At 39.3% G+C, this 144179-nt stretch overlaps 7 protein-coding genes across 13 annotated transcripts; all 7 read left to right on the top strand.

Annotated features, from left to right (window-relative positions):
• Positions 1-10392: 10392 nt before the first annotated feature.
• On the top strand, positions 10393-30881 carry Mgat1 (alpha-1,3-mannosyl-glycoprotein 2-beta-N-acetylglucosaminyltransferase). 6 transcript variants are annotated; one of them, XM_026381623.2, is made up of 3 exons: positions 10393-10614; positions 11867-12291; positions 28331-30881. In XM_026381623.2, exon 3 carries the CDS (start codon positions 28454-28456, stop codon positions 29795-29797), a length of 1344 nt encoding a protein of 447 aa, XP_026237408.1. In that variant the 5' UTR covers positions 10393-10614; positions 11867-12291; positions 28331-28453; the 3' UTR covers positions 29798-30881. The 6 variants fall into 6 exon arrangements, with proteins under 6 accessions (XP_026237408.1, XP_026237410.1, XP_026237406.1 ...); XM_026381625.2 differs by having other exon boundaries at positions 10412-10475; XM_026381621.2 differs by lacking the exon at positions 10393-10614 and adding an exon at positions 10732-10873.
• A 9546-nt stretch (positions 30882-40427) lies between these two features.
• LOC113177099 (olfactory receptor 2Y1-like) lies at positions 40428-78834 on the top strand. 2 transcript variants are annotated; one of them, XM_077797253.1, is made up of 2 exons: positions 40428-40505; positions 77886-78834. In XM_077797253.1, the coding sequence occupies exon 2, from the start codon at positions 77896-77898 to the stop codon at positions 78832-78834; it is 939 nt and encodes a 312-aa protein (XP_077653379.1). In that variant the 5' UTR covers positions 40428-40505; positions 77886-77895. The 2 variants fall into 2 exon arrangements, with proteins under 2 accessions (XP_077653379.1, XP_026237419.1); XM_026381634.2 differs by lacking the exon at positions 40428-40505 and adding an exon at positions 77186-77247.
• An 11289-nt stretch (positions 78835-90123) lies between these two features.
• Positions 90124-93630, top strand: LOC113178542 (olfactory receptor 2Y1B-like). Its single transcript, XM_026382811.2, has 2 exons — positions 90124-90149; positions 92682-93630. The coding sequence occupies exon 2, from the start codon at positions 92692-92694 to the stop codon at positions 93628-93630; it is 939 nt and encodes a 312-aa protein (XP_026238596.2). The 5' UTR covers positions 90124-90149; positions 92682-92691.
• A 9119-nt stretch (positions 93631-102749) lies between these two features.
• Positions 102750-106254, top strand: LOC144254229 (olfactory receptor 2Y1B-like). Its single transcript, XM_077797243.1, has 2 exons — positions 102750-102775; positions 105306-106254. Exon 2 carries the CDS (start codon positions 105316-105318, stop codon positions 106252-106254), a length of 939 nt encoding a protein of 312 aa, XP_077653369.1. The 5' UTR covers positions 102750-102775; positions 105306-105315.
• A 9125-nt stretch (positions 106255-115379) lies between these two features.
• LOC144254227 (olfactory receptor 2Y1B-like) lies at positions 115380-118886 on the top strand. Its single transcript, XM_077797239.1, has 2 exons — positions 115380-115405; positions 117938-118886. Exon 2 carries the CDS (start codon positions 117948-117950, stop codon positions 118884-118886), a length of 939 nt encoding a protein of 312 aa, XP_077653365.1. The 5' UTR covers positions 115380-115405; positions 117938-117947.
• Positions 118887-128008: 9122 nt separating this feature from the next.
• On the top strand, positions 128009-131509 carry LOC144254223 (olfactory receptor 2Y1B-like). Its single transcript, XM_077797235.1, has 2 exons — positions 128009-128034; positions 130561-131509. Exon 2 carries the CDS (start codon positions 130571-130573, stop codon positions 131507-131509), a length of 939 nt encoding a protein of 312 aa, XP_077653361.1. The 5' UTR covers positions 128009-128034; positions 130561-130570.
• A 9116-nt stretch (positions 131510-140625) lies between these two features.
• LOC144254219 (olfactory receptor 2Y1B-like) lies at positions 140626-144126 on the top strand. Its single transcript, XM_077797232.1, has 2 exons — positions 140626-140651; positions 143178-144126. Exon 2 carries the CDS (start codon positions 143188-143190, stop codon positions 144124-144126), a length of 939 nt encoding a protein of 312 aa, XP_077653358.1. The 5' UTR covers positions 140626-140651; positions 143178-143187.
• The last annotated feature ends 53 nt before the right edge of the window (positions 144127-144179 follow it).

Genomic DNA, 144179 nt, shown 5'->3' with positions numbered 1-144179 from the left:
TAGATATATGAGTATTTTAAGGTAAACAGAATGTCAGCCCTTAAAAACTCATAATATAGTTGGGAAGAAATGTCCAAATTAAAAATAACAGTATGAGGATTAAATAAGGCAAGACCAAACACAAAACATTAAATGCATCCTTTATTGTGAAATAAACTAAGAAAGTGTTTTGATATTTCAGTGTACTTATATAACTTTCAGTTATATAAGCCACTGAGCCACAACTCCAGCCTGCATTATCTCATTTAAGGTTCACAATAATTGAATTAGTTTAAGGATTATCATGATCCTTACTGCACTCACAACAAAACTGAGTAATTAGCCAAAGAAAATACTTCAGTGAGTGGCAGAACTGGAGTGAAAGAATCTTCAGATTTAAAGGGAAATGCATCCAAGAAAAATCAAATAATTAAGTCATTCTGGTACAGTTTACCGAAAATCAAAGATAGAGGGAGGAAGAGATCCAAGAGAACTATTGGAAGGCTGTATTCCTTGTTGCTCTGTGACTTGGGATACAAGCAGATGAAATACTGTTTCCCTAAGAGACAGCCGTTGCTGCCCACTGATCCCCTGCTGTTTGCCTCTACTTTGTCCGTCAGCCCCTTTTCCAGTATATTGCATGCCTTTTGGGTGCTGATCAGTGGCTACTTCCACTGACTGCCCGCTGGCTGCCCGTTTGCCTGCCTTTTACCTGCTCATCTATGCCTTTAGCCAGCCAAATGCCCACCCTTTGCTGGCAGACTGCAGGGCCCATTGCTGCCCAGAAGTCCACTGTGAGGGTACCTGCAGGTTCGGTTAGACGTGATTGGAGCCATCTTGGGAAACTGGCCAGGGCCTGGGAGTCTAAGGCCAAGGGGCCTGCAGGTTTGCTACTGCCACCACTGCATCTCAGGGTTGGCTGCCTCAGTCTGGGGACACTAGTCAGGTCCTAGAGATATATCATCAGGATACCTGTAGGTCTGGATGCACTTGCTGGGTGTGCTAGTAGCCGTGATCTGGCTGCCTCTTTGCAGGGTGGCTCCTTTGTGTGAGCACATCCCTGGTAGTCTTTCTGATAGTTGGAATAGCATTGAGATCTTGGGACTGCAGCAAGGCAGAGCCTGGGGAATCTGAAGCCCAGGTCCATCAGATTGCAGATGGATCTGTGTGGGCCAGTCTGGGCCTGGCAAGCCTGTGGAAAGCCAGAGTCTTGGGGAAGTTCCCTGGGGTGGGGAGCACACAGGTTGAAGAAACTGGAAAGAACCAGGAATCCTGAAGTGCCCTGGGACAGAAGGGCCTAGCTACAAGTGCAAAGGCTAGAAGAGGGTATGAGGGCATCCTGCTATCAGACTGGGGAGCTACCATCAAACTTTAGAAAATCCCACCTATTGGCAGAAAAGAAAAGCTGAGAAAATTTTTGAAAGCCAATGGAAGCAACTGTTCAACTTTCCATAGAGACTTTCCTTTTTTTTTTCCTTTCTTTTTCCCCCTTTTTCTCACATCTCTACTATGTATGAATTCAAATATTTTTCATGCATCAGTTTATTGAGGAATGGGATGTCTGACTAGTATATCAAAGTTTGGTTTTGTATTCTTAAATTTTTACGTTTTAAAAAAAAACTATATTTTTTTCTTTCATTTCTCTGTCTCCCTGGATTCTCTTTCTCACTTCTCTCATGCTAAACAGCCAACCTCTACCAATTCCTTCTTTGCTCTTACTATAAATTTTTACTTCTATCTTCTCTCCTCCCTCATAAACATCATATCCTCCACTACTTCTGTTCCCTCTTTGTCCAGCATTTGAAATAGTAAACCCTTTTAGCAAACTTATTGTTTATATTGTAGACAATAATTGAACAGATCATTTCTGTTTATTGAGACAAAACTGTAGCTCCTTAATAGGAGCTATTTGGTTTAAGGTTGTATATTGCTTGCATTGGGAGCTGTTAATATTGGTCTCCCCCTCAAAGGTGAGGTACTAGAAGCCTGCAGGGACACTATAAGACTACTATTAGAAACTGTACTGCCTCAGATCCATACCGCTAGATGGACACAAAAACAACTTGAAAAAACAAGAGAACAAAGCACCTCAATCAAACCAAGATGTTCCAGCAACAGAATCCATAGACAACACAGTAGAAGAAATGCCAGAGAAGAAGTTTAGAAAGTACATAGTTAGACTGATCTTTGAAATAAAGGATGGTATCAGAGAGAAAACACAGGAAGTAAAAGATCACTTCAATAAACGGGTAGATATATTATAAAAAGGAACCAAGCAGAAATCCTCAAAATGAAGAAAACAATAAATCAAATTAAAAATTCAATGAAAAGCATCACCAAGAGACTAGGTGGTCCACTGAAAAAGTAAATAAAATTGATAAACCTGTAGCCACGCTAACAAAGAGAACAATGCCAGCGTGGCTATGAGTTTAATTCAAATTACTAAAATTCATGATAGAAATATCAGGACAGACACTACTGAAAAACAAAGGATAATTAAAAACTATTTTGAAAATCTATACTCCAATAAAATAGAAAATCTTGAAGACATTGACAAATTTCTAGAGATATATGATCTACCCTAACTGAATCAGGAGGACATACACAATTTAAACAGATTAATTTCAAGCAATGATTTAGAAGATATCTTCAATAGCCTGCCTACTAAGAAAAGCCTAGGACCAGAAGGATTCTCAGCTGAGTTCTACAAGACTTTCAAAGAAGAATTAACACCAGTACTCTTCAAATTATTCCATGAAACAGAATAGGAGGGAACCCTTTCAAACTCATTCTATAAAGCTAGTATCACCCTGATATCAAAACCAGACAAAGACACATCAAGGAAAGAAAAACTTCAGACAAATATCCCTAATGAGCATAGATGCAAAAATTCTCAATAAAATTCTGGAAAATTGCATACAAAAACATCTTTAAAAGACAGTGAAACATGATCAAGTGGGGTTTACCCCAAGGATGCAAGGTTGGTTCAATATATGGAAATCAATAAATGTAATTCATCACACCAACAGACTTAAAGATAAGAATCATATGATCATCTTAATAGATGCACAAAAAGCATTAGACAAAACACAGCACCTCTTCATGTTCAAAACACTAGAAAAACTAGGGATAGCAGGAACATACCTTAACATCGTAAAAGCTATCTATGTAAGCATGAGGCAAACATCATTCTAAACAGAGAGAAACCAAAAGCATTCCCCATAAAAACTGTAACAAGACAGGGATGCCTGCTCTCACTACTTCTATTCAACATAGTCCTTTTTTTTTTTTAAGTTTTTTTTTTTTATTGTTGGTCATTCAAAACATTACATAGTTCTTAATACATCATATTTCACAGTTTGATTCAAGTGGGTTATGAACTCCCAATTTTACCCCGTATACAGATTGCTGTATCACATCAGTTACCCTTCCATTGATTGACATATTGCCTTTCTAGTGTCTGATGTATTCTGTTGTCTGTCCTATTCTCTACTATCCCCCCTCCCCTCCCCTCCCCTTTTCTCTCTCTACCCCTTCTACTGTAAATCATTTCTTCGATTTGTATTATCTTGTCTTACCCCTCCTTTCCTCTTATATGTCATTTTGTATAACCCTGAGGATCGCCTTCCATTAGCATGCGATTTCCCTTCTCACTTCCTTTCCCTCCCACCTCTCAACCCTGTTAATGTAAATCTTCGTCTCAAGCTCTTCGTCCCTACCCTGTCCTTATTTCCTCCCCTTATATCAAAGGAGTCATTTGGTATTTGTTTTTTAAAGATTGACTAGCTTCACTTAGCATAATCTGCTCTAATGCCATCCATTTCCCTCCAAATTCTATGATTTTGTCATTTTTTAATGCAGAGTAATACTCCATTGTGTATAAATGCCACATTTTTTTTATCCTTTCATCTATTGAAGGGCATCTAGGCTGATTCCACAATCTTGCTATCGTGAATTGTGCTGCTATGAACATCGATGTAGCAGTGTCCCTGTAGCATGCTCTTATTAGGTCTTTGGGGAATAGACCGAGAAGGGGAATAGCTGGGTCAAATGGTGGTTCCATTCCCAGCTTTCCAAGAAATCTCCATACTGCTTTCCAAATTGGCTGCACCAATTTGCAGTCCCACCAGCAATGAACAAGAGTGCCCTTTTCCCCGCATCCTCTCCAGCACTTATTGTTGTTTGACTTCCTAATGGCTGCCAATCAACATAGTCCTTGAAACTCTTGCTTTCACAAAAGAAATTAAAGGGATACGAACAGGAAAAGAAGAACTCAAACCATCACTATTTGCTGGTGACATGATTCTATACTTGGAGGATCCGAAAAATTCTACCAGAAAATTTCTAGAACTAATAAATGAATTCAGCGAAGTAGCAGGTTATAAAATCAATACTCATAAATCAAATGCATTCTTATACATCAGTGAGGAATCCACTGAAAGAGAAATTAGGAAAACTACCCCATTCACAATATCCTCAAAAAAAAAAAATCTGGGAATCAATCTAACAAAAGAAATGAAAGACCTCTACAATGAAAACTACAGAACACTAAAGAAAGAAATTGAAGAAGACCTTATAAGATGGAAAGATCTCCCATGCTCTTGGGTAGGCGGAATTAATATTGTCAAAAAAGGCCATACTACCACAAGTGTTACATTTAATGCAATTCTTATTAAAATCTCAATGTCATTCTTCACAGAAATAGAAAAAGCAATCATGAAATTCATTTGGAAAAATTAGAGACCCAGAATAGCCAAAGCAAACCTTAGCAAAAAGAGTGAAGAAGGAGACATGATCATAATGCCAAACCTAAAATGACACTACAGAGCTATACAAACAAAAACAGCAAGGTATTGGCACCAAAACAGACATGTAAACCAATGTTACAAAAAGAAGACACAGAGATAAACCCACCTATGAGTTATCTCATATTAGACAAAGGCATCAAAAACATACATTGGGGGGAAAGATAGCCCATTCAACAAATGATTCTAGGACTGGAAATCCATTTGGAAAATGAAATTAAACCTCTCTTACCCTACACAAAAATCAACTCAAAGTTGATCAAAGACTTAGGCACTTGAACACAGACCCTGCGCCTAATAGAAGAATCTCCACCATGTCGGCCTAGGAACTGATTTTCTTAACAAGACTCCTAAAGTGCAAGAAGTAGAATCAAGAATCAATAAATGGATTCAAACTAAAAAGTTGCTTCTCAGCAAAAGAAACAATTAATAACACAAAGAAAAGGCCTACAGAATGGGAGAAAATCTTTAGCACATGCACCTCAGAGCATTAATCTCCAGGATATATAAAGAATTCAAAAACTTAACACCCCAAACCAACCAAACTAACAACAAAAAAACCCCTCAAATAACCCAATCAATAAATGAGCTAAAGAACTGAACAGACACTCTCAGAAGAAGATATACTCTCAAATCAACAAACATGAAAAAAAAAATGTTTATCATCTCTGCTAATTAGAGAAATCCAAGTCAAAACTACTTTAAGATTCCTTCTCCCATCAGAATGGCAATTATCAAGAATACAAACAACAATAAATGTTAATGAGGATGTAGGGAAAAAGGTATACTTATACATTGATAGTAGGACTCCAAATTGGTGCAACTCACTCTGGAAAGCAGTGTGGATATTCCTCAGAAAACTTGAAATGGAACCACAATTTGACACAGTTATCCCACTTCTTGTTTTATAACCAAATAATAAGCAGCATACTACAGTGACACAGCCTTATCGATGTTTATAGCAGCTCAACTCACTACAGCTAGCAACTTTGGAATCAACCTAGATGCCCTACAACAGATAAATGTGGTACATATTCACATTCTTAAAGAGGGAGCTGGAGAATATCATGCTAAGTGAAATAAGCCAAACCCCAAAACCAAAGGCTGAATGTTTTCTCTGATAAGCAGATGTTAATCCATAATGGGGGGGGGGTAGGGAAGAATGAAGGAACTTTGGATTATGCAGAGGGGAGTGTTGGGAGGGGAGGGAGTGTGGGGATGGAAGAATGGTGGAATGAGATCGATATTATTACCCTATATACATGTATGATTACACTATTGGTGTGACTCTGCACCATGTTCAGTCAGAGGAAGATAAGTTGTGCTCCATTTGTGTACAGTGTGTCAAATACATTCTACTGTAATGTATAATTAATTAAAAAATTAAATAAAAGATAAAGGGAAACTTACATGATCATTCTAACTGGAAAATTCAAATTTCTCCCAACTGAAGAAAAACAAAAGATCAACTTGACTTCAGATTTCTCCTCGGTATCAACTGGTGTTAAAGATCAGAAGGGCAACAAATCCTAAGGAAGAGAGGGCCCAAGACTTTCATGGTTGGCCTGTTGTCCTTCAAGAAGAAAGGTTGATACTGCTTTCACTTGTGCTTCAGGTTTGTCACCTAAGAAGCTTTCCATTGGTTCAGCAAATCGCAGGAAGGTCCAGGTCAGCAAGGCTTGGGTCTTGTGACACTCAATTTCCAGGATCTGGGCATGAGATGCCCAAACATCCCAGCTTGAGAAGAGACAGAGAGGCTTATCACAATCATGGAATAATTGGAAGGAACTTCATGGAAGTTTTTGTGATTGATTGAATATGGGAAGTTTATGGAAAACAGCTGGGTTTCTGCCACAGAACTGGCTGTATAACTAAGCCACTTCCTGGGAGAGGTCATGGATGGAACAGTCATAAGTTTAGCTTTGGGCACTTGAATTAGAGGTTTAAGGGGATCAGTGAGGAAACTAAGCTGAGATGTCCAGCAGGCAGGTGGATCAATGGGCCTGGAGGACACAGGAAAAGGGTCTGGGAATGTGTATCTGGGTTTATTGGACACAAAGTTGACAATGGAAGCCAGATGACTTCTGTGGGATCACCTGAAAATAAAAGTATAAAATGAGAACTGAGTGACCAGAGAGAGCACAGGAAATCTCAGCATTTAAATGTCAGGCATAGGAAAAGAGGGAGAAGCTAGTTAGGAAGCAAGAAAGGAGTAGCCAGAGAGTAAGAAGGAAACTGAGGAGAAGTGTGATGGTATGCAAGTCAGGGGAGAAGAGAATAGCTGAGTATGCTGAAGTTGCAAAGAGGCACAATAGGATGAAGGGATGAAATGAGTGTGGGTGTTTCCTTATGGGTCCAAATTTTAAAGATATTCCAGAATAAAAGAACAAATAGCAAATGTACATGCTGACTTCTGTACTTACAGAGTTCAGGCTTAAACCTGTACAAGGAATACTACCCAGGTTAAGGAGAAGCCCAGGAAACTATAAGAGTACCTAGTTTCTAAACCAATACTATCTGAAAATCACATGTCTTAAAAAAATATGTGTGTGAAAATATTCAAGAAAATATTTAAAAATGAAAAGGTCAATGAAGAAAGACTCTTAGTGCTTACTATTAGCTACACAGACAGAAATAGGTATCAGAACAGATAACAAACTGAAATGGAAAGTCCCCAATACATTAAATTGGTGGGCCATTTGGATGAGCCTCTTAGTCTCTGATTAACTTCTTTCCAGTTGGAGAGGTAGGAAATCTGGTTCCTTTGCAATCAGATGCAGCTTATTAGGTGTCCTTGAGTTAAATTTTGGAAGGCAGAAGAAAGGTGGGAGCCATTTTCCTGCTGCTTCTGACAGAAACATGAAGCATCCACAGGAAGGAGGAACCTACTTTCTATAAACAGTCCTTTAGCCATGTTCTACAGATGTTCAATCCCTTTTGGCCACCCCAATCTAAATGACAACCTAGGAGATCCTGCCTTTTGAGACTTTGCCAACTGGTCCTTCAGGTGAAATAACTAATACACAAATCTCTAGCTTACTCTTAGGAGTTTATCCTAAAGGCACAGCATAGTCAGACTTCTGCCCCAGCTGACTTTTTTTTAATCTTCCCTAAAGCAAAGGGGGATAGTAAAACACCATGTCCCTGAAAGCTCCTTTTCTGTTCCCCAAAACCTCAGCAAATTAAGGGAACTGTCCTTTGTCCTTTAATATAATATGTATCTATACTTTCCATCCCATTTCTATTTCTGGGATGGAAAGTCTAGATACATATTATCTTAAAGGACAAAGGCTTTCTCTTAGGCACACTGGAAACAAGATAAGTTAATGTTATCTGTAGAAAGCTACTTTATTGCAAGTACCTTAGGACAGATGCTCCTGCAATGCTGGTCAGACAAGCAAACTAAGCAAGCCAATACTTATGATATTACTGCTTGTGCAGCCTAATATATAAAACTGCTCTCTGGGTGAGTGCTGAATTGAGGGCACCGTGGAAAGGATACACTAGAGTACTACAAGCAAAAGCTTGCAGAAAAACTTCAGGCTTAGTGTTATCTGGTAATATCCAGAGCACATAAACAAAAGGCAAATGACAAACTGGGAAAATAGCTGCAACACAGGTAATAAAAGGTTGATATTCTAGAAAGAGTTCTTGCAAATGAACAACAACAACAAAAAGATAAGCCCAAGTGGGTAAAAGATGAGTAAGCAACTTTCAAATGCTTCAAAAATAAAAAAAGTTGCACTTTACTAGTAATTAATAAAATAAATTTAAAACTACACTGCAAAATCATTTTTCTATCAGATTAGAAAAGACAAAAAAGAAAAAAAAAACAGTGCTGGCAGGATGTGGAAAGAAGCTGGTGTCAAAGCAGTGCCACCTCTCTGTAGATCTTTTGATAACATGCATCAAGAGCTTTCAACAATAATCACACCTTTTGACACCAGTTCCAGAACTTTATCTTGAAGATGTAATTAAGGATGTGTACAGAGACTTAGCTACAATTAATTTTATAAATGTGAAAAGCTGGAAATAACCCCAATGTCTAAAAAGAAGGGAAATAATTATGCTACATCTGTATAATGAGAAACCAGAGTCATTAAATGACATGCAAAATGGAAAAATGTTCACCACATATATTAAGCTATACAAGCCAGTTGCAGTATAATTCCAAAAATGCATAAATATAAACAGAATAAATGGGAAGGCTTGTTTATTTCTGGTTGCTGTGTTTACTATTTTTTTCCATTTTGTTTATGGTTCACTAATTTTCCTCAATGAATGTACATTTCATTTATTATAATTAAAAAAAACCCTAGCAATTATATGAAGGTAAAAAGGAAAGAAAGGGCATTAGTAAAATTTGAATTGACTGAAGTAAAACTGTAACAGATCACTAATCAGTAAATAAACAAATCATTAAGTATTAACATTTCTTTTGAATTAACTAGATTTAATTTTCCTAGCATCAAAGGGAATGAGACCTAAAATATAAATTGACCTGAGGGACAGAAAATAAAGTCACAATACAGGTATACCTATCTTTGAACTGTAAAACTGCTACCAGTTATGTATGTATGTGTGAATGTCTAAATATTTTAAAAGGACATCCAATAAGTTGAAAACTGTGATTCCCTTTAGTAAGGTGGAATTAGAAGAGAAGAGATAAGTTTTCTTCACACAACTCCATGTATTTTGACTTGTTATAACAGGTATGCAAAAATCTAAGTAAAAAGTGCAATTAAGATAAAAATGATGTTTACATACTTATAAAAATACTTAGAAACATGAAGTATGGTATGATTAAAATCATTAGCAATATACAGCAGGGAATCAAATATGCTTCCCCTCATGGAATTTAAATTCCAGTAGGGTGAGACAAACAATAAATAGTTAAGTATGTTAGGAGGCCAAAGTGCTAAAAAAAAAAAAAAAAAAAAAAGGAACTGCATAAGGGAAACTGTCAGTGTTGTGGGAAAGGAGCAAATTGCAAATTTATATAAGTTGGTTAGGGAAGGACTCACTGAGATAATGTTTGAAAAAAAATCGAGGGTTGAAGTTGTGAGTGATGATGAATATCTAGAAGAGCTTCACAGAGAGGATAGAAAAAACAAAGGCCTTTAGGTAGGCTCAAAGAACTGTAATGAGAAGAGTGTGGTTGAGACAAGAGTAATTCAGAAGAGAGCAAGCCTGTCAGAAAGGTAAGAAAATCATTGAAAATGAGCTCTATAAGACATTGTAAGAACTTTGGCCTTACATATCAAGCGAAATAGGGATCTCCTATTGTGATTTTAAGCAGAGATATAACAGGATACCACTGGCTGCTGTGGAGATATAACTTTCCTCTGGTATTGCTACAGAGTTCTCAGCACAGGAATAGGTAAATACAAAACTCGCCAAGAGAGACTACATTCAGAAAGCCGAGCTGCACAAGGGGTTAGAAGCCAGGTCAGGCGAGCCGTCGCCAGGCAAAGTTAGGCCGGAAGACTAGCGACAGGGTTACACAGCAGAAGCTCCGCCCCCACTTCCGTGCACTTCGCCGCAACCCTTTCCCGCCCAAGTCCCGCCCACCAGGCAGTCAGAGCGTCAACGCTCGCGACAGGGTCCGCGACGCATGCGTTTTTGGTCTCGATCGGCTTGGCGTGACGCTCGCTCCTACTCTCGGCCAAAGTCTCTGCCCTGCCCCCTCTTGTACGACCGCTACCCTGAGCCCCAGCTTCGTTCTCACCCAGATCTGGCTCTGCCCAAACCTCGACTTCAATCCTGTGAACAGTGACAGTAGAACAACCTCCAGCACTGCAGACCCACGTCCCGCGCTCCCGTAGTGGCGGTGGTGATGGGCGGGGGTGGGGTGGGATAGAATAGGCGGGACGTGGGAAGGCAGCGGTTGCCTTGGGCCCACTTCCGGAGGACGGGCGGAAGTGGCTGTGGTGAATGGTGGGAGGGGGAAAGGAGCGCAAGGGGAGGGCCGGGCCGCCGGGGGTCGAGGGGGTGGGGCCTGGGCCCGCGGTGGGGACCAGGCCCAGGGCCCGGACTTCGACCCCGGGCGGGCCGTGGTTTCCGGCCGACACAGGGTGGGCGGGATCCAGGTAACGACTCTACGCGCTAGGGAGAGGGTCGTCCTTGCGGCGGATCAATAGGGTTCGGACTATAGAGAGGGTTGCAGTGTCACCCCCTTGCCCCGTGAACACTGAACACGGGATTCTGAAGAGAAGGGTGGGAGGAGTTAAATTCCTGGTGGGGGAGGGGAGGTTATGTGGATGCCACGCCCCTACAGGAAGGAAGGAAGTGTGTGTGTGTGTGTGTGTTTAGGAGTAAACTTAAGAAGGGGCAAAAAGGATGGGCTCTTGGAAGGTTTGGGCTATTACAAGAATAGAATCAGGCCTAAAACATTCCAGGAGAGTGCTTTCGGGAGTGGCCCTGTGAAAGAGTTTGATGGAGATTGGGAATTACATCTCTGACACAATTTTGGAAGGAGAGGGGGAGGTGAGGGTTGAAGAAAAGAGAGCATGGAGTGCATGTAGAAGGTACCTACATCTCGGAATGGAAAGGCTTTAGTTCAGTTGCAGAGAGCTGGCAGATTAAAACACTGAACACCCTAAGAAGCTTGAGAGATCCGATTAATATGTGGTGCCTTAAATGAGTGGAGGACGTTCTTTTCTGTATTCCTTAGAAGACAGTTTCCCCCATTCAGTACTTTTGCTTACTTTTTTTGTACTGAGAATAGGTATGACTCTTATTCTGAGCCACATCTATGTGCCCATATTGATTAGGTGACTGTTTTGGGGTACAGTATGTGAATGAAGTAGATACTAACGTACTTCTTAGGGCTGGGGATCTGACTCAGTGGTGGAGCACTGAATGCACAAAGGCCTTGGTTCAATCCCTAGCACCACAAAAAACAACAAAACAAAACAAAAATAAAAGCTTTCTATAATCTTGCGTGGAATATTTAAGGAAGGGTTTTTAATGATATAGTAATGGAATATAATTCAGAAATGGAGGGGGAACTAGAAAGTCTTAGGAATCTATTCCGGTATGGACTAGATTAGAGAGCATCTTAATGTTTAAATGTTCTGCAGGTTAATACAGATATCAACGGCCTGGGCCATGCGGGTTTTAAGGCCTGTTTCTTCTTATGAGTTCCAGCAGAAGACAGACGGAGGAGACCTCAGGGTGGATGACTTTCCTTTCCTGAGCAAGAGATGCAATAATACTTGGAGTCTGTCCATCACTAGGCTCTGAGCTTAGTAAACCAGCTGAATGAAGGCATGTAACAGACCCCTGGGAGGGACATTGAAATCTGCAGTGGGGGGGGAGGGGCTTGGACACACCCCTTCCCCCCAGACTCCTCCTCCTCAGAGTCCATTCAGCCATGGACTTTGGACCTGGATAAGAGGAAAAAGCTGCACTTTGTTTGGTGGATCTGATTTGGATTCTCGGTTTTGAAAATGGAGTGTTGGATGGGCATTTCATGATCTCCAGGGGAGCAACTGAGAAAAGAAAGGTAAGGTTCCTGTCTCATATCCCACTTAGTGCTTTGGTGCTCCTGTGCAGAAATGTTTGAATGGAAAACACTGGGGATTGGAGTCATTCAGAAAGTCAGGGCACCACCTGTGCCCTGGTGAGAATCCTTATCCTAATGAACTTCACCTCTCCTTTACTTTTCCTATTTGCAAACTTGTAGCCATCCTTTCCTTTCTGAGACTAGAGGGATACCTGGTAAAGAAAGTATTGTGAATAATTAGGATTGTGAGGTTAGGTCCAATGCGGTTAGGCCAAGAAGAACATGAAAAGAGTCAGGCTTCTGAAGGGATATTGGATTAAATTACTTTAAAGGTCTTTCCACCAGTGAGATAATAAATAGGATTTCAAGTCCATTTGGGGTAAGACTCTGAAATGTGTTGCCTAGACAGAGGCAGGCTGCTCTTTTTGGGGAGCTAACTAAATAAGGCAACTAAGTGCAGTGGTGTATGCCTGAAATCCCAGCCAATTGGGAGGTTGGTAGGAGGATCTCAAGTTCAAGGCCAGCCTCAGCAATTAATCGGCCCTAAGCAATTTAGTGAGACCCTGTCTCAAAACAAATAAAAAAGGCTGGGGATTTAAGTGGTAAATTTCCACAGGGTTAAATCTGCAGTTACCTCTTCCCCCCAAATAGGACAGTGAGGAGGGGCTAGAGGTAGGAAAGATAAATTGTTTCTTCCTCCTTCCCCTGTTAAGGAATTTGGGACATGAAACCTCATAGAAAAAATAGAAAACCACCCATCTAAATTTGGGAATCAGTAGGTTTTGTGTTCTAGCTCTGACTTTCTGAGTCAATGTTCAACCCTACATATATTGATCAACTTCTGTTGTTTTCTTCACTTGAAAAATGTTGATAACTATCATGATAGGTCCCTCACAAGATTTACTAGAAGGAAATGAAATAATGATACATTTTGACAAGTACCAAGGCCATGACATATAAAACAATAACATTGGCATTCCTTGACATACCTGTTCGTTACAGTGAGAAAATCTCTAATTAGGTGTTCTTTCTTATATTAAATTACCTTACTGGCAAAAGCCTTAGAAGACATCCTTAATTAAAAGCCTGCCCTGAATTTGTCTCATCTTACTGCTGTTAATACCTGGTATCGTCATATTGTAGAAAAGGTGAATGGATTAAGGACTTAAATTTGAGCGATTATGTCAGCTACTGCATTGGCCATAATGGTTCTCCATTTATTTCTACCAAGTACCTCTTTTTGGGGTAGAAAATTAAAGAGGGGTAGAGGGAAGTTTGCTGGGTTTCTGTTCGTGGCTAAAAGGCTCAGGGGTCACTCCAGGAAAACTGGGCTGACTGGGCTACGCAAAATAACCACACAAGAGACACAAATACCTTTTCCTTTGAGGTCCCTGTGATGGCTCCTCTGACCTTAAGGGCCCACGGGAAGAGAGAGAGAGAGAAGACACACACACACACACACACACACACACACACACACACACACAAGCTGACCCTTTTTATTGAGGAGAATCTATTCAAATGAGGCAAGGGGTCAGGTTTCAGGGGGCTGAGTTCAGCTTCATGATGTCTGCTGTTAGCAGGTTGACTGACATCTAGGTAGGCCACACCCAAGGGCACAGTAAGAGAAGGGGACACACACAAGGCACTTCCATGGAACATTCTATCCTAAACAGGGCAAGGGGTAATATTACAAAGGAATAGGAGATCATAGCTCCACCCATGGGGCTGTAGGAAGACATGCTCAGGCACAAAGACAAAGTCACTTGGAAGAGCAAAGAAGAGCTGGGCAGTCTAGCAGCATGGGTGCCTGACTGCCACATCACCCAGCAGGGGAGTTAACTCAGTCAAGGTTGGTCTCCCACAGAAATTTAAATCTCAAGGGCCAAGTGTCTGTTTGGGAGATAGAGCTCTATTTCTTGGGGTGAATGCTGGTTCTTTCCTTCTTATGCCATATCCCTAGTCTTCTACTCTTTACAATGATAGGTTTTTTCAGACTGAATCTCTTAGCCATGTGTATTTCTGCAGACTGTCTCACTTAAAGCAAACCTGTTCATAGTAATCTAATCACTTCTTGCCCACACCTTCCTTGAACTCTGTTTATTTATGCCAAGTCTGCTAAGAAACAGTGACAACAAATAGTGGAAAGGAGAGGTGGCACATAGTGCTGGGGATTTTGAGATGGTAGAGAGAATGGTGGTCTGGGTCAGTATGGTGATGTGGGCCAGGAAGTTTGTCTTCTGGAATTTCTTTGCTTCTTACTTACTGAGTAACAGCTGGGACTCACATTCAGTGGTGACTGGTAATAATAACTGAAAATCCAGTATTTATGCCTTACTTTCTTTGTTAGATTTCTTTCTTTTTGCCCACTTTCGCATTCTTCCTTGCCATAGGAATCCCTGCCTCCTCCCAGTGGCCTGAGGGCTGGGCAGGCCTGAGTGCCCAGATCACTGACCCTGAGGTGTTCTTCCTTTTCTGGATGTCTGGAGCATAGCCCCTTTGACACCAGCCTGCTATGGGAGGATATGTCACCTTTCACCAGCTTCACACAGCAAATTCCTGGTGCCAGTCTTTGCTTAGGCAGAGGGGATCACAGTGATCCTTTGGTGAGCCCCGGATGCTTTCTCAACTGTCTCTGGTGTTCATGCTGTGTAAGAAGGGTCCTCATTTTCCTACCTTAGAGTCTCTACTATCCTGTGAGTGCTTGTGAGCACCTACAACCACTTGAAGTAACAAGAAGTATTGTATTTGTATAGTGTTGATGTCATGTGAAGAGTCCAAGCTGTTGTGTCAGTATTCCCTCACTGCTTTGTTGTGATGAAGACAGAGTGGCGATTATTTCTGAGTTTGAGGGGAAGCTACAGAAGCCCTTAAGCTGGAAGGGCTTGCCTGAGGGTGGAGTGGCAGACATTGAAATTGCCTGTGCAGTGCAGAGCTGCTTTTACAACATCTGATCTGACAAGGGTGGTTTGGTCTTGCTGCAAACTTCCAGGGAGAGAAACTCTGTGCCCTGTCTGACAGCCTTCCTGGTAAGACATTTCCTCCTTAGGGTAAACCAGAATTCCTCTCTTTTGTCAGAGCAATAGCTCTGCCCTCTACCCAACTCCTGCACAAGATGTTTCTCTCAAGACAACCATCCACCTTATTGCAGGGCCATCAGGATGCCAGGGCCTGGCACTCATGGGGACCAGTGATAGATGGTGTGTTTTTATGTATACCCTTCTTTATTTGCAAAGGAATTGTAGATGGCTAACTAAAAGTTAGATTTCACAGGCATTGCTCATTGATTATTGTGTTAATCTCTTCTCCTTTCTTTGACTTTGTAAGCTGGGTTTCTGTGTCTCTCTGGGGAGACATTTGCACATAATCCAATCCCAGGCATATCTGCAGAATCTAGATACCTGGTCCCTTGTTTCTGCCCTTCTTTTCATGATAGCTTCTTCCCATGCAACCTTTATCAAAAGCCCAAGGTGTGTGTGTGTGTGTGTGTATGTATGTATGTGTGGAGGATACTAGGTATTTTTAAAAAATTATTTATTTTTTAGTTGTAGTTGGACACAATACCTTTATTTTATTCATTTATTTTTATGTGGTGCTGAGGATCGAACCCAGGGTCTCGAACGTGAGAGCTGAGCACTCTACCGTTGAGCCCCAGTCCCAGCCTGCCCTTTTTATTTTCTATTTTTAAGGAGCATGGGATTGGATTATGTGCAAATGGAATAGGAGGATCTGGTTATAGAATAAGATAGAATGAATAGGGACAATATATTCTCTTGCCCACCCCACCCTACTACCACCAAAAGAGAGCTAGACAAACAGAGAAAGAATAAAAAGAAAATTGTTCTAAGTTGCTAAGGCTGGCAACTTGTGATCTTCCAGCCTCAGCTTCCTCAGGCCTGTGCCATTACTTCTGGCCCAAGGCCTCCTTTCCCAGGTCATTTTGGCACTCATTTTCCTGGCTTCTTACCTCTCGGACCAAATGTTTCCCTTTTCTTTTTTTTTTTTTTCATTCAAGAATTTATTTCATTCTCAAATGAAGGACTGCAGAGAGTGGGGAGTTATGCAAATATAGCACAGCCCTCCTTTATCCCTAGCCATCTTGTTTCCCATCTACCTGCCTTACATGGAGGAGTATTATGGTTAGAGGTGGGAATGACAAGACATGGGCTATTCAGTCTTCCCCAACCTTTCAGCACCTGATTATGTCTGTCCATTCTCTTGGAACGTGGTTTTAGTTTCTTAATCTACGGATCAGTTTACCAACCTTTAACACGTTTAGGAACTTCATTGTTTTCCTTCATACTTTTGACACTGAGTGTGATGTGTAGGGCTCCTGTGTCCTTTAATTCCCTTCATAAGGAAAGTGTAGAGAGGGCAGAGGTACAGAGATGCTGGCCTCTGCCTGGCACATGAGCCTGGTTTTGAGTTTCCTGTCACAATCCAGACTGTCAGCTAAACCAGAAATCATAGATACACACATATCCACACATAGTCAAGCCTCATTGATGTGTCAGCTCTTCTCTTATTGTACTTCTTCAGGGCAGGACTCCAGCTGCTATAATCGAGATTTCTCTGGCACACCATTGTGTTCCTGTCATGCTGGGCACACAGCCATCTCAGAGAACAGTAGCACTAAGCATGCATGAGGGGAGAGAATGAGTGCTAGGTTTAGAGGCAGGAATGCCTGGGTCTAAAATCTGGCCATGGTGCTCACTAAGGGTTGTGACCTCCAGCAAGTTAGTGCTTACCCTAAGCCTCAATCTCTTATCTGTAGATTAGAGTTTATGTTGTATACTCTGAAGAGCTGCTAGAAGAGTTAGGAGAGGCCGAGGGAGAGGTCTTGTCTGTGGAGGCCTTTATGCCTGGTGATTCCTTATAGTTTTGTTTTAGCTCTTCACTTACATGCAGGGGCCATTAAGATAAGTCCATCTTTTGGTTCTTCAGAACTCTGCACTATTCTTGGCTTCATATAGAAACAACTTAGCGAGCACACACTGGAGTTCTAGGCTGCCTTGTGCTCTAGATCACCTTGGAGAAACACGTAGGCAGGGGAGGGTCTGATGTCATTGGAGTGTGTCCTGGTGATATAGTGGTGGTCCTTCTCTGGAAAGTTACCCACAGAGCAGCTAGTAGTTATCAGCTCCCCACTCTCACTTCTTAGGGTGAAGGGTGGGTGGTGGTGAACTGAGGCCTCTGCAAAGGGTCACCCAGGGAAGGTTGTTGGTGGAAGGGAGTCAGGCTTATATTGTGGACAGAGCAGGGACTCCCATACACCTCTAAATTACAGAATGGCTCATTGTGATGCCTGGCTTTTACTGGAGTGGCCTGTCATGGAATCCAGTGCTCAGGCTTTAGAGAAATTCTATCTCTGCTCTGGATCCACTGCTGACTCCTCAGCAAACTCTGGTCTTCATCTTTTCTCCACCCTTGTGACTCATTGTCACAGTTATTTGTTACTGAATTTCCTTCCTTTGATTGGCCTGAGTCCTGAAACCCTCCTTCACCTTCCCTTTAGGTTTCTTCTAAAATATCAAAGGGACACTGACTTTTAGGCTTTTCTGGGGGCACTTTCCATATCTCTTTTACATGGCAACCACAAAAGCCTGTGCCTGTGATTTATTCCTTCTCTTCTTAGTTAGGTCTGATGGTCCCAGCAGGCAAGCCTGTGTCTCTGCTTTTTCACTCAGAACTAACCACTTTCATTCTCCACCCCCCAAAGGAAAAAACAAGAAAGAAACAACAACTGGTTCTCACAGTGCCTTTGGCAGCAGGTGTTTCCTCCCTGACTTCCTTTTGACACGGGGTTCCTGTATCACCAGCCCCTCTTGTTTTTCCAATCTAGACTCTGAAGCCTCTCTGGAGTTGTGGGAAGGAGATGGCTTCCAAATCCTTGGGCTTTGTTTGGCAACGCCCTGTTTGGGATGCTCTGCTTACCTGGGGCACACCCTTTGAAACCTTATAACACCAGTTTTGCTGTTTCTCCAAACTCCACAAAGCTCTGGACACTAGAGCAGTTGAGGAAGAGACACCAGAGGAAGTCTAGAGTACAGGGATCTTTTAAGTGTGGGTGAGGTCGGGTATCAGCTCTTGAGGAGTTGCGACTGCAAGTAGGGAAAGGCTTAAAAGTAAGTTATTTTTATGTCCACCCCTGAAATTGGGGACCTAGGAAAAGGTGATGTGCAGATCTTGCGGGTGATTGGAAATTCTGAGAGAGGAGGAGGGCCCAGGAAGGCAGGGTCAGGGCGGGCCCGAGGCGGGGCCGAGAGCTGTGGCTGGCCCCGCCCTCCCCAGGGAAGGGCCACGTTGCCCGCCCGGGAGTCCGGCCCCGGCGCGCAGCAGGAAGGGCTGGTGAGGCGAAAGGGGACGTCAGCTGCGCGAGCGCCTGGGACGCGCAGGGGCACCGGGCTCGCTCCCCGCGTCCCGGGCGGGCCAAGTTTAAGGCTAGGAAGTTGGTAAGTAAGAGTGTGGTAACGCCGGAGTCCTTCAGTTCTAAGGCTTATCCTAGGGAGGGAACTGAGGAAGGCCTTGCGGGCGTGGAGGGACTCTCCAAGGGAGCGAACTCGGGGTATTGCCAAAAGTCCGGATAGTGCTGAGACCCCTGCGAGAGGGGCTTGCCTCGGGACCTGTCTGGGCCGACTTAAGTGCTGGCTGTGCTTCAGTTTCCCCTGAGCCGGGAAGTCGAACTCTGTTCAGCTTTTGGAATCCCGGGGCCTCCAGCTGTTGGAGGGAGGGCAGAGTGGGGAGTCTGTTGTGAAACTCCGCCGCTGGGCGACCGTGGGTGCGGGGCTGGGCGGAGGTGGGATCGCTGCTGTGGGTTTGGGGAACAGGAAGTGACCTTCTCCCACTCCCCCCCAAAACACCCCAGCGTCCTTTCCACAAGTTTCTACTGGTGGTTTTTGCTCAGCCAGAAGGAAAAATTGAACCAATGTTGAAATAAGTTAGAAAACTTTTTTCTACTTGCTTGCTAATGTGTGTGAATTAGGGACCTCCTGCCTTACAAAGCTTGGAGCAGAGGGATTGTAGCTGGCCGGATCAGTGTCCCCTTAGAAGCATGAGCCCAAGGGTGAAGCTTTGCTTGGATTAACCTTTGCTTCTGTAATGTGTTTAGTCTTTACTTTGAATATCACTGGCAGATAATGTTCAGCTTTATTTTCTGTCATTTAAAATGCTTCTCAGATGCTGGCATCCTCCAGGGTCTTCCTTCAGTCTCAAATCACTGCTGCCTCATTTCTTCACATTAAGGAAAACCTGATTCGGTGTCCTGTTCTCACAGAAAGTGAGAGTACTGTAGTATGCCCAGCCTTGGTGGAATGCAAAGGTTAAACTTATTTCCTGTTTGAGGGATTGGGGAAATTGTCACTCATCGTCTTCTAGTCAGTCATGAAGGACCTTGGAGATGACCAGCTCGACCCTGAACTTTACAGATGAGGTACAAGTAACTTGCCCAAGAGGCAACTTACCTGGCCTGTTGGTGCTTGATTGCCTGAGTCCCAGACCTTCGTGCCTTTTGCCATACTAGCATTGTATTTCCTCTACCCCTTTTTTCCTAAGATGAATAACCTGTATCCCATCCCTCCTAGGTCTTCTTTTCTAAACCCTTGAATTATTTAGTGTATCTTCTGACTCCCTTTCACTTTTTCCATCCTTCTGAAATTATGGAGCCTAGTACATGATACAAGAATAAAATAATGAACAAGAAAAATAGTGATTCACATTGATCTTCATTATCTGTGATGTGTCCTATGTGTTCTAAACTTTTTAAGCAGTGCTTTTAACACAGCAAGCAAGGCAAATGGAAGGGATAGTCTGTAGACATTCCTTCTACTCTCTGTTTAATTTTAAAGCTAGACAGTAATTTTTCCCCAATTGCTTATAATTAGAAGTTGACTTATTTGGTGTTTACTTGTTGTTTGAGAAACATTTTTTCCAGAGAGAGGGGACAAGCATGGAATCAAGAGTGTTAGAATGGAATCTGCTTTTAGGCAGTCCTTCAGAGGAAAAAAACCTAAGTCCTGTAGGGATTGGTAGGTCCTGCCCACAGTCACCTGGGTTTTGGTTGAAGGTTTTACATACTAAAAAAACCTCAATTTTCTCCTGCCATTATGCTGATTATGTCTTTAAACTTAGTGGTATAGATTGGCTGTTTCATTTCCCTAAAGGAGTTATTAAAAAACTCAAGAAAGTTAAAATCAACCTTGAGTTGGGCCTTGCTGGCAAATCTTATGAATAATATTAGGAACTCAGGTCAGGATGACATATAGTTACTTTTGTTGTTGTTGTTGTTTGTTTTGTTTAGTTGTTGTTGTTTTGTTCTGGGGATTGAACCCAGGGGCATTTTACCACTGAGCTGCATCCCCAGACCTTTTTAACTTTTTATTTTATTTTGAGAGAGTCTCACTGAGTTGTATAGAGCCTTGCTAAGTTGCTGAGGCTGGCCTTGAACTTGAGATCCTCTTGCCTCAACTTCAGGAGGTTTGGGATTACAGGTGTGTACCACTTTGCTGGGCAGTTGTTCTATTTTTAAAAAAGATTGTTTTTTTTTTTTTTCCCAAAATGACTTTACCCATAAATATTCCATTTCATTCTGTACCATATGTTACAATATGACATTGTCCTTTTCCCTCCCAAAGGTGGAATTTGTGGTTTTCTTCCCTTGAATGTGGGAAGGGACCAGTGATTCCCTTGACCAGTGAGTAAGGCAGAAGTGAACCAAGGTTGGATCAGGAAAAGAATACAGCTTCAACTAGCTTTTACTTTTTCTTGGGACATTTACCTTTGGAACTTAGCCATCATCTTCATAGGAAGCCCAGACCATGTGGAGAGACCACTTGGAGGTGTTCCAGCACTCCAGTTAATGTCTCATCCAATGCCAACCTTAGCTTACAGATGTGAGAGAATGAGTGAGTCTAGCCTTCAGCTTTTGAGTCATTCAGCCTGGGTTCCAGACATAGTAGAACAGAGACAGGTCATCCCCTCTGTGCCCCACTTTCCAAGTTCTTGAGCTATAGAAATTGTGAGAGGAAATAAATGATTGCTATAGTTTTAAGTGACCAAATTTTGAAGTAATTTGTCATTTAGCAATAGGATACTTAATAAGGAAGGGGATGTGAGTAGAAACAAGGCCTCTAAATTTGGACTTGGGGCCAGACTACAAAGGGCAGGGAGAAAAGCATTTGCTCTGCTTGGCAAAGTTACTTAGATTCTATTTTACTCACTATTGCAAGTGCTTCTTTCTCCTTAAGGAGTCACCACAATACTTAGTGGCTTGAAAAAATGGTTTCAGCTATTTCATTCTTGTGGTCTTTCATGCAGTTGCAGTCAGAAGTGGCTGAGGCTGGGATCATCTGGAAGGCTTCCTACCATGTTTAGTGATTGATACTGGCTGTCAGCTGGGACTGAAGTTGAGGTTGTCAGCTGGAATACCTTTCAGTGTCCTGCCCATGTGGTAGGGTTCTAAAAGCAAGTATCTTTAGTGCACCAGATAGAATCTGTTTTGCCTTTGTGAACTTGCAGGTCACATAACCTTACTTCTTCCAGAGTCAAAGGGAGGAAATGTGAACCCTCATCTGTGGAGGGAAGAGTGTCACTGTCATTTTATAAGAAGAGCATGTCGGATAGGATATGTAGTGGTCATCTTTGGGAAATGTAATCCTTCACTTTGTTGCTGCTGTTTTGGTCTTTTTTTTCCCCTCCCCAATATAGTTAATAATGCAAGCATTATGTAGCCACTTGAACTTTACACTTGTGCCAAGCACTTTGGTAGATGCAGAGATCATAGAGCTTTTTTCCCCAAGGAGTAAGGTGAGAGCCAGGTAAGGCCACAGATTCTGTTACCGTGTGAGAGAGTGCTTTGCAAGTATAGTCATGGTAGGCCGGGCTCTGGGATATTATGGAAGAAGTCACCTGAATTGGATCTTAAGGAATATGTGGGTGGCTTGCAGGTGAACTGTGGGTAACATTTCAGGATGAAGGAGCAGCTGGAGCAAAGATGTAGCAGTGTACAGCAGTGTGAAAGTATATTTATTGGAGAAATAGTAGCCTTTTGAGGCCAAAGTATGGAGCTTCTGGGGTTTATGGTTAGAGATAAAGTTGTAAAAGGATGTGAATCCCTTTGTTGTGAAGATCCAAGTGTGTCATATTTTAAAATTTAGAATTTTGTCTTTACAGAAATGATCGGGTGTAAACAGTATATCACAGTTCACCATGTTTATTTCTGTAACAAAATATATAAGTGGGATAAATAAAGACTATACATAACCTCACCAGATCAGATCAGATTTCACCAGATGAGGTTGGGTGAGATTTTACTGCCAAATGAATTTAGAAAACTAGTTTTTCAGTGTTTTTTTTTTTTTTTTTTTGTTTTGTTTTTTTGTGAATTGCAGTTGAGGGATTGTGGATGTGTGTGACATCCACATTGAAGCCAGTTTTTAGATCATGGGCACATTGGCAAATACCAAGGGTTCTACCTAGCACAGCATTGTGGAGAATCCCTGTTCTTATGCAATCTTCAGCTGAAAGGGTTGAAATATGAGCAAGTGGTCATTCTAGTGCTCATTGTCATGCAGGGGATATGGACTTGCATGATCTGAAGACACCAAGGAATATGTTCCGGCAGATGTGAATTGGGGTTATCAAGATAGGGGTGAGCAGATTAGGCATCCACAAGCTTGCAAAGACCCTGAGGGTAGGGTTGAATGTTAGGGGACCTGTAGTGAATCTAGTAAAGTGTGGAAGAAAGAAAACGAGTGACTGGCAAGAATTTATGTTGTTACGCATCTGGCACTGTTCTGAATATCGGACATGGGTTATCTCATCGAATTCTCACAGAACCCAGTGAGGTCTTCTATTATGATTTCCATCTTAAAGGTGAGAAAATTAAGTCTCGGTGGGAAAACAGAGGGTGACCACTAGGCATTGTCTCTGGGCTTTCAGGCTTGCCTTTGTTAAGGCCCTGCCCTCCCAATGGTGGCCTGAGCAGCACTCAGAGGAGTGGTTCAGCTCTTCTGGCCAGGGTCTCAATTTAGGCATCACTCTGCACACAATCAGCTAGCTGCTGGAGAGTGCAATGCACTCATGGTCTGTGTATTTTTACATACTGTTAACTTCCAGATAGAAGTGAGCTTCCTGTCTTAGAGAATATGTGGATAAGCAAGGACCATGGGGTGGAGAAAAAAAACATTGGGGGCAGAGGCAGGACTGGGCTGGGGTAGATTTTCCTGTGGGCTCTTCATTTACTCTAGATGCTTGTGGACTTGCTAAGATCAATCCACCGAGGAGGTGGTTGAAGATTACATTGATCTGCATGGCTTAGAAGTGTGGGGAAGGAGGTTGTAGTCCACCTAATTCCATTGCTTAGAGAATAATGAAAAGTAATCCAAAGGGTACTGAATTCATCTGAAGGATTGAGACCCCAAGGATATAGTCTCTTGGGGTTTTGTCATCAGTCTGAGAACTTGCACGTCTGAGGAGGCTCATTGATAAATCAGGGACAATCTGTTCTCTGAGCCCCAAGGAAGCACATCAGTTAATGGAGTTCAGCCTCTTTTATTTTCCCCCCATCCTTTATTTAAAGACTTTCTTGCTTAGTCACTTAGGACACAGGAAGTTAAGGATAGGGAATTCTGGCTAGTAGTTCCAACATTGACCACATCCTGAAAGGGAGTGAAGAAACTGGAAATCTGTGCATTTTTCTATTCTTTATACTATAGTAGGTGAGCCTTAATAAATAGGTATGTAATTACACAGTTAAATGGAAAAAGACTTAAGGTTTCTTAGAAGACTAGTGTTCTAGAATTGTAGGGGTAGCTGGTTTCTGGGAGGGATACCAAGTGGTGGTGGTAGATGGAAGCAGGGACTGGGAGAGTTTCTCCACAAGGGAGACAGACTCCAAGTCTCTTTAGAGATCTTTCAGGATCAGTTCTTTGATACCAGATCTGTTGAGACCCCATAGCTGTAGAGATGAGGTATAGGACCCAGGCTTTTGGCTAGGATAGAGTACTGGGTTGTGAGGCACAGAGTTACTGGCAAAGCAGTTGGCACAAGAACATACATGCTTGAAGCCTTGGGGTATGAAGGGTTGAGACCAGAAGCAGGAATGCCATTGAGTTAATTGGTTTGGAATGGCAGCTATTTGAGAATTAGAGTGTTTCAGATCTTTTAAGAAATGGGGTCTGATAGAGTATAGAGGGTTGGTTGGGGCCATGTCTTTTTCTTCTTGGCTGTATGTTTTTCCAAGAGCCTGGCAGAGAGCAGATATGTGATACATGTTGTGAGGTGATTGAGCCATTCTGGGCAAGCATATTGTCTCAGTTTGCCTTGTTGAATGTGCCCAGCTGTGGACATGCTAGTGGATGAAGCTATTCAGATTTGTAGCCATGTTCCCATATCTTATTTAAAAAAAACTATTTGTAAATAGTTTAAATCAAAAATATTGCAAGAATAAAAATGGTATGAGGACATCATAGTCAGGGCCCTCTACCTCTAAATACTTGGGGTATATTCCCTAGGAGTTGTGATATCCTCTTGCTTAACTCAGTAGTTAGCAGTCATTTAATATGAATACTCTCCGGTTTGTATTCAGTTTTGTCATTTTAGTCAATTTTTTTTAATAAAACATTTTTGAGGTATAATGGACATACAGTGAACTGCATGTTTTGAGGTACAGTTTAAGTTTTAACCTGTATATACTTATGCAATTATTGCCACAATCAAGATAATAAATTTATCTGTGCTTCCAAATGTTTTCTAATATCCTTTTGAAATACCCCCAAACACTGCCCCTGTCCCCAGGCAACCAATGATCTGTTTAGTTATATTTTCTTGAGTTATGTAAATAAAATTTAGTGTATTGTACTTTTGCATCTTGCAAAATTATTTTGAGATTCAGCCATATGTTGTATGTATCAGTAGCTTATTCCTTATTGTTTAATATTACTCCATTGTTTTGGTAAGTCACATTTGTTTTTACATATTCCCCTGTTTATGGACCTTTGGGTTATTTCCAATCTTGAGTGGTTTATGAATAAAGCTGCTTTAAACTTTCTCATAGTTTTTGTGTGGATATCTGTTTTATTATTCTGGGTAAACCATGTATACCTAGGAGTGGTCTTGCTGGGTCATATGGTAACTGTTTTTATCATTTTGACAAATAGCCAAACTGCTATAAAATGACTTTGGATTTATATCTCATGGCATATAAAAAAATAACTCAAAATTAATCATAAGCCAAATGTAAAACCTAAAACCTGTAAAATTTACAGAAGAAAACATAGGGAAAAATCTTCATGACCTGGGATTAGGTCTCTTAGTTATGATGCCAAAAGTGTAATACATATTAAAAGAAACCCTGGCTAATTGGACACTACCAATTTTTTTTTTTTTTTTTTGGTGGTGGTACTGGGGATTGAACCTGGAAAATCCTTACACATGCTAGGCAAGTGCTCTACCAATGAGTTTGTCCCCCTGGCCCAAAATTAAGAACGTCTGTTCTTCAGTTACATTAAAAGGATAATAATTTTGTCAGTCTGATGGGTGGGAAATGTTAGGATAGTTTTGTTATGAGTGTAGTTGAATATATTTTTGGTACGTCTAAGGACCATTTTTGTATATTTTCTTTTGAGTTACCCATTTTGAAGTGGTCCACTTTCTATGGAATTTTTGGCCTTTTCTTTCCCTCAAAAATATTTTTTTTTTTTTTTTGTACTGGGAATTGAATCCATTTGAACCCAGGGGTCCTCTTGTACGTCTGTAGACCTTTTTATTTTGAGACAAGGTCCTGTGAAGAAGCTGCTTATTATGGCCTTTTATATATAAAATATATAAATCTTTTACTGCTCAGGCTACCTTCAAACTTGAGATTCTCCTGCCTTAGCCTCCCCAGTTGCTGGAATTATAGGCATGAGCTACCATGTCTTTCCATCAGTTAGTTTGTTGTTGTTGTTGTTGTTATTGGGGATTAAACCCGGGGTGCTTAACCACTAGACCACATCCCCAACCCTTTTTTACTTTAGAGACAGGGTCTCACTGAGTTGCTAAGTGTCTTGCTAAGTTTGCTGAGGCTGGCTTTGAACTAGTGATCCTCCTTGTCTTTGCCTCCTGAGTCACTGGAATTACAAGCATGAGCCATCACTCCCAGCTTCCCCTCAGTTTTTAAAAGGCCTTGTCCCCAACCTTTTTAATTTTTTATTTATTTTTATTTTTTATTTACATAGGGTTACATTAAGTTGCTTAAGGCCTTGCTAAGTTGCTGAGACTCATTTTGAATTTAGGATCCTCCTGTTTCAGCACTCCTTTTCTCCCAGCTGCTGGGAGTACAGGTGTGTGCCAACATGCCCAAGAAAAGTTCCTTCTTTATTTAAAGTATTACACTGATTTGTCCTTTACGTTGCCAAAATTCTCTCCCACTTTTTCATTTGTCTTTTGACTTTCTCATGATGTTTTTATCCACACAAATGTGTTCCAATTAATAAAATATATAAATCTTTTACTGCATCAGGATTTTGAGTAATACTTAGAAAACCTTCCACTGCACTCAGATTCTAAATCTTTTACTGCATCAGGATTTTGAGTAATACTTAGAAAACCTTCCACTGCACTCAGATTCTAGAGGAATTTATTCAGGTTTCTTCTAGCGCATTTATAATTTTATTTTTTATATTTAGATTTCTGATTCACTTGTAAGTTATCCTTATATTCAGGTCAAGTTTTACATTTTTTGAATTGATTATAATTATTATAACCCTGTTAACAATACTGTTATTTCTCTAGTAGTTGAAAATATCACCTTTTTCATATACATAGCTTTCTTTGTGTCTAATTCTGCTTCACTGCATGGTCTGTTATTTGTACCTGTAGCACAGTTTTAATTATAGAGGCTTTATAGTATGTAGTATTTTAATATCCGGTAGGGGCAAGTCCTTCACAACTCATTTTTATTATTTGCCTTGATATTCTTGTGTGTTTAGTTTTTCATGTTGGATTTATGTCAGTTGATCTATCTCCATAAAATTATTTTTATTGGGATTTCTTTAAGTATTTTTTAAGATATATTTTTAGTTGGTGATAGACCTTTATTTTATTTATTTATATGCAGTACTGAGAATTGAACCCAGTACCTCACACATGCTGTACCACTGAGCCCTCTTATTGGAATTTCTGATGGTGCTGAAATGTCTTAACTGAGGAAAAGGGAGATTCAAGTCTTCTTTTGTGTTTTTCAGGAGGTTTCTTGTTAAAATTATTTCTCAGTATTTTATAATTTTCTTGGTTTTTCTAAATAGGATTTTCTCATCCACTTTTTCTTCTAATGAATTAATATGTATAGATATGACAGCTATTGTTTTTTTTGTGTTTTTATGTCTGCTCTCTTGCTTTGTTCTTTATTTGGTTTTATTTTATCATCTAGTGTCTTAGGGTTTTCTAGGCACATTCTTGCAGCATCAACAAATAGAGATAATTTTACTTTCCCATTTCTGCCTGTTTTCTGTAGTACAGTTGTATTGGCCAGTACTTCCTAGAATGTTAATAGCCGTGGAGATTATGGGCAATGTGGCTTTACTCCTGAATTTATGGGAATGCCTCTTGTGTTTCCTTATTAGGTTATCATGTGATACATGATTTTTTAAATCAATAATCTTAGGACAGTTTGATTTGAGGAATGGGAAGAAGAAGATCTCACCTTTTACTTCTTCCTCCTTTAATCTCCGCGTGGAAGATGGGAAATGAAATTTGTCAGATAAAGAAGGGGGAGTTGGTGTTCTTTTGTACTCTCTCTTCCACCTGTGTCATTTACTACCTCCCCTGAAAGCATGTATTGCTTTTCTGAGGACTCATTAGCTCAATTTGGAGGTTGGAGCATGGTACCCTAATCCTAGTTTAGGCAAAGGGCAACTCTTTTCTAAGAGAATCTGGAGTGAGCCTGCTAGCTTCCCTTCTTCACATTTTCACCTGTTCTGCACCTCACATTCTTTCACCCCATAGGGTTGTGGGGCTATGTGTCTTTATGGTGATGGTTGGTTTTTCTCTCTCCTCTCTTTAGGTTCATGGCTGCTTCCTAGTCCCATATTCTGGAGGAAACAATCCTAGAACCGTGGGCCAGTGAGCCAGGCAACCAGGCAGCCTTAAGCCCTCTCTTTGCCCGCCCTCCCCTGTGGGGGCCAGGATGCTGAAGAAGCAGTCTGCAGGGCTTGTGCTGTGGGGCGCTATCCTCTTTGTAGCCTGGAACGCCCTGCTGCTCCTCTTCTTCTGGACACGCCCAGCGCCTGGCAGGCCACCCTCAGACAGTGCTTTTGATGATGACCCTGCCAGCCTTACCCGGGAGGTGACCCGCCTGGCCCAGGATGCTGAGGTGGAGTTGGAGCGTCAGCGGTGGCTATTGCAGCAAATCAGAGAGCATCATGCTCTATGGAGCCAGCGGTGGAGGGTGCTTACTGTGGCACCTCCTGCCCGGCCTCGTGTGCCTGTGACCTCACCGCCAGATGTGATCCCCATCCTGGTCATTGCCTGTGACCGCAGCACTGTTCGGCGCTGTTTGGACAAGTTGCTGCATTATCGGCCCTCAGCTGAGCACTTCCCCATCATTGTCAGCCAGGACTGTGGGCATGAGGAGACAGCCCAGGTCATTGCTTCTTATGGCAATGCAGTCACACACATCCAACAGCCTGACCTAAGCAACATTGCTGTGCAACCAGACCATCGCAAGTTCCAGGGCTACTATAAGATTGCCAGGCACTACCGCTGGGCATTGGGACAGATTTTCCATGAGTTCAAGTTCCCAGCAGCTGTGGTGGTGGAGGATGATCTAGAGGTGGCACCAGACTTCTTTGAGTACTTCCAAGCCACTTATCCACTGCTGAGGGATGACCCCTCCCTCTGGTGTGTATCTGCTTGGAATGACAATGGTAAGGAACAGATGGTGGACTCAAGCAAGCCTGAGCTGCTGTATCGCACAGACTTTTTCCCTGGCCTGGGCTGGCTACTGTTGGCTGAGCTGTGGGATGAGTTAGAGCCCAAGTGGCCTAAGGCCTTCTGGGATGACTGGATGCGTCGGCCTGAGCAGCGGAAGGGCCGAGCCTGTGTGCGCCCTGAAATCTCAAGAACGATGACCTTTGGCCGAAAGGGTGTAAGCCACGGGCAGTTTTTTGACCAGCATCTTAAGTTTATCAAGTTGAACCAGCAGTTTGTGCCCTTTACACAGCTGGACCTGTCATACCTGCAGCAGGAGGCCTATGACCGGGATTTCCTTGCTCGTGTCTACAGTGCTCCTCAGCTACAGGTGGAGAAAGTGAGGACCAATGATCGGAAGGAGCTGGGGGAGGTGCGAGTACAGTACACAAGCAGGGACAGCTTCAAGGCCTTTGCCAAGGCCCTGGGTGTCATGGATGATCTCAAGTCAGGTGTTCCCAGGGCTGGCTACAGGGGTATTGTCACCTTCCAGTTTCGGGGCCGCCGTGTCCACCTGGCACCCCCACAGACCTGGGATGGCTATGATCCTAGCTGGAATTAGCAGTACCTGCCTGTCCCTTTTGGGTCCCTTTCTTGCCATACCATGAGCTGAGATAGGATAGCAGTCCTTGGGCTGCATCATCCTGTCTGTTTTCCTTTTGGGTCCATTTTATCATCATCTTTTTGTTTGTTTGTTTTGAGTGGCATTCGAGTGCACAAATGATAAGGTGAGGGTTTATTCTCCCGTTTTCAAGGGAGTCAGAAGGGGAACCATTCTGGGGTATGTTGGGGTGGAGTATTAAGCAAGAAACCACTGTGTGGTAGTGGGAGACTTGGGCTTGTTGGGACTGGGATTGTCTATGTCCTGAGTTTTCTCCAAGTCATCTGTAGAGAGGTTGGCAACTAACTCTTGACCAAGCCTCCTCTTTCAGCCAGGGCATGAGCCCTGTACTACTCTTCTTCTTCACCTACTATGTGGGGCTGGATTATGTGAGAAGGGAACATTTGGGGCCAAAAGGAGACTAACCAAAAGGGTTTCACCATGAGGGGTGGGGTAGAGTTGTTCCCCAGGCTTTACTGCCTCCAGCTCTTCCTTCTTACCCTGACTTCCTCTCAGGTCTTCATTCTCTGCAGCCTAGCAGTGTGTGGTTTCTAAGATGAAAAGTGGAAGAGGGAAAAGCAAAACCCCTTCTCAGCTCATGTCAGGGCAAAGATAGTAGGGGGAAAGCCTGTGTGGGACTACCTTCCCTCTTTTTGCCTCAAAGAGACCTTGTTCTTCTCCCCCTCCTTTCTAAAAATAAGTCCCTTCCCTGTTGCTTTAGGAAGGTTCCACACTGGCTTTGGTGGGAAATAAATGAGCTCTTTGTGTCCTTTTGCCCCTGGGGTTTGGTCACCTCCCCAGGAGGCTTTGGCTTCTGGTGGCTTTCCGCATATGAGTTAATGTAACTGAAACTAGGACAGCCCTGTCCATGCATCAGGTCCTGCCCAGCCTCCCCCCAAACGTTGCCATGTCCTTACAGACCAGGATGCAGATGGCAGGTTGGAGAGGAATTTGTATGTTTTTGTTTCTTGCTTGATCTCGGTTTCATGGAAGAAAGTGGAATCTACAGAATTATTTTCAAAAATAAAGTAAAGGCTGAACTGTCTGCAAAATGTGTGTGTGTGTATATATCTTTGGAGAGGAGGTGAAGGGTAGGGGAGCAAAAGTAAAAAAAGGGAAGAATGAGCAGCAAGGGAAGGCGGGAGGGTAGGGGGTAGATAAGTTGAAGGAAGGAAAGTAGATGATTATAATTGGAAAAACAGGAAGGAGAAAGTCATCCAACAGCTGAGGAAGGACCAGCTGAGAAAGAAAGGCCAAGCTTGAGGGTGTAGAGAGCCCCCAGGCTCTACTCCTACTGTTAATCTCTATATGTGGGCTATGTTACCCTCAGCAGGAGGTTTGCAAGCTAGTTTCTCAGCCTTGGTCTGAGAGAGAACCAGGGCATCTAAACCCTTTAAGTAACTGTTTTGGGTTGTGTGCTTTCTGCTGACTTGGGTAGCTCCCTCTCCCCATAGGGCAGTGAGCTCCAGGATACATAGTGGATACCAGGGTCGGCTGTGCAGGGACACTTTAGTGACCCTAGTGAAAATGTTTTTTTATACTAGCACCCAGAACACGCACACATACACATACCAGATGGTTCCTAAAATTATCCATGTCATATGTAATGCATTCTGAGAATTTCTATTTTCTGCTAATTTTTTTCTTTTTCTTTTTCTTTTTTTTAAATGCTGCTTGTGACCCCATTAACTTGATTTCATTAGTGGGTTTGAAAAATCCTGGGGCTAACTGACTTCATTGACAGAAACCACTTTTGAGCTTTATACCAGATGTGTATGGCAGAGGTGTCTGGATGGGTTCTGCATAGAAGGGATGGGCACTGGGGAAACAGCTTCAGGACAGCTATTTTTACCTTTCATATGGCCTTCCCTCCATAAGTCTTGGCTTTTGCCCTTCTCTTATCTTGGTCACTCTGGTAGGATTGCATTCATTGAGTTGAGTGAGTCATCCCCAAATGTGTTGTGTGAAGTCTCTGGCCAGGCCTTCCTGAGTCTTTAGTGGATTTTGTAGTAGAACCCTATCAGGGTTGGGTTGCCAGAGGACAGGCCAGGAGGGTGGGAGGTGGAGGACAGTTAATGTTAGATAAAACCACCACTTTTAAATTCACTTTTTTTTCTTAATACATGTTTCTATACTCTTCCACATCTTTCTTTATACCTTGGTTATATACATACCAGATTTCTTACATATATAAACAGATAAAATGTTTATAGTTGTGATTTAGATATGAGGTCTCCCTCAAAAAGCTCATGTGAAACAATGCATGAATTTTCAAAATTGAAATATTTAGGTTATGAGAGTTGTAACCCTAGTAAGTGTATTAATCTTCCGGTATGGATTAACTGGACAGTAACTGTAGGCAAGTAGGGTGGGGCTGGAGGAGGTAAGTCACTAGGGGTGTGCCTTTGGTGTTTTGGGTTTTTTTTTTTTTTTTTTTTTTTTTTGTCTCTGGTGAGGCTCTTTCTGCATCCTTATTGCCATGGCCTGGGCTGCTTTCCTCTTCATGTATTTCCACCATCATGTTCTGCATTACCTTGGGCCCAGAGCTGTGGAGTCAGCTGACCATAAACAGAGCCTCTGAAATTGTGAGCCAAGATAAACTCTCCATTGTTCTTGTCAGGTCTTTTGTTCACAAAAAGACTAAAAGCTGACTAAAACATTTATCAATAAACCCACATAGTAATGTAAATATTTAACGTATATAGCTTTCTATAACATACAAATTTATAGTACAAGTTTACTGTATTTATTAAATATCTTTAACAAATGGGATTTCAAACTTCCTGACAGGACCTATGTAGAGGTAAGTGGTTTGCCACTGGAGGGGCCCTTGAATCTCCATCTTTTCTCCCACTCACCTATTGTCTAACCTGGGCAAGTCACAGGGAATTTATAATTGGGAGCAGAGGTCAGAGAACCTTGCTGGTGGGGGCCAACTGCTACATCTCCTTTTCTGAGGCATAGAGAACAGGTCTGGTAGCAAAAGTCATGGTGGTGATGTACCTGGGTCCACTACATGTCTGACTTTGGATCAGCCATTTGTCCTGCCAGAGCCTCTTTCTGTGGGGCCAGAACAGTAGTGCCTCCTGGGGTGATTATGAAGAGTAGTATGTGTGGAAGCAATGTAAACAAAGTCCCATAGAAATCCCTGTCTCCATTACTCTCCTTTTCCTCCTTTTCTTGGTGGTCATTTTGGTCCCCCCTACTAATGTTCCCTGATCTCACATGTGTCTGGAGGGAGCAGAGTGGCAGTCATGAAGTTTGAGAAGGAAGGGGGCCAGGTGGTACTAAGGCTGTTAAACTTTCCCCTACTGGCTCCCTTGGCTTATTTGAAGTCTGTGTCTTTTTTCTAATATAAGACTGTCAGACTTAGATTCAGATGCATATAGCAAGAAACCCAGAATACTGTGCCTTACGGCAGTGAGAGGGTAGGGTTGGCATAGTAGTTCCTGATGCCATCAGGGCCCCAAACACCCTACATCTTTGTCTTACTCTACTTAGCCTAAGGCTTTCATCCTAGATGTCACTTCTTGGCTGCAGTAGCTCTATCCATCACACTTCCATTTCAGGTAGGAAGAAAGAAGAAGGAAGAAGGTGGTAAAAGGTAGATGCCTGTTGCCGTCTTCCTTTCCGAAAGTCCACAGTGCCTTATCCCAGCTCCCTGGTCAGAACTGGATCATACAGAGCACCTATCAACAAAAGAGACTGGGAAAAATAATTTTTCAACTGAATTGATTCTTATTCAAAACAAGATTCCTGTTACTGAGGAAGAAGGGAGTAATTTTGTGGGCAACTAAAGAGACCTGTACCACACATGAGTCCTGGAAGACCAAACTTGGGGTGATTTGGAGTGGGCAGTATGATGGGGAGATTGAGGGAAGTGCATTAGGAACCATAATCTGGTGAAGGGCAGAATTAAATCTCAGGTCCCTAACCCTATAGTTGTGTGAGAAACATGTCCAGCAGTGCTCAAGGAGGTTTGTGCTAGGCTTTCCCAGGGTCACACATGACAACTGAAATCCTTCAAGGCCACATACAATAATAGAAATGCTGATTGACAAGCACAGATGGACCAAGGGACTGGTCATCTATTTTATCTTTCTACCATCTTCAGTACCTGGCACGTAGCTCACAGTCCAAGATGGTGCCTTCATTCCAGCCACCAGGAGGAAGGAAAAGGAAAAGGAGAACAAACTTCCTTCTTTACAGAATGAAATCAGTGTACATAGCACATTCCCTCATATTTCATTTACCAGAATTTAATCTAGTTCTCTTAGTTGCAGGGGAAGTGAGAAATGGAGTCTTAGCTTGGCAGCCATGTGTTCAAAAAACTAAATCTTCTTTTACCACATATGTAAGAAAGGAAGCATGGTTAATGAGAGGCAGCTTTCTCTCTCTCTCTCTGTCTCTTTTTAAGTACTGGGGACAGAACCCAGGGGCACAATACTGCTAAGAATAGCAGAGTCCTGTTTATTTTTTGTTTTGAGACAGGATCTTATTAAGTTGCCCAAGCTGGCCTTGAACTTTTTATCCTCCTGCCTCAGCCTTCTGAGTAGATGGGATTATAGACATGTGCCACCATGCCTAAGAGGCAGCAGCATTCTCTTGAGTACAGGTAATAAGGCAAAATCTGTCAAAAACCTTCCTTGGAAATAATGTTGTTTACTTTTAAAAATTTCTACTTAGAAAGGGAAAAACCCTTCAGAATCAGGGGTGAGTAGTGATGAGGCCTCACCAAGGCCCCTCCATACTTTCCCTGAGGAAGGCAACAAGAACACCCCACCATGGGAATGGTTGCCTTGGTCCTACATGAAACCATGCCATGCAAATGAGAATGTGAATCTAAAGGTGTATTAGTCACCTTTCACTGTAACAAAATACCAGACACAGGCTATTTTTGAAGTAAAGAGAGTTTTTTTTTTTGTTTTGTTTTGGCTCATAGTTCTGGAGGTTCAAAGTTAAAGATTGGAGTGCATGTCAGGATAAGTGTTCAGATCTCTAGCCACGCAGCCGAGAATGGGCAGGAATCTTACAATCATCTTTGGGAAGTATACCCCCAGTGACCTAAGACCTTCTCTACAAGGTCACAAGGCCTTGGGTTTCTTAACTTCCTAATAATAACACCCAGGGACCAAGTCTTTAACATGGGCCTTTGGAGGACATTCAACATCCAACTATAACAAGGGGTTGTGACTTCTGATCCTAGTTTGTTGAAACATTCAGCTTAAGGCCTTGAGTGTAGGAGCTGCCATGTAAGAAGTCTGACTAAGCTGGCAACAGTGGCACTTGCCTGTAATTCCAGTGATTTGAGAAGCTGAGATAGGAGGATTGCAAGTTCAATGCTAGCCTCAGCAATGTAGGGAGTCCCTAAGCAACTTAATGAGATACTGTTTCAAAGTAAAAAAAATAAAAACAACCTGGAAGGTAACTCAGTAGTAACACACCGCTGGGTTCAATCCCCAGTACAAAAACAAAACAAAAATAAACATCCAAAGAAGCCTGACTACCATGAGACCACTTCACTGGAGAAACCAGATGAACTGGTTGGTAGTTTGCATCATCTACTGTTATGTGAGTGAGCCATGTTGGATATGCAGTCCTGTACAGCCTTTAGATGTTTGCAGCCCTGGCCAACTTTGAACTGAAACTGCACAGGACACCCTGTGTAGCAATTGCCTAGCAAAATCCCTTGATAATTTCTGACCCACAAGTTGCAAGAAAAAGTTGTTTTTAGCTGAAGTAATTTGAAAAGTGAAAGTATAACTAGAAGATCTTATGTAACCAGAATGGAATGTTTAGACAAATATTTTAAAAATTAGAATTTTTAAGCATTTACTCATTAATACCCAGGGGTGAGAATATTGTTATATAGGAGACTATTTATATTATTTGGGTAGAAGTTGTCTTTGAATTAAAGCATGTGAATATCTTTTTATTCTCCCCAAATGTTTTTTTTTCAATTTTTTATTTAAAGTATTATCCAAGTTGTTATTATGGAAGTTTTCTAATCCATAGGGAAACTGAAAGAATTTGCCAAGAATACTCATATTCTTTCCACTGAGATGATCACAGTAATTAATATTTTACCATATATAGACCCATATACCCATTTATTTTTCTCTCTACCATTCAATAAAAGGTTGCAGGCCAAATTTTTAAAATAACATTTTTTTAATAATCATGTAAGTAGTATGTGTTCATTGTGTAACTATTAGAGGTTTTGTTTTGTTTTTTTAAATTGAAATAATTTACCATAACCCTACTGTCCAGATTAACTACCTTTAATTCTTGGTTTGCTGAATAAATTTCTAATCTGACTTTGGTCTTCATTAGGTACTAGTGCCCTCTACTGATGACTGGGTGAATTGTTTGGTAGTGAGATTTTTATTTACATAGTCTATTATGAATTGATTCCCCAGATTACTTACTTACGGATGAAGCAAGAAAGTTAGTTTTCAGTTTTCTGAAACTGCAAAACAGAACTTGATGACCCATATCTAGGGGTTTTATTAAAAAGTCTTGGGCAAGACCTCACCTATAAAGGCCAGTCTGACTTACCTGTCATTGCCATGTTGTTTCTTGAATTGGACCCTGTAGGGATGGACATCCGTGTCCAATCCATGACCTGGCACCCTAGTTAGATGGCACAGATATTGTTTTTCTAACTCTTCTCTTCCACAGCTGAACTGATATTCCTGATTTTTTTCTAGATTCTTTTTCTTTCTCCTCCTTCAACTCATCTTTCTTGTCCTTTTGTCTTGTATTGTAAATACCTTGTAAATAATACACCTTATATTATTTACACTTTCCACCTTAGATCTCTCATGTAATATACTTCACTCTTGAAAATTTTCAACTTATCAACTTAGTTCTCATTGCAAATTAGTATATTCAAGGATCCAAATTTATAGCACATCTATAATATTTATGAAAACAATATACTTTCTTTTTTTCTCTCTCACCAGATTATAGTCAATGAAGAAGATCTCAATCATATCTCTTGGAAGCTATGGTTCAGACAGACATGAGACAGGAAGTTACAATCCTCTGGAAGTGCTATTCTGGCTGCTTCTTCAGAAGGTCCCCATAATAATCATATTGAGCTCATGTTGAATGGCTTGTTGTCTGCCTCCATTCAGTGGCACAGAGGAACCAAATCAATTTTGTCCTTAAGATAAATGGATACAGTTATTGTAATCTAGAAATTTCAAGGTTAACAGGAAAAGAGGAAATGTTTTTGGGGAAAGCATGTGGTGAGCCAGAGTGGAAGAAATAAAAACGTGTTTGAACATTTCAGAAAGTGGAAGCATCAATCTAGAATGGGCTGAAGTCCAGTGAAGAGACAGAACGGAATCACTCTTTTTTGGTTAACAGTCTTGTCTCCTTGCCTCCCTTTGACTGACCTCAGACAACTCCTTCCCATGGGGTGCCAGAACTTTAAGCTATGGACTGTGAAACAGTCTCAAATATTCTTGTTTGGCACTTTCAGAGAACCATGATGGGACATGTAGAACCATGATGTGCCATTCCCACTAAAATTAGTAATAAGATCACTTCCTACCAAAGTGCAGTAGTGGTTAGTCAGCAGAATTCATTAGGGTGGTGGTAGGATAGTGTTGGGTTAAGTAAAAATTTCAGTGATAAAAGTTTGATTAAAGTACATTAGGCATTTTATCTGTGCAAAGGAACTGGATATGTATCTGCCATGTTTATTTATAATATACCCATGTCTAGATCTAAATGGCAAATGGATTTGTAAGGAATAATAATAAAGAGGAGACAGAGACAAGATGCAAAGGCAGGAAGATGGCAGAATGGCTCTTTGTCCAAGCAGCCACATTTATTTATACCAGTAGGTCACATTAGGTCATTAGTACCATAACTACATTATTGTTTAGAGTATCAGTAAGGTTGCTTCTTTTGCAGTTACATTTCATAGTTACAATATGCAATGTTAGGAGCTTTGTGCAGTTCTCAAGAAAGTCCATTGTCTGAAGTTACTGTTAGCGAGGCAGCTCCAGGAGTACCAGACCTTGGTGAAAGATTGTAGTTATCTAGCAAACAAGTTCTTCTACTCCCAGGAGGTATGTGCCTGCAATCAAGTTCGAGGCTTGATGAGGCTCTAACACAGAGGCATCTCAAGGCATTGCTGTACCAGCTAGACATTGGACATATATTAGCTATATTACTAGATCCTAAAAGAGATTACAGGATATTCTAAGTGGAAAACAGAGTGCCTATTACCCTCCGGGAGTTTTCTCACCAGGGGAACACTTCCCTGTACATTTCTATGGTCAGAATCCCTATATGGGTTAACACTTTGAAAATCTTCCCACGAAACTCATGACAACAATATATTAAATAATAAAAGAAATATAAGGACACATCAAATTAGTTAAGTGTAAGATAAATATATCTGGAACAGATACACAAGATAATGAGTGAGACCATAGATGATGGTGTTAGGTAGGTCAGTGTTATGGTCTTTGTATGAGATGTCCCCCCAAAGCTCCTGTTAATGCAGGAATATTCAGAGGTAAAATAATTATGACAGCTATAATTAATCAGTCCATTCTACTTTGAATGGACGGGGCAGTGAGTATAGTCAGGTGGGGTGTGGCTGGAGAAGGTGGGTCACTAGGGGAGTGCCCTGGAAGGATTATTCTTCCTGAGGTCTCTTCCCCTCCCCCACCTTCTCTCTGCCTCCAGACTCCACCATGAAATGAGCAGCTTCTTCTGTTGGGCCCTTCCTCCATATTGCACTGCCTCACTTTGGGTGCAGATCAATGGAGTCAGCTGTCTGTGGACTGAGACCTTGAAACCATGAGCTATAAATAAACTTTTGCTCCTCTAAGTTGTGCTTGTCAGGTATTTTGATCACAATGACAAAAAGCTAACTAAAATACTTAGTTAGCTATGAACAGGTAGGTAGGGGGAAAGTTACAATATGCAATGTTAGGAGCTTTGTACAGTTCTCAAGAAAGTCCATTATCCATAGGACAGAAGGCATATGCTATAAGAAAAATCCAGAAGTCATAAAACCGAAACCACAGGGAACCTTATTGAAACAGGCAACAAGTGTTTGGGGAAGGTGAGCTGGGATGCTTAAACTTCTTCAAGCTATAGATAATTATAAATCCCTTGAGGGAACTATTACTTAAAATCATGGGAAACTAATCAAAACAGTCTAGTTTGGGGTCTAGTATGTCAAAACCTCTTCCAGCAATAGATAATTATAACACCTCATAGGAAAGAACTTTTTCCAGATCAGGCCCTTATCATCAACACTATTTCACAACTGCACAATCACCCTGGAAATCAGAACATCAAGACCCTCACAAAGAAAGTTTGCTGAGGACTATCCAAATAGCAATAAACTGGTTAAGGATCAAGAGAATTGAGGCAAGAACAGGTGAACTCAATTTTTTTTTAAACATTCCAGCTCTGTGAGCACCACACTGTCTTGTTTTTGAGACATCACAGAGAAAACTTTTTTTTTTTTTTCTGGCTATACCATTGCTTCTCATGCTCTCTATTAAACTGCTGCTTGCTACTCTGTGTTTCAATTGAATTCTTTCCCACAGAGTCACTAGAACCAGTGCCAGAGAACCACCACAGTTGCCCAGGTTCTGGACACTTACCAGGTAACACTGGCATGTGATATGTTTTGCTCATGTATGGACTGGTCATCATTAATATTGGTCTTTGTAGGGTAAAAGGGTCCTAAATACTATGATTATATATCTCAAATATCTGACATAATTTATTTCTACCATCCATCATAAATACCAAATCTGGATTGGTAGAGGCAACCAAAACTCTGATAGGTAAGATATAAACTGGAGGGGGAACATGAAGAGAGGGGGAAAGAAGAATCAAAAGAAAAATAACAAAGAAAACAAAAACTGCAGATGAATGTGTCAACCAATATTCTAAACCACAAAAAGAAATCTAATGCTAAGATAACCAACAAACTAAATAATAAGAACATGGACTTTAAAAAGGCTATTAATACTTAAAAAGCAAGTAAAGATACTTTTTTTTGGTAGTGTGGATTGAACCCACTGAGCCACATCCCCAGCTATTTTTATTTTTGATTTTGAAACAGAATCTCACTAAATTGCCTAAGTCTCACTAAGTTGCTGAGGCTAACCTGGAACTTGTGATCTTCTGACTCAGTCTCCAGAGCCTCTAGGATTACTGATGTGCGCTTCCATGCCTGGCACCACAGAGAAAACTTGGAGAGAGAGATATCATCAAAGTGGTAAAGTACAAATGATTGGACTTTGCTTTTTTTTTTTTTTCATAGAAAACCAATCACAAAGCCTAGAGCAGAGATGTCCATCTTTAATTCCAGTGACTTGGGAGGCTGAGGCAGGAGGATCTCAAGGTTCAAGCCAGTCTCAGCAATTTAGTGAGGCCCTCAGCAACTTAGCAAGAACCTGTCTCAAAAGGTAAAAAAGACTGGGGATGTAGCTCATTGGTAAAATACCTCTGGATTCAATCTCCAGTTCAAAAACAGGAAACAAACAAACAAACAAACAAACAAATCCAATTACAATTTTGAACTTTGCAGTGGTAAAATTACCAGCCAGAATATCCCAGAACTCAAGACTGAGGATATGATGATCCCTTGGACCAGAAGGAAGTGAAAAATCATGAGCAGCTGGTAAGAAAAACTGATCTCTAACCATGACCCCTGCTCCCCAAAGCTTACAGGTGGTATGTAGAAAAAATCCCGTTGGACTTGCAGTTTTGAAACTGGAAAAAGTAAGACCGAGGTGCACCAGTTTCCTCAACATCCTGGATTTTATCACAGGAAAAACATTCTGTCTCAGCCCAAAGGGAGCATCTCCAGTGCTTGAAGGACTAAAACTCCTGAAGCCAGCTAAAAACAAAGAATGAGGTGGGGCTAGTGATGCTTGGTGCTAGTGATGTTCAGTGTGCAGAGTGCTGACTGCTTCCCGTTTTGCCAGACAAGAAGCCTAATCAGAGAGGCTGTACAGAGATGTCATGCTGCAGGAGACATGTTCCACAGGTCCTTTGGGCAGGAGTCCCTAACTGGCCTTTACATACTCTTAGGTTACTCCCTTGGGGTTCCTTATTATTTTTGAGATGATAAATTTTGTTACCACAATTATAATCTTAATCTTATTAGCAATAACCTTATCTGCTTTATGGAAGAGAAGAGTAGACAAGATTAGACTGAGACATTCTGACACTTGTATAACAGAAATTTTAGAAGATAATTGAAGGAATGAAGAAGGAATATTTAGAAAGAAAATTATTACAATTATCCTGAATTATAGAAAAACAAGTGTAACAGTTCAACTGATAGTGGATCTTTTATCTATAGCAAGTTTCCAGAAGATGGGAGACTATTATTTTCAAAAGGCTAGGAGAATTAGCCATCCTTTAAAAATTTTATATTCAGTTCAATTTTTGTGTAAGATAAGAGTACATTTAAAGATAAACATATGTAAAAAATGTTCAACATCTCTAGAAAATATAGAAATGCAAATCAAAACTACTCTAAGATTTCATCTCATGCCAGTCAAAATGGCAGTTATTAAGAATACAGACAACAATAAATGTCGGTGAGGTTGTGGGGGAAATGGCATACTCATACATTGCTGGTGAGTCACCAATCTGGAAAGCAGTATGGAGATTCTTTAGAAAACTTGGAATGGAAACACCATTTGACCCACCTATTCCACTCCTCAGTCTTTATCCAAAGGACTTTAAATCAGCATACTATAGTAACACAGTCACATCAATGTTCATAGCATCTCAATTCACAATAGCTAAACTGTGGAAGCAACCTAGATGCCTTTCAATAGATGAATGGATAAAGAAACTGTGGTATCTATACACAATGAAATATTACTCAGCAATAAAAGAATAAAATAATGGCATTTTCAGGTAAATGGATGGAGTTGGAGAGTATCATTCTAAGTGAAATAATTCCATCCCCAAAACCCAAATGCAGAATGTTCTCTCTGATAAGTGGATGCTGATCCATAATAGGGAGTGGGGAGGCATGGGAAAAATGGAGGAACTTTGACTGGACAAAGGGGAGAGAGGATAGGGGAGGGTGCATGGGAAAGGAAAGATGGTGGAATGAGATGAACATCATTACCCTAGGGACATGTATGACTTGCACATATGGTGTGATGCTACATCGTGTACAACTATAGACATGTAAAGTTGTGTTGTAATTGTGTACAATGAATCAAAATGCATTCTGCTGTCATATATATACCTAATTAAAATAAATGAATTAATTTAAAACTAAAAGAATACAAATAACAAGAAACGCTGGTAAGGATGTGGGAGAAGAAAGAATTCTTATGCACTAATCGTGGGAATTATTAAAACCACTATAGAAATGAGTATGAAGAGTCTTCAAAAGCCTACACATAAAAATACCATATTATAAAAAATGATGAGAACAGTTAGTTATTCATAAGCTGAGTAAATTTAATTATCTAATGTATACAAAATTCCTGATTGTGTTTAAATAATAAGAGAAATGGGTTTGGGATGTAGTCCATTTGTGTAGCATGGGCAAGCCTCTGGGTTTGATCCCCAGTAAAACACAAACAAACAAACACACACACACACACACACACACACACACACACTGAAATTAATAAGAATAAACAAGATTGAGAAATGATTGTTGAATGCATAATGTGAACTGAATTGTCTATGAGGAAGATACTAAAAAACTTTGTTAGAAAAATAATACATACATACATACACACATACATCTAGGTTGAGAATTCCTAACCTGAAAATCCAAAATCTGAAAATATTCCAAAATCTGAAATGTTTTCACTATCAATATGACACTGAAAATGGAAAATTCTACCCCAGACCTCATATCACCAAAACTCAGATACACTAAAAATGTTATGTTGTGTAAACTACTTTCAGCTTATGTGTATAAAGTATAAATAAAATATAAATGAATTTTGTGTTTAGACTTTGGTCCCATCCCAAGGGCTATATGAAAATATTATAAAATTCCAAAAGTCTGAAATTTAAATCACTTCAGTTTCAAGTATTTAAAATAATACTTGAAATATTATATTTATAATAATATTATTTTAAATAATAATACTTGTTATTTAAAATAATACTCAAGCTAGATCAGGAAGAGGTTGGTGCAGACTGAGGAGTGGGGAAACTAGGCTGCAGATATCAGGTGACTTGTGCTTTGAACTGTGGTTTGTATCTGTGCTCCTTATTTCACATTTCCTGTATCCGTCTTGGTTGAGACTATAGACTGCCACCTTCAGCCCATGGTGTAGAAGAAGAGCACCAGGAGGATAGCAAATTGGATTAGCTGTTGGGCAAAGACCACACCAAGGTGGTATTTCCAAAATCCTAGAGCAGAGGCCTGATCTCACGTTTCCCAACAAACCAAGTCTGGCCACTTGTCCCCCAAAAACAAACAAAAAAGGTAATGGTGAAAAGCAGGAAAGAAATTTTTAATCAACATGTACATAATGGGAAAGCAAAATAAGACCAAACATCTCATCCCTATCCTTGGGGTACTAACATGAGCTGGTTTAAATAGAGGAAGAATTGGGGTAGGGATTGAGAGTAATGTATAATTAAGCAATCTTGGTCAAACTGTGGTCTGGTTGATTATTATTTAAGTTCTGCAAGGTAGCTCTGGTGAAGCCCTTATCACAAAGACAGTCTCATTGTGGGGTGATGTGCCTGTTAGGCTCCACTATGGAGACAGTGACTGAAGAATTTTAGACACTACACCAGGATCTGAAATAAGATTCTCCAAATCTTGCCTCAATCTTGAAGGGAGATAAGAAATGTTAGGTAAATTTAGGGCTAATAAACCTTGTATTACCAGTTTTTAGATGAACATTCCTTAAAAGATGAACATGTCAATGTGCAGAGCTGAGCAGGTCAGAGTTTAAGATAATAAGCAAGATAATAATAAAATGAAGGCAAAGATGCCAAGATTTAGTTTGCTTTTAGTTACTCATTTGGCATCTGCAGGCCTAGGTAAAGAGTGTTTTTAACAAAAGCAGCTTCTCTAAGCTCTTGTTATAATTGAGCCTTAAAGACTTGCTGAGATTTCCCCTTAAAGCTGTTTTGAACAGAAACCATGCAGAGAAGAATTAATAAAGGACACTGGGTCTATGGTCCTGCTGTGTGGGCCATGACTGATCCTTCTACCATTTCCACCCACCCCAGTACCCACATCTAAATTTCTTTGCTGTATATCCTGGCCCCTTCAGCATCCTAGGGCACTTGGCTGCTCCTTCATGGCCAGAATGACACAGCATCAGCTTTAGGGCCATCATTTTTTACCCCTATTCTTCTTCCTTTCTCCTCCCACCATTTTCCCTATCTAGAGTTCATCTAATCCTCCCATGCTACCCCTCTCAACCCCATTATGAATCAGCCTCCTTATATCAGAGAAAACATTTAGCATTTGGGTTTTAGGGATTGGCTAACTTCACTTAGCATTGTATTCTCCAACTCCATCCATTTACCTGCAAATGCTATTATTTTATTCTCTTTCATTACTAAGTAATATTCCACTGTGTATATATACCATAGGTTTTTTTTTTTATCCATTCATCTACTGAAGGGCATCTAGGTAGGTTCCACAGTTTAGCTATTGTGAATTGTGTTGCTATAAACATTTATGTGGCTGTGTCCCTGTAGTATGCTGTTTTTAAGTCCTTTGGGTATAGAATGAGGAGAGGGACAGCTGGGTCAAATGGTGGTTCCATTCCCAGCTTTCCAGGGAATCTCATTACTGCTTTCCATATTGGTTTCATCAATTTGCAGTCCCACAAGCAATGTATGATTGTGCCTTTTCCCCCAATCCTCACCAACACTTAATAACTGCCATTCTGGCTGGAGAGAAATGAAATCTTAGAGTAGTTTTGATTTGCATTTCTCTAATTGCTAGATGTTGAACATTTTTCATATGTTTGTTGATTTATTGTATATCATTTTCTGAGAGGCATCTGTGCAATTCCTTTGCCCATTTATTAATTGGGTTATTTGTTTGATTGATGTTTATAGCTTTTTGAGTTCTTTGTGTATCCTAGAGATTAGTTTGCTGATGTGCGAGTAGTAAAAATTTGCTCCCATTCTGTAGGCTCTCTATTCCCCTCACTGATTGTTTCGTTTGCTGAGAAGAAGCTTTTTAGTTTGAATCCATCCCATTTTTTGATTCTTGATTTTAATTCTTGTGCTATAGGAGTCTTCTTAAGGAAGTCAGGGTCTAATTCAACATAATAGATTTGGGCTCACTTTTTCTTCTAATAGACACAGTGTCTCTGATTTAATTCCTAGGTCCTTGATCCACTTTGAGTTGAGTTTTGTGCATGGTGAGAGATAGGGGCTTAATTTCAGTTTGCTGCATATGAATTTCCAGTTTTCCCAGCACCATTTGTTGAAGAGGCTGTTTTTTTCTCCAATGTATGTTTTTGGTGCCTCTGTCTAATATAAGATAACTGTAATTATGTGGGTTATGTGTCCTCTATTCTGTACCATTGGTCTACATGTCTATTTTGGTGCCAATATGATGCTGTTTTTGTTACTATTGCTCTGGAGTATAGTTTAAGGTCTGATATAGTGATGCCACCTACTTTACTCTTCTTGCTAAGGATTACTTTAGCTATTCTGAGTCTCTTATTTCATGATTGCTTTTTCTATTTCTATCAGGAATGTCATTGGGATTTTGATTGGAATTGTATTAAATCTTTATAGTGCTTTTGGTAGTATGGTCATTTTGACAGTATGGTCATTTTGACAATATTAATTCTGCCTACTCAAGAACAAGGAAGATCTTTCCATCTTCTAAGGTCTTCTTTAATTTCTTTCTTTAGCATTCTGTAGTTTTTATTGTAGAGGTTTTTCACCTCTTTTGTTAGGTTGATTTCCAAGTTTTTTTTTTTTTGAGGTTATTGTAAATGGGGTAGTTTTCCTTGTTTCCCTTTCAGAGGATTTGCCACTGATATTACAGAAATGCCTTTGATTTATGTTGATTTTATATCCTGCTATTTTCTTAATTCACTTACTAGTTCTATAAGTTTTCTGGTGGAATTTTTTTGGTCTTCTAGGTGTAAAATCATATCATCAGTAAATAGTGCTAATTTGAGTTCTTCTTTTCCTATCCATATTCCTTTAGGTCTTTGTAATTGTTCTGATCAGTGTTTCAAGAACTATGTTAAATAGAAGTGGTGAATGAGGGCATCCCTGTCTTGTTCCAGTTTTTAGAGGGGATGCTTTCAATTTTTCTCCATCTAGAATGATGTTGGTCTGGTGCTTAACATAGATAGCTTTTATGATGTTGTGATGTTTTATGATGTTTCTGTTATCCCTAGTTTTTCTAGTGTTTTGAACATGAATCTGTGCTGCATTTTATCAAGTGCTTTTTCTGCATCTATTGAGATGATCATATGATTTATTCCATTGTGATCTGATAGAATGCAGGGTAGTATCTCTATATTTTTGTATTTGTCAAGAGTTGCTTTGTGGTATAATGTATGGTTTATTTTAGAGAAGGATCCATGTGCTGCTGAGAAGAAAGTGTATTTGCTCATTGAAGGATAAAATATTCTATATGTGTCCATTAAGTATAAGTTATTGATTATATTATTGAGTTCTATAGTTTCTTTGTTCAGCTTTTGTTTGGAAGATCTATCCAATGATGAAAGAGGTGTGTTAGAGTCTCCCAGAATTATTGTGTTGTGGTCTATTTGACTCTTGAACTTTAGAAGAGTTTGTTTGATGAACATAGATGCTCCATTGTTTGGGACATATATATTTATAATTGTTATGTCTTGTTGGGGTATGGTTGCCTTGAGCAGTGTGAAGTGTCCTTCTTTATCTCTTTTGATTAACTTTAGCCGATATGAGGATGAAAACCCCTGCTTGCTTTCACAGTCCATGTGCGTGGTATGATTTTTCCCAACTTTTCACCTTCAGTCTGTGGATGTCTTTTCTAATGAGATGAGTCTCTTGGAGAGAGACTCAGCATATTGTTGGGTGTTTTTTTTTTTTCTTTTTTGATCAAATCAGCTAGCCTATGTCTTTTGATTGTGAGTTTAGGCCATTAACATTCAGGGTTATTATTGAGACATCATGTATTCCCAGCCATTTTTGTTTATTTTTGTTATTTAACTTGACTTGATTTCACCTTTGATTAGTTTTTCTTTTAGTGTAATACCTCTCTGCTGATTTTCATTGTTGTTTTTTTTTATGAGTATATAAGATTTATTGTGGCATAGTTATACATGTACACAGCAGAAGTTTGTAGATTTTATTTAACAGTCCTTTCCCATTCCCTCCCCTCTTTCTTCCCACTTGATCCTCTTTCTCTTTCTCGCTTGAGCTTGTTGCAAGATGGGCCATGTCATGTCTCTTTGCAGTCAGGAATACCATGAAAGGGTCAAAGGCCAAATTCTTTCAAATGGCTTCTCCTGTGTTTTTGCCTTTTTTATTCTGGACTGCTCTTTTATTTATTTATGAGACCCATGTCACAGTGGAGAAATGATGGCACAGATCAACCTTTTCTGCATTGAAGCTGACATGATTACTTTTTCCCCTTTCTTTCTTTCTTTCTTTCTTTCTTCTTTCTTTCTTTCTTTCTTTCTTTCTTTCTTTCTTTCTTTCTTTCTTTTTTATTGTTGGTCATTCAAAACATTACATAGTTCTTAATACATCATATTTCACAGTTTGATTCAAGTGGGTTATGAACTCCCAATTTTACCCCGTATACAGATTGCTGTATCACATCAGTTACCCTTCCATTGATTGACAAATTGCCTTTCTAGTGTCTGATGTATTCTGCTGTCTGTCCTATTCTCTACTATCCCCCCTCCCCTCCCCTCCCCTCCCCTCCCCTTTTCTCTCTCTACCCCTTCTACTGTAAATCATTTCTTCCATTTGTATTATCTTGTCTTACCCCTCCTTTCCTCTTATATGTCATTTTGTATAACCCTGAGGATCGCCTTCAATTTCCATGCAATTTCCCTTCTCACTCCCTTTCCCTCCCACCTCTCATCCCTGTTTAATGTAAATCTTCTTCTCAAGCTCTTCCTCCCTACCCTGTCCTTGTTTACTCCTCTTATATCAAAGGGGTCATTTGGTATTTGTTTTTTAAAGATTGACTAGCTTCACTTAGCATAATCTGCTCTAATGCCATCCATTTCCCTCCAAATTCTATGATTTTGTAATTTTTTTAATGCAGAGTAATACTCCATTGTGTATAAATGCCACATTTTTTTTATCCATTCATCTACTGAAGGGCATCTAGGCTGATTCTACAATCTTGCTATCGTGAATTGTGCTGCTATGAACATCGATGTAGCAGTGTCTTTGTAGCATGCTCTTATTAGGTCTTTAGGGAATAGACCGAGAAGGGGAATAGCTGGGTCAAATGGTGGTTCCATTCCCAGCTTTCCAAGAAATCTCCATACTGCTTTCCAAATTGGCTGCACCAATTTGCATTCCCACCAGCAATGAACAAGAGTGCCCTTTTCCCCGCATCCTCTCCAGCACTTATTGTTGTTTGACTTCCTAATGGCTGCCAATCTTACTGGAGTGAGATGGTATCTTAGGGTAGTTTTGATTTGCATTTCTCTGACTGCTAGCGATGGTGAGCATTTTTTCATGTACTTATTGATTGATTGTATGTCCTCCTCTGAGAAGTGTCTGTTCAGGTCCTTGGCCCATTTATTGACTGGGTTATTTGTTATCTTATTGTCTAATTTTTTGAGTTCTTTGTATATTCTGGTTATTAGGGCTCTATCTGAAGTGTGTGGAGTAAAGATTTGTTCCCAGGATGTAGGCTCCCTGTTTATCTCTCTTATTCTTTCTTTTGCTGAGAAAAAACTTTTTAGTTTGAGTAAGTCCCATTTGTTGATTCTAGTTGTTAACTCTTGCGCTATGGGTGTCCTATTGAGGAATTTGGAGCCCGATCCCACAGTATGTAGATCATAACCAACTTTTTCTTCTATCAGATGCCGTGTCTCTGATTTAATATCAAGCTCCTTGATCCATTTTGAGTTAACTTTTGTGCATGGCGAGAGATAGGGATTCAGATTCATTTTGATGCAAATGGATTTCCAGTTTTCCCAGCACCATTTGTTGAAGATGCTATCTTTCCTCCATTGCATGCTTTTAGCCCCTTTATCAAATATAAGATAGTTGTAGTTTTGTGGATTGGTTACTGTGTCCTCTATTCTGTACCATTGGTCCACCCGCCTGTTTTGGTACCAGTACCATGCTGTTTTTGTTACTATTGCTCTGTAGTATAGTTTGAAGTCTGGTATCGCTATACTGCCTGATTCACACTTCCTGCTTAGCATTGTTTTTGCTATTCTGGGTCTTTTATTATTCCATATGAATTTCATGATTCTTTTATCTATTTCTACAAGAAATGCTGCTGGGATTTTGATTGGCATTGCATTGAACTTATAGAGAACTTTTGGTAATATCGCCATCTTGATGATGTTGGTTCTGCCTATCCATGAGCAGGGTATATTTTTCCATCTTCTAAGGTCTTCTTCTATATCTTTCTTTAGGGTTCTGTAATTTTCATTGTATAAATCTTTCACCTCTTTTGTTAGTATTTACAAAATATTTTATTTTTTTGGGGTATATTGTGAATGGAGTAGTTGTCCTCATTTCCGTTTCAGAGGATTTGTCGCTGATATACAGGAATGTCTTTGATTTATGCGTGTTGATCTTATATCCTGCCACTTTGTTGAATTCATTTATTAGCTCTAATAGCTTCTTTGTAGACACTTTTGGGTCTGCTAGGTAAAGAATCATGTCATCTGCAAATAGTGATAATTTAAGTTCTTCATTTCCTATTTTTATGCCTTTAATTTCTTTTGTCTGTCTAATTGCTCTGGCCAGTGTTTCGAGGACTATGTTGAACAGAAGTGGTGAGAGAGGGCATCCCTGTCTTGTACCAGATCTTAGAGGGAATGCCTTCAATTTTTCTCCATTCAGAATGATGCTGGCCTGTGGCTTATCATAGATTGCTTTTACAATGTTGAGGTATGATCCTTTTATCCCTAATTTTTCTAGAGTTTTGAACATAAAGGGTACTTTATGCTGTACTTTGTCGAATGCTTTTTCTGCATCTATCGAGATGATCGTATGGTTCTTATTTTTAAGTCTATTGATGTGGTGAATAACATTTATTGATTTCCGTATATTGAACCAGCCTTGCATCCCAGGGATGAATCCTACTTGATCATGGTGTATAATTTTTTTGATATGTATTTGAATCCGATTCGCCAGAATTTTATTGAGGATATTTGCGTCAAGGTTAATTAGAGATATTGGTCTGTAGTTTTCTTTCTTTGAAGTGTCTTTGTCTGGTTTCGGAATCAGGGTGATGTTGGCCTCGTAGAATGAATTTGGAAGTTCTCCCTCTTTTTCTATTTCCTGAAATAGCTTGAAAAGTATTGGTGTTAGTTCCTCTTTAAAGGTTTTGTAAAACTCTGCTGTATACCCATCCGGTCCTGGGCTTTTCTTAGTTGGTAGTCTTTTGACGGTTTCTTCTATTTCCTCTATTGTTATTGGTCTGTTTATGTTGTCTATATCCTCCTGGCTCAATCTGGGCAGATCATCAGACTTAAGGAATTTATCTATGCCTTCACTATCTTCTATTTTATTGGAGTATAAGGATTCAAAATAATTTCTGATTATCTTCTGTATTTCTGAAGTGTCTGTTGTGATATTGCCTTTTTCATCCCGTATGCTAGTAATTTGGGTTCTCTCTCTTCTTCTCTTCGTTAGCATGGCTAAGGGTCTGTCAATTTTATTTATTTTTTTCAAAGAACCAGCTTTTTGTTTTGTCAATTTTTTCAATTGTTTCTTTTGTTTCAATTTCATTAATTTCAGCTCTGATTTTAATTATTTCTTGCCTTCTACTTCTTTTGCTGTTGTTTTGCTCTTCTTTTTCTAGGATTTTGAGATGAAGTGTGAGATCATTTATTTGTTGGTTTTTTCTTTTTTTGAGGAATGAACTCCAAGCAATGAATTTTCCTCTTAGAACTGCTTTCAATGTGTCCCATAGATTCCGATATGTTGTGTCTGTGTTTTCATTTAACTCTAGGAATTTTTTAATTTCCTCCTTGATGTCTTCTAAAACCCATTGATCACTCAGCAACCTATTGTTCATTCTCCAAGTGATACTTGATTTTTCCTTCCTTATTTTATCATTGATTTTCAGTTTCATTCCATTATGATCAGATAAGATGCATGGTATTATCTCTACCCCTTAATATTGTCTAAGAGTTGCCCTGTGACATAATATATGGTCTATTTTTGAGAAGGTTCGATGTGCTGCTGAGAAAAATGTGTAACTACTTGATGTTGGGTGGTATAGTCTATATATGTCAATTAAGTCTAGGTTGTTAATTGTGTTATTGAGTTCTATAGTTTCCTTATTTAACTTTTGTTTGGAAGATCTGTCCAGTGGTGAGAGAGGTGTGTTGAAGTCTCCCATGATTATTGTATGGTGGTCTATTAGACTCTTGAACTTGAGAAGAGTTTGCTTGATGAACACAGCTGCACCATTATTTGGGGCATATATATTTATGATTGTTATGTCTTGTTGGTGTATGATTCCCTTGAGCAGTATGAAGTGTCCTTCTTTATCCCTTTTGATTAGCTTTGGCTTGAAATCTCTTTTATTAGATATGAGTATGGACACTCCTGCTTGTTTCCGCAGTCCATATGAGTGGTATGATTTTTCCCAACCTTTCACCTTCAGTCTATGAATATCTTTTCCTATCAGATGCGTCTCCTGTAGACAGCATATTGTTGGGTCTTGTTTTGTGATCCATTCTACTAGCCTGTGTCTCTTAATTGGTGAGTTTAAGCAGTTGACATTTAGGGTTATTATTGAGATATGGTTTGTTCTTCTATCCATATTTGTTTATTGATGTTACTAAACCTGATTTGTTATCCTCTTTGACTACTTTCCCCCCTTTACTGTCCTACCTCCCATTGTTGGTTTTCAATGTTATTTTCCATTTCCTCTTCCTGTAATGTTTTGCCAAGGATTTTTTGAAGAGATGGTTTTCTAGCTGCGAATTCTTTTAACTTTTGTTTATCGTGGAAATTTTTAATTTCATCTTCTAACCTGAAGCTTAATTTCGCCGGATACACGATTCTTGGTTGGAACCCATTTTCTTTCAGTGTTTGAAATATGTTATTCCAGGATCTTCTAGCTTTCAGAGTCTGTGTTGAGAGATCAGCTGTTATCCTGATTGGTTTACCCCTAAATGTAATCTGCTTTCTTTCTCTTGTAGCTTTCAAAATTCTCTCCTTATTCTGTATGTTGGACATCTTCATTATAATGTGTGTAGGTGTGGATCTCTTATGATTTTGTACATTCGGCGTCCTGTAGGCTTCTAGGATTTGGGATTCTGTCTCATTCTTCAAGTCTGGGAAGTTTTCTCGTATTATTTCACTGAATAAACTGTGTATTCCTTTGGTATGGAGCTCTGTGCCTTCCTGTATCCCAATGACTCTTAAATTTGGTCTTTTGATATTGTCCCATAATTCTTGGATGTTCTGCTCATGGTTTCTTAGCAGACTTGCTGAGCTGTCTATGTTCTTTTCCAGTTGAAATACTTTGTCTTCATTGTCTGATGTTCTCTCTTCTAAGTGATCTACTCTGCTGGTAGTATTCTCAATTGAGTTTTTAAGTTGGTTTATTGTTTCCTGCATTTCTAGGATTTCTATTTGTTTGTTTTTTATTACCTCTATCTCCCTGTGAAATTGATCTTTTACTTCCTGGATTTGTTTGTCAATGTGATCTATCATTGTCTGATTTTGCTGTCTCATGTCTTCCTTGAGACTCCAGATCAACTGAAGCATATATATCCTGAACTCTTTATCTGACATTCCATCTGTTGCAGCTATTACCTCTTCTAAAGTTGAGTTGACCTGCATTGCTTGTGGTCTTTTCTTTCCTTGTCTTTTCATACTGCTCACGTTTCTTTCTGCTTGGTGCAACTGTTGTGTTTTTGAAATTTACCCCCTATTTATTTATGTTGCTCTTGTGTAGTTGGGAAGTCTCCCTTGCAGGCCGGGTAGTGACTGTGCTCCTCCTCTAATTATGGTGGTCTGTCTACCACGCTGATCGGTCGCAGGTCTGCCCCCCCTGTGGGCACGGGTGGCGGCTTTGCTCTGCCCCCACTCCAATTGTGGTAACGTAACTACCATGCCCTGGGGTCGTTGGTCCTGATCTGGATGTCGGTGGCGGCTCTTCTGGGTCCCCACTCCAATTGGTGTGACGTGTCTACCACGCTGGCAGACCTCTAGGCCGGTGGGTCGCAGTTCTGCACAGCCCCCACTCCCAATGGGGGTACCTGAGTACCTCTCCAATGGGTCGCTGAGCCCCCTCCGGACTCGGGCGGCGACCCTGCTCCACCCCCACTCCAACCTGTGTAACGCGACTGCCTCCGTGTTACGTGTCCACCACGCTGGCAAGCTACCTGGCCTGACTTGCCAGTGGGCGGCAGGTCTGCCTGCCCTGCTTGCTCAGATGGCAGTTCTGCACAGCCCCTACTCCAAATGAGGTTACTTGGCTACCACGCCGTGGGGTCGCTGGTCCTATTCTAGGCGTGGGCGGCTACTCTCTTCAGCCCCAGCTGTGTTTGGTGTGTCATGATACCACGCCGGCGGGTCACTAGGCCTGCTCTGGGCGCAGGTGGAAGTTCCACTCTGCCCCCACAGCACCCCGCCGGACACTGATTGAGAAGCAGTCACCGCCGGTTCCCTAGCCTTGGGCCAAAGCAGCTTAGGTAGCCGGAACCCCGCCTCTCGGATCCTGATACACTCTCCGCTGGGAGCTGGCTCCAGTGAGCGACCCCCACGGGTTCCCCAACCCCAGGCCAAAACTGTTCCGGGAGTCAGAACTCAGTCGCCCCAAGCTCAGCGCACGCTCCACTTGGAGCTGGCCTCCCCTGGCAGTCTCCGCAGTTTCCTCAGACCTGGGCCAGGTTAGCCCCGGGAACCAGAATCCAGCTGCTCAGTGCCCGGCGCACGCCTTGCCCGGCACGAGCCCCTAGGAGTATTCTCCACAAGATCCCAAGTCCCGAGCCTGAGCAAGAAATCTGTCTGCTAGACGCAGGCAAATACCAGCATGAAATCACCTGTTCAGTAGTTGAATGGGCTGAGATCAGTAGAACACGGGGATGATTACATCATCTCTCCGAAATGGCGGCTGCTGTCCTCCTCTATGGTCCGACCAGTGTCTGGAACCAGGCTGGACCGCTTCTCTCCTCTGTCTCAAAGCAGGAACTCAGCACTAAGGGCTGCCAATGTACCACTGGCGAGAGCCCCCCGAATCCGTATTGCTGCTCCGCCGCTCCGGCACCCTGCTGCTCCCCGGCGTGCGCCACAGCTCCAGCCGCAGGGCGATCGCCTGTCAGGCTATTCGACCCTCCGTGCAGAGAAATGGAGCTCTCACAACTGAACTTCGCACGATAGAAATCTGTCCACTAGATTCTGGAGCACCTCAATTTCACTGGAAATTCCCAACAAGAGAGCCTTCAGCCATTTCACATCATCTTTCTCCTGTTTAGTGACGCAGCGCACTGGGGTGATGCATTCCCTTCGCCGCCATCTTCCTGAGCCTCATTGTTGTTTTTTATTTCCTCTTCATAGACTATTTTGCCAAAGATGTTCTGTAGTGCAGGTTTTCTAATTGTAAATTCTTTGAACTTTTGTTTATCATGGAAGGTTTTCATTTCATCATCAAATCTAAAGCTTGATTTTGCTGGATACAAGATTCTTGGTTGGCATTTATTTTCTCAAAGCTTGATTTTGTTCCAGGATCTTCTAGCTATCAGGGTCTTGGTTAAAAAATTTGTACATAACATAAATGGTTTCCTTGTATATGCAATCTGAGTATTTTCTCTTGTGGCTTTTAATACTCTCTCCTTATTTGGTATGTTAGTCATTTTTCATTATAATGTGCCTTGGTGTGGATCTCTTGTGATTTTGTACATTTGGCATCCTATAAGCCTCTTGAATTCGGTTTTCCAATTCATTCTTCATGTTTAGAAATTTTTATGATATTATTTCATTGAATAGATTGTTCATTCCTTTGGTTTGGAACTCTATGCCTTCCTCTATCCCAATAACTCTTAAATTTGTTCTTTTTATACTATCCTAAATTTCTTGAATGTTCTACTCATTTTTTTAAACCATTTTCACTCTGTGGTCTACATTCTTTTCAAGATTATATATTTGGTCTTCATTGTCTGAGGTCCTGTCTTCCAAGTGGTCTAATCTGTTGATGATGCTTTCAATTGAACTTTTAATTTGATTTATTGTTTCTTTCATGTTAAGGATTTCTATTTGATATTTCTTTAGAACCTCTATCTCCCTATTTAAGTAATCTTTTGCTTCTTGTATTTGTTTATGTAGTTCTTTGTTGAAATGATTTTTTGCTGCCTATGTTTGCACTCTTATATCATCCTTTAATTCACAGAGTATTTTAATTATGTATATCCTAAACTCCTTCTCTCTCATTTCATCTGCTGTGCTGGCCATGGATTCTAATAATGTGGTATCTTGATTTGTTTGGGGCACTTTCTTCCCTTGTCTTTTAATGTTGCTCATGTGTCTTCCCTTCTAGCATTGCGGATCCAAGGCATTACCATTTGTACCCTATAGGTTTATAGTGCCCCTGTAGGGTTCCAATATCTCTCCTTTGAGGAGTAGGACAATGTAAACAGATCCCAATATAAATAATATACCACATAAAACAAATTGTTGTCAATAGACATTTACAGTTTAGTCACAAGGTACAGAGATGGTGAATTCAATTATTATCTAGAATATTATCAGTAGGTTTGTAAAAGGGTTTACAGTTTCTTATGGTGGACAAAGACTGGGGGTGAGGTGTAGGAAGATATTCTGAGGAGGTAGGAGGTGAAGATATAGAGTTATTATTTATTGGGAAGTGTGAGAGAGAAATCTAAAGAAGAAAGTCAGTAGCAGGAGAATAGAAATAAAGTAATTTGGGGTAGACAAGTAAGAGGGAAGACAGTAGAGAGCATAAAACAAACACATATGTACTAAGAAAAATAAAATAAAATGTTAAAATTATAAAAATTAGAGGAAAACAAAAAGAAAAGAATATACAACACAACTCTAATATACTATTCAGTTGTCTCAGACCTCAATATCCTAATTCATGCAAAGTACTTGGTTTCACATATGTTGGGGATGTGAGGGCAGGAGAATAGAAAGGGAGAAGAAAGAAAAAAAGAAAAAAATCTTGAAGGAAGAAACAAGGATTGTTTTGGTTGGAGATCAGTATTTTTCCTGCTTTCCTTCTCATCAATAGGTGGGGTCATCTGTTGTTAGCTGGTATCTGCACCCTCATGATCGAGGGTTGGTCCTGGGTGGAGGGCACCTGGAAGTGGGGTGTGGCACCCACCAGTCCTTGAAGGGAGGCTGCACCGCAGGGATCTCTTTTTGGGCCTTCTCCTGTGATGTGAGCACATAGTCTTATCTCCTTATCTCGCCCGAAGACTTCTCAGTTCCTGGTCTCTGTTAGTCTCTAGACTGTATCACACTCACCCTCTCCCTTAGTGCTTCCTAATAAGGGATCGTTCTCTCCAGGGCTCTTGTGTGTGGTGCTTTGGGCATGCTCCACACATGCCCCACTGAGAGCTGTTTTTTTGTTTGGCAGTTACATGGGCTCTCTCTCATCCAGCGAGGAGGTCCATTGAACAGGGTAGAGGAGAGTGTGGCTGTGGAGTTGCTAATCAAGACCTCTGGAGACCAAGCAGGAAGCAGGTCTGATTTTATTGGGAAGTTACTATGTATATATACTCAGGCAGTAGCCAAGCAGATTACAGTCAGCCACCAATGCAATTTCTGCTAACTGTCCTCACAGCGACCAATCGAGGAGTGGGCCTTGGAGCGAGCACAGGGACTGCAACATGCGGCCTTATGTCCAGAGCTGTGCCTACGGGGTAAGTGGTTTGCCGCTCACATGCCTAGCATGGGGGAATGGTTTGCCACTCAGATGCTCTTAACTTATTCCATGTATGCAGTACTCCATGCACTCGTCCCCACATCTCCCCACTCTGACTATGTTGCAAGGACTTCAGCCAGCATTTCTGTTTTTCAGTAGGTGGCCTTTATGTGGTTACATGAGCATCTTACAACACAAGAAAAAATTGTCACTATTATAAACAGTAGGGCCAAGGTAATAGCATTATAAGGATTATAATACATAATTATATTGGCTCTCAGGTTTTTCCAATGTTCAGTTAATTCCTGGAAGAAGGAAGAGGTTTTCAAGATAGACACCTTCATCTCATTGATTTTGACAATTGCCTTAGTAAGGTTATGCATAGTCATAACATAGTTAGCATCCCAAGTGCCTTTAGTATACTGAGAAAAATTGGAGAAGTGTAAGGTTACATTGTCAGATACAACATATTAAGTGACACAAATACTATGAAATTCAGGGTTACAAGTGAGCCTTTGAAACATAAACAGAATATCTAGTTGTTCCTGGTGGAGGTCTAGTTATTGCTGAATGACTAAAGTAGTGCCATGGCAGTAGACAAGTTGTTTACAGTCTGAGCAGTCTGGATACTCTGAGTGAGTGAAGCGGCCACAGTGGCTGTAGTGGTGATGGCAGCTACCAGGGCAATAATTCTAGTGACCATGAGGCTAATTGCATGCCTTGTCCAGTGTAGGATCTCATTCATAATATTTTTCATCTCTATGTCCCAGGGACTCCTCCACTCTCTGGACAGGTTCACTGGAAGCCAGATTGCTAAGGGCACTCTGAAGATAAATATAAGTTCAGCTGTCATAGCAGGGGTTAGACAATTTGTGAACCAGCAGGATGTACTGACTGACAAGGGATCTCTGTATGAATGATATTTATGCCATCAGTATCATTGATTATTAACATGGCAAAGGGTGGTATAACATAAGCTTGTGCATAGTGGATATGTGTATAATTTGGCACAAAGGCAAATCCATGGTCAGGGTCTGGACTCAATTAGACCCATTCATCCATCTGGATGCTGCCCATTTGATGGTCCTATAAGCCAGCAATATTAGTGTGATATTCATTATGCCATACTGATTTCCTGCATACCCGTTGGTAACAGCTTGTCCCATATGGTTTTGGGGCACATCAGTTGCATTCCAGGGAGCTACGCCTGCCCAAGTGCTTAGTTGTTGTTCTTCCCCAGAGAACTTCCTCTTATCAAGGAGATAAGGTATGGCAGTGACACATTGATTCTATGGGATGCTATCATTATCCCAGGGGGGGTTTCCAAAAAGCGTTGTTGGGCATGTTGGCATGCAATTGCCATGGGGGTATCTATGGCTATAGGTAGCATTAACTATAACTTTAAGGTCAGTGAGAGATAGCCCAACATATGACTTATTATAGTTATCTACAATAGTTTTATTGTCAAGAACAAAACAGAGGGGACTGCCTGGATTATAGTTCTTGTTATTTACTATGGAGAAACAAATAGGCAGAATGGGTATGAAAATGTTTTTATTCCAGGGTATAGTTACCTCTTGGATGGATAACTCAGGATCAATAAGGTTGGAATTATTGGAAAAGAGCTTAGGTAAAGCCCCTTCCCAATTAGCAATAGCCAGAAGGTGTAGTCTAGTGATCAGGGCCCAATTTACCTGGGCCATGGTACTGTTGGTGGTTAGAGCTGTGCGTAAGAGTAGAAAGAAGACCTGTCCAGGAGGATTAGGACCATGACCCTGGCTTTCTCCAATATCATTGGCCTGCTGTATTAGCCCTTTTACAACACCCCATGTGACCCCGTGATGGGGTCTCCTCTGGTGTCCTCTTGCCTTCTTGCATTTTTGCTTCTTCTCATCTTGGTGCATGCAGCGGGTCATCATTGCCAGTAGGTGTCCAGGGTTTGACATGCCAGGCTGGAATCCAGATAGGCTGGGAAGACTCAAGCAAAACCCCTACCCAACACCAGTAGCAGCGAAGGCTCCGATCACTGATTGGTTAAAGAATCTTTTTACTGCACTAGGGGTAAGTAGGATGGCCCCATCAAAGGGGCCCAATGCTTAAAGGCAGGTGTACAATCATCACCCTTATGCATAGTTAAAAAATTTAAAGTAAAGAGGATAGCATTAAGAATATTATGGGGGGACCATGGGGAGGCTCTGTCTCTCCCTTTTGCTTTAAAATGGCAGACTTTAGCTCTTTGTGGGCTCTTTCCACCAGACTTTGCCTCTGGGGGTTGTAAAGAATACCAGTGGTATGTTTAACCTTCCACTTGGATCAGAACTCCTTAAAGATTATACTTGTATACTGGGGCCATTGTCTGTTTTTATCTCTTATGGTCCTCCCATGTTGTAAAACAGCACAAGAGGTGAGAAAAGACATGTTTGGATTTTTTTCCTGGGGTTGCTGTTGCCACAAAGAGCCCCAAGTAAGTGTCTATGCATACATGCATATATTTTAAATGCCCAAAGGATGGCACATGAGTGATATCCATTTGCCACAGGGCATTGAACTTTAGACCTCTAGGATTAACACCTTCCGGTTGTAAAGGTCCTATGGGCAAGAAGGGAACATATTTAGTGCACTATCTAGTAATTAGCTTGGAATTTTTCTTTGTTAATTGAGGGAACAGTCTGTGCAAGCTATGGGCTGATTGATGGAACTTGCTGTGCAGCCTGATTGCCTACTCAGGCAAGGAGGCTTCATAGGCTCCACAGGTCCGGTTATCAGCCTCCTCATTTAGTGTGACAAAGGCCCGGGCAACTGTAAAGAGGGTTAGCCCTTCCTTCTAGGAGGGTTTGAATAGATTCTAGGAGCAGGGTAACCACATTGATATCATTTTTTATGGAAGCAAAAGGCAGTTTAGGAATATCCATGGCACAATATTGACTATAAGTCACAGCATTGATAAGTTCAGGGAATTGTTGCAAGACCAAGTTTATAGCTGATAATTCTAGTACTTGGGGTGACCCAGGGGAGTAATTATATTAGAAGGCCCTTTTTATCCTAGTATCAGGGTGGAAATAGATTATGCCAATTTTCCCTATAGAGCTGGCATCCATGAACACCAAGGGCACACCAGGAACAGGCTGGCCCACTGTTATCTTTGGTTGCTTGAGAGGCACAAGGGAAATGGTTTGTAGGATTCTTGACAGAGACATATGATAGTCAAGGACCACAGTGAAATTAGCCATGGCCACTTGGAAATTAGGGCTAAGCATAATGAGATTATTCACCTCTGAAGTTGTGAGAGGAGTTATGAGCCTATCTGGTTTTTCCCCCAGTGCTTGCAGTAGGAACCTTCTCAAAGAGGCAATCATCTGTGAGATGCCTTCCCTTGACTTTGGACTTTTCTTTTGCACCCATGATATAATATTGTCTGGCTCCTGCCAGATGACTCCAGTAGGAATCCCAAGAATTAGGCATACTATTGCCCAGACATCCTTCTTAGGGTCATAGTGTTTTACCTCCATGTTGCTTAGGGATGTATTAACCAATTCCAAAGCCTCAAGAGCTTCTGGGATAACCTGTTGGGGGGAGTTTAAATGTGGGTATCCCTTTAGCAAATTAAATAAGGGCCTCATTTGTTGAGTAGTGATCTTTAAAGAAGATCTAAGCCAATTCAGATGCCCCAGGATAGTCGGCAATTGGTTCAAGGTAGGCTTTTCAGGAAGAGTGATATGAGGAGCCATATGCATAACTGCTCTTGGCAGGATGCAATGTCCTAAAAATTTAAAAGGGGTTCCTTTGGGATCTTTTCCAGGGCAATAGTCAATCCAAATTCATTGAGGTTGTCAATCGAAGCTGTGAAAGCCTGTTGCAATATAGCCTCTTTCTCATGTGCTAAGAAAAGGTAATCCATGTAGTATACCACAACAAGACCTTTATATTGTTCAAGGCCCCTGACAAATAGTGGGGCTGTTTTTCATTCCTTATCCACTGAAAATGTTGTGCGGGCACCGAGTTGCTAATGACAGGTACCATAAACACAAAACTTTGACTATCAGATGGATGCAGTGGAATGGAGAAGAAACAGTCCTTTATGTCTGCTCTGCAAATTTTATAGCCTTTTAGAACACATTGGGTCAATGGAAGCCGGGGCTGAGTGGTGCCCATCTTTTGCATAGTCTCATTTATGGCCCATAAATCCTTAAGTAATCTCCATTTGCCTTTTGCCTTTTTTTAAATATAAAAGATCAGGGTATTCCATGGACTATTAGAGAGCTCAATATGCCCAAAAGCCAATTCTCTTTTTACCAATTCCTGGATATGCTGTATCTTTTCTTGGGAAAGTGGCCACTGTTCAACCCATACTGGTTCATCAGAGAGCCATTGCAACCGTACCAGGAAAGGTGCTATAATATTAACAGTGGCCTTTAATATTGGGGGCATATGAAATTCCCCTCTTAGGGTTGGATCTTTTAAATCTGTGTCCATTATGTTATCATAGAAGGCCTGGTCATCAGTAGTGAGCACTGCTCCCAGAGAGCCCAAGATCTCTGCCAAATAGGTTGTTAGGTATTCCTTCCACCACTAGAGGGCAGACGGTCCCTTGGTTGCCATCCCTGTCTTCCCATGTCCAGCCCTGCTCTGCCTGCCAAGAGGAGGTTAGTCCTCCAATACCTGTAACATTGGACCCTGGTTTAGTGGCCCATGACTTGGTACCTCCTCTAACCTCAGCAACATTAAGTCAGCCCCTGTGTCCATCAACCTCTTGAAAATGTTCTTATTTATCTTTAGCATTGCCCTGGGGTTGTTGTTCTCACTAATAGGAATTGTGCACCATATTCCAGGATACCTTATATCCATTTGATTGGTTGTTTGTCTTTGTTTTTGTTTCCCTCTGTTTGGACCCTCCCTTGGTCGTGGGGCTAGGAGGTGACCCAAGAGGCGTTTAAAGGCTTTCCTGCACAGTCTTGGCTTGACCGACCAGTCTCTAGCCCAGTGCCATTTCTTCTTACGCTGTGGGCAGAGACCTGGTTTGTCCCCTCCTCTCCGAGAAGGGCAATCTCAAGAGAGATGCCTTTTTCCTCCACAGCTCCAGCACCCATCTGCTCTATTTTGGTGATTCATGGACAGAGCTGAGAATACCAAGGCCATTAACATGACCTGTTGGCCTATATCTTGAGTGGCCCAAATCTAGTCATCCAGTGTGCCATTGTGTACTGGCACCACTGCTGCTCTGTGTTCCTTATTTAGTCTGTCCCAGATCAACTCCTTGGTTAAAGCTGCCCTAGCTCCTTCATGAGACACCTTCCCTTCTACCACCTTGTTTACTCTGTCAATAAACTGTGGCATGTCCTCAGTGGCTTTTTGCCTTAAGCCCTGTATAGAAACGGTACTTCCCCAGCTGGCAACTTCCTCCAGGCTCTCAGAGCACAGAGCAACACTTGATAAAAATAATTTGATGGAGCTGTAGCCTGTACCACAGGGGAACTGTAGATTCCCTCTCCCTGCAAGCATGCATCTGGGAGGTTAATATTTGTGGTGTGGTTAGGATCCCCCTACTGTTCACATTCATCATAGAAGATGCCTTCCACTTAAAAAAATGTCACAGGCTCAATTGTTGCGCTGGTTAGGTCTTTCCAGTCTTGGAGGCAATTAAGCTCCAGACTGAGTGATTCGAGCATTTGCTCTGCAAGTGGCCTCTGGGTCCCATCCTTGTTTACTGCCTTCTTTAACTCCTTCAGGGTACCCAATGTGTGTGGATACCAAATAGCAAAGTTCTGTGGTGTGGGGCCATGTTGACTAGGAAGGCTTGCACTCCCTTACCCCACTTTTCATCTCTTATCTTACATAGATCTTCAAAAGGATCTCTGGCCTCCTGGAATGGGTTTCTGGGAGACCATGGCTTGGGCCTGTCTGGTGGCCTGGTCATTTCTAAGCTGTCATAGTTCCTTGCTGGCTTTGGTGTTGCCTCATAAGGAGGCAGTTGCCATTGACTTAAGGAAAGATATAATCTTTGCCTGTCAGTAGAAGGCACACTTGTGCCATTTGTGGTCACCTCTTCCTGCACTATGAAGGCTAATGGTACCAGTACCATTTCCTGCCTCTCTTCCTCCTGCACCTGTGTGGTTGCTTGCTTTGGAGTAGATTCTCGGCCCTGCTTTCCTGTGCCTGCTGCGGTTGCTTGCTTTGAGGTAGATTGTCATCCCGACTTTTTTCCTTTGCCTGTCTTTCACAGTCTCATCTTCCCTCAGGGCCATCATTATATGGAAAGGATCTATTGCAAGGCCCCCTAAACTTTGCTGAATGGCTGTCACAATAGAAAAAAAAATGTAGTGGTAAAGCATAACCCTGTTTCACTTCAGCTTGCCACATATTTGCCATTATCTTGTCCCATGACCTAGGTTCAAAAACATCAGCAGCACTTATCCATGGACTGGCATTAATCATAACATCCCAGAACTTCTGGGCTTCTCTCTTATTCAGGGTTAAACCTCTAGTATCTAAGAGAGTGTTCAGCACTTGCAGCTGCGAGTCTTTGGTGGAACTAGGCAGGTTCCCCATTTCCCCTTCCTCACTACTCTGTGATAGGGCCACACCCTGTCTCATAGGCTTACCTCAGGTCCCTGTTTGGGACTTGCTGGGGGTGCCAGCTTCATGGGCTCTCTCTCATTCAGCAAGGAGGTCCATGGAACAGGGTAGAGGAGAGTGTGGCTGTGGAGTTGCTAATCAAGACCTCTGGAGACCAAGCAGGAAGCAGGTCTGATTTTATTGAGAAGTTACCATGTATATATACTCAGGCAGTAGCTAAGCAGATTACAGTCAGCCACCAATGCAATTTCTGCTAACTGTCCTCACAGCGACCAATCGAGGAGTGGGCCATGGAGCAAGTCCAGACACTGCAAAACACGGCCTCATGCCCAGGGCTGTGCCTATGGGGTAAGTGGTTTGCTGCTCACATGCCTAGCATGGGGGAGTTGTTTGCCACTCAGATGCCCTTAAGTTATTCCATGTATGCAATACTCCATGAACTTGTCCCCACAGACAGTCACTGTGTGGGGTTAGCAGCTGCTGGGGACAAGTGTGGTTAGAAACTGGGTACCTGGCCATCCGGAGTTCCAAACTGGAAGTTGCCCCCACTAAAGATGGTGATGAAGGTGACTCAAGATGGAGGGATTTGCTTTTAGCAATGGAGTGTCTGGTTGGGTGGGGGGAGCCAGGCAATGGCATTGGATTATAAGTTCAGAGACTCGGTCTGTGTAGTGTAGTGTATGGTTTTGGTTGTCTTCCCAGCCTGTGTGAAGTTCCCCGGTGCTATAGCATGTAGGGGATTATCTTCTTTATTGCAGAGTCCCAAGATGGAGGCAACAGGAGAGCCCCACATTGGTTGATGGAGGTCCACACAGAAGTGGCAGCTGGAGATCTTGCACATAGGGAGCTGCATTTAGGATTTCTGCTTGGATGTGTGGTCAAAAGTTTTGTGCAGGTGCTGATGCTGATGGTCCCCACTCAGGTACCCGGTGGTTCTGTGTGGGCGAGAGACCTACTCTGAAGCTGAGGCCTGGAGCCCTGCACAGGCATGGTGACCATGATTCCTGTGCAGAAGCAGGAATATTGCTTGCAGAGAAGCAGTATTTTCACTTCTTGAGTCCCAGGTCACAGAGTGATACAGAATGCTGCCTTACCTCTGGCCTGCCATGTTGGATCCTTCCTACAAATCTTTTAGGAAAGTATAAGTATCCTAATACAATAGAAAATATATAAGCAGATAATTCCAGAAGGAAATTGGAAATTGTGTGGAAAAATGCTTTACCTTACTTATAGTCAATGAAGTGTAAATTAAAATGGCAGAGAGGTATAGTTTTATACCCATCTAATAAGTAAGCATCTAAAAGCTGCTGTTTTCTTTTTTCTAAGGACAGAAACAAGATAAATTCCTGCAATTCAGAATATCTTTTATGTTGAAGATCCTCATCCCTCTGACCATGTGTGATGAACTGTATAGAGAAATTCCCGCACATGGGATTTAGAGCTATGTATAAATATGTTCACTGGCACATTGTTCAAAGTGGCAAAACATTAGAAACACCCAGAGTGGTTTACTCTTCAAGAGCAATGATTAAACAGAGTTATGTTATGTCATGAAATTCTATACAGAAACTGAAATGAATAAATTCCTCAAGCTCCATCCCCACCCCAGGGGAGATAAATCTTAGGAAAAGAGTGACAGCCATTTTCACTTATTTTGCCTGGATTTCTATTTATCTTTACTGCCATATACTTTTATTTATTTATTAAAAAAGTTTGCAGTGCTGGGAATCTAATTCCAGGTCTCACCTAGGAAAGTGCTCTACCACTGAGCTACATTCCAAGCCCCTATATATAGGCTTGGATTTTCACCATTGGAATCAAAGACATTTTGTTTTAATTATAGTTTTCCAACTCTGCTACTTTTTTGTTCATGTACAATTTTTTTAAATTATTCTGTTTGTAGTCTTTAAGTGACAATGAGACTGTTATATATCTGTAAATGATGTTCAAGTTTCATCCAAGGCAAAAGAAAGGGTTACATCCTTTGGGTAGTCCTCATTTTTATTACCATTATCTTTTTGTTATAATTTTTAGTCATATTAATTATATAGTGGGTTTCTCAGTGACATTTCCACATATGAACATATCATGCATAGAATGTATCTACCCTCCCTGCTACCATTTATTGCACTCCCCTCTTCAGTTGAGTTTAGAGGGATAGTGATAAAGAAAAACTTGTTATAATGATTACAGTCTATGAGTACCATTTAATCACTATCCTCATTACCAATAGATTTTCAGTCTAAGTGTTATGAAAATTATAGGGAGTAAAATCACCTGTAGAAAATATCATTTTTTTCCCCAGGATTTTGACGTGTATGATTAACATCTTTATTTCCACTATATTAAAATATTTGATTTCATTTTGATGTTTCTTGAAATTACAGAAATCAAAATGTGCACAAAAATTTCACATATGAATGTTTCATAGCAGTGTAATTCTGATAGCCAAAAAGTGGAAACAACCCAAATAACCACAACAGGTGAATGGATAAGGCAAAATGATCTAATCATACAATGGGACTTTCAGCCATAAAAAAGGATGGCATACTGCTAATTTTTGCTACTACCTGGATGAACCTTGAAAGGATTATGGTGGGATAGAAGAAGACAGACTCAATAGACGATTCTAAGAATCTATTGAAATGAACTTTCCAGAAATGGCATATCTAAAGAGTCAGATAGCACATCAGGGATTGCCTGGAGAGTTGGATATGGGAATGACAAGCAATTGCTAATGGGCATGACATTTTTGGATAAAAGAAATATTAAAAATGATGGATGCATATCTCAGGGAAAATAATAAAAATAATGGGATTTCATACTTTAAATGTGTGAATTGTAGGATGTATGAATTATGTCTCAATAAGATGTTGAAAACATGGAATATAACTTATTCTAATTAGGATCCCAGTCTTGTGGTTGTATATGATGTGACGTTTTACTTGTGGTATATTCATATATGTACATAGGAAAGTTCTGTCTGATTCATTCTACTGTCTTTCCTAATCCATTTCCCCTCCCTTCCCTTCATTCCCCTCTTTCTAATCCACTGAACTTTTATTCTTCCCTTCCTCTCCCACTTACAGTGTGTTACTATCCGCATATCTGAGAGAACATTCGACTTTTGTTTTTGGGATTGACTTATTTCATTTAGTATGATAGTCTCCAGGTCCATCCATTAGCCAGAAAAAGTCATAAAGTCATTCTGTTTTTTTGACTAAGTAATATTCCAGAAGCTATAAGAAAATTTAACTTCCTTTTTGTAAAATGTATGCTGAAAAATGACTATGTGGCTTGAATGCATTACATGGATATTAAATATATGCAGTGATAGAACTTAAAAAATAAGATGCTAATTATATGGCAAAGAAAACTATTTATTATATGAAGAAAAATCCATCATTCTCCCCACCACCTTACCATATTCAAATCTCTTCATCTAATAGACAGCGTAACCATGCATAGTTTGGGGTGAATCTTTCCATGCTTTTCTTTATGCTTGTATAGCCACACATATGCAAGCATGTAGTTTCCTCTATTTACATATTACATAAATAAAACAACACTACCAATGTCACTGTGAACTCTCTTAGCTCACTTCCTACTGGGTTTTAGAGACTGGTACTGGCACTGGGAAGTTGTGTACCTTGAAAAAAATTGTTTGAACCCTCTGTGCATCAATGTCTTCTTATAAAACATGAATAAAAATGGTAACTATGACTCAAGGATTAATTGTGTTAATATGTGTAAGTTCTTAGAATAGTGCCTGTTACATTGTAAGCACTATATATATTTTAGATATTAGTTTTCTTTCTAGAAGTAGTTCATCTATGAAGACATTTCCCACCTTTTGGAAAAGAGCTCTCTTTTATAACTATTTTGTGATGTTTTTCTTAATTGTATGTAAAGTAAGATCTTATAAGGTAATACTGTTTAAAATGTTTCTAATATATCCCTTTATAGTTTTATGCTTTCTGAATAAAAGGAGAGACCTTTAACTTTATACCTTGTGTACAATTATTTCAGGTAATATTTCTCTTTTGTTTGATTGGGGATGTCTTTGTAGACAGATACATATTTTTTTCCTTTATTTCAGGCAAATAAAAGATACTAAATAAGATTTTTTATTACTGTAATACTAACTATCACAGAATGAATGTCTACCACAAGCCCGGCACTTCACATATATTGTATGTGCACAAACAGTGGTACAGGATAGATCACATTATCTTCATCTTACTGATAGGGAAACTGAGGCTCAAGAATATCAAGATAGTTTCTTGAGATCACAAAGTTAGTTATGGCAGAGCTAGGATTTTCATATCATCTGTGCCTTTAATGGATACTGAAAAATTTTGAATCTTGTTTTTAATTTCTCAAGCATCTAGACTAGTATTCATTCCTCAATAAATAATTATAGAATGAATTGATAATGAAATGCATTTAATTTTTTAATTTGTTGTGGACAATATCAGGGTATAATGAAATAGGGAATATTAATACATTTAGTGTAGTATATAAGAGAATTTTAAAGCATCAGACTTTTCATGAAGAAAATATATAGTTGGATCCATGATACATGTAAAAGAGACACAAACATTATTAGATGAAGATTCCAGAGAAGGAAAACATTTGAATTGTGGTGATCATGGTGGCTCCAAGTGAGACATGAAATTTGGTTTGATTGAAGGGTTGGTAGGATTGTAGTCAAAGTAGCAGGTGTGGAAAGAATCCCAGGCTACAGAGTCCACAAACAAGGGAGAACCTGTGTTCTGTACACACTGGATACATAAGTTTTGTTTGAGCAGAGTGAAGGGATGGAGAGAACTGAATACTGCAAGGCATATCTGAGCCAGTCAGTTGGTTCTAATTGTCACATTGGGTGGGGCCCAGAGGTCTCCAAGGCCAGTCATGATAATTCTTTCTCCACTGCTCTTGAAAAGATTGTGGCAGTGTCTACAGGGGACAATTGGCAGTGTTCAGCCAATTCTCCCCTGTGGTAGGTCAGGAGGTGGTCTGATAACACACCAGCTTCTTTCTGTTTCAGCTGGATAGGGTGACTGAACCAGAGTATAGAGGGAAGATGCTTCCACCTCCTAGGTTCTGAGCCTTAGCAGGCTCCCCTGTTGAAGGAGGGAACCATGTAGAAGCATGGTTTCTCCAGGACAAGATTCTGGTGCAAGCCCTCCACTCCACAGATGAAGTGAGGACCAAAGAGGAACACATCTGTCCCATCTCTAGATGCCACCAGTGTGAGATGGGTCTCACATCATCTTGAAGGCAATAGAATCAAGAGAGGTAAATGGAACAGTTTTCTCTGATAGATCCCTGGGTGTGAGCTGACTCAGGGTGCCATTCTGGCTTCACAGTCTCTTCCAAAACTCAAATCCTATGATGCCATTGCTCTGTCATATAAAGTGTACACATCAGAACTAGGAGACCAAGAACTAAGTCATAGAGTTTTTACATATAAAGCAAGAAAGTAGTCTTGAAGGAGAGGACACCTCCTGCAAGTTGGCAAGAATCCATTGTATTGAGACAATGCTCTGTGTGAGGAGTGATAGCTAAAAATGAAATTTGTTAAATTTAGCCTTTGGATGTTAACTGTTGACTAGACTCCCACTGTGTTTTTCTGGTTCTACACTGGAAAACATCAGTGTACTATTAATAAGTATTTAATAGAAGAGTTGTGAAGATAAATACTCAGGGAAATGTTGGAGATTGTGTGACTTCTACATGAAAGTGATGGGAGGGCTGGGGATGTGGCTCAAGCGGTAGCACGCTCGCCTGGCATGCGTGTGGCCCGGGTTCGATTCTCAGCACCACATACAAACAAAGATGTTGTGTCTGCCGAAAAAACTAAAAAATAAATATTAAAATTCTCTCTCTCTCTCTCTCTCTCTCTCTCTCTCTCTCTCTCTCTTAAAAAAAAGTTATGGGATTAGGATCACAGAATGATTACATCTATTCAAATGCAGACTGTGATGGAGAACAGGGAGCAGGACGCTTTGGTGCCTAGTTAGATATAGTAGTGTGTTCAGTTCTCTGAAAACTAATAAGAGAGCTACATGTACAAGCATAACAGGGGAAAGGAACATTCAAATCAAATTGAAGGATGGATGTTCTAACAGTGAAGGTAATTAATAAGGGTTTGTAGAATCCCTGCTTCACTCAGACAGAAGATTAAAAACTTCTGGATTAAATGTGGCTCCATTATAGTTACACAGTACCATTGAATTAGTGAATTATGAAGGATATAGTACAGGATATTTTTTCTCAAGAAGTTTATTATTGGCTGGGGGTGTAGATAGTGGTCACATGCTTGACAAGCATGCAAAGGGCATGGGTCTGATTCCCAACACTGCAATAAATAAAGGTTTACTACTTACAGAAATTTTGCACAGACATAGATTCACATACTTAGACATAAAAACACAGAGATGAACACAGGCAATCACTGATCTTTGTAATGCAGACAAGATAATCAATAGTATGAAATACCAATTATCAAAACGCTTGGTTTTCTTAAGGAAATTAGGAGTAAAGACTTCAATTTTTGAAAGACAATTTAAGAGAAGTAAAATATAGGATGTAAGTGTTGAGTGTGGTGCTTGATATCATCAAACTGAATATTCTAGGTAATGGGGAAATATTTTTATAGATGGACTCACTGCAGGGTCCATCTTCCTTCAGGAAGTCCAAATTTCAGCCTCTCAATGAAAAGGAAGCTTTCAAGTGACCAGAATATCACTTCCTTTCTAGGCACTGTATATTTAGACTACTTTAATTTTTCTAAGTTTTATTTTCAGCCACATTCTGTTTTCTTGTAAATCTCACTAGTTTGTCCTCGTTTGGGTCTTTGAAGAGGAACAAAACAAATTACTATTCTTTCCATGTAACAGATCTTTAAGCATGAATATAAGTTTTCATGTCTGTCCTTAAGCATTCCTAGGTCTAATATAAAATGTACAGTGAAAACACCTATTTTTCAAAAACATTTTCAGAAGACTTATTGGTTTTATTGTCCTTTGAGTCTATGTATTTTGTAAAGGTTTTAATCTAAGCCTTGACTAGAATTTGAGAAATCCTCAAATTCAATTTGACTATGGCAAAGTGTTGGCCATCATACATTTATTTAGGTGTGAAGTTGCAGACAAATTATTTGAAAACAGAAATAGCTGCTATAAAAACAGGAAACATTAAGAATCAGTAACATATCTTTATCACTTTTTTTCCATCACCAGAATGACAGATTTGGAAAATATTTAAGAAAATGGTCATTTTGAATTTTCACTTAAGGAATATGGAACCTAGTAAAGGTTGCATGGCACGACTGTTTTCTTTAGTATACGGAGTATCATCATTTGAAAGGAGATTTGGGTTTATCCTGTGTGCTCTCCTAGTGAGATCTTCCCCACCCTTCCCAGCTATATGCACTGGGACTGTTCATATGAGACCTAATGGTGCTCATTCCCTGAGCCATCTTGACCAATGCTCGGCTTGCCTTCTGGTCCAACCCTCTTGGGTTATGAGATACAGGGCTGGGAATATTGTATGGGATCTACCAAAACCCTACTGCAGGGTCCATCTGTGATATAATGTGCAACAGTTCTTACAGATGAAAAGACTCCCAGGGAGTTTATAAATAAGAAGAGCTTTCCTTCCATGATTACCAGATGTGGGCATGAGGCAGACCCCACTAGTGAGCCCAAGGAAAGGTGGAGGAAAGCTCTACGAGGGGACTGGAAAATGGTCATCACTGTAGGAAATGGTTTCTCAGTGTCGGAGATGTGTCCAGTGCAGGGAGGATGAGGTTGACTGTACTGAATACAGAGTCACAGGCATCAGTCTTGGGAGAAGTTTAGTGGGACACTTCATTTGGAGATATATATATATATATATAATATAGATATATTAACTTTTTGGAGATCATCCCATTTTCAGCAAGTCCTTAAATTTTAGTACACATCCTTCAAACAAGGGGGTTATAATCAGACAGACAAATGTCAAGTTCTTGGTTTGGCAGAAAAAACTCCATATGATGGAGCAGGGATAGAAAAAACTTTCAACTAGAGAGTACATAATGTTGGGCCTTGTTCTTGCACATCACTTTCTGGATAAAAACACTAGATTCCAAGGACACAGGACTACTTCCACATCCCACTTTGTAAATGGGAATAAAACACTATTGAAAAACGGAATGCTTTCACAATGACTTGCTAAGGAGCTTGTGCAGGTATATGCCCACAGTCTCAGGGACATATTGAGCAATTTTATGAGCCAGTCATTGTTCTAAGCATGAAGCATAAATTTGTGAATATGAGAGACCAAGCTCTGTCTCTGTAAGCTGCAGAGTGATGTGATAAGGAAATAATCAAATTTGAAATTAAGATAAACATAATAAATTGCATGTGGGAAATTACAGTGCCCCATGGGAGCATATAGCAAAGGACATAGCTTAGACAATAGATGTTAAATAATATTTCTTATAGGAGATTTTCTTGAACTCTGCATTATTGACATTTTTTGGGCTAGTGCATTTTTGGGTATGTGTTAGGATTGTGGTGGGATAGGATATTTTTTTTTTAAAGAGAGAGTGAGAGAGGAGAGAGAGAGAGAGAATTTTTAATATTTATTTTTAAGTTCTCGGCCGACACAATATCTTTGTTGGTATGTGGTGCTGAGGATCGAACCCGGGCCACACACATGCCAGGCGAGCGCGCTACCGCTTGAGCCACATCCCCAGCCCCAGGATAGGATATTTTGTGTAATATAAAATGTGCAACAATATTCTTGGCCTTGATGTACTGTATGCCAATTGTTCCAGTGAAAATTGTCTGCAGACATTGACAAATATCTCCTGAGGGTCATCTCACCGCTGTTAGAGAACCTCTGTCTTAAATGAAGTGATATGGAAGATATAACTTGAACCAAAGTGTAGTTATTGGAAACTGATGACTAGTTTTCTGGCTTGGCAAATTGAGTAATTATGGTGCCCTTCCCTCATAGAGCACAGAGGAGGAAAAGGAGTTTTGAAGTGTAAGAGGGTGAGTTTAGTAATGGACCCCAGGGGTCTTTTAAGTGGAGATGTCCAGCAAGCATATGGTGTTTAACCAGTAGGTTTTATTATTCAGGTAAGATGAGGTAAACAGACCATAAAATGATTGCCATTTAGTAGTTTATTATGAGGCTTGTTTTGTAGTTCAGTGGTAGAGCACTTGCCTAGCATGTGTGAGGCACTGAGTTCAATTCTCAGCAAAATAAATAAATAAATAAATAAATAAATAAATAAATAAATAAATAAAAGGGTCCATCAACAACTAAAAAAGAAACTATCCTTTAAAAATAGTTTATTACTTATGACTTCTAAGAAAATCTGGCAAGGCATATAATGAAGTACCAGGTGGGTTAGCAACAGGGGGAGTAAGGGAAAATGTGAACAAGAGTCTCTACTATGGTTTCTGCAATATGGAACTGGGCAGGTAGAGTAAGCAGGCTTAAAACTAGTGAGCTTGAATATTTTCAACACTCTTTGGGATATAAAAACTGTCTTTACTTGTCTGGTCAAGGCAAGTACAGGGTGTGAGATCCTGACTGAAACCAAATAAAGTGGTGCTTGGAATAGGATTTCTGGATTGGTAGTTTGTATATGAAAGGACTGCTTTCATGAAAGTCTCTTACTATCTTTAGGAATTGCTATCCCTGAGATAGAAGTTTCTTCTATGATCATCAAGACCTCTAAATGTCAAAGCATTCGAATTGCATAAAATAAAAAGACATAATTTAGTGCAAATGCATTATAGAAGACTGAAGTCCAAGCGAGATTTGTGATGGAGGCATACATTTGAGGATTATCAACATAGTGACTCTGTGATGCAAGCTCCCTGGAATGAGTGACATTTTCCAGTAAGGTTCCTTTAGAAGGTAAGAGAAGAAGGTTTAGGATGGAACCCTGAAGAGGAACCTGTCATGAAAAGGATGTACAGAGAAAGAGGAGCATCTTAGGGACTGAGGGATGGCCAAAGAAAGAGGAGGATATCCAGGAAGGTGAGGGAAGATGTTTAGTGTAGAAAGGGATGGAGTCAACATGTAAATGCTATGACAAAGAAGAAAACGGAAAATATCCCTGAGTTTTCTTATAAAAGTAGAGAGGGCAAAATTCATATAGAAGTGGGTTGAGGACTGAGTGGGAGAGGAAGTGGTAGAAACATTGAGCAAAGGCAACTCTTTTAATAAGGTAATCTATGAAGAGGAAGAGACATAAGAGAAACTAAAAGGGGACATAGTAGGAAAGATTTTTTTTTTTTTTTTGATGGCAGAGGCTTGCTCATAGCTCACTTCTGTTGGGAAAGAGTAAGTAGAGAGAGAGAAATGTTAAAGACACATTAGAAAAACTGTGAATATTTGGTAAGATTGATTTAAATGCTCATATTATTCTTTTCAGAATTATTTATTAATCTGATAGTAACACTACTATTATTGCACTGTCACTACTGGAAACTGTAGAGAACTACATTCTTCCAGAATTGAGTAGATGTGAGAGTTCTAATAAGTGATACAAAATGATCAATATGATTACTCAAAGAGTACAAGATACATGATGATGAAAGTAGGGAGCTGATAGAAATATGGGGGTAAAAGATTATGGATGAGAAAATGAGGCAGGGCTTCATTAAAAAAGTTCTTGGTTTGAAATTCGGTACATAGGAGTCATGCATCAGATGGTGTGGAGGGCTATAAGGAAATGATCTGTTTGTTCTCTCCAAAAAAGAGAGGCAAATGTCCTGTATTATTATTTTGCTAAGTCTGAGCTTGTTTTTTTGGTGAAATTCAGGGTCCAATGGACACTGTTATCATTTAGATCTGAATTATTCCCCAAAAGCCCATATGTTGAAGGGCTTAGTCCCTAATGCTTCAATTATCTATCAGTTGGGCTTTTATGAAACGTTTGGAGAATGAAGGCTCTATCCTCATCATGGGATTAATTTGCTTGATAGCTTCATAATTTGAACGGAGTGCAGAGAGTTGGTGGAAACTGTAGGCAGCTGGAACATGATTGGAGGAAGTATGTGGTTTGCCCTATATTTTGTATCTGGACCCTTCTCCCCTCCCCTCCCCTCTCCTCTTTGTCTCCATCCCAGAGAGTGTCTCTTCCTCCATAATGTTCGTCTCACCTGAGGCCCAGAACAATGGAGCCAGATGTCTGAAACTCTGAATCTGTAAGCCAAAATAATCCTCTTCTCCTCCAAGTTGTTTGTGTCAGATATTTTGGTCACAGTGATGGAAAGCTGACTAACACAGGCTGTTGACTTTTGTTAAGCTTTTGAGTAGTACTCTCCATCTCATTTTTTCTTCTGTTTTTTTCCTTCTTTTGTAAAATAAATTTTATCATGCATATTTAAGGTATAAAACATGATGTTATGGCATACATATTAAATAGTGAAAAAGTTACTATCAGGAAATGAATTAATCTATATGCCATCACCTACAGTTTCTTATTTTTCTTTGTTTATGTGGCAAGAGCAGCTTAAATATATTTTTTTAGCATGAATCCCAAATATGGCACCATTTTATTACCTATATTCTTCCTGTTATCATTAGATCTCTAGACTTTTTCATTTTAAATATCTTCTACTTGTATTCTTTGATACATATTCTCTATTCCCCCTTCCCAGCTCATTTCTGGCAATGATGTTTGTTATTTTTAATATCTACTTTTCTTTTACATAACACATAGAAGTGAGATCATGCATTTTTTGTTTTCTACTTCTGGCTTACTTCCCTTATACAGTGTATTCTAGTTTCATCCAAAATTGTAGCAAATGACAAAATCTTCTCATCTTATCCATTCTGAGTTGTTTTTATGCATGGTATGAGATAAGCTCCAATTTCATTCTTTTGCATTGGAAATTTATAGTCTTCAATTTATGGATGAGAATATCCTTTCCTCATTATGTCCTCCTAATGCCCTGGTGAAAAATTAGCCATATATGTTAGAACTTATTTCTGTTCAAGTCTTTTAATCTACTGGCCTATGGGTCTAGTGTTTAGATAGTTTGTGTGTGTGTTTGCTGATGCTACACTCTTTTGATTACTGTTGTTTATAATAAAATTTTAAATCAGAAGATGTGATACTTTTGACTTTTTTTCCCCCTAGGAATTGTTTTGGTTATTTGGGCTTGTCTTTTGGTTTTTATGAAAGACTGTCAAATTTACAAGTCTCAAGTCCTCCAATCCATATTTGTCCAATGGAGGTTTGAAAGCTAAATTTAATTCTCCTAGTTCAAAGATATCTCATCATCATATCTACCATAATTGCCATGCATTGTTTTACAGATCCAGGTTTCAACATAATGAAATTCCTTTGGATTATAGTTCTATTGTTTATCATTTCAATTAAGCATTTGTTCAAATATATGAAGCATATCTATATGGCATTATAAATATTATTGGTGAACATATAGAGCAGGAATGGTTAACAGTCTTGTGGTACTAAATGACAAACAGTGCAGGTGTATTAATTTTTTAATGCTACACAGGAAACAAATATTTCTGGAGCATTTATGTGCACAGGACATTGTGTCTCAGGGTAGGTAATGCATTCATTAATTCATTCAACAATATTTGCCAAGAGCTGCCCTGGAAGATGAAAATATTATGATGAATAAATTCAGCAGATCTAGTTGCATGGAACTTAAAGATTAATTATAGAGGAAGACAAGTGTTAAAAGTGAGAATAGCTCTTTTATTTTTGGTAAGTTACAGAATGTATCATATTATTTAGTCCCAAACTAAGTAAAATGGTTCATTTTCTTTGTTTTCAGGTAAGTAAGTTAAGACTCATAGAAATGGATTTTTCAAAACAGATGGCTCATCTGGTCAGTGGTAGAATTGATTGGTTGGGATCTGGTATGTACACTAAGGCTGTTTTAAGGAAAAAAACCAGCTTTGGAGTATTGGTGAAGTTACATTTGAATTAACAGTTTTTATAATAAATTCACATTTCATTTAACTTTTCCATAAGGTCCTCAAGGATAGTCTCCAAATTCATCATCATTGATCCAGCATTGATCCATTGATGATGATCTTCTAGTTCAGTAAACTTGGCATTAGAGGAATCAGCTAGTTAGGAAAAGATATTTCATATTGAGCACAAGCCAGACTTTTTTTTTAATCACCAATTTCCTGCTTTACTTTTTGATATATTTTCATATGAAATAATTGGATTTTTACCACAAGAAAGATCAATCTTTCAAGGAAGGCAATTTTGATGCATACCCCACTTCAGTAGTTCATCAAAATGTGTTATATGCTAGTCTGCAAGTTTCTTGGAGGAAGTGAACTGCCATGAGATTTGATGGAGGGTCAAATGTTTCATGCAAAAAAAATTTATCTGAGAGCTACTATGTGGCATGAATGAAAGTAACATCATCATATTTTGAGTACCATAAAAATGCTGATATTTACTTTTAAATACAATTTGTTTTCTACCACTCAACTTAAAAAGGGACAGAGAAAAGAATATTAGTGACTGGCCAAGTACTAGAAAGAAAATTCACAAAGAGAGCTATGTTAGAAAGGAAAGAATAGCTTTTTCTGTGCAGTTGAAATATGAGATTTATTAGCTGAAGAAGTGGAAGGAGGGGTATTCAAGGTGTGATGGATAACACATTATATGGAGTATATCTTCTGTTAATTGTTCTTTTTTCTTCCAGAGTCTTGAATCAACACTCTTCTCAGTCCTATGTGACAGGTGTCAGCTGGTCATGAGAAGGGCAGCAGGATAGGTGCACTGGCTATGATATCCCAGCAGAAGGTAGCTTATCAGCACCCACAGATCAAACTCACAATTACAGTCTGGTTAATTTTTTTTAAAAAAAATTTAAATGGACACAATACCCTTATTTTATTTATTTTTATGTGGTGCTGAGGATTAATCCCAGTGCCTCACACATGCCAGGCAAGTGCTCTTCCACTGAGCCACAACCCTAACCCCAGTCTGGTTAATTCTTGATTAAAATCTGAAATAAGATACCCTACAAAAAGGACAGGGGCAAAAGATAACAACAGAGAATAATAATGCTGCATTTTTACATGTTAGATATTAAAAATAAATTTCTACATTACTACATTTTGTCTTAAACTCAGTGCAATGAGGAGGGAAAACACCGTCTCCATTTTTAGGCAAAGATGTAGCAGATCCAGAGGACTGGTGACCTGACCAAAGAAAAAACAGACAGCAAGACTATGGTTGAAACAATAATGCCAGCATTCCTGACCTAGTGATTTGCAGTACAAAGAACAGAGTAAGAGTAGAAGACTGGTCAGAAATGAACTAAATAGAAAAACAGAAAATAGAAAGCATGATTTTGTAGCACTGAGGGAATATTGCAAAATATTTTTAATTCATTTTCTTCATAGAGGACATTGAATTTTCTTCTATTATTTGTGCAGGTGAAAGGCTATGGGAAGTTTCAACACCAGTTTTGGAGAGGGCTTCATTTTGGTGGGCTTCTCAGATTGGCCTCAACTGGAATTCATTCTTTTTATCTATATTTCACTTTTCTACTCCCTAACTCTCATTGGCAACACCACCATCATTGCACTCTCACAACTGGACCCTCGACTGCACACACCCATGTACTTCTTCCTCTGCCACCTCTCCTTCCTGGACCTCTGCTATACCACCAGCACTGTGCCCCAGCTGCTGATCAATCTTTCTGGACTGGACAGGACCATCAGCTATGGACGGTGTGTGGCTCAGCTCTTCTTTTACCTTGCTCTGGGCTCCACTGAGTGTGTGCTTCTGGTGGTAATGGCCTTTGACCGCTATGCTGCTGTGTGTCGTCCACTCCACTACACAGCCATCATGAACCCCCTTCTCTGTCACTCCCTGGCTATTGCTGCCTGGGTGGGAGGTCTCATGAACTCTTTGATTCAGACAAGCCTCATGATGGCCATGCCTCTCTGTGGCCTCCATTACCTGAACCACTTCTTCTGTGAGATGCTTGTACTCCAGAAGTTGGCTTGTGAGGACACAGGAGGCACAGAGGCCAAGATGTTTGTGGCCCGAGTCATAATCATTGTTGTTCCTGCAGCACTGATTCTAGGCTCCTATGCACACATTGCTCAGGCAGTGCTGAGGATCAAGTCAATGGCTGGACGCAGAAAGGCTTTTGGGACCTGTGGGTCCCACCTCCTTGTGGTTTGTCTGTTTTATGGCTCAGCCATGTACACATACCTCCAATCCACGGGCAGTTACTCTGAGAGTGAGGGAAAGTTTGTTGCCCTTTTTTATACTATCATCATCCCCATGCTCAATCCTCTGATCTATACCCTAAGGAACAAGGATGTGAAGGGAGCTCTGTGGAAGGTATTGGGGAGAGGCAGAGACTCTGGGTAACAGAAGAAAAGAAGGTTAGTAGTAACATTTCTTGTCAACAGCTCTCTGATATGGAGTCCATCCTGCTTCTTGTAGAGTAGTTAGTGTGTAGAAAATAGTTCTCAGTTGGCCCCGGGTTTTATTGCTTTCCTTGTTTGGAAGTTTGAAGGGGAGATCTCTTGAGATGTTTACTTGCTATGATCACTGTGCAGTGGGGAGTAAGTGCAGATTTGTATCATCACTTTTTAAGGGAATGAGATGGGAATAGGGTGCATCTTGACCACTTATGCAGAATGAGGTTGGGTTCTTGGCATGTCTGAGCGTCAGAAAATGATCAATTCAGAATGACCACACTTTTACCAACAGCCAGGTTCTGACATGGTGCCATATATGGCACCATGACAAAGTCATAGGACATAAGTTCACCCTGATGTTCTAATTTTTTGTGACTCTGGCCATAATCATTCATATCTCAAGGCCTGTTTAAAAAGTCTCTTACAGTTGTTCCCCTTCTGTGATACTTTGAGCAAATAATTTTAAACAGAGATACTTCATGAAACAGACCTGCTGTCATTTACCCATTGAAGAAAGAGGTAATGTCAATTGACCATCACTGCATAAAGGGAGAGAGCAATAGCTTATCAGCCTCACCAGAGTCTCAGTCAGGCTGCTTGGTGTCATGCTGCATGGAGAAGAAATTTGCCATGTAAGATAGAAGAGAACAGAGAAGAAATGAGTATACAAATAATGAACTAATAAGAGAAATTTTAAAATAAAAAAGTACATGCTGTACTCAAATGGAAGAAAATCATATAGAAAAAAATCATTATTTTGAAGAGAGTTATAAAATAAATAAAAAGCAAAATAAAAGATTTATAAATATTTATCATTTGACATGGATCTGAATGTTCATTTCTGGGCTTTTCTATATTTCATATTTCTACATATGCATTTCATGGTGGTAACCCACATTCCTACCACTCATTTAATTCCATGTACTTAAATGAGAGTTTCATAACAAAAAGTGCAAATATGTTTGTTATAAGACCTTTTGCAGTTTTCTCAAATTTCAATTTGATTTAATCATCTTTTACTTCAATTACAGTAATATTTGCTTAATATTTGAAAACTTGTTTTGTGTAAGTTGTCATTAATTCTATAACAACATTGAGTTATATTCACTGCCTATTCATTATGAAGTTAAGGTTCAAAAGTTTTAAATAACTTACTCAAGTTTAAATAGAAAATAAAGTGCGAAGGTAAGGCCCAGGCTTCTGCAATCCCAAACCAAACCCTTAGCATAACATGCTGCCAGTTCTATTTTCTGAGAGCAAACGTCATAATGATTGAGATTAGGAAGAAATGTTGAAGAGGTGAGCAGGATGCCAAGATGGTACAATGAAGATAGGAGTTCTCATTAGCAAATGGTTTGTAGAAAACTGGCTCTCTTCTTGCGATGGATGAATTTAGATTCTTATCTTATGACATATATAAGATTAAAAGATATCAAATACCTAAACATAAAATGGAAAACTATAAAACTCTTAGAAAAAGACACAAGGAAAAATCTTGGTGACATTTCATCTGGCAATGATTTCCTGCATATTGCACTAAAAGCATGGGTAGCATTAGTTAAACTGGATCAACAGGGCCCTGTCAAAATTAAAAACTTCTGTACATCAAAGGACACAATCAACAGAGTGAAAGGGCAAAGTACTCAATGGGAGATCACTGGGTACTTCCAAATCACATATCTACTAATATATAAAGGCCATCTACAACTCAACAACAACAGCAACAAAATTAATAACATCGCTAAAAAGAATGTTCAGAGGAGTTAAAGAGAAATTGTTCTTAAAAAGCTATGTGAATAGTGTATGAAAAGATGCCAACATAAAAAAACATTAGGCTCATGCAAATCAAAAACACAAGCACAATCTACTTATACCCATTAGGTTAAATACTATTTAAAAAACTAAACATAAGAAGGATTGTGAGAAAATGGAAAAATTGAAACTCCTCATGTACTCTTGGAGGGAAGGTAGATTGGTATCATCTCTATAGAAAACAGCATGGAGTTTCACAAAATAAATAAATGAAAGTAGAATTACCATAGGATCCAGCTATTTTTATTTCTGAGTCTATATCCAAAATAATTGAAAGCAGGGTTTCAGAGATTTGCTTGCATACCCATGGTATTAGGTTCTTTATAGACAGGACCAAAGAGAAAGAGAAAGGTGTGTGGGTGAGAGACAGACAGGTGTGAAGGCATTTATCAAGGGAATTTGCACATGCAATTGTGGAGGATGAGAAGCCTCACAATAGGCCACCTGCAAGCTGGAGACCCTGTAATGCCAGTAGGATAGCTCAGTTCAAGTCTGAGAGTCTCCGAACTAAGGAAACCAATGTGTAACTTTCATGCAAGGTGAAGTCCTGAAAACTGAGGACTGTGAGTCCAAAGGCTAGGATGGCTAGAATCCTAGTATCCAATGGCAGAAGAAGATGGGTGTCCTGAGAGAGAGAGAGAGAGAGAGAGAGAGAGAGAGAGAGAGAGAGAGAGAGAGAGAGAGAGATTCACTTTCCTCTGCTTTTTAAACTATCCTGGTTCCTAGCTAATTAGATGGTACCTGCTTATATTGAGAGCAGATCTTCCCAACTAGTTTCACCAACTGACATGCCAATATACTCTGGAAATACTCTCATATATCCAGAAATAATGCTTTACCAGTTCTCTATATATTTCTTAATCCAGTTAACTTGACTGTCATACTCATTGTCACAGCAGCATTATTCACAATAGCCAAAAGGTGGAAGCAACCTCAGTGTCCATCTACCAATGAATGAATGAATAAATTGTATATATATTATATATAATATCTCATATATATTATATATATATAATTTCTCATATATATATACATACACAAATACATATACACATACAGTGGAATATTATTTAGCATTAAAAAAGGAAATTCTGACACATGCTTCAGTATGGTAGAACTTTGTGAACTATAAAGCATAAGCTAAGTTAAATAGCCAGTCACAATAGCCAAACACAAATTCTGTATAATTCTACTTATATGAGTAGAGTAGTCAAATTCATTAGATGTAGAAAATAGGATGGCAGTTGCCAGGGAGTAGAGAAGATAGGGGCTTGTTTAATGAGTATAGAGATACAGTTTTGCTAGATTAAAAAAGTTCTGGAGAGCTGATGTATGACAATGTGAATGTACTTAGCACTATTGAACTATATACTTAAAATGATTAAGATGGCAAATTTTATGTTATGTGTATCTCACCGCAATTAGAGAAAAAATGTAAAATTAGTAACATTCAGAATGCCAATAATAATCATGTAGAAAATGTCATAGAAGAAATTAGCATGGCCTCAATGGATAAAATCACAAAACATTTGTAAAGAAGATAAAAAAAATCTAAATGATACTGAAGCTCTACATATTCATATGTGGAATACACTATACTATATAAATTCATATTTTACTCAAACTAATTCTAAATATTTCCTGATACAATTCTAAAAACATCCAAACAGGGCCTCTTGTAGCATTTGAATAGTTACACTCTCATGGAAAAAGTAAAGAGTATTCTTTAAAAAAACTTTGGAGACTTGGGCTATAAATTATGAAATTACTATAAATCTAAAAATGAAGACAAAGGTATTACTGAAAGGAACATATGATGGAACAGCAGAACAAAGAGAACCAACAGAAACTGAAAAGTTGGTGTATGACAATGGGAAATTTGCTAGGGAAACCAGAGTTGTTCAATAAGTGTTATTCAAACAGATTATCTGAAAGGATATGATAATAATATGCCAAATTGATTCAAAGCCTAAATGTGAAATAGCAAGATATCAGACTTTCAGAAGGCACAGAGAAGAATATTTCTAGGTCCATAACTTAAGAGACTCATTTTTTTGTTTTAGTTTTTAATTTTTTTTGTTAACATGCATCAATTGTATATACTAATGGGATCCAGTGTGGTATTTCTGTACAACATACAGCACTCATTGATCAAATCCAACCTTCCTGCATATGCCCTTCTCAATCTCTATTAGTCACTATTCCACTTTTAGGTAGGGTTGCTTTTTATTTTTTATTTATTTACTTTTTTGGCTTCTACATATGAAGAACATGTAGTACTTGCCTTTCTGTGTTGGGCTTCTTTCTTTCTTTTTGGTGGTACTGGGGCTTGAACCCAGGGCCTTGTGCATGTAAGGCAAGCACTCTTCCAACTGAGCTGTCTCCCCTTGGGCTTATTTCATTTGGCACAATTTCCTTCAGTTCTATGCATGTTGCTACAAGTGATAGGATTTCATCCTTCTTTATGGCTCAATAATATTCCATTGTGTATACATACCACATTTTCTTTATGCATTCATCTATTGAATGCATAAAGAAAATGTGCATAGGCTGATTCCATATCTTAGGTCTTGTAAATAATGCTACAATAAACTTGGGTGTGCAGGTATGGAGATTCAGTTTTTGAGAAGACTTGAAAGGAAAAGATTAATATTAAATGCATGTGGATACACACATGTGCATGAATGCTCTCTCTTTTTCTTTCACACAGGCGCGTGCACACACACTCATATATAAATGAAATAAATAAAATGAAAACCATGCTAGAGATTAGGAGGTATTTGAAATGTAAAAATAAGTAGATTAATATGTACAAAATAAATTAATTATAAAATCTTTTGAAAAGTATAAGTATCACAATAAAAGGAAAATACATACTTAGATAATTCTAGAAGAAAATTGGACTAAAAAAAGTGAAAAAATCCTCAACCTCTCTCTTGATCGAAAAAGTGCAAATTGATGTCAATAAGGTACAATTTCATACCCTTTAAATTAGCAAACATTTAAAGTTTTTGTTTGTTTGTTTTTGTTTTTATTGTTTTTTAAATGACAGGGATGAGAGATATTCCAGTGTTTTATTGTTGAAGATACTTGTATTTTCTGACTCAGATTTGACTGTGATAAACCATCTAGAAAAACTCTTGCCCATAGCACAGAGCCATGCATAAAAATCTTCACTACCATAGTGTTTGAAGTAGAAAAACATTTGAAATAACACAATAGTTTGTTCTTCAGATATAACGATTAAACAGTGGTATGTTGATTCCATGAATCTATGTAGCAATTAAAATAAATGAACTCCTCAATATCCCCTCTACCCAGTGGAGAGCCAGCTGAAGAGACCAGGGACAGCTGCTTTCATGCTTCCATTTCTTCATATTTATTCCTGTGGTTACATGTATTTAGTAGAATTGGGAAAGATTTTCATGCTCAGAACCAAAGGAATTTTGTTTTAATCATGGCTTTTCCATTGAGAACTAGTTTCTTGGTCACAATTCACTAAATTATTCTGAGGTTTTGGTTAAAAGTATTCCCAGGGCATTGTGCTATCTTTAAATGATAGAAAGATGTTGTGAAGTGTGCTCAGGTTTAATTTTTCTTATGATTTTTAAAGGTAAGAGTAAGGATGGAGATATTGAAATCTATAGGAAGCTGAATTTAGCTGAGTGTAAGGAAGAATTTACAAAAGTAAGAGATGCATAACAGGCTGCTCATAGGCAAAAATAATACATTACACATTATAGAATACGTAGATTTTAAATGTCTCACTATGAAATATTGTTAGGTAAGCAAGGTCATGGAAATGATAGTTACCTTGAGTTAATCATGCACATTTTATGCATATATGAAGATTTCACACTGAACCCTTTAAACAAATACCATTATGATTTGTCAAATTGAAAAATTAGAAAATATAAGTGCCTCCTAGGAAGTAATGAGGGCCCCTTCCCTGAGACTTTAGATAGGAGTTGTGTGGCCATGGTTAGATGCTGGTGCTTAGAAGGTCTGCAGATCAGATAAGGGCTTTAAAAGTTGCTTCCAAATCTTTCTTATTTATTTATTTATTTATTTTTAAAGAGAGAGAGAGAGAGAGAGAGAGAGAGAGAGAGAGAGAGAATTTTTTAATATTTATTTTTTCAGTTTTTGGTGGACACAGCATCTTTATTTTATTTTTATGTGGTGCTGAGGATCAAACCCAGCACCTGGCAAATTCCAGGCAAGCGCGTTACCGCTTAAGCCACATCTCCAGCCCCCCAAATCTCATTTATTGTTCTAGTTTTCCCAGATATTCTCTCCTGTCCTCTGAGAACTGAGAGTCACACATCTCAGCATTCATGGTACAAGGAGGGTATGTACAGAAAGGGGCTGGTTGGGTGGAGCAGCTGCATGTTTCTTCAATCTAGGGCAATTGTTGTTAAACTTCAGTTAATTTTATTTGAGGCAATTCAGTTAAAGTATTGCCCCATCTTTTAGAGTTTCAGAGAAGACGAAAATCTAGATTTCATGTAAATTCTATTGATTTTAAACACGAACAAAAATCTCAGTTAAAACCAACTAATATGTATCAAATGCCTTCCCAGACTGCTTTGCTTTCCTTTCCCTTCACCCCCACATCTTTCTCTTTTGAAATTATGCAGAGGAGTAAAGTTATTTGCAAAATATTAATATTTTCATGTTTTCAACAGGTATAGTTAATGTCTATTCATCAAAACATTTGATTTTATTTTGATTTTATTTGAAATTACAGAAATTACAGATGGATGTAATAAAAATAGTCCAATTTTGTACTTTAAATGTGTGAATTGTAGGATGTGTGAATTATTTCTCAATAAAATATATGGTAAAGCAAACTATTATCATATGAAGAAAAAGCAGTCACTCTCCCCACCCACTTATCACATTTAATACTCTTCATCTAATAAGCAGCATAACCATGCATGGTTTGGGGTGAATCTTCCCATACTTTTCCTTACGCTTATATGAAGAGGTTATGGAAATGTTACCACATGTGTAGTTCCCACCATTTATCTATTACAGAAATAAGACACCACTACCATGTAATTGGGAACCTGCTTAGCTCATTTGTGCTTGGGTGCATAGCCTGGCACAGGTAATGGATAGCTGTGCAAACTTGAAAATCTTTCTTGAACCCTCTGCCTCAGTGTCCTCTTCTTTAGAGAGTAATAATTCATCCAGGGTTATTTTAAGGACTAATTGGGTTAACACATAAAGGTTCTTGGAGTGGCACCTGGCACATCATAAGAAGCATATATTTTAGGTACCTTTATTTTATTTATGTATTTTTATGTGGTGCTGAGGATCGAACCTAGGGCCTCACACATGCTAGGCAAGTGCTCTACCCCTAAGCCGCAACCCCAGCCCAACATTAACATCATCTTAATGATGGAGAAACTGGGGCTCAAGCATGTCAAGATGCCTACAGATAAATTCTGAACCTTGATTTTTTATTTATCAAGCATTTAACCAGTGTGCATTGCTCAATAATATTTGTGGAATGAACTGATAAAGAAACACGTTTCATTTTTTAATTCATTGTGGACAATTTCAGGGTACCACAAAATAAGGATTATTAATACATTGAATATAGTGTATGTGAGAGAATTTAAAGCATCAAGCTTTCACGAAGAAGTTTTTATCCATGATATTTATCCATGATAAATATTCTTATATTTATCCATGATACATATAAAGGAGACATGAACAATGGAATTCCAGAGAAGGAAAACATTTGTATTATCTTGACCATGGTGGCTTCAAGTTAGACATGGAACTTGGTTTGTTTGAAGGGCTGGTAGGATTGGAGTCAGAAAATATGGGAGGAATCTCAGGCTACAAAATCCATGATGAGCAAGGGAGAAGCGGTGTTCTGAGCACACTGGATACATCAGTTTGGTTTGGGCAGAGTGTGAGGGTAGATAAAGCTGAGGACTGCATGGCAGATCTTGAGCCAGTCAGTTGGTTATAACTGCCACACTGGGGCCCAGAGGTCTCCAAGGCCAGTCTGGGTAAACAATTCTTTCTCCACTGCTCTTGAATAGAATGTGCCAGTATTCCCGTAGGAGAATTAGCAGTGCTCAGCCAATTCTCCTCTGTGGGAGGTCAGGAGGTGGTCTGATAACACACCAGCTTCTTCTGGTTCTCTGCTGATTAAGGTGACTGTACCAAAGTGCACTGGGAAGATGCTTCCCCCTCCTAGGTTCTGAGCAGGCTCCTCTGTTGAGGGAGGAAGCCTGATATCTCCAGGACAAGATTCTGGTGTAAACCCTCACTCAACAGATGAAGTGAGGACCAAAGAGGAACACATCTTTCCCATCTCTAGATGCCACCAGTGTGAGATGGATCTCACATCATCTTGAAGGCAATAGAATCAAGAGAGGTAAATGGAACAGTTTTCTCTGATAGATCCCTGGGTGTGAGCTGACTCGGGGTGCCATTCTGGCTTCACAGTCTCTTCCAAAACTCCAATCCTATGATGGCATTGCTCTGTCATGTAAAGTAAAGACATCAGAACCCAGAGACCAAGAACTGAGTTATTGTTAGAATTATTGAAAATTAATCAAGGTAGTTTGGAGAGAATCCTGGAAGTTGGAGAGAATCTATCATATTTAGAGACAATGCTGTGTGGGGAGTCAGAATTTAAAAAGAAATTTGTTAAATTCAGACTTTGAATGTCAATCAGCTGACTGGACCCCAGCTGTGGTTTCCTTTTGGTTCTACCTGGAAAACATTAGTGTGTTATTATGGAGGATTTAATAAAAGAGTCTTGATGATTGCCCTACTTACTCGGTGACTGAAGGAGATTGTTTGTTAACTAGTGTGAGCATGATGAAGTTGGATGAGAAATGTGCCTGTAGAAGTGCAAACTGTGACAGACAAGGGGAGAGGAACTCTTTGGTGGCAAGGCTAGTTTTTGCAGTGAGTTTAAACCTCTGAAAACTAATAGGATACCTTCATGTGCAATCATAACTGGAGAAAGGAAAGATCAACTCAAACTGAAGGATGGATGAAGGTAATCATACAGTAAGGAGTTTTTAGAACCTCCTGCTTTATATACAGAAGATTAAATGTTTTGTTTTAATGTGGGTGTATTATAATTAGATAATATCATTAAATTAGTAAATTAGAAGAATATAGTACATGATTTTTGATCTGAAGAAGTTTATTATTGACCAGGAGTTAGCTGAGTAGAAGAATACTTGCCTAGAATGTAAGCGATATCCAGGAGTCTGATTCTCAGCATTGAAAAAGAGAAGAGTTTATTGTTTACAGTGATTGTGCACAGACCCAGATTCTGTATGAGGCACAAAAACAGGTGAACACAGATAATTGCTGATCTTTATAATGCAGACAATCAACAATATCAGATATGCAAATGTCAAAAATGCTTGGTGTAATGGGAATAGGAGTAAGAGTTAATTTAAATTTTTTTGCTATAGATGGACGCAATGCCTTTATTTTATTTATTTTTATGTGGTTCTGAGGATTGAACTCAGTGTCTCACACTTGCTAGGTGAGTGCTGTACCACTGAGCCATAATACCAGCCCCCCTAAATTTTAAAAAGATAATTTACGAGTAGGAAAACATAGACTATCTTTTTTAAAAAGATAATTTACGAGTAGGAAAATATAGACTATATTTTGTGTGATGATTGATAGCATCCAACTTAATAATCCAGGTAGTGCAGAAACATTTTCTAGCCCTTCAATAAGCAAGAAACTTTCAAGTGACCAGAATGTCAGTACTGTCCAGGGACTGTATGTTTAGTGTGCTTCACTTTTTCCAAGTTTTCTTTATGTTGCTTTCTTAGAAATTTCACTAGTTCTTCCTATTTTTAGCTTTTGGAGAAGCACAAAGTATCTTTAGTATGGGAGAAAGCAGGTAAGCAGGCTTAAAACTGGTGAGTTTGAATATTCTCAGCACTCTCTGGGATATAAAGAGTTGTCTGATAACTGACCTTCATCTGTTGAAGATGGGTGCATAATGGCCCAAAGTGTGAGAGCCTCATTGAAGCCGAATAAAGGAGGTACTTGGAATTGAACTCTGGATTGGTTTTCACATGCAAGGTCTGCTTTCAAGAAATTCTCTTACTATTCCTGAAAGGGGTAATCTGTCCGTGGTGGGTCAGATCCCCAAATGTCAAAGCATTAGAAATTCATAAAATGAAAAGGTGTAATTAGTACAGTTGGATTATGGAAGTCTGAAGGTTTGGGAGTGTTACCTACACAGTGACTTTTTGAATTATGCAAATTATGGAATGAATGGCATTTTCTAGTAAGTGTCTTTAGAAGGGTAAGAGAAAGGTGTTTGGGGTGGAACCCTGAGAAGAAACCTATTGTGAAAGAGATGCACAGAGAAAGAGGAGCACACCAAAGACTGAGAAATAACCAAGGAAGGAGGAAGATGTCCAGGGAGATAAGGGAAGAGGTTTTGTGTAGAATGAACGAATTCTTGACCAGGAAGAGTACTGAAAATGCCTACTGTGTTTTACTGTACAGTGTGGAGAGGACAGAATCCATATAGAAGTGGGTTGAGGACTGAGTGGGAGGGAAGTTGTGGAAACACTGAGTGGAGACGACTCTTTCAGTAAAGTAATCTATGAAGAGGAAGAAGGATAAAAGGCAGTAACTAAAAGGGGACATAGGGTGAAAGGAAATATGTTCCAATGGAAGAGACTTGCTCATACATCACTTCCTTGAGAAAGAGCCAGTAGAGAAGGGAATGTTAAAGACACATTAAAAAGGACTGAATTTTTGGTATGATTCATTTGCATATTCATCTTATTCTTTTCAGAAGAATTTGTTAACCTGTAGTTAGGTAGGTAGACTGTACAGAGTGCACTCTTCAGTTAAAGATACAGACATGATGACTCAAGGAATGCAGGACACATAAAGATGAAATGTGAGGAGCAGACAGAAATAAATGGGCAAGAGATAGGCATGAGGAAATGAGGCAGGGCTTCATTAGACAAGTTCTTGGTTTGGGATTTTGTACAGAAGAGTCATGCATCAAATGCTTTAAAAGGGTGTGAGGAAAAGCAACAATTATCCAGAGGTGGGCCTTTAGGAACTGATTTGAGCCTGATGGCTGTAACCTCATCAGTGGATTAATGTACTAGATGGATTAATAATTTGAATGATTTGAAGAGTCTACTGGGAGTGGTGGAAATTGTAGGCAGGTGGGGCATGGTTGGAGGAAGGATGTCATGGTGGCTTGCCCTTGTGGACTATATTTGTATTTGGCCCCTTCTCTCTCTCTCTCTCTCTCTCTCTCTCTCTCTCTCTCTCTCTCTCTCTCTCTCTCTCCCCCCTCTGGCTTCCATGAGCTGAGCAGCTTTCTTCGACCAGGTCCTTCCTTCAAGATGTTCTGCCTCAACTGAGGCCCAGAGCAGTGGAGTCAGCTGACCATGGACTGAAACCTCTGAAACCTCTGTAAGCCCAAATAAATTTTTTGTCCTCCTAGTTGTCTATGTTAGGAATTTTGGTAATAGTCATGAAAAGTTGACTATAGAGGCTCTGTTGACTTTTATATTGAAGTTTTGCCTCACTACTCTCCAATTCATCTTTGTCTTGCATTTTTCTTATTTCATTTAAAAATAAATTTCATCATGTATGATAAATATTAGTAAAATAGTTACTCTCATGAAGCAAATTAAACTGTACACCATCACACAATTTCTCATTTTTTTGTTTACATTGCAAGAGAAGCTAATCTACTCATTTTACCCAAATCACATACTGGTACACCTTTATTACCTATTTTCTTCATGCTGTCATTATATCTCTAGATTTTTTTTTATTTTAAGTATTTTCTACCCCACTTTTGCTCCCTCATCTCATTCCAGGCAACCATATTTTAATCACTATGTCTGTATACTTGACTTTTACATATTACATATAAATGATTTAATGAAATTTTTATTTTTGCTTCTGGCTTATTTCCCTTACTTACATAGTGTCCCCAGTTTCATTCATGTCATAGCAAATGGCAGGATAACCTTGTTATATCCAATGTGAGTAATTTTTGTATATGGTAAAGACACAGTCCAGTTTGATTCTTTTGATATTTAAGTTAATTTTCCCCAGCCATTTATAAAGAGAGTATCCTGTCTTCATAGTTTCTTCTTGTTCCTCTGGTGAAAAATTTAACGATATATGTTAGTATTTATATCTGGGTCCTGTCTTATGTTTCACTGGTCTGTATGTAGTACAGGGGATTGAACTCAGGAATGGGATTGAACTCATTACATTGTCAGCCCTTTATACTTTCAGATTTTGAGACAGAGTCTCACTAAGTTCTTGAGGTTGGCTTTGAATTCACAACTTGCTTCCCTTATTCACCAGAGTTGCTGGGATTACAGGGATTTCTCACCATGCTGAGTGTGTGTGTGTGTGTGTGTGTGTGTGTGTGTGTGTGTGTGTTTGCCAATACCACTTTTGCTTTGCAATAAAGAATGAAAACAGAAAGTATGATACCAAAACTTTATTTTACTTTCTAAGAATTGCTTTTGCTATTTGGGTTGTCCTTCACTTTTTACAAATGACTGTTAAGTTTGCAGGTTTCATATCCTCCATTCTACATTTGTCCTACTGAGATTCAGAAGTTCAATTCTCCCAATTCAATATATATCATTATTTTGTTTATTAAAGTGTCCATTTATTTTTTAAACTTCCAGGTTTCATTACATTGAAATCCTTTTGGATTATGTTTTTCTTATTTATTGCAATAATTATTGTGATAAGCATCTGCTCAATTTCAAATATATCAAACACATCTCTCTGACACTATAAAAACCATGAATTCACAGATCAGGAATGCTTAAAAACTAAGTAAGAAACTGTGGGTATATTAATGTTTGCTGTTGCACAGGAAACAAATATTTCTGGGAAAATTATGCTCACAAGGAACAGTGTCAGGGTGGGGGATGCATTCATTAATTAATTCAAAAATGGTTGCTGAGAGCCTTCTATTTCCCAGGCATTGCCCTGGGATAGGGATATAAGGGTGAAAAAATTAAGCAGGCCCAATTGCACGGAACTCCAATATTAGTGATGGAGCATTATGACTATTAAAATTGAGAATAGCTGTTTTTATTGTAACTTGCAGAATGCACTACATTATTTAATTTTCATCAAAATCATGTGAAATAAGTTATTTTCTTAGTTTTAAATGAAAGTAAAACAAGACTCATAGATATGAGCTTTTCACAATAATGTGGAACAGCTGTCAATGGTAGAATTGATCAGTAGGGACCTAATTCACATTCTAAGGCTCTTTACTGTGGTGGTCATTAAAAGGAAATATGAAATAAGATACCTAGTAGACCAAGGAAAAGGGCAAACGGAACAACAGAAAATAGCAATGCTACATTTTTGCATGTTAGTTTTTTTTGGTGGGGGGGTGGGATATCAGGAATTGAACTTAGGAGCTCTTGGACACTGAGCCACATCCAAGCCCTATTTTGTGTTTTATTTAGAGACAGGACTCACTGAGTTGCTTAGTACCTCACCATTGCTGAGGCTGGCTTTAAACCCACAATCTTCTTGTCTCAGACTCCTAAACCCCTGGTATTATAGGCATGTACCACCACTCCGGCACATATTACATTTTTTTAATGTTCATTTTTTAGTTGTAGTTGGACACAATACATTTATTTTATCTCTTTATTTTTATGTGGTGCTAAGGATCGAACCCAGGGCCTTGCACATGCTAGGCAAGCACTTTAGTGCTGAGCCACAATCCCAGCCCCACATGTTAGATTTTAAAAGGAATTTTCACATTGCTTCATTTTGTCCTAATCTCAATGTAATGAGGAGGAATAAGATAAGAATAAAAATAGAAGAGTGAGCATAGCTGAACTAAATAGTGAAATAGAAAATGAAAAATACTAAGGGATAATTGAAAGTAATGCTTTAATTCAACTTCTTAATAGGAGGCATTATTGTCTTCTGTTATTCATGCAGGTAAAAGGATATGGGAAGTTTCAACACCAGTTTTGGAGAGGGCTTCATTTTAGTGGGCTTCTCAGATTGGCCTCAACTGGAACTCATCCTTTTTATCTATATTTTGATTTTTTACTCCCTAACCCTCATTGGCAACACCACCATCATCATTCTCTCACGACTGGACCCTCGACTGCACACGCCCATGTACTTCTTCCTCTGCCACCTCTCCTTCCTGGACCTCTGCTATACTACCAGCACTGTGCCTCAGCTGCTGATCAATCTTTCTGGACTCGACAGGACCATCAGCTATGGAAGGTGTGTGGCTCAGCTCTTCATCTACCTCTCCCTGGGTGGAACTGAGTGTGTGCTCCTTGTGGTGATGGCCTTTGACCGCTATGCTGCTGTGTGTCGTCCACTCCACTACACAACCGTCATGCACCCCCTGCTCTGCCAGTCTCTGGCTATTGCTGCCTGGATGGGAGGTCTCATGAACTCTCTGATTCAGACAAGCCTCATGATGGCCATGCCACTCTGTGGCCTCCATTACCTGAACCACTTCTTCTGTGAGATGCTTGTACTCCAGAAGTTGGCTTGTGAGGACACAGGAGGCACAGAGGCCAAGATGTTTGTGGCCCGAGTCATAATCATTGTTGTTCCTGCAGCACTGATTCTAGGCTCCTATGCACACATTGCTCAGGCAGTGCTGAGGATCAAGTCAATGGCAGGGCGCAGAAAGGCTTTTGGGACCTGTGGGTCCCACCTCCTTGTGGTTTGTCTGTTTTATGGCTCAGCCATGTACACATACCTCCAACCCACAGGCAGTTACTCTGAGAGTGAGGGAACGTTTGTGGCCCTTTTTTATACTATAATCATCCCCATGCTCAATCCTTTGATCTATACCCTAAGGAACAAGGATGTGAAGGGAGCTCTGTGGAAGGTACTGGGGAGAGGCAGAAGCTCAGGATAAAAGAAAAAAAGGGAGTTAGTAGTAACATTTCTTGTCACCAGCTCTCTGACTATGGAGTCAATCCTGGTCCTATGATGGTCATTAAAAAAAAAACTTGGAAATATGACACAAGATACCTAATAGACCAAAGAAAAGAACAAAAAAGACCAACAGAGAAAAGCAGTGCTACATTTTTGCATGTTAGATTTTTTTTGGGTAGTGTGAGGTACCAGGAATTGAACTCAGGGGCTTTTGACTACTGAGCCACACCCTGAGCCCTATTTTGTGTTTTACTTAGAGACAGGGTCTCACTTCGTGGCTTAGTGTAGAGAAAACAGTTCTCTGTTGGCCCCAGGGTTTTATTGTTTTCCTTGTTTGGAAGTTTGAACGGGAGATGTCTTGAGATATTTACTTGCTATGATCACTGTGCAGTGGGGAGTAAGTGCTGATTTGTATCTCCACTTTCTAAGGGAATGAGATGGGAATAGGGTGCATTGTGTCCACTTATGCAGAATGAGATTGGGTTCTTGGCATGTCTGAGAGTCAGGAAAGGATCAGTTCAGAATGACCACATTGTTCCAGTGGATACCAATGTGGTGCTGTAGAAATGGCATTATGATAAAGGAAGAAGATATTAGTTGTTCTGGTTAGAATTATTGCTGCTCTGACTAAAAGTATCTGACAAGAACAAGTTTAGGGGAGGAAAAGTTTATTTAGGGACTCACAGTTTTAGAGGTCTCAATCCATAGACAGCTGGTTCCATTCCTCAGAACTTGAGGTGAGGCAGTACATCCTTGTGGAAGAGTGTGGCAGAGGGAAGCATCTCACATGATGATCAGCAAGGAGAGGGAGAGAGAGAGAGAGAGAGAGAGAGAGAGAGAGAGAGAGAGAGAGAGAGAGACTCCACTCTTCATATACAAAATATATACCCCATAGCTATACCCCAAATTAACCATTTCCTCCTAGCACACCACACATGCTCCCAGTCACCACAGAGTTAATCCTATCATGGATTAGTTCACCTGTCAGGTTAAGGCTATAACCCAATCATTTTACCTTCAAACCTAGAATTGTCTCACATGCTTTGGGGGACATCTCACATCCAAACCATAATATGAGTTCAGTCTGATTTTTTAGTTATTTGTGACTCTGGCCATATTCATTCAGATCTCGGGGTCTATCATAAATGTCCCTTTACAGTGGATCCCTTTCTATGATACTTGGAGTAAATAATGTTTAATGGACTACTTCATGGGGCATGTAAATTTCAGACCTGGTGTCAATTATCCATTGAAGAAAGATGCAATATTGATTGGACATCACTGAATAAAGGGAGAGGGGAACATTTTGTTAGCCTCACCAAGAATCTCAGTCATGCTGCTTTGTGTCATGGGAAAGAAATTTTCCATGTAACACAGAAGAGAATAAAGAAGAAATGAGTACAAATGATCACCTAAGAGGAAAAAAATGAAATTAAAAAATATTCTTGTGGTACTTCAGCAGGCAGAAGAAAATTATGTAGAAAAAACATTTATTTCTAATAGTTATTCAATAAATAAAAACAATCAAAGGAAAAGACTCCTAAATACAATTTCAATATGTATGTGAACGATTACTTCTACATTGTTCTCTCTTCCAGTTTTCCACATGTCTATCTGCATGGCAGAACCACATTTCCATCACTATTATTTCATTCCATGTATTAAATGATAGTTTCATATAAAAAAGTGTAGATATATTTATTTAAAACCCATTACAGACTTCTTGAATTTTAGTTTGGTTTAGTCATGTTTTATTCCAATAACAATCATTATTTGCAAATTTATTTTGCATAAATTGTCATTATTCATATAAAAACATTGTAAAAATTACTTGTTTTATATTGATATTTTGCTATGTCCTGGCTTAATCACAATGAAGCTAAGGATCAATGGGTTTAAGTAACATATTCAAGCACACATAGCAAATGTTGGGTGAAGTTTGGACCCAGACTTCTGAAATCCTAAATATAACACTTAGTATACCATGTTGCCAGTTTTGTTTTCTGTGAACGAACTTGTAATAGAGAAAGACTAAGGTTAGGAAGAAAGGAGGTAGGAGAGGTCAACAGTATGCCAAAATGGATACAATGGAGAAAGGATAGTCTCTTCCACATAACAGTTCTGAAAAACTGGCTATCTGCATGACAAAGAATGAATTCAGGTCCTTAAATCATGCCATATGTACAAAATAACTTAAAATATATGAAATACTTAAACATAATTTGGAAAACTATAAAACTCTTTTCAGAAAACCTAGATATGACCCAAAAGCATAAGATGTAAAAGTAAAAATAGGGACCTCGTCAAAATTAAAACCAAAGACAAAATCAACATTGGTAGGAAGTATTTTCAAACCACATATCTGCTAATAGTTACTATCCATAATATGTAATGACCACCACCTACAACTCAACAAAAACCAAAGTAACCCAATTTAAAAATATGCCAAGGAGTTTAATAGACATAAAAATGGCCATTAAGCATACAAAAAGTTGTTCAAATCCATAATCATTAGGCTAATGTAAATCAAAACCTTAAGGATATCTTATTTCATATCTTAGAATGAATATTGTTAAGAAATATCCAAAAATGACAAGTATTATTGAGAATGTGGAGAAATTGGAACTCCTAGCATACTCTTGGTGAAAGTGTGATATGTTATATCTCTGTGAAAAACATCACAGAGTTTCCTAAAAAAGTAAATAAAAATAGAATACCATATGACATAGCCATTTTATTTCTAGGTATATATACTTTGGATAGCAGGTTCTCAAAGAAATATACCCATCATATTAGTTAAGGCTGTTTAAAGAGACACCACCAATGTGTGGTGTATTATAGAGAGAGAAAGAGGCGTGAGGCCAGTAGGGGAAGTTTTTCATGCATTCATGGAGGCTGAGAAGCCCCACAGGCCACCTGCAAGCTGGAGATCCTGGAATGCTGGTAGCATGGCTCAGTCCAAGTCTAAAAAACCTCAGTAAAAGGAATCCAATGTTGTAACTATCATCTGAGGCTGAAAACCTGAGAACCTGGGCCCCCAACCCCCAGGGTAAAGTCCTGGAGTCCAAAGGCTGGGGAACCTGGAATTCTGACGTCTAATTGCAAGAGAAATTAGGGGTTTTAGTTCTAGGAAAGAGAAAAGAATAAACCTTTTCTCAGGTATTTTGTTCTAGCCTGTTCCCAGCTAATTGGACACAGCTTGCTCAAGAATGAGAGCAGATTTTCTCTACTTGATCCCTTGACTAACATGCCTATCTACCCTGGAAATACCCTTACAGACACATTCAGAAATAATGGTTTACCAATTCTCTGTGTTATTCTTAATGCAGCCAGCTCTAAAATTAACTATCAAATCTATATTTATATAACATTATTCATGATAGCCAAAATGGAAGTGACCCATGGTTGACTCACTATTGACAGATGAATGGATTAAATAAAATGTAGAATACAGACATATTGGGAGGTATTTGCAATGTGCATAATCAATGAAGGTTAATATGCACAACATAAAATACATCCTGTACTGGGTATAGTAGCGCACACCTGTCATCTAAGCAGCTCCAGAGTCAGGAGGATTGCAAGTTCAGTCTCAGCAATTTAGCAAATGCTGGGGATGTCTCAATGGTTAACCACCCATGGGTTCAATCCCTGCTATGAGAAAAAAAAATTATTTGAGAAGAGACCACAGGGATACCTTGGGAATGTAAAAAAAACCATCAAATTTCATACTTTAAATGTGTAGGGTGTGAAAGCAATGCATACTAATTATATAGTAAAGGAAACTGTTATTGTATGAAGAAAAATCAATTACTCTCCACATTTTATACTGATACTGAGACCCTCAAATAACTCTCAGACCACTCATTGCCATTCCAATTAAGGCTTTATTTCTGGCCAGTGGTAGACACTGTACCCTCTAAAACCAAGATAGTCAGAGTGACGTACTCCCTTCAGTTTGGCCTCATATTTAAGCCAAAAAACCACAAAAGGGATGTTAGGGGGTTTAGCCCATGCAAGCAGGCGAAATCACAGAAGGGGCAGATTGAAGTCAGGTGGTGGGAGGCTTAGCCAATCAGAATAAGCCAGTTAACCCAGGTACAGAAACAGAGCCCAGTTAGACAGTTCTGTGTTCTTGAGGGTTTCCACAACAAAAGGAAAAACAACTTGCCCCAGGCATAACCTTTCTAGGTGGCATGGCTGTTTCACAAATTGGAGTCACTATAGTCAAGACTTCTGTCTCATCACACACACTCCCTTCTCATATTCAACACCTTTCATCTAATAAGCAGTGTAACCACTAACAGTTTGATGTGAATCTTTCCATACTTTTCTTTATGCTTAAATAGCCACACATATACACACATGTGGATCCCCCTATTTATATATTTCAGAAATAAAAAAACACTGTAAACCTGCTTAGTTCATTCGTGCCTGGGTGCATAGCCTGGCACAGGCAAAGGATAGCTGTGCAAACCTGAAAATCTTTCTTGAACCCTCTGCCTCGTGTCCTCTTTTGTAGAAAAGGAATAATAATTCACCCGCATTTATTACAGTTATTATTTGGATTAATTGGGCAACAAATGCAGATGCTTAGGATAGTGCCTGGTGCATCATTAGAAGCATATACAGTTTAGGTATTTTTTTATAAAGCAGTTCATCTTTAGATTTTCTCCAGACTTTACCAGAGTATTTCTCTTTCATAACAATTAAAACCATTTGTGGCATTTTCTTGACTGCATACAAAGTAAACCCCAGCACGGTAATATTTTTTAAAATACTTCCCTTTATTTTTATATTCTCTTGAATAAGAGTGGACAATTAGAACTTATTACTTTGTTTGCAATTATTTCAGACGATGTCCATCTCTTGCAAGATTGTGGGCTTCCCTGTTGACAGAGATCATATTTTCTTCATTTATTTCACAAAAAAGAGAAGGCACAAAATAAATGTTTGTTAAACAATACCACTACCACTGAGTGAATGTCTGCCACACCCCAGGCACCTCACATATGTTGTATCATTAATTTACAAACAGTGGTACAGGTTAGGCCACATTAACATCATCTTAATGATGAGGCTCAAGCATGTCAAGATAGCTTTTCAAGGTCACACAGTTATGGCAGAGCTGTTTCCTCTGCATCACGTATGCCTTTAAATGGCTACAGATAAATTCTGAACCTTGATTTTTATTTCTCAAGCATTTAGACCAGTGTGCATTGCTCAACAATGATTGTGGAATGAATTAATAAAGGAACACATTTAATTTTTTAATTTGTTGTGGACAATGCCAGGGTAAACATAATAAGTCTTACTAATACATAGAGTATATAGTGTATGAAAGAGATTTTAAAGTGTCAAACTTTTCATGAAGAAAATAAATATTTATTGGATTCATGATACATGTAAAAGACACATAAACATTAGATGAAAATTGCAGAGAAAGAAACATTTGAATTGTGGTGACAATGGTGTCTCTAAGTGAGACGTGAAATTTGGTTTATTGAAGAGCTATTAGGACTGGAGAGCTATTCCTCCTATGGGAGGAATCCCAGGCTACAGAGTCCATGATGAGCAAGGGAGAAGCGGTGTTCTGAGCACACTGGATACCTCAGTTTGGTTTGGGCAGAGTGTGAGGGTAGAAAGAGCTGAGGACTGCATGGCAGATCTTGAGCCAGTCAGTTGGTTATAATTGCCACATTGGGGCCCAGAGGTCTCCAAGGCCAGTCTGGGTAAACAAGTCTTTCTCCACTGCTCTTGAATGGATTGTGCCAGTATTCCCATAGGAGAATTGGTAGTGCTCAGCCAATTCTCCTCTGTGGGAGGTCAGGAGGTAGTCTGATAATACACCAGCTTCTTCTGGTTCTCTGCTGGTTAAGGTGACTGTACCAAAGTGCACTGGAAAGATGCTTCCCCCTCCTAGGTTCTGAGCAAGCTCTTCTGTTGAGGGAGAAAGCATGATTTCTCCAGGACAAGATTCTGGTGTAAACCCTCACTCAACAGATGAAGTGAGGACCAAAGAGGAACACATCTTTCCCATCTCTAGATGCCACCAGTGTGAGATGGATCTCACATCATCTTGAAGGCAATAGAATCAAGAGAGGTAAATGGAACAGTTTTCTCTGATAGATCCCTGGGTGTGAGCTGACTCGGGGTGCCATTCTGGCTTCACAGTCTCTTCCAAAACTCCAATCCTATGATGCCATTGCTCTGTCATGTAAAGTAAAGACATCAGAACCCGGAGACCAAGAACTGAGTTATTGTTAGAATTATTGAAAATTAATCAAGGTAGTTTGGAGAGAATCCTGGAAGTTGGAGAGAATCTATCATATTTAGAGACAATGCTGTGTGGGGAGTCAGAATTTAGAAAGAAATTTGTTAAATTCAACCTTTGAATGTCAATCAGCTGACTGGACCCCAGCTGTGGTTTCTTTTGGTTCTACCTGGAAGAAATTAGTGTGTTATTATGGAGGATTTAATAAAAGAGTCTTGATGATTGCCCTACTTACTCGGTGACTGAAGGAGATTGTTTGTTAACTAGTGTGAGCATGATGAAGTTGGATGAGAAATGTGCCTGTAGAAGTGCAAACTGTGATGGAGAAGGGGGAGAAGAACTCTTTGGTGGCAAGGCTAGTTTTTGCAGTGAGTTTAAACCTCTGAAAACTAATAGGATACCTTCATGTGCAATCATAACTGGAGAAAGGAAAGATCAACTCAAATTGAAGGATGGATGAAGGTAATCTTACAGAAAAGAGTTTTTAGAACATCCTGTTTTATGTACAGAAGATTAAATGTTTTGTTTTTAATGTGGGTCTATTATAGTCAGATAATATGATTAAATTAGTAAATTAGAAGGATAGTACATGGTTTTTGATGTGAAGAAATTTATTATTGACCAGGGGTTAGCTGAGTAGAAGAATACTTGCCTAGAATGTAGGTGATATCACAAGTCTGATTCTGATTCTCAGCATTGCAAAATAGAAGAGATTATTATTTACAGAGATTGTGCACAGTCACAGATTCTGTATGAGGCACAAAAACAGGTGAACACAGATAATTGCTGATCTTTATAATGCAGACAATCAACAATATCAGATATGCAAATGTCAAAAATGCTTGGTGTAATGGGAATAGGAGTAAGAGTTAATTTAAAATTTTATTTTTGTTATAGATGGACACAATGCGTTTATTTTATTTATTTTTATGTGGTTCTGAGGGTTGAACTCAGTGCCTCACACTTGCTAGGTGAGTGCTGTTCCACTGAACCACCATACCAGCCCCCTAAATTTTAAAAATATAACTTAAGAGTAGCAAAATATAGACTATCAGGATTTTGTGTGATGATTGATAGCTTCCAACTTAATAATCCAGGTAGTGCAGAAACATTTTCTAGCCCTTCAATAAGCAAGAAACTTTCAAGTGACCAGAATGTCACTTCCTGTCCAGGGACTATATGTTTAGTGTGCTTTACTTTTTCCAAGTTTTCTTTTTGTTGCTTCCTTAGAAATATCACTAGTTCTTCCTAATTTTGGCTTTTGGAGAAGCACAAAATATTTTCAGTATGGGACAAAGCAGGTAAGGGTAAGCAGGCTTAAAACTGGTGAGTTTGAATATTCTCAGCACTCTCTGGGATAACTAACCTTCAGCTGTTGAAGATGGGTGCATAATGGCCCAAAGTGTGAGAGCCTCATTGAAGCTGAATAAAGGGGAACTTGGAATTGAGCTCTGGATTGGTTTTCACATGCAAGGTTTGCTTTGAAGAAATTCTTTTACTATCTTTAGGAATTGTTATCCCTGAAAGGGGTAGTCTGTGCATGTTCAGTCAGATCCCCAAATGTCAAAGCATTGGAAATTCATAAAATGAAAAGGTGTAATTAGTACAGATGGATTATGGAAGTCTGAAGGTTTGGGAGTGTTACCTACATAGTGACTTTTTGAATTATGCAAATTATGCATTTTCTAGTAAGTGTCTTTAGAAAGGTAAGAGAAGGGTGTTTAGGGTGGAACGCTGAGGAGAGTCCTATTGTGAAAGAGATTCACAGAGAAAGAGAAGCACACCAAAGACTGAGAAATAACCAAGGAAGGAAGAAGATGTCCAGGAAGATAAGGGAAGAGGTTTTGTGTAGAATGAACAGTAGTCAACATGTAGAATTCTTGACCAGGAAGAGTACTGAAAATGCCTACTGTGTTTTACTGTACAGTGTGGAGAGGACAGAATCCATATAGAAGTGGGTTGAGGACTGAGTGGGAGGGAAGTTGTGGAAACACTGAGTGGAGACGACTCTTTCAGTAAAGTAATCTATGAAGAGGAAGAAGGATAAAAGGCAGTAACTAAAAGGGGACATAGGGTGAAAGGAAATATGTTCCAATGGAAGAGACTTGCTCATACATCACTTCCTTGAGAAAGAGCCAGTAGAGAAGGGAATGTTAAAGACACATTAAAAAGGACTGAATTTTTGGTATGATTCATTTGCATATTCATCTTATTCTTTTCAGAAGAATTTGTTAACCTGTAGTTAGGTAGGTAGACTGTACAGAGTGCACTCTTCAGTTAAAGATACAGACATGATGACTCAAGGAATGCAGGACACATAAAGATGAAATGTGAGGAGCAGACAGAAATAAATGGGCAAGAGATAGGCATGAGGAAATGAGGCAGGGCTTCATTAGACAAGTTCTTGGTTTGGGATTTTGTACAGAAGAGTCATGCATCAAATGCTTTAAAAGGGTGTGAGGAAAAGCAACAATTATCCAGAGGTGGGCCTTTAGGAACTGATTTGAGCCTGATGGCTGTAACCTCATCAGTGGATTAATGTACTAGATGGATTAATAATTTGAATGATTTGAAGAGTCTACTGGGAGTGGTGGAAATTGTAGGCAGGTGGGGCATGGTTGGAGGAAGGATGTCATGGTGGCTTGCCCTTGTGGACTATATTTGTATTTGGCCCCTTCTCTCTCTCTCTCTCTCTCTCTCTCTCTCTCTCTCTCTCTCTCTCTCTCCCCCTCTGGCTTCCATGAGCTGAGCAGCTTTCTTCGACCAGGTCCTTCCTTCAAGATGTTCTGCCTCAACTGAGGCCCAGAGCAGTGGAGTCAGCTGACCATGGACTGAAACCTCTGAAACCTCTGTAAGCCCAAATAAATTTTTTGTCCTCCTAGTTGTCTATGTTAGGAATTTTGGTAATAGTCATGAAAAGTTGACTATAGAGGCTCTGTTGACTTTTATATTGAAGTTTTGCCTCACTACTCTCCAATTCATCTTTGTCTTGCATTTTTCTTATTTCATTTAAAAATAAATTTCATCATGTATGATAAATATTAGTAAAATAGTTACTCTCATGAAGCAAATTAAACTGTACACCATCACACAATTTCTCATTTTTTTGTTTACATTGCAAGAGAAGCTAATCTACTCATTTTACCCAAATCACATACTGGTACACCTTTATTACCTATTTTCTTCATGCTGTCATTATATCTCTAGATTTTTTTTTATTTTAAGTATTTTCTACCCCACTTTTGCTCCCTCATCTCATTCCAGGCAACCATATTTTAATCACTATGTCTGTATACTTGACTTTTACATATTACATATAAATGATTTAATGAAATTTTTATTTTTGCTTCTGGCTTATTTCCCTTACTTACATAGTGTCCCCAGTTTCATTCATGTCATAGCAAATGGCAGGATAACCTTGTTATATCCAATGTGAGTAATTTTTGTATATGGTAAAGACACAGTCCAGTTTGATTCTTTTGATATTTAAGTTAATTTTCCCCAGCCATTTATAAAGAGAGTATCCTGTCTTCATAGTTTCTTCTTGTTCCTCTGGTGAAAAATTTAACGATATATGTTAGTATTTATATCTGGGTCCTGTCTTATGTTTCACTGGTCTGTATGTAGTACAGGGGATTGAACTCAGGAATGGGATTGAACTCATTACATTGTCAGCCCTTTATACTTTCAGATTTTGAGACAGAGTCTCACTAAGTTCTTGAGGTTGGCTTTGAATTCACAACTTGCTTCCCTTATTCACCAGAGTTGCTGGGATTACAGGGATTTCTCACCATGCTGAGTGTGTGTGTGTGTGTGTGTGTGTGTGTGTGTGTGTGTGTTTGCCAATACCACTTTTGCTTTGCAATAAAGAATGAAAACAGAAAGTATGATACCAAAACTTTATTTTACTTTCTAAGAATTGCTTTTGCTATTTGGGTTGTCCTTCACTTTTTACAAATGACTGTTAAGTTTGCAGGTTTCATATCCTCCATTCTACATTTGTCCTACTGAGATTCAGAAGTTCAATTCTCCCAATTCAATATATATCATTATTTTGTTTATTAAAGTGTCCATTTATTTTTTAAACTTCCAGGTTTCATTACATTGAAATCCTTTTGGATTATGTTTTTCTTATTTATTGCAATAATTATTGTGATAAGCATCTGCTCAATTTCAAATATATCAAACACATCTCTCTGACACTATAAAAACCATGAATTCACAGATCAGGAATGCTTAAAAACTAAGTAAGAAACTGTGGGTATATTAATGTTTGCTGTTGCACAGGAAACAAATATTTCTGGGAAAATTATGCTCACAAGGAACAGTGTCAGGGTGGGGGATGCATTCATTAATTAATTCAAAAATGGTTGCTGAGAGCCTTCTATTTCCCAGGCATTGCCCTGGGATAGGGATATAAGGGTGAAAAAATTAAGCAGGCCCAATTGCACGGAACTCCAATATTAGTGATGGAGCATTATGACTATTAAAATTGAGAATAGCTGTTTTTATTGTAACTTGCAGAATGCACTACATTATTTAATTTTCATCAAAATCATGTGAAATAAGTTATTTTCTTAGTTTTAAATGAAAGTAAAACAAGACTCATAGATATGAGCTTTTCACAATAATGTGGAACAGCTGTCAATGGTAGAATTGATCAGTAGGGACCTAATTCACATTCTAAGGCTCTTTACTGTGGTGGTCATTAAAAGGAAATATGAAATAAGATACCTAGTAGACCAAGGAAAAGGGCAAACGGAACAACAGAAAATAGCAATGCTACATTTTTGCATGTTAGTTTTTTTTGGTGGGGGGGTGGGATATCAGGAATTGAACTTAGGAGCTCTTGGACACTGAGCCACATCCAAGCCCTATTTTGTGTTTTATTTAGAGACAGGACTCACTGAGTTGCTTAGTACCTCACCATTGCTGAGGCTGGCTTTAAACCCACAATCTTCTTGTCTCAGACTCCTAAACCCCTGGTATTATAGGCATGTACCACCACTCCGGCACATATTACATTTTTTTAATGTTCATTTTTTAGTTGTAGTTGGACACAATACATTTATTTTATCTCTTTATTTTTATGTGGTGCTAAGGATCGAACCCAGGGCCTTGCACATGCTAGGCAAGCACTTTAGTGCTGAGCCACAATCCCAGCCCCACATGTTAGATTTTAAAAGGAATTTTCACATTGCTTCATTTTGTCCTAATCTCAATGTAATGAGGAGGAATAAGATAAGAATAAAAATAGAAGAGTGAGCATAGCTGAACTAAATAGTGAAATAGAAAATGAAAAATACTAAGGGATAATTGAAAGTAATGCTTTAATTCAACTTCTTAATAGGAGGCATTATTGTCTTCTGTTATTCATGCAGGTAAAAGGATATGGGAAGTTTCAACACCAGTTTTGGAGAGGGCTTCATTTTAGTGGGCTTCTCAGATTGGCCTCAACTGGAACTCATCCTTTTTATCTATATTTTGATTTTTTACTCCCTAACCCTCATTGGCAACACCACCATCATCATTCTCTCACGACTGGACCCTCGACTGCACACGCCCATGTACTTCTTCCTCTGCCACCTCTCCTTCCTGGACCTCTGCTATACTACCAGCACTGTGCCTCAGCTGCTGATCAATCTTTCTGGACTCGACAGGACCATCAGCTATGGAAGGTGTGTGGCTCAGCTCTTCATCTACCTCTCCCTGGGTGGAACTGAGTGTGTGCTCCTTGTGGTGATGGCCTTTGACCGCTATGCTGCTGTGTGTCGTCCACTCCACTACACAACCGTCATGCACCCCCTGCTCTGCCAGTCTCTGGCTATTGCTGCCTGGATGGGAGGTCTCATGAACTCTCTGATTCAGACAAGCCTCATGATGGCCATGCCACTCTGTGGCCTCCATTACCTGAACCACTTCTTCTGTGAGATGCTTGTACTCCAGAAGTTGGCTTGTGAGGACACAGGAGGCACAGAGGCCAAGATGTTTGTGGCCCGAGTCATAATCATTGTTGTTCCTGCAGCACTGATTCTAGGCTCCTATGCACACATTGCTCAGGCAGTGCTGAGGATCAAGTCAATGGCAGGGCGCAGAAAGGCTTTTGGGACCTGTGGGTCCCACCTCCTTGTGGTTTGTCTGTTTTATGGCTCAGCCATGTACACATACCTCCAACCCACAGGCAGTTACTCTGAGAGTGAGGGAACGTTTGTGGCCCTTTTTTATACTATAATCATCCCCATGCTCAATCCTTTGATCTATACCCTAAGGAACAAGGATGTGAAGGGAGCTCTGTGGAAGGTACTGGGGAGAGGCAGAAGCTCAGGATAAAAGAAAAAAAGGGAGTTAGTAGTAACATTTCTTGTCACCAGCTCTCTGACTATGGAGTCAATCCTGGTCCTATGATGGTCATTAAAAAAAAACTTGGAAATATGACACAAGATACCTAATAGACCAAAGAAAAGAACAAAAAAGACCAACAGAGAAAAGCAGTGCTACATTTTTGCATGTTAGATTTTTTTTGGGTAGTGTGAGGTACCAGGAATTGAACTCAGGGGCTTTTGACTACTGAGCCACACCCTGAGCCCTATTTTGTGTTTTACTTAGAGACAGGGTCTCACTTCGTGGCTTAGTGTAGAGAAAACAGTTCTCTGTTGGCCCCAGGGTTTTATTGTTTTCCTTGTTTGGAAGTTTGAACGGGAGATGTCTTGAGATATTTACTTGCTATGATCACTGTGCAGTGGGGAGTAAGTGCTGATTTGTATCTCCACTTTCTAAGGGAATGAGATGGGAATAGGGTGCATTGTGTCCACTTATGCAGAATGAGATTGGGTTCTTGGCATGTCTGAGAGTCAGGAAAGGATCAGTTCAGAATGACCACATTGTTCCAGTGGATACCAATGTGGTGCTGTAGAAATGGCATTATGATAAAGGAAGAAGATATTAGTTGTTCTGGTTAGAATTATTGCTGCTCTGACTAAAAGTATCTGACAAGAACAAGTTTAGGGGAGGAAAAGTTTATTTAGGGACTCACAGTTTTAGAGGTCTCAATCCATAGACAGCTGGTTCCATTCCTCAGAACTTGAGGTGAGGCAGTACATCCTTGTGGAAGAGTGTGGCAGAGGGAAGCATCTCACATGATGATCAGCAAGGAGAGGGAGAGAGAGAGAGAGAGAGAGAGAGAGAGAGAGAGAGAGAGAGAGAGAGAGAGAGACTCCACTCTTCATATACAAAATATATACCCCATAGCTATACCCCAAATTAACCATTTCCTCCTAGCACACCACACATGCTCCCAGTCACCACAGAGTTAATCCTATCATGGATTAGTTCACCTGTCAGGTTAAGGCTATAACCCAATCATTTTACCTTCAAACCTAGAATTGTCTCACATGCTTTGGGGGACATCTCACATCCAAACCATAATATGAGTTCAGTCTGATTTTTTAGTTATTTGTGACTCTGGCCATATTCATTCAGATCTCGGGGTCTATCATAAATGTCCCTTTACAGTGGATCCCTTTCTATGATACTTGGAGTAAATAATGTTTAATGGACTACTTCATGGGGCATGTAAATTTCAGACCTGGTGTCAATTATCCATTGAAGAAAGATGCAATATTGATTGGACATCACTGAATAAAGGGAGAGGGGAACATTTTGTTAGCCTCACCAAGAATCTCAGTCATGCTGCTTTGTGTCATGGGAAAGAAATTTTCCATGTAACACAGAAGAGAATAAAGAAGAAATGAGTACAAATGATCACCTAAGAGGAAAAAAATGAAATTAAAAAATATTCTTGTGGTACTTCAGCAGGCAGAAGAAAATTATGTAGAAAAAACATTTATTTCTAATAGTTATTCAATAAATAAAAACAATCAAAGGAAAAGACTCCTAAATACAATTTCAATATGTATGTGAACGATTACTTCTACATTGTTCTCTCTTCCAGTTTTCCACATGTCTATCTGCATGGCAGAACCACATTTCCATCACTATTATTTCATTCCATGTATTAAATGATAGTTTCATATAAAAAAGTGTAGATATATTTATTTAAAACCCATTACAGACTTCTTGAATTTTAGTTTGGTTTAGTCATGTTTTATTCCAATAACAATCATTATTTGCAAATTTATTTTGCATAAATTGTCATTATTCATATAAAAACATTGTAAAAATTACTTGTTTTATATTGATATTTTGCTATGTCCTGGCTTAATCACAATGAAGCTAAGGATCAATGGGTTTAAGTAACATATTCAAGCACACATAGCAAATGTTGGGTGAAGTTTGGACCCAGACTTCTGAAATCCTAAATATAACACTTAGTATACCATGTTGCCAGTTTTGTTTTCTGTGAACGAACTTGTAATAGAGAAAGACTAAGGTTAGGAAGAAAGGAGGTAGGAGAGGTCAACAGTATGCCAAAATGGATACAATGGAGAAAGGATAGTCTCTTCCACATAACAGTTCTGAAAAACTGGCTATCTGCATGACAAAGAATGAATTCAGGTCCTTAAATCATGCCATATGTACAAAATAACTTAAAATATATGAAATACTTAAACATAATTTGGAAAACTATAAAACTCTTTTCAGAAAACCTAGATATGACCCAAAAGCATAAGATGTAAAAGTAAAAATAGGGACCTCGTCAAAATTAAAACCAAAGACAAAATCAACATTGGTAGGAAGTATTTTCAAACCACATATCTGCTAATAGTTACTATCCATAATATGTAATGACCACCACCTACAACTCAACAAAAACCAAAGTAACCCAATTTAAAAATATGCCAAGGAGTTTAATAGACATAAAAATGGCCATTAAGCATACAAAAAGTTGTTCAAATCCATAATCATTAGGCTAATGTAAATCAAAACCTTAAGGATATCTTATTTCATATCTTAGAATGAATATTGTTAAGAAATATCCAAAAATGACAAGTATTATTGAGAATGTGGAGAAATTGGAACTCCTAGCATACTCTTGGTGAAAGTGTGATATGTTATATCTCTGTGAAAAACATCACAGAGTTTCCTAAAAAAGTAAATAAAAATAGAATACCATATGACATAGCCATTTTATTTCTAGGTATATATACTTTGGATAGCAGGTTCTCAAAGAAATATACCCATCATATTAGTTAAGGCTGTTTAAAGAGACACCACCAATGTGTGGTGTATTATAGAGAGAGAAAGAGGCGTGAGGCCAGTAGGGGAAGTTTTTCATGCATTCATGGAGGCTGAGAAGCCCCACAGGCCACCTGCAAGCTGGAGATCCTGGAATGCTGGTAGCATGGCTCAGTCCAAGTCTAAAAAACCTCAGTAAAAGGAATCCAATGTTGTAACTATCATCTGAGGCTGAAAACCTGAGAACCTGGGCCCCCAACCCCCAGGGTAAAGTCCTGGAGTCCAAAGGCTGGGGAACCTGGAATTCTGACGTCTAATTGCAAGAGAAATTAGGGGTTTTAGTTCTAGGAAAGAGAAAAGAATAAACCTTTTCTCAGGTATTTTGTTCTAGCCTGTTCCCAGCTAATTGGACACAGCTTGCTCAAGAATGAGAGCAGATTTTCTCTACTTGATCCCTTGACTAACATGCCTATCTACCCTGGAAATACCCTTACAGACACATTCAGAAATAATGGTTTACCAATTCTCTGTGTTATTCTTAATGCAGCCAGCTCTAAAATTAACTATCAAATCTATATTTATATAACATTATTCATGATAGCCAAAATGGAAGTGACCCATGGTTGACTCACTATTGACAGATGAATGGATTAAATAAAATGTAGAATACAGACATATTGGGAGGTATTTGCAATGTGCATAATCAATGAAGGTTAATATGCACAACATAAAATACATCCTGTACTGGGTATAGTAGCGCACACCTGTCATCTAAGCAGCTCCAGAGTCAGGAGGATTGCAAGTTCAGTCTCAGCAATTTAGCAAATGCTGGGGATGTCTCAATGGTTAACCACCCATGGGTTCAATCCCTGCTATGAGAAAAAAAAATTATTTGAGAAGAGACCACAGGGATACCTTGGGAATGTAAAAAAAACCATCAAATTTCATACTTTAAATGTGTAGGGTGTGAAAGCAATGCATACTAATTATATAGTAAAGGAAACTGTTATTGTATGAAGAAAAATCAATTACTCTCCACATTTTATACTGATACTGAGACCCTCAAATAACTCTCAGACCACTCATTGCCATTCCAATTAAGGCTTTATTTCTGGCCAGTGGTAGACACTGTACCCTCTAAAACCAAGATAGTCAGAGTGACGTACTCCCTTCAGTTTGGCCTCATATTTAAGCCAAAAAACCACAAAAGGGATGTTAGGGGGTTTAGCCCATGCAAGCAGGCGAAATCACAGAAGGGGCAGATTGAAGTCAGGTGGTGGGAGGCTTAGCCAATCAGAATAAGCCAGTTAACCCAGGTACAGAAACAGAGCCCAGTTAGACAGTTCTGTGTTCTTGAGGGTTTCCACAACAAAAGGAAAAACAACTTGCCCCAGGCATAACCTTTCTAGGTGGCATGGCTGTTTCACAAATTGGAGTCACTATAGTCAAGACTTCTGTCTCATCACACACACTCCCTTCTCATATTCAACACCTTTCATCTAATAAGCAGTGTAACCACTAACAGTTTGATGTGAATCTTTCCATACTTTTCTTTATGCTTAAATAGCCACACATATACACACATGTGGATCCCCCTATTTATATATTTCAGAAATAAAAAAACACTGTAAACCTGCTTAGTTCATTCGTGCCTGGGTGCATAGCCTGGCACAGGCAAAGGATAGCTGTGCAAACCTGAAAATCTTTCTTGAACCCTCTGCCTCGTGTCCTCTTTTGTAGAAAAGGAATAATAATTCACCCGCATTTATTACAGTTATTATTTGGATTAATTGGGCAACAAATGCAGATGCTTAGGATAGTGCCTGGTGCATCATTAGAAGCATATACAGTTTAGGTATTTTTTTATAAAGCAGTTCATCTTTAGATTTTCTCCAGACTTTACCAGAGTATTTCTCTTTCATAACAATTAAAACCATTTGTGGCATTTTCTTGACTGCATACAAAGTAAACCCCAGCACGGTAATATTTTTTAAAATACTTCCCTTTATTTTTATATTCTCTTGAATAAGAGTGGACAATTAGAACTTATTACTTTGTTTGCAATTATTTCAGACGATGTCCATCTCTTGCAAGATTGTGGGCTTCCCTGTTGACAGAGATCATATTTTCTTCATTTATTTCACAAAAAAGAGAAGGCACAAAATAAATGTTTGTTAAACAATACCACTACCACTGAGTGAATGTCTGCCACACCCCAGGCACCTCACATATGTTGTATCATTAATTTACAAACAGTGGTACAGGTTAGGCCACATTAACATCATCTTAATGATGAGGCTCAAGCATGTCAAGATAGCTTTTCAAGGTCACACAGTTATGGCAGAGCTGTTTCCTCTGCATCACGTATGCCTTTAAATGGCTACAGATAAATTCTGAACCTTGATTTTTATTTCTCAAGCATTTAGACCAGTGTGCATTGCTCAACAATGATTGTGGAATGAATTAATAAAGGAACACATTTAATTTTTTAATTTGTTGTGGACAATGCCAGGGTAAACATAATAAGTCTTACTAATACATAGAGTATATAGTGTATGAAAGAGATTTTAAAGTGTCAAACTTTTCATGAAGAAAATAAATATTTATTGGATTCATGATACATGTAAAAGACACATAAACATTAGATGAAAATTGCAGAGAAAGAAACATTTGAATTGTGGTGACAATGGTGTCTCTAAGTGAGACGTGAAATTTGGTTTATTGAAGAGCTATTAGGACTGGAGAGCTATTCCTCCTATGGGAGGAATCCCAGGCTACAGAGTCCATGATGAGCAAGGGAGAAGCGGTGTTCTGAGCACACTGGATACCTCAGTTTGGTTTGGGCAGAGTGTGAGGGTAGAAAGAGCTGAGGACTGCATGGCAGATCTTGAGCCAGTCAGTTGGTTATAATTGCCACATTGGGGCCCAGAGGTCTCCAAGGCCAGTCTGGGTAAACAAGTCTTTCTCCACTGCTCTTGAATGGATTGTGCCAGTATTCCCATAGGAGAATTGGTAGTGCTCAGCCAATTCTCCTCTGTGGGAGGTCAGGAGGTAGTCTGATAATACACCAGCTTCTTCTGGTTCTCTGCTGGTTAAGGTGACTGTACCAAAGTGCACTGGAAAGATGCTTCCCCCTCCTAGGTTCTGAGCAAGCTCTTCTGTTGAGGGAGAAAGCATGATTTCTCCAGGACAAGATTCTGGTGTAAACCCTCACTCAACAGATGAAGTGAGGACCAAAGAGGAACACATCTTTCCCATCTCTAGATGTCACCAGTGTGAGATGGATCTCACATCATCTTGAAGGCAATAGAATCAAGAGAGGTAAATGGAACAGTTTTCTCTGATAGATCCCTGGGTGTGAGCTGACTCGGGGTGCCATTCTGGCTTCACAGTCTCTTCCAAAACTCCAATCCTATGATGCCATTGCTCTGTCATGTAAAGTAAAGACATCAGAACCCGGAGACCAAGAACTGAGTTATTGTTAGAATTATTGAAAATTAATCAAGGTAGTTTGGAGAGAATCCTGGAAGTTGGAGAGAATCTATCATATTTAGAGACAATGCTGTGTGGGGAGTCAGAATTTAGAAAGAAATTTGTTAAATTCAACCTTTGAATGTCAATCAGCTGACTGGACCCCAGCTGTGGTTTCTTTTGGTTCTACCTGGAAGAAATTAGTGTGTTATTATGGAGGATTTAATAAAAGAGTCTTGATGATTGCCCTACTTACTCGGTGACTGAAGGAGATTGTTTGTTAACTAGTGTGAGCATGATGAAGTTGGATGAGAAATGTGCCTGTAGAAGTGCAAACTGTGATGGAGAAGGGGGAGAAGAACTCTTTGGTGGCAAGGCTAGTTTTTGCAGTGAGTTTAAACCTCTGAAAACTAATAGGATACCTTCATGTGCAATCATAACTGGAGAAAGGAAAGATCAACTCAAATTGAAGGATGGATGAAGGTAATCTTACAGAAAAGAGTTTTTAGAACATCCTGTTTTATGTACAGAAGATTAAATGTTTTGTTTTTAATGTGGGTCTATTATAGTCAGATAATATGATTAAATTAGTAAATTAGAAGGATAGTACATGGTTTTTGATGTGAAGAAATTTATTATTGACCAGGGGTTAGCTGAGTAGAAGAATACTTGCCTAGAATGTAGGTGATATCACAAGTCTGATTCTGATTCTCAGCATTGCAAAATAGAAGAGATTATTATTTACAGAGATTGTGCACAGTCACAGATTCTGTATGAGGCACAAAAACAGGTGAACACAGATAATTGCTGATCTTTATAATGCAGACAATCAACAATATCAGATATGCAAATGTCAAAAATGCTTGGTGTAATGGGAATAGGAGTAAGAGTTAATTTAAAATTTTATTTTTGTTATAGATGGACACAATGCGTTTATTTTATTTATTTTTATGTGGTTCTGAGGGTTGAACTCAGTGCCTCACACTTGCTAGGTGAGTGCTGTTCCACTGAACCACCATACCAGCCCCCTAAATTTTAAAAATATAACTTAAGAGTAGCAAAATATAGACTATCAGGATTTTGTGTGATGATTGATAGCTTCCAACTTAATAATCCAGGTAGTGCAGAAACATTTTCTAGCCCTTCAATAAGCAAGAAACTTTCAAGTGACCAGAATGTCACTTCCTGTCCAGGGACTATATGTTTAGTGTGCTTTACTTTTTCCAAGTTTTCTTTATGTTGCTTCCTTAGAAATATCACTAGTTCTTCCTAATTTTGGCTTTTGGAGAAGCACAAAATATTTTCAGTATGGGACAAAGCAGGTAAGGGTAAGCAGGCTTAAAACTGGTGAGTTTGAATATTCTCAGCACTCTCTGGGATAACTAACCTTCAGCTGTTGAAGATGGGTGCATAATGGCCCAAAGTGTGAGAGCCTCATTGAAGCTGAATAAAGGGGAACTTGGAATTGAGCTCTGGATTGGTTTTCACATGCAAGGTTTGCTTTGAAGAAATTCTTTTACTATCTTTAGGAATTGTTATCCCTGAAAGGGGTAGTCTGTGCATGTTCAGTCAGATCCCCAAATGTCAAAGCATTGGAAATTCATAAAATGAAAAGGTGTAATTAGTACAGATGGATTATGGAAGTCTGAAGGTTTGGGAGTGTTACCTACATAGTGACTTTTTGAATTATGCAAATTATGCATTTTCTAGTAAGTGTCTTTAGAAAGGTAAGAGAAGGGTGTTTAGGGTGGAACGCTGAGGAGAGTCCTATTGTGAAAGAGATTCACAGAGAAAGAGAAGCACACCAAAGACTGAGAAATAACCAAGGAAGGAAGAAGATGTCCAGGAAGATAAGGGAAGAGGTTTTGTGTAGAATGAACAGTAGTCAACATGTAGAATTCTTGACCAGGAAGAGTACTGAAAATGCCTACTGTGTTTTACTGTACAGTGTGGAGAGGACAGAATCCATATAGAAGTGGGTTGAGGACTGAGTGGGAGGGAAGTTGTGGAAACACTGAGTGGAGACGACTCTTTCAGTAAAGTAATCTATGAAGAGGAAGAAGGATAAAAGGCAGTAACTAAAAGGGGACATAGGGTGAAAGGAAATATGTTCCAATGGAAGAGACTTGCTCATACATCACTTCCTTGAGAAAGAGCCAGTAGAGAAGGGAATGTTAAAGACACATTAAAAAGGACTGAATTTTTGGTATGATTCATTTGCATATTCATCTTATTCTTTTCAGAAGAATTTGTTAACCTGTAGTTAGGTAGGTAGACTGTACAGAGTGCACTCTTCAGTTAAAGATACAGACATGATGACTCAAGGAATGCAGGACACATAAAGATGAAATGTGAGGAGCAGACAGAAATAAATGGGCAAGAGATAGGCATGAGGAAATGAGGCAGGGCTTCATTAGACAAGTTCTTGGTTTGGGATTTTGTACAGAAGAGTCATGCATCAAATGCTTTAAAAGGGTGTGAGGAAAAGCAACAATTATCCAGAGGTGGGCCTTTAGGAACTGATTTGAGCCTGATGGTTGTAACCTCATCAGTGGATTAATGTACTAGATGGATTAATAATTTGAATGATTTGAAGAGTCTACTGGGAGTGGTGGAAATTGTAGGCAGGTGGGGCATGGTTGGAGGAAGGATGTCATGGTGGCTTGCCCTTGTGGACTATATTTGTATTTGGCCCCTTCTCTCTCTCTCTCTCTCTCTCTCTCTCTCTCTCTCTCTCTCTCTCTCTCTCCCCCCTCTGGCTTCCATGAGCTGAGCAGCTTTCTTCGACCAGGTCCTTCCTTCAAGATGTTCTGCCTCAACTGAGGCCCAGAGCAGTGGAGTCAGCTGACCATGGACTGAAACCTCTGAAACCTCTGTAAGCCCAAATAAATTTTTTGTCCTCCTAGTTGTCTATGTTAGGAATTTTGGTAATAGTCATGAAAAGTTGACTATAGAGGCTCTGTTGACTTTTATATTGAAGTTTTGCCTCACTACTCTCCAATTCATCTTTGTCTTGCATTTTTCTTATTTCATTTAAAAATAAATTTCATCATGTATGATAAATATTAGTAAAATAGTTACTCTCATGAAGCAAATTAAACTGTACACCATCACACAATTTCTCATTTTTTTGTTTACATTGCAAGAGAAGCTAATCTACTCATTTTACCCAAATCACATACTGGTACACCTTTATTACCTATTTTCTTCATGCTGTCATTATATCTCTAGATTTTTTTTTATTTTAAGTATTTTCTACCCCACTTTTGCTCCCTCATCTCATTCCAGGCAACCATATTTTAATCACTATGTCTGTATACTTGACTTTTACATATTACATATAAATGATTTAATGAAATTTTTATTTTTGCTTCTGGCTTATTTCCCTTACTTACATAGTGTCCCCAGTTTCATTCATGTCATAGCAAATGGCAGGATAACCTTGTTATATCCAATGTGAGTAATTTTTGTATATGGTAAAGACACAGTCCAGTTTGATTCTTTTGATATTTAAGTTAATTTTCCCCAGCCATTTATAAAGAGAGTATCCTGTCTTCATAGTTTCTTCTTGTTCCTCTGGTGAAAAATTTAACGATATATGTTAGTATTTATATCTGGGTCCTGTCTTATGTTTCACTGGTCTGTATGTAGTACAGGGGATTGAACTCAGGAATGGGATTGAACTCATTACATTGTCAGCCCTTTATACTTTCAGATTTTGAGACAGAGTCTCACTAAGTTCTTGAGGTTGGCTTTGAATTCACAACTTGCTTCCCTTATTCACCAGAGTTGCTGGGATTACAGGGATTTCTCACCATGCTGAGTGTGTGTGTGTGTGTGTGTGTGTGTGTGTGTGTGTGTGTGTTTGCCAATACCACTTTTGCTTTGCAATAAAGAATGAAAACAGAAAGTATGATACCAAAACTTTATTTTACTTTCTAAGAATTGCTTTTGCTATTTGGGTTGTCCTTCACTTTTTACAAATGACTGTTAAGTTTGCAGGTTTCATATCCTCCATTCTACATTTGTCCTACTGAGATTCAGAAGTTCAATTCTCCCAATTCAATATATATCATTATTTTGTTTATTAAAGTGTCCATTTATTTTTTAAACTTCCAGGTTTCATTACATTGAAATCCTTTTGGATTATGTTTTTCTTATTTATTGCAATAATTATTGTGATAAGCATCTGCTCAATTTCAAATATATCAAACACATCTCTCTGACACTATAAAAACCATGAATTCACAGATCAGGAATGCTTAAAAACTAAGTAAGAAACTGTGGGTATATTAATGTTTGCTGTTGCACAGGAAACAAATATTTCTGGGAAAATTATGCTCACAAGGAACAGTGTCAGGGTGGGGGATGCATTCATTAATTAATTCAAAAATGGTTGCTGAGAGCCTTCTATTTCCCAGGCATTGCCCTGGGATAGGGATATAAGGGTGAAAAAATTAAGCAGGCCCAATTGCACGGAACTCCAATATTAGTGATGGAGCATTATGACTATTAAAATTGAGAATAGCTGTTTTTATTGTAACTTGCAGAATGCACTACATTATTTAATTTTCATCAAAATCATGTGAAATAAGTTATTTTCTTAGTTTTAAATGAAAGTAAAACAAGACTCATAGATATGAGCTTTTCACAATAATGTGGAACAGCTGTCAATGGTAGAATTGATCAGTAGGGACCTAATTCACATTCTAAGGCTCTTTACTGTGGTGGTCATTAAAAGGAAATATGAAATAAGATACCTAGTAGACCAAGGAAAAGGGCAAACGGAACAACAGAAAATAGCAATGCTACATTTTTGCATGTTAGTTTTTTTTGGTGGGGGGGTGGGATATCAGGAATTGAACTTAGGAGCTCTTGGACACTGAGCCACATCCAAGCCCTATTTTGTGTTTTATTTAGAGACAGGACTCACTGAGTTGCTTAGTACCTCACCATTGCTGAGGCTGGCTTTAAACCCACAATCTTCTTGTCTCAGACTCCTAAACCCCTGGTATTATAGGCATGTACCACCACTCCGGCACATATTACATTTTTTTAATGTTCATTTTTTAGTTGTAGTTGGACACAATACATTTATTTTATCTCTTTATTTTTATGTGGTGCTAAGGATCGAACCCAGGGCCTTGCACATGCTAGGCAAGCACTTTAGTGCTGAGCCACAATCCCAGCCCCACATGTTAGATTTTAAAAGGAATTTTCACATTGCTTCATTTTGTCCTAATCTCAATGTAATGAGGAGGAATAAGATAAGAATAAAAATAGAAGAGTGAGCATAGCTGAACTAAATAGTGAAATAGAAAATGAAAAATACTAAGGGATAATTGAAAGTAATGCTTTAATTCAACTTCTTAATAGGAGGCATTATTGTCTTCTGTTATTCATGCAGGTAAAAGGATATGGGAAGTTTCAACACCAGTTTTGGAGAGGGCTTCATTTTAGTGGGCTTCTCAGATTGGCCTCAACTGGAACTCATCCTTTTTATCTATATTTTGATTTTTTACTCCCTAACCCTCATTGGCAACACCACCATCATCATTCTCTCACGACTGGACCCTCGACTGCACACGCCCATGTACTTCTTCCTCTGCCACCTCTCCTTCCTGGACCTCTGCTATACCACCAGCACTGTGCCTCAGCTGCTGATCAATCTTTCTGGACTCGACAGGACCATCAGCTATGGAAGGTGTGTGGCTCAGCTCTTCATCTACCTCTCCCTGGGTGGAACTGAGTGTGTGCTCCTTGTGGTGATGGCCTTTGACCGCTATGCTGCTGTGTGTCGTCCACTCCACTACACAACCGTCATGCACCCCCTGCTCTGCCAGTCTCTGGCTATTGCTGCCTGGATGGGAGGTCTCATGAACTCTCTGATTCAGACAAGCCTCATGATGGCCATGCCACTCTGTGGCCTCCATTACCTGAACCACTTCTTCTGTGAGATGCTTGTACTCCAGAAGTTGGCTTGTGAGGACACAGGAGGCACAGAGGCCAAGATGTTTGTGGCCCGAGTCATAATCATTGTTGTTCCTGCAGCACTGATTCTAGGCTCCTATGCACACATTGCTCAGGCAGTGCTGAGGATCAAGTCAATGGCAGGGCGCAGAAAGGCTTTTGGGACCTGTGGGTCCCACCTCCTTGTGGTTTGTCTGTTTTATGGCTCAGCCATGTACACATACCTCCAACCCACAGGCAGTTACTCTGAGAGTGAGGGAACGTTTGTGGCCCTTTTTTATACTATAATCATCCCCATGCTCAATCCTTTGATCTATACCCTAAGGAACAAGGATGTGAAGGGAGCTCTGTGGAAGGTACTGGGGAGAGGCAGAAGCTCAGGATAAAAGAAAAAAAGGGAGTTAGTAGTAACATTTCTTGTCACCAGCTCTCTGACTATGGAGTCAATCCTGGTCCTATGATGGTCATTAAAAAAAAACTTGGAAATATGACACAAGATACCTAATAGACCAAAGAAAAGAACAAAAAAGACCAACAGAGAAAAGCAGTGCTACATTTTTGCATGTTAGATTTTTTTTGGGTAGTGTGAGGTACCAGGAATTGAACTCAGGGGCTTTTGACTACTGAGCCACACCCTGAGCCCTATTTTGTGTTTTACTTAGAGACAGGGTCTCACTTCGTGGCTTAGTGTAGAGAAAACAGTTCTCTGTTGGCCCCAGGGTTTTATTGTTTTCCTTGTTTGGAAGTTTGAACGGGAGATGTCTTGAGATATTTACTTGCTATGATCACTGTGCAGTGGGGAGTAAGTGCTGATTTGTATCTCCACTTTCTAAGGGAATGAGATGGGAATAGGGTGCATTGTGTCCACTTATGCAGAATGAGATTGGGTTCTTGGCATGTCTGAGAGTCAGGAAAGGATCAGTTCAGAATGACCACATTGTTCCAGTGGATACCAATGTGGTGCTGTAGAAATGGCATTATGATAAAGGAAGAAGATATTAGTTGTTCTGGTTAGAATTATTGCTGCTCTGACTAAAAGTATCTGACAAGAACAAGTTTAGGGGAGGAAAAGTTTATTTAGGGACTCACAGTTTTAGAGGTCTCAATCCATAGACAGCTGGTTCCATTCCTCAGAACTTGAGGTGAGGCAGTACATCCTTGTGGAAGAGTGTGGCAGAGGGAAGCATCTCACATGATGATCAGCAAGGAGAGGGAGAGAGAGAGAGAGAGAGAGAGAGAGAGAGAGAGAGAGAGAGAGAGAGAGAGAGAGACTCCACTCTTCATATACAAAATATATACCCCATAGCTATACCCCAAATTAACCATTTCCTCCTAGCACACCACACATGCTCCCAGTCACCACAGAGTTAATCCTATCATGGATTAGTTCACCTGTCAGGTTAAGGCTATAACCCAATCATTTTACCTTCAAACCTAGAATTGTCTCACATGCTTTGGGGGACATCTCACATCCAAACCATAATATGAGTTCAGTCTGATTTTTTAGTTATTTGTGACTCTGGCCATATTCATTCAGATCTCGGGGTCTATCATAAATGTCCCTTTACAGTGGATCCCTTTCTATGATACTTGGAGTAAATAATGTTTAATGGACTACTTCATGGGGCATGTAAATTTCAGACCTGGTGTCAATTATCCATTGAAGAAAGATGCAATATTGATTGGACATCACTGAATAAAGGGAGAGGGGAACATTTTGTTAGCCTCACCAAGAATCTCAGTCATGCTGCTTTGTGTCATGGGAAAGAAATTTTCCATGTAACACAGAAGAGAATAAAGAAGAAATGAGTACAAATGATCACCTAAGAGGAAAAAAATGAAATTAAAAAATATTCTTGTGGTACTTCAGCAGGCAGAAGAAAATTATGTAGAAAAAACATTTATTTCTAATAGTTATTCAATAAATAAAAACAATCAAAGGAAAAGACTCCTAAATACAATTTCAATATGTATGTGAACGATTACTTCTACATTGTTCTCTCTTCCAGTTTTCCACATGTCTATCTGCATGGCAGAACCACATTTCCATCACTATTATTTCATTCCATGTATTAAATGATAGTTTCATATAAAAAAGTGTAGATATATTTATTTAAAACCCATTACAGACTTCTTGAATTTTAGTTTGGTTTAGTCATGTTTTATTCCAATAACAATCATTATTTGCAAATTTATTTTGCATAAATTGTCATTATTCATATAAAAACATTGTAAAAATTACTTGTTTTATATTGATATTTTGCTATGTCCTGGCTTAATCACAATGAAGCTAAGGATCAATGGGTTTAAGTAACATATTCAAGCACACATAGCAAATGTTGGGTGAAGTTTGGACCCAGACTTCTGAAATCCTAAATATAACACTTAGTATACCATGTTGCCAGTTTTGTTTTCTGTGAACGAACTTGTAATAGAGAAAGACTAAGGTTAGGAAGAAAGGAGGTAGGAGAGGTCAACAGTATGCCAAAATGGATACAATGGAGAAAGGATAGTCTCTTCCACATAACAGTTCTGAAAAACTGGCTATCTGCATGACAAAGAATGAATTCAGGTCCTTAAATCATGCCATATGTACAAAATAACTTAAAATATATGAAATACTTAAACATAATTTGGAAAACTATAAAACTCTTTTCAGAAAACCTAGATATGACCCAAAAGCATAAGATGTAAAAGTAAAAATAGGGACCTCGTCAAAATTAAAACCAAAGACAAAATCAACATTGGTAGGAAGTATTTTCAAACCACATATCTGCTAATAGTTACTATCCATAATATGTAATGACCACCACCTACAACTCAACAAAAACCAAAGTAACCCAATTTAAAAATATGCCAAGGAGTTTAATAGACATAAAAATGGCCATTAAGCATACAAAAAGTTGTTCAAATCCATAATCATTAGGCTAATGTAAATCAAAACCTTAAGGATATCTTATTTCATATCTTAGAATGAATATTGTTAAGAAATATCCAAAAATGACAAGTATTATTGAGAATGTGGAGAAATTGGAACTCCTAGCATACTCTTGGTGAAAGTGTGATATGTTATATCTCTGTGAAAAACATCACAGAGTTTCCTAAAAAAGTAAATAAAAATAGAATACCATATGACATAGCCATTTTATTTCTAGGTATATATACTTTGGATAGCAGGTTCTCAAAGAAATATACCCATCATATTAGTTAAGGCTGTTTAAAGAGACACCACCAATGTGTGGTGTATTATAGAGAGAGAAAGAGGCGTGAGGCCAGTAGGGGAAGTTTTTCATGCATTCATGGAGGCTGAGAAGCCCCACAGGCCACCTGCAAGCTGGAGATCCTGGAATGCTGGTAGCATGGCTCAGTCCAAGTCTAAAAAACCTCAGTAAAAGGAATCCAATGTTGTAACTATCATCTGAGGCTGAAAACCTGAGAACCTGGGCCCCCAACCCCCAGGGTAAAGTCCTGGAGTCCAAAGGCTGGGGAACCTGGAATTCTGACGTCTAATTGCAAGAGAAATTAGGGGTTTTAGTTCTAGGAAAGAGAAAAGAATAAACCTTTTCTCAGGTATTTTGTTCTAGCCTGTTCCCAGCTAATTGGACACAGCTTGCTCAAGAATGAGAGCAGATTTTCTCTACTTGATCCCTTGACTAACATGCCTATCTACCCTGGAAATACCCTTACAGACACATTCAGAAATAATGGTTTACCAATTCTCTGTGTTATTCTTAATGCAGCCAGCTCTAAAATTAACTATCAAATCTATATTTATATAACATTATTCATGATAGCCAAAATGGAAGTGACCCATGGTTGACTCACTATTGACAGATGAATGGATTAAATAAAATGTAGAATACAGACATATTGGGAGGTATTTGCAATGTGCATAATCAATGAAGGTTAATATGCACAACATAAAATACATCCTGTACTGGGTATAGTAGCGCACACCTGTCATCTAAGCAGCTCCAGAGTCAGGAGGATTGCAAGTTCAGTCTCAGCAATTTAGCAAATGCTGGGGATGTCTCAATGGTTAACCACCCATGGGTTCAATCCCTGCTATGAGAAAAAAAAATTATTTGAGAAGAGACCACAGGGATACCTTGGGAATGTAAAAAAAACCATCAAATTTCATACTTTAAATGTGTAGGGTGTGAAAGCAATGCATACTAATTATATAGTAAAGGAAACTGTTATTGTATGAAGAAAAATCAATTACTCTCCACATTTTATACTGATACTGAGACCCTCAAATAACTCTCAGACCACTCATTGCCATTCCAATTAAGGCTTTATTTCTGGCCAGTGGTAGACACTGTACCCTCTAAAACCAAGATAGTCAGAGTGACGTACTCCCTTCAGTTTGGCCTCATATTTAAGCCAAAAAACCACAAAAGGGATGTTAGGGGGTTTAGCCCATGCAAGCAGGCGAAATCACAGAAGGGGCAGATTGAAGTCAGGTGGTGGGAGGCTTAGCCAATCAGAATAAGCCAGTTAACCCAGGTACAGAAACAGAGCCCAGTTAGACAGTTCTGTGTTCTTGAGGGTTTCCACAACAAAAGGAAAAACAACTTGCCCCAGGCATAACCTTTCTAGGTGGCATGGCTGTTTCACAAATTGGAGTCACTATAGTCAAGACTTCTGTCTCATCACACACACTCCCTTCTCATATTCAACACCTTTCATCTAATAAGCAGTGTAACCACTAACAGTTTGATGTGAATCTTTCCATACTTTTCTTTATGCTTAAATAGCCACACATATACACACATGTGGATCCCCCTATTTATATATTTCAGAAATAAAAAAACACTGTAAACCTGCTTAGTTCATTCGTGCCTGGGTGCATAGCCTGGCACAGGCAAAGGATAGCTGTGCAAACCTGAAAATCTTTCTTGAACCCTCTGCCTCGTGTCCTCTTTTGTAGAAAAGGAATAATAATTCACCCGCATTTATTACAGTTATTATTTGGATTAATTGGGCAACAAATGCAGATGCTTAGGATAGTGCCTGGTGCATCATTAGAAGCATATACAGTTTAGGTATTTTTTTATAAAGCAGTTCATCTTTAGATTTTCTCCAGACTTTACCAGAGTATTTCTCTTTCATAACAATTAAAACCATTTGTGGCATTTTCTTGACTGCATACAAAGTAAACCCCAGCACGGTAATATTTTTTAAAATACTTCCCTTTATTTTTATATTCTCTTGAATAAGAGTGGACAATTAGAACTTATTACTTTGTTTGCAATTATTTCAGACGATGTCCATCTCTTGCAAGATTGTGGGCTTCCCTGTTGACAGAGATCATATTTTCTTCATTTATTTCACAAAAAAGAGAAGGCACAAAATAAATGTTTGTTAAACAATACCACTACCACTGAGTGAATGTCTGCCACACCCCAGGCACCTCACATATGTTGTATCATTAATTTACAAACAGTGGTACAGGTTAGGCCACATTAACATCATCTTAATGATGAGGCTCAAGCATGTCAAGATAGCTTTTCAAGGTCACACAGTTATGGCAGAGCTGTTTCCTCTGCATCACGTATGCCTTTAAATGGCTACAGATAAATTCTGAACCTTGATTTTTATTTCTCAAGCATTTAGACCAGTGTGCATTGCTCAACAATGATTGTGGAATGAATTAATAAAGGAACACATTTAATTTTTTAATTTGTTGTGGACAATGCCAGGGTAAACATAATAAGTCTTACTAATACATAGAGTATATAGTGTATGAAAGAGATTTTAAAGTGTCAAACTTTTCATGAAGAAAATAAATATTTATTGGATTCATGATACATGTAAAAGACACATAAACATTAGATGAAAATTGCAGAGAAAGAAACATTTGAATTGTGGTGACAATGGTGTCTCTAAGTGAGACGTGAAATTTGGTTTATTGAAGAGCTATTAGGACTGGAGAGCTATTCCTCCTATGGGAGGAATCCCAGGCTACAGAGTCCATGATGAGCAAGGGAGAAGCGGTGTTCTGAGCACACTGGATACCTCAGTTTGGTTTGGGCAGAGTGTGAGGGTAGAAAGAGCTGAGGACTGCATGGCAGATCTTGAGCCAGTCAGTTGGTTATAATTGCCACATTGGGGCCCAGAGGTCTCCAAGGCCAGTCTGGGTAAACAAGTCTTTCTCCACTGCTCTTGAATGGATTGTGCCAGTATTCCCATAGGAGAATTGGTAGTGCTCAGCCAATTCTCCTCTGTGGGAGGTCAGGAGGTAGTCTGATAATACACCAGCTTCTTCTGGTTCTCTGCTGGTTAAGGTGACTGTACCAAAGTGCACTGGAAAGATGCTTCCCCCTCCTAGGTTCTGAGCAAGCTCTTCTGTTGAGGGAGAAAGCATGATTTCTCCAGGACAAGATTCTGGTGTAAACCCTCACTCAACAGATGAAGTGAGGACCAAAGAGGAACACATCTTTCCCATCTCTAGATGTCACCAGTGTGAGATGGATCTCACATCATCTTGAAGGCAATAGAATCAAGAGAGGTAAATGGAACAGTTTTCTCTGATAGATCCCTGGGTGTGAGCTGACTCGGGGTGCCATTCTGGCTTCACAGTCTCTTCCAAAACTCCAATCCTATGATGCCATTGCTCTGTCATGTAAAGTAAAGACATCAGAACCCGGAGACCAAGAACTGAGTTATTGTTAGAATTATTGAAAATTAATCAAGGTAGTTTGGAGAGAATCCTGGAAGTTGGAGAGAATCTATCATATTTAGAGACAATGCTGTGTGGGGAGTCAGAATTTAGAAAGAAATTTGTTAAATTCAACCTTTGAATGTCAATCAGCTGACTGGACCCCAGCTGTGGTTTCTTTTGGTTCTACCTGGAAGAAATTAGTGTGTTATTATGGAGGATTTAATAAAAGAGTCTTGATGATTGCCCTACTTACTCGGTGACTGAAGGAGATTGTTTGTTAACTAGTGTGAGCATGATGAAGTTGGATGAGAAATGTGCCTGTAGAAGTGCAAACTGTGATGGAGAAGGGGGAGAAGAACTCTTTGGTGGCAAGGCTAGTTTTTGCAGTGAGTTTAAACCTCTGAAAACTAATAGGATACCTTCATGTGCAATCATAACTGGAGAAAGGAAAGATCAACTCAAATTGAAGGATGGATGAAGGTAATCTTACAGAAAAGAGTTTTTAGAACATCCTGTTTTATGTACAGAAGATTAAATGTTTTGTTTTTAATGTGGGTCTATTATAGTCAGATAATATGATTAAATTAGTAAATTAGAAGGATAGTACATGGTTTTTGATGTGAAGAAATTTATTATTGACCAGGGGTTAGCTGAGTAGAAGAATACTTGCCTAGAATGTAGGTGATATCACAAGTCTGATTCTGATTCTCAGCATTGCAAAATAGAAGAGATTATTATTTACAGAGATTGTGCACAGTCACAGATTCTGTATGAGGCACAAAAACAGGTGAACACAGATAATTGCTGATCTTTATAATGCAGACAATCAACAATATCAGATATGCAAATGTCAAAAATGCTTGGTGTAATGGGAATAGGAGTAAGAGTTAATTTAAAATTTTATTTTTGTTATAGATGGACACAATGCGTTTATTTTATTTATTTTTATGTGGTTCTGAGGGTTGAACTCAGTGCCTCACACTTGCTAGGTGAGTGCTGTTCCACTGAACCACCATACCAGCCCCCTAAATTTTAAAAATATAACTTAAGAGTAGCAAAATATAGACTATCAGGATTTTGTGTGATGATTGATAGCTTCCAACTTAATAATCCAGGTAGTGCAGAAACATTTTCTAGCCCTTCAATAAGCAAGAAACTTTCAAGTGACCAGAATGTCACTTCCTGTCCAGGGACTATATGTTTAGTGTGCTTTACTTTTTCCAAGTTTTCTTTATGTTGCTTCCTTAGAAATATCACTAGTTCTTCCTAATTTTGGCTTTTGGAGAAGCACAAAATATTTTCAGTATGGGACAAAGCAGGTAAGGGTAAGCAGGCTTAAAACTGGTGAGTTTGAATATTCTCAGCACTCTCTGGGATAACTAACCTTCAGCTGTTGAAGATGGGTGCATAATGGCCCAAAGTGTGAGAGCCTCATTGAAGCTGAATAAAGGGGAACTTGGAATTGAGCTCTGGATTGGTTTTCACATGCAAGGTTTGCTTTGAAGAAATTCTTTTACTATCTTTAGGAATTGTTATCCCTGAAAGGGGTAGTCTGTGCATGTTCAGTCAGATCCCCAAATGTCAAAGCATTGGAAATTCATAAAATGAAAAGGTGTAATTAGTACAGATGGATTATGGAAGTCTGAAGGTTTGGGAGTGTTACCTACATAGTGACTTTTTGAATTATGCAAATTATGCATTTTCTAGTAAGTGTCTTTAGAAAGGTAAGAGAAGGGTGTTTAGGGTGGAACGCTGAGGAGAGTCCTATTGTGAAAGAGATTCACAGAGAAAGAGAAGCACACCAAAGACTGAGAAATAACCAAGGAAGGAAGAAGATGTCCAGGAAGATAAGGGAAGAGGTTTTGTGTAGAATGAACAGTAGTCAACATGTAGAATTCTTGACCAGGAAGAGTACTGAAAATGCCTACTGTGTTTTACTGTACAGTGTGGAGAGGACAGAATCCATATAGAAGTGGGTTGAGGACTGAGTGGGAGGGAAGTTGTGGAAACACTGAGTGGAGACGACTCTTTCAGTAAAGTAATCTATGAAGAGGAAGAAGGATAAAAGGCAGTAACTAAAAGGGGACATAGGGTGAAAGGAAATATGTTCCAATGGAAGAGACTTGCTCATACATCACTTCCTTGAGAAAGAGCCAGTAGAGAAGGGAATGTTAAAGACACATTAAAAAGGACTGAATTTTTGGTATGATTCATTTGCATATTCATCTTATTCTTTTCAGAAGAATTTGTTAACCTGTAGTTAGGTAGGTAGACTGTACAGAGTGCACTCTTCAGTTAAAGATACAGACATGATGACTCAAGGAATGCAGGACACATAAAGATGAAATGTGAGGAGCAGACAGAAATAAATGGGCAAGAGATAGGCATGAGGAAATGAGGCAGGGCTTCATTAGACAAGTTCTTGGTTTGGGATTTTGTACAGAAGAGTCATGCATCAAATGCTTTAAAAGGGTGTGAGGAAAAGCAACAATTATCCAGAGGTGGGCCTTTAGGAACTGATTTGAGCCTGATGGTTGTAACCTCATCAGTGGATTAATGTACTAGATGGATTAATAATTTGAATGATTTGAAGAGTCTACTGGGAGTGGTGGAAATTGTAGGCAGGTGGGGCATGGTTGGAGGAAGGATGTCATGGTGGCTTGCCCTTGTGGACTATATTTGTATTTGGCCCCTCTCTCTCTCTCTCTCTCTCTCTCTCTCTCTCTCTCTCTCTCTCTCTCCCCCCTCTGGCTTCCATGAGCTGAGCAGCTTTCTTCGACCAGGTCCTTCCTTCAAGATGTTCTGCCTCAACTGAGGCCCAGAGCAGTGGAGTCAGCTGACCATGGACTGAAACCTCTGAAACCTCTGTAAGCCCAAATAAATTTTTTGTCCTCCTAGTTGTCTATGTTAGGAATTTTGGTAATAGTCATGAAAAGTTGACTATAGAGGCTCTGTTGACTTTTATATTGAAGTTTTGCCTCACTACTCTCCAATTCATCTTTGTCTTGCATTTTTCTTATTTCATTTAAAAATAAATTTCATCATGTATGATAAATATTAGTAAAATAGTTACTCTCATGAAGCAAATTAAACTGTACACCATCACACAATTTCTCATTTTTTTGTTTACATTGCAAGAGAAGCTAATCTACTCATTTTACCCAAATCACATACTGGTACACCTTTATTACCTATTTTCTTCATGCTGTCATTATATCTCTAGATTTTTTTTTATTTTAAGTATTTTCTACCCCACTTTTGCTCCCTCATCTCATTCCAGGCAACCATATTTTAATCACTATGTCTGTATACTTGACTTTTACATATTACATATAAATGATTTAATGAAATTTTTATTTTTGCTTCTGGCTTATTTCCCTTACTTACATAGTGTCCCCAGTTTCATTCATGTCATAGCAAATGGCAGGATAACCTTGTTATATCCAATGTGAGTAATTTTTGTATATGGTAAAGACACAGTCCAGTTTGATTCTTTTGATATTTAAGTTAATTTTCCCCAGCCATTTATAAAGAGAGTATCCTGTCTTCATAGTTTCTTCTTGTTCCTCTGGTGAAAAATTTAACGATATATGTTAGTATTTATATCTGGGTCCTGTCTTATGTTTCACTGGTCTGTATGTAGTACAGGGGATTGAACTCAGGAATGGGATTGAACTCATTACATTGTCAGCCCTTTATACTTTCAGATTTTGAGACAGAGTCTCACTAAGTTCTTGAGGTTGGCTTTGAATTCACAACTTGCTTCCCTTATTCACCAGAGTTGCTGGGATTACAGGGATTTCTCACCATGCTGAGTGTGTGTGTGTGTGTGTGTGTGTGTGTGTGTGTGTTTGCCAATACCACTTTTGCTTTGCAATAAAGAATGAAAACAGAAAGTATGATACCAAAACTTTATTTTACTTTCTAAGAATTGCTTTTGCTATTTGGGTTGTCCTTCACTTTTTACAAATGACTGTTAAGTTTGCAGGTTTCATATCCTCCATTCTACATTTGTCCTACTGAGATTCAGAAGTTCAATTCTCCCAATTCAATATATATCATTATTTTGTTTATTAAAGTGTCCATTTATTTTTTAAACTTCCAGGTTTCATTACATTGAAATCCTTTTGGATTATGTTTTTCTTATTTATTGCAATAATTATTGTGATAAGCATCTGCTCAATTTCAAATATATCAAACACATCTCTCTGACACTATAAAAACCATGAATTCACAGATCAGGAATGCTTAAAAACTAAGTAAGAAACTGTGGGTATATTAATGTTTGCTGTTGCACAGGAAACAAATATTTCTGGGAAAATTATGCTCACAAGGAACAGTGTCAGGGTGGGGGATGCATTCATTAATTAATTCAAAAATGGTTGCTGAGAGCCTTCTATTTCCCAGGCATTGCCCTGGGATAGGGATATAAGGGTGAAAAAATTAAGCAGGCCCAATTGCACGGAACTCCAATATTAGTGATGGAGCATTATGACTATTAAAATTGAGAATAGCTGTTTTTATTGTAACTTGCAGAATGCACTACATTATTTAATTTTCATCAAAATCATGTGAAATAAGTTATTTTCTTAGTTTTAAATGAAAGTAAAACAAGACTCATAGATATGAGCTTTTCACAATAATGTGGAACAGCTGTCAATGGTAGAATTGATCAGTAGGGACCTAATTCACATTCTAAGGCTCTTTACTGTGGTGGTCATTAAAAGGAAATATGAAATAAGATACCTAGTAGACCAAGGAAAAGGGCAAACGGAACAACAGAAAATAGCAATGCTACATTTTTGCATGTTAGTTTTTTTTGGTGGGGGGGTGGGATATCAGGAATTGAACTTAGGAGCTCTTGGACACTGAGCCACATCCAAGCCCTATTTTGTGTTTTATTTAGAGACAGGACTCACTGAGTTGCTTAGTACCTCACCATTGCTGAGGCTGGCTTTAAACCCACAATCTTCTTGTCTCAGACTCCTAAACCCCTGGTATTATAGGCATGTACCACCACTCCGGCACATATTACATTTTTTTAATGTTCATTTTTTAGTTGTAGTTGGACACAATACATTTATTTTATCTCTTTATTTTTATGTGGTGCTAAGGATCAAACCCAGGGCCTTGCACATGCTAGGCAAGCACTTTAGTGCTGAGCCACAATCCCAGCCCCACATGTTAGATTTTAAAAGGAATTTTCACATTGCTTCATTTTGTCCTAATCTCAATGTAATGAGGAGGAATAAGATAAGAATAAAAATAGAAGAGTGAGCATAGCTGAACTAAATAGTGAAATAGAAAATGAAAAATACTAAGGGATAATTGAAAGTAATGCTTTAATTCAACTTCTTAATAGGAGGCATTATTGTCTTCTGTTATTCATGCAGGTAAAAGGATATGGGAAGTTTCAACACCAGTTTTGGAGAGGGCTTCATTTTAGTGGGCTTCTCAGATTGGCCTCAACTGGAACTCATCCTTTTTATCTATATTTTGATTTTTTACTCCCTAACCCTCATTGGCAACACCACCATCATCATTCTCTCACGACTGGACCCTCGACTGCACACGCCCATGTACTTCTTCCTCTGCCACCTCTCCTTCCTGGACCTCTGCTATACCACCAGCACTGTGCCTCAGCTGCTGATCAATCTTTCTGGACTCGACAGGACCATCAGCTATGGAAGGTGTGTGGCTCAGCTCTTCATCTACCTCTCCCTGGGTGGAACTGAGTGTGTGCTCCTTGTGGTGATGGCCTTTGACCGCTATGCTGCTGTGTGTCGTCCACTCCACTACACAACCGTCATGCACCCCCTGCTCTGCCAGTCTCTGGCTATTGCTGCCTGGATGGGAGGTCTCATGAACTCTCTGATTCAGACAAGCCTCATGATGGCCATGCCACTCTGTGGCCTCCATTACCTGAACCACTTCTTCTGTGAGATGCTTGTACTCCAGAAGTTGGCTTGTGAGGACACAGGAGGCACAGAGGCCAAGATGTTTGTGGCCCGAGTCATAATCATTGTTGTTCCTGCAGCACTGATTCTAGGCTCCTATGCACACATTGCTCAGGCAGTGCTGAGGATCAAGTCAATGGCAGGGCGCAGAAAGGCTTTTGGGACCTGTGGGTCCCACCTCCTTGTGGTTTGTCTGTTTTATGGCTCAGCCATGTACACATACCTCCAACCCACAGGCAGTTACTCTGAGAGTGAGGGAACGTTTGTGGCCCTTTTTTATACTATAATCATCCCCATGCTCAATCCTTTGATCTATACCCTAAGGAACAAGGATGTGAAGGGAGCTCTGTGGAAGGTACTGGGGAGAGGCAGAAGCTCAGGATAAAAGAAAAAAAGGGAGTTAGTAGTAACATTTCTTGTCACCAGCTCTCTGACTATGGAGTCAATCCTGGTCCTATGATGGTCATTAAAAAAAAACTTGGAAATATGACACAAGATACCTAATAGACCAAAGAAAAGAACAAAAAAGACCAACAGAGAAAAGCAGTGCTACATTTTTGCATGTTAGATTTTTTTTGGGTAGTGTGAGGTACCAGGAATTGAACTCAGGGGCTTTTGACTACTGAGCCACACCCTGAGCCCTATTTTGTGTTTTACTTAGAGACAGGGTCTCACTTCGTGGCTTAGTGTAGAGAAAACAGTTCTCTGTTGGCCCCAGGGTTTTATTGTTTTCCTTGTTTGGAAGTTTGAACGGGAGATGTCTTGAGATATTTACTTGCTATGATCACTGTGCAGTGGGGAGTAAGTGCTGATTTGTATCTCCACTTTCTAAGGGAATGAGATGGGAATAGGGTGCATTGTGTCCACTTATGCAGAATGAGATTGGGTTCTTGGCATGTCTGAGAGTCAGGAAAGGATCAGTTCAGAATGACCACATTGTTCCAGTGGATACCAATGTGGTGCTGTAGAAATGGCATTATGATAAAGGAAGAAGATATTAGTTGTTCTGGTTAGAATTATTGCTGCTCTGACTAAAAGTATCTGACAAGAACAAGTTTAGGGGAGGAAAAGTTTATTTAGGGACTCACAGTTTTAGAGGTCTCAATCCATAGACAGCTGGTTCCATTCCTCAGAACTTGAGGTGAGGCAGTACATCCTTGTGGAAGAGTGTGGCAGAGGGAAGCATCTCACATGATGATCAGCAAGGAGAGGGAGAGAGAGAGAGAGAGAGAGAGAGAGAGAGAGAGAGAGAGAGAGAGACTCCACTCTTCATATACAAAATATATACCCCATAGCTATACCCCAAATTAACCATTTCCTCCTAGCACACCACACATGCTCCCAGTCACCACAGAGTTAATCCTATCATGGATTAGTTCACCTGTCAGGTTAAGGCTATAACCCAATCATTTTACCTTCAAACCTAGAATTGTCTCACATGCTTTGGGGGACATCTCACATCCAAACCATAATATGAGTTCAGTCTGATTTTTTAGTTATTTGTGACTCTGGCCATATTCATTCAGATCTCGGGGTCTATCATAAATGTCCCTTTACAGTGGATCCCTTTCTATGATACTTGGAGTAAATAATGTTTAATGGACTACTTCATGGGGCATGTAAATTTCAGACCTGGTGTCAATTATCCATTGAAGAAAGATGCAATATTGATTGGACATCACTGAATAAAGGGAGAGGGGAACATTTTGTTAGCCTCACCAAGAATCTCAGTCATGCTGCTTTGTGTCATGGGAAAGAAATTTTCCATGTAACACAGAAGAGAATAAAGAAGAAATGAGTACAAATGATCACCTAAGAGGAAAAAAATGAAATTAAAAAATATTCTTGTGGTACTTCAGCAGGCAGAAGAAAATTATGTAGAAAAAACATTTATTTCTAATAGTTATTCAATAAATAAAAACAATCAAAGGAAAAGACTCCTAAATACAATTTCAATATGTATGTGAACGATTACTTCTACATTGTTCTCTCTTCCAGTTTTCCACATGTCTATCTGCATGGCAGAACCACATTTCCATCACTATTATTTCATTCCATGTATTAAATGATAGTTTCATATAAAAAAGTGTAGATATATTTATTTAAAACCCATTACAGACTTCTTGAATTTTAGTTTGGTTTAGTCATGTTTTATTCCAATAACAATCATTATTTGCAAATTTATTTTGCATAAATTGTCATTATTCATATAAAAACATTGTAAAAATTACTTGTTTTATATTGATATTTTGCTATGTCCTGGCTTAATCACAATGAAGCTAAGGATCAATGGGTTTAAGTAACATATTCAAGCACACATAGCAAATGTTGGGTGAAGTTTGGACCCAGACTTCTGAAATCCTAAATATAACACTTAGTATACCATGTTGCCAGTTTTGTTTTCTGTGAACGAACTTGTAATAGAGAAAGACTAAGGTTAGGAAGAAAGGAGGTAGGAGAGGTCAACAGTATGCCAAAATGGATACAATGGAGAAAGGATAGTCTCTTCCACATAACAGTTCTGAAAAACTGGCTATCTGCATGACAAAGAATGAATTCAGGTCCTTAAATCATGCCATATGTACAAAATAACTTAAAATATATGAAATACTTAAACATAATTTGGAAAACTATAAAACTCTTTTCAGAAAACCTAGATATGACCCAAAAGCATAAGATGTAAAAGTAAAAATAGGGACCTCGTCAAAATTAAAACCAAAGACAAAATCAACATTGGTAGGAAGTATTTTCAAACCACATATCTGCTAATAGTTACTATCCATAATATGTAATGACCACCACCTACAACTCAACAAAAACCAAAGTAACCCAATTTAAAAATATGCCAAGGAGTTTAATAGACATAAAAATGGCCATTAAGCATACAAAAAGTTGTTCAAATCCATAATCATTAGGCTAATGTAAATCAAAACCTTAAGGATATCTTATTTCATATCTTAGAATGAATATTGTTAAGAAATATCCAAAAATGACAAGTATTATTGAGAATGTGGAGAAATTGGAACTCCTAGCATACTCTTGGTGAAAGTGTGATATGTTATATCTCTGTGAAAAACATCACAGAGTTTCCTAAAAAAGTAAATAAAAATAGAATACCATATGACATAGCCATTTTATTTCTAGGTATATATACTTTGGATAGCAGGTTCTCAAAGAAATATACCCATCATATTAGTTAAGGCTGTTTAAAGAGACACCACCAATGTGTGGTGTATTATAGAGAGAGAAAGAGGCGTGAGGCCAGTAGGGGAAGTTTTACATGCATTCATGGAGGCTGAGAAGCCCACAGGCCACCTGCAAGCTGGAGATCCTGGAATGCTGGTAGCATGGCTCAGTCCAAGTCTAAAAAACCTCAGTAAAAGGAATCAATGTTGTAACTATCATCTGAGGCTGAAACCTGAGAACCTGGGCCCCCAACCCCCAGGGTAAAGTCCTGGAGTCCAAAGGCTGGGGAACCTGGAAATCTGACGTCTAATTGCAAGAGAAATTAGGGTTTTAGTTCTAGGAAAGAGAAAAGAATAAACCTTTTCTCAGGTATTTTGTTCTAGCCTGTTCCCAGCTAATTGGACACAGCTTGCTCAAGAATGAGAGCAGATTTTCTCTACTTGATCCCTTGACTAACATGCTATCTACCCTGGAAATACCCTTACAGACACATTCAGAAATAATGGTTTACCAATTCTCTGTGTTAGTCTTAATGCAGCCAGCTCTAAAATTAACTATCAAATCTATATTTATATAACATTATTCATGATAGCCAAAATGGAAGTGACCCATGGTTGACTCACTATTGACAGATGAATGGATTAAATAAAATGTAGAATACAGACATATTGGGAGGTATTTGCAATGTGCATAATAATGAAGGTTAATATGCACAACATAAAATACATCCTGTACTGGGTATAGTAGCGCACACCTGTCATCTAAGCAGCTCCAGAGTCAGGAGGATTGCAAGTTCAGTCTCAGCAATTTAGCAAATGCTGGGGATGTCTCAATGGTTAACCACCCATGGGTTCAATCCCTGCTATGAGAAAAAAAAATTATTTGAGAAGAGACCACAGGGATACCTGGGAATGTAAAAAAAACCATCAAATTTCATACTTTAAATGTGTAGGGTGTGAAAGCAATGCATACTAATTATATAGTAAAGGAAGTAAAGGAAACTGTTATTGTATGAAGAAAAATCAATTACTCTCCACATTTATACTGATACTGAGACCCTCAAATAACTCTCAGACCACTCATTGCCATTCCAATTAAGGCTTTATTTCTGGCCAGTGGTAGACACTGTACCCTCTAAAACCAAGATAGTCAGAGTGACGTACTCCCTTCAGTTTGGCCTCATATTTAAGCCAAAAAACCACAAAAGGGATGTTAGGGGGTTTAGCCCATGCAAGCAGGCGAAATCACAAAAAGGGGCAGATTGAAGTCAGGTGGTGGGAGGCTTAGCCAATCAGAATAAGCCAGTTAACCCAGGTACAGAAACAGAGCCCAGTTAGACAGTTCTGTGTTCTTGAGGGTTTCCACAACAAAAGGAAAAACAACTTGCCCCAGGCATAACCTTTCTAGGTGGCATGGCTGTTTCACAAATTGGAGTCACTATAGTCAAGACTTCTGTCTCATCACACACACTCCCTTCTCATATTCAACACCTTTCATCTAATAAGCAGTGTAACCACTAACAGTTTGATGTGAATCTTTCCATACTTTTCTTTATGCTTAAATAGGCCACACATATACACACATGTGGATCCCCCTATTTATATATTTCAGAATAAAAAAACACTGTAAACCTGCTTAGTTCATTCGTGCCTGGGTGCATAGCCTGGCACAGGCAAAGGATAGCTGTGCAAACCTGAAAATCTTTCTTGAACCCTCTGCCTCGTGTCCTCTTTTGTAGAAAAGGAATAATAATTCACCCGCATTTATTACAGTTATTATTTGGATTAATTGGGCAACAAATGCAGATGCTTAGGATAGTGCCTGGTGCATCATTAGAAGCATATACAGTTTAGGTATTTTTTTATAAAGCAGTTCATCTTTAGATTTTCTCCAGACTTTACCAGAGTATTTCTCTTTCATAACAATTAAAACCATTTGTGGCATTTTCTTGACTGCATACAAAGTAAACCCCAGCACGGTAATATTTTTTAAAATACTTCCCTTTATTTTTATATTCTCTTGAATAAGAGTGGACAATTAGAACTTATTACTTTGTTTGCAATTATTTCAGACGATGTCCATCTCTTGCAAGATTGTGGGCTTCCCTGTTGACAGAGATCATATTTTCTTCATTTATTTCACAAAAAAGAGAAGGCACAAAATAAATGTTTGTTAAACAATACCACTACCACTGAGTGAATGTCTGCCACACCCCAGGCACCTCACATATGTTGTATCATTAATTTACAAACAGTGGTACAGGTTAGGCCACATTAACATCATCTTAATGATGAGGCTCAAGCATGTCAAGATAGCTTTTCAAGGTCACACAGTTATGGCAGAGCTGTTTCCTCTGCATCACGTATGCCTTTAAATGGCTACAGATAAATTCTGAACCTTGATTTTTATTTCTCAAGCATTTAGACCAGTGTGCATTGCTCAACAATGATTGTGGAATGAATTAATAAAGGAACACATTTAATTTTTTAATTTGTTGTGGACAATGCCAGGGTAAACATAATAAGTCTTACTAATACATAGAGTATATAGTGTATGAAAGAGATTTTAAAGTGTCAAACTTTTCATGAAGAAAATAAATATTTATTGGATTCATGATACATGTAAAAGACACATAAACATTAGATGAAAATTGCAGAGAAAGAAACATTTGAATTGTGGTGACAATGGTGTCTCTAAGTGAGACGTGAAATTTGGTTTATTGAAGAGCTATTAGGACTGGAGAGCTATTCCTCCTATGGGAGGAATCCCAGGCTACAGAGTCCATGATGAGCAAGGGAGAAGCGGTGTTCTGAGCACACTGGATACCTCAGTTTGGTTTGGGCAGAGTGTGAGGGTAGAAAGAGCTGAGGACTGCATGGCAGATCTTGAGCCAGTCAGTTGGTTATAATTGCCACATTGGGGCCCAGAGGTCTCCAAGGCCAGTCTGGGTAAACAAGTCTTTCTCCACTGCTCTTGAATGGATTGTGCCAGTATTCCCATAGGAGAATTGGTAGTGCTCAGCCAATTCTCCTCTGTGGGAGGTCAGGAGGTAGTCTGATAATACACCAGCTTCTTCTGGTTCTCTGCTGGTTAAGGTGACTGTACCAAAGTGCACTGGAAAGATGCTTCCCCCTCCTAGGTTCTGAGCAAGCTCTTCTGTTGAGGGAGAAAGCATGATTTCTCCAGGACAAGATTCTGGTGTAAACCCTCACTCAACAGATGAAGTGAGGACCAAAGAGGAACACATCTTTCCCATCTCTAGATGTCACCAGTGTGAGATGGATCTCACATCATCTTGAAGGCAATAGAATCAAGAGAGGTAAATGGAACAGTTTTCTCTGATAGATCCCTGGGTGTGAGCTGACTCGGGGTGCCATTCTGGCTTCACAGTCTCTTCCAAAACTCCAATCCTATGATGCCATTGCTCTGTCATGTAAAGTAAAGACATCAGAACCCGGAGACCAAGAACTGAGTTATTGTTAGAATTATTGAAAATTAATCAAGGTAGTTTGGAGAGAATCCTGGAAGTTGGAGAGAATCTATCATATTTAGAGACAATGCTGTGTGGGGAGTCAGAATTTAGAAAGAAATTTGTTAAATTCAACCTTTGAATGTCAATCAGCTGACTGGACCCCAGCTGTGGTTTCTTTTGGTTCTACCTGGAAGAAATTAGTGTGTTATTATGGAGGATTTAATAAAAGAGTCTTGATGATTGCCCTACTTACTCGGTGACTGAAGGAGATTGTTTGTTAACTAGTGTGAGCATGATGAAGTTGGATGAGAAATGTGCCTGTAGAAGTGCAAACTGTGATGGAGAAGGGGGAGAAGAACTCTTTGGTGGCAAGGCTAGTTTTTGCAGTGAGTTTAAACCTCTGAAAACTAATAGGATACCTTCATGTGCAATCATAACTGGAGAAAGGAAAGATCAACTCAAATTGAAGGATGGATGAAGGTAATCTTACAGAAAAGAGTTTTTAGAACATCCTGTTTTATGTACAGAAGATTAAATGTTTTGTTTTTAATGTGGGTCTATTATAGTCAGATAATATGATTAAATTAGTAAATTAGAAGGATAGTACATGGTTTTTGATGTGAAGAAATTTATTATTGACCAGGGGTTAGCTGAGTAGAAGAATACTTGCCTAGAATGTAGGTGATATCACAAGTCTGATTCTGATTCTCAGCATTGCAAAATAGAAGAGATTATTATTTACAGAGATTGTGCACAGTCACAGATTCTGTATGAGGCACAAAAACAGGTGAACACAGATAATTGCTGATCTTTATAATGCAGACAATCAACAATATCAGATATGCAAATGTCAAAAATGCTTGGTGTAATGGGAATAGGAGTAAGAGTTAATTTAAAATTTTATTTTTGTTATAGATGGACACAATGCGTTTATTTTATTTATTTTTATGTGGTTCTGAGGGTTGAACTCAGTGCCTCACACTTGCTAGGTGAGTGCTGTTCCACTGAACCACCATACCAGCCCCCTAAATTTTAAAAATATAACTTAAGAGTAGCAAAATATAGACTATCAGGATTTTGTGTGATGATTGATAGCTTCCAACTTAATAATCCAGGTAGTGCAGAAACATTTTCTAGCCCTTCAATAAGCAAGAAACTTTCAAGTGACCAGAATGTCACTTCCTGTCCAGGGACTATATGTTTAGTGTGCTTTACTTTTTCCAAGTTTTCTTTATGTTGCTTCCTTAGAAATATCACTAGTTCTTCCTAATTTTGGCTTTTGGAGAAGCACAAAATATTTTCAGTATGGGACAAAGCAGGTAAGGGTAAGCAGGCTTAAAACTGGTGAGTTTGAATATTCTCAGCACTCTCTGGGATAACTAACCTTCAGCTGTTGAAGATGGGTGCATAATGGCCCAAAGTGTGAGAGCCTCATTGAAGCTGAATAAAGGGGAACTTGGAATTGAGCTCTGGATTGGTTTTCACATGCAAGGTTTGCTTTGAAGAAATTCTTTTACTATCTTTAGGAATTGTTATCCCTGAAAGGGGTAGTCTGTGCATGTTCAGTCAGATCCCCAAATGTCAAAGCATTGGAAATTCATAAAATGAAAAGGTGTAATTAGTACAGATGGATTATGGAAGTCTGAAGGTTTGGGAGTGTTACCTACATAGTGACTTTTTGAATTATGCAAATTATGCATTTTCTAGTAAGTGTCTTTAGAAAGGTAAGAGAAGGGTGTTTAGGGTGGAACGCTGAGGAGAGTCCTATTGTGAAAGAGATTCACAGAGAAAGAGAAGCACACCAAAGACTGAGAAATAACCAAGGAAGGAAGAAGATGTCCAGGAAGATAAGGGAAGAGGTTTTGTGTAGAATGAACAGTAGTCAACATGTAGAATTCTTGACCAGGAAGAGTACTGAAAATGCCTACTGTGTTTTACTGTACAGTGTGGAGAGGACAGAATCCATATAGAAGTGGGTTGAGGACTGAGTGGGAGGGAAGTTGTGGAAACACTGAGTGGAGACGACTCTTTCAGTAAAGTAATCTATGAAGAGGAAGAAGGATAAAAGGCAGTAACTAAAAGGGGACATAGGGTGAAAGGAAATATGTTCCAATGGAAGAGACTTGCTCATACATCACTTCCTTGAGAAAGAGCCAGTAGAGAAGGGAATGTTAAAGACACATTAAAAAGGACTGAATTTTTGGTATGATTCATTTGCATATTCATCTTATTCTTTTCAGAAGAATTTGTTAACCTGTAGTTAGGTAGGTAGACTGTACAGAGTGCACTCTTCAGTTAAAGATACAGACATGATGACTCAAGGAATGCAGGACACATAAAGATGAAATGTGAGGAGCAGACAGAAATAAATGGGCAAGAGATAGGCATGAGGAAATGAGGCAGGGCTTCATTAGACAAGTTCTTGGTTTGGGATTTTGTACAGAAGAGTCATGCATCAAATGCTTTAAAAGGGTGTGAGGAAAAGCAACAATTATCCAGAGGTGGGCCTTTAGGAACTGATTTGAGCCTGATGGTTGTAACCTCATCAGTGGATTAATGTACTAGATGGATTAATAATTTGAATGATTTGAAGAGTCTACTGGGAGTGGTGGAAATTGTAGGCAGGTGGGGCATGGTTGGAGGAAGGATGTCATGGTGGCTTGCCCTTGTGGACTATATTTGTATTTGGCCCCTCTCTCTCTCTCTCTCTCTCTCTCTCTCTCTCTCTCTCTCTCTCTCTCTCCCCCCTCTGGCTTCCATGAGCTGAGCAGCTTTCTTCGACCAGGTCCTTCCTTCAAGATGTTCTGCCTCAACTGAGGCCCAGAGCAGTGGAGTCAGCTGACCATGGACTGAAACCTCTGAAACCTCTGTAAGCCCAAATAAATTTTTTGTCCTCCTAGTTGTCTATGTTAGGAATTTTGGTAATAGTCATGAAAAGTTGACTATAGAGGCTCTGTTGACTTTTATATTGAAGTTTTGCCTCACTACTCTCCAATTCATCTTTGTCTTGCATTTTTCTTATTTCATTTAAAAATAAATTTCATCATGTATGATAAATATTAGTAAAATAGTTACTCTCATGAAGCAAATTAAACTGTACACCATCACACAATTTCTCATTTTTTTGTTTACATTGCAAGAGAAGCTAATCTACTCATTTTACCCAAATCACATACTGGTACACCTTTATTACCTATTTTCTTCATGCTGTCATTATATCTCTAGATTTTTTTTTATTTTAAGTATTTTCTACCCCACTTTTGCTCCCTCATCTCATTCCAGGCAACCATATTTTAATCACTATGTCTGTATACTTGACTTTTACATATTACATATAAATGATTTAATGAAATTTTTATTTTTGCTTCTGGCTTATTTCCCTTACTTACATAGTGTCCCCAGTTTCATTCATGTCATAGCAAATGGCAGGATAACCTTGTTATATCCAATGTGAGTAATTTTTGTATATGGTAAAGACACAGTCCAGTTTGATTCTTTTGATATTTAAGTTAATTTTCCCCAGCCATTTATAAAGAGAGTATCCTGTCTTCATAGTTTCTTCTTGTTCCTCTGGTGAAAAATTTAACGATATATGTTAGTATTTATATCTGGGTCCTGTCTTATGTTTCACTGGTCTGTATGTAGTACAGGGGATTGAACTCAGGAATGGGATTGAACTCATTACATTGTCAGCCCTTTATACTTTCAGATTTTGAGACAGAGTCTCACTAAGTTCTTGAGGTTGGCTTTGAATTCACAACTTGCTTCCCTTATTCACCAGAGTTGCTGGGATTACAGGGATTTCTCACCATGCTGAGTGTGTGTGTGTGTGTGTGTGTGTGTGTGTGTGTGTTTGCCAATACCACTTTTGCTTTGCAATAAAGAATGAAAACAGAAAGTATGATACCAAAACTTTATTTTACTTTCTAAGAATTGCTTTTGCTATTTGGGTTGTCCTTCACTTTTTACAAATGACTGTTAAGTTTGCAGGTTTCATATCCTCCATTCTACATTTGTCCTACTGAGATTCAGAAGTTCAATTCTCCCAATTCAATATATATCATTATTTTGTTTATTAAAGTGTCCATTTATTTTTTAAACTTCCAGGTTTCATTACATTGAAATCCTTTTGGATTATGTTTTTCTTATTTATTGCAATAATTATTGTGATAAGCATCTGCTCAATTTCAAATATATCAAACACATCTCTCTGACACTATAAAAACCATGAATTCACAGATCAGGAATGCTTAAAAACTAAGTAAGAAACTGTGGGTATATTAATGTTTGCTGTTGCACAGGAAACAAATATTTCTGGGAAAATTATGCTCACAAGGAACAGTGTCAGGGTGGGGGATGCATTCATTAATTAATTCAAAAATGGTTGCTGAGAGCCTTCTATTTCCCAGGCATTGCCCTGGGATAGGGATATAAGGGTGAAAAAATTAAGCAGGCCCAATTGCACGGAACTCCAATATTAGTGATGGAGCATTATGACTATTAAAATTGAGAATAGCTGTTTTTATTGTAACTTGCAGAATGCACTACATTATTTAATTTTCATCAAAATCATGTGAAATAAGTTATTTTCTTAGTTTTAAATGAAAGTAAAACAAGACTCATAGATATGAGCTTTTCACAATAATGTGGAACAGCTGTCAATGGTAGAATTGATCAGTAGGGACCTAATTCACATTCTAAGGCTCTTTACTGTGGTGGTCATTAAAAGGAAATATGAAATAAGATACCTAGTAGACCAAGGAAAAGGGCAAACGGAACAACAGAAAATAGCAATGCTACATTTTTGCATGTTAGTTTTTTTTGGTGGGGGGGTGGGATATCAGGAATTGAACTTAGGAGCTCTTGGACACTGAGCCACATCCAAGCCCTATTTTGTGTTTTATTTAGAGACAGGACTCACTGAGTTGCTTAGTACCTCACCATTGCTGAGGCTGGCTTTAAACCCACAATCTTCTTGTCTCAGACTCCTAAACCCCTGGTATTATAGGCATGTACCACCACTCCGGCACATATTACATTTTTTTAATGTTCATTTTTTAGTTGTAGTTGGACACAATACATTTATTTTATCTCTTTATTTTTATGTGGTGCTAAGGATCGAACCCAGGGCCTTGCACATGCTAGGCAAGCACTTTAGTGCTGAGCCACAATCCCAGCCCCACATGTTAGATTTTAAAAGGAATTTTCACATTGCTTCATTTTGTCCTAATCTCAATGTAATGAGGAGGAATAAGATAAGAATAAAAATAGAAGAGTGAGCATAGCTGAACTAAATAGTGAAATAGAAAATGAAAAATACTAAGGGATAATTGAAAGTAATGCTTTAATTCAACTTCTTAATAGGAGGCATTATTGTCTTCTGTTATTCATGCAGGTAAAAGGATATGGGAAGTTTCAACACCAGTTTTGGAGAGGGCTTCATTTTAGTGGGCTTCTCAGATTGGCCTCAACTGGAACTCATCCTTTTTATCTATATTTTGATTTTTTACTCCCTAACCCTCATTGGCAACACCACCATCATCATTCTCTCACGACTGGACCCTCGACTGCACACGCCCATGTACTTCTTCCTCTGCCACCTCTCCTTCCTGGACCTCTGCTATACCACCAGCACTGTGCCTCAGCTGCTGATCAATCTTTCTGGACTCGACAGGACCATCAGCTATGGAAGGTGTGTGGCTCAGCTCTTCATCTACCTCTCCCTGGGTGGAACTGAGTGTGTGCTCCTTGTGGTGATGGCCTTTGACCGCTATGCTGCTGTGTGTCGTCCACTCCACTACACAACCGTCATGCACCCCCTGCTCTGCCAGTCTCTGGCTATTGCTGCCTGGATGGGAGGTCTCATGAACTCTCTGATTCAGACAAGCCTCATGATGGCCATGCCACTCTGTGGCCTCCATTACCTGAACCACTTCTTCTGTGAGATGCTTGTACTCCAGAAGTTGGCTTGTGAGGACACAGGAGGCACAGAGGCCAAGATGTTTGTGGCCCGAGTCATAATCATTGTTGTTCCTGCAGCACTGATTCTAGGCTCCTATGCACACATTGCTCAGGCAGTGCTGAGGATCAAGTCAATGGCAGGGCGCAGAAAGGCTTTTGGGACCTGTGGGTCCCACCTCCTTGTGGTTTGTCTGTTTTATGGCTCAGCCATGTACACATACCTCCAACCCACAGGCAGTTACTCTGAGAGTGAGGGAACGTTTGTGGCCCTTTTTTATACTATAATCATCCCCATGCTCAATCCTTTGATCTATACCCTAAGGAACAAGGATGTGAAGGGAGCTCTGTGGAAGGTACTGGGGAGAGGCAGAAGCTCAGGATAAAAGAAAAAAAGGGAGTTAGTAGTAACATTTCTTGTCACCAGCTCTCTGACTAT

Source organism: Urocitellus parryii, chromosome 1 (genome assembly GCF_045843805.1).
Source record: "Urocitellus parryii isolate mUroPar1 chromosome 1, mUroPar1.hap1, whole genome shotgun sequence".
NCBI lineage: Eukaryota > Metazoa > Chordata > Mammalia > Rodentia > Sciuridae > Urocitellus > Urocitellus parryii.
The sequence above is the reverse complement of the archived record's forward strand: the minus strand, read 5'-3'. Positions and strand labels throughout refer to the sequence as shown.

Coding starts and splice junctions, on each gene's coding strand:
- Mgat1 (XM_026381623.2), top strand. CDS start 28,454: ATGCTGAAGAAGCAGTCTGCAGGGCTTGTGCTGTGGGGCGCTATCCTC.
- LOC113177099 (XM_077797253.1), top strand. CDS start 77,896: ATGGGAAGTTTCAACACCAGTTTTGGAGAGGGCTTCATTTTGGTGGGC.
- LOC113178542 (XM_026382811.2), top strand. CDS start 92,692: ATGGGAAGTTTCAACACCAGTTTTGGAGAGGGCTTCATTTTAGTGGGC.
- LOC144254229 (XM_077797243.1), top strand. CDS start 105,316: ATGGGAAGTTTCAACACCAGTTTTGGAGAGGGCTTCATTTTAGTGGGC.
- LOC144254227 (XM_077797239.1), top strand. CDS start 117,948: ATGGGAAGTTTCAACACCAGTTTTGGAGAGGGCTTCATTTTAGTGGGC.
- LOC144254223 (XM_077797235.1), top strand. CDS start 130,571: ATGGGAAGTTTCAACACCAGTTTTGGAGAGGGCTTCATTTTAGTGGGC.
- LOC144254219 (XM_077797232.1), top strand. CDS start 143,188: ATGGGAAGTTTCAACACCAGTTTTGGAGAGGGCTTCATTTTAGTGGGC.